This window comes from Homarus americanus, unplaced genomic scaffold, assembly GCF_018991925.1.
Source record: "Homarus americanus isolate GMGI-L3 unplaced genomic scaffold, GMGI_Hamer_2.0 scaffold56333, whole genome shotgun sequence".
In the NCBI taxonomy this organism is placed as follows: Eukaryota; Metazoa; Arthropoda; class Malacostraca; order Decapoda; family Nephropidae; genus Homarus; species Homarus americanus.
Window position 1 is genome coordinate 8,883,821 of NW_024734940.1, and position 130,776 is coordinate 9,014,596.

The window sequence follows — 130,776 nt, forward strand, 5'->3', positions numbered from 1 at the left end:
ATTTATAAACAAGAAAGAGAAAACACACACACAGTCAAGGGAGGGACACACACACACACACACACACTGGACGGGTGCACTGTACTGACGATGACAGACACACAATCAGATGAAATAGACACACATAAGCCCTTGTATCAGGTATCAACCGTTCGTATTGTCTGTACCTCGACATCAGAGGACCGTTAACGAGGGACACTAATTTATTTTATTTATGAAGCTCAGGTGTGTCACTCGTGTGTGTGAACGATACTCTGATTGATTGATCTTTAAGGTGTGAAACTTAGATAACACTGTGGCACCTGACGTGGACCCGCCATGCAGTTTTACAAATAATCGTCCTATTAAACTTAAAAACGCCTTAACCGTTTCAGGACATTGCGTTAACCCTTTCTACCTCTCATCAATTCTCTCGTCACACCTGTTGGAAAAATGACAAATTGATAATAAATGTGCATGTTAAATGGCAAGTTTTTATGTTAAGTGCGGATGGTGGATGTGGATGGAAAGTGTGGATGGTAGATGTGGATGGCAAGTGTGGATGGATGGCAAGTATGTGTAGTGTGGATGGCAAGTGTGGATGGATGGCAAGTATGTGTAGTGTGTATGGTAAGTACATATAGTGTGTAAGCCGTAAGATAAGTATGATTTGATTTTCCCGCTTACAGCAGCTAGTTTATTGTGCACCCCATACTCATCCTGTGAGCGGTAGCCCAAAAGGATTACGGAGTAGGGTTTACAAAGGGTCATAATAATTAACCCCCGTTGTCAGGATATTATGGCACTGAATGTTACACAGTATTTCAATTACATTATTTGTTTAGTTCTATACATAAAGGGTAACTTATTCACAACTACGTGAGTACAGGCGTGTGAGGCAGTATGTCTGGCCGCACACTTTGTTATTCACATTTGCGTGAGATGTATTCAAGGACAAAGTGTGTTTGGTTCTGTACATGAGAACTGATATAGTTACTACGTGCAAAAAAGTGGATACAATCTTATTATGTCGGCTGTCTTGCCATTAGAGATGAAGTGTTGTGCCATTTCACACACAGTGTGCTTGGACCTGTCCCTAAAAGGTTCTATCTTCACACAGTCGAGGACATAGTGTTCAAGTGTGTGGCCATATGTTTGGCCACACACTTTACATTTAGTCTTGTTCACATCTGCTTGAGGAACATACTGCCAGAGGTACTTATATCCTAACCTTAGTCTAGCGGTAACATCTTGTAATCTAGTGATCTTGTTACTTGCTCCATATACATGTTTCACTTGATACATCTCATCATGGTAAACTATGGCTCGACTAGTGCCTGTTTGCACTTGTAAGTATGGATGGTAAGTGTGTGGTAGGTGTGTGTAAGTTAAGTGTGGCTGGTAAGTGCAGGTGAAACAGTTAAGCTGTTCGGTGAAGTTAAATGAGAGGGACCATGGTATTTTTTGGGTAAATTCATATACAAATGAGAGAGAGAGAGAGAGAGAGAGAGTATAAATCAATAACAAATAATGACTTCTCTAGAAAAAAAACAAAAAGGTTGTTTACATTTAACATAGAACTTAAAAATCATCCCCATCATATATATGTTAATTATATACAGTAATTGTCATTACCACAGACTGTCATAAAGCTACGGATTATAAAAGCTTTACTTAGCTGCCAATCATGTCAATATACAGCTAACTGGGTAGTGGTCGTTATAAGTTCAAATATTTGGTAGCAGCTGCTTTTTGTATGTATGTAAACAACTAGAAAAGTTTCAACCACTCCCTCCCCCTCCCACACTGAACGAGTAGACCCGCAACGTGATGAAATATGACGTTGCTGGTTCATGCTTCACTTGACTCAAATGCTCTCTAAACGTAATGTCATCAAATGGAAGCTGGTCCTGATATGTTCCATAAAACACTATGTATTCCTTGATATCTGTAGTTATTCACAACGTGTACAAATTTTTACTTTAAAGTAATATAGAATTCACCAATCACATTTTCAGGACGCAATAATTCTACCAAGTTCTAAAATAGATATGCTAGGTCTCACCATTTCCTCTTATATGTCATGGAAGCCACACATCCACAACATTGCTAAAGCTGTCTCCCGAAAGCTTGGAATGCTGTACAGATACTGTAGCAACTTCACTCATGAGCAGTTGCTTCAAGTATATAAGGGATTCATTCATCCTAACTTGGAGTACTGCTCTCATATCTGGGGTGGCTCTTCTGCTGTCCAACTGTTAAATAGGATGGAATCAAAGGCATCCTTCTTATTAACTCTCCTCCTTCAGTTGATAATCTTTCTTCCCTTTCTCTTCGCCTCAATGTTGCTTCTCTCTCTTTTGCAGGTACTTTAACGGGCAATGGTCGGTGGATTTAGCATCCTGTGTACCGCCGGCAAGGCCGTGGGCTCGTAACACTCGTCTTGCCCGGGGAGCCCACAGTTTCTCTGTGGCAGTAGGTCACACTAGAATAACCCGTGATAGTACATTCTTCTTTCCTCATACAGCCAAACTGTGGAATGCTCTGCCTTCATCTGTGTTTCCATACTCTTACATCTGTCTCATTTTAAAAAGTTGTTTTTCCGGCATCTTCGTGGTGTAGATTAATATGGTATTTTTCTTTTCAATTTTTAATTTTGTTTTACTCTTATTTTTTCGCCCCTAGGCCCCTTTGTGGGTCGATGACCTGTGCCCGGGTGGGCTATTCCCCGTAAAAAAAAAATTATCGCAGCTTTAGTAGAATAATAATAATGAAAGCTAGCGCAAGTTGCACACGGTCCACCGCTGGACTAGACTGTCTTCACTGGGCGTGTTACCAGTGGGCGATTGGAAGTACAGATTGAAAGGCGGACACGAGATGATTTATTAAAAGTTTACAGACACTTCAGAAAGCACTACTCAGTCGAGTGTTCATACCTAGAACAGGAGGATGCCCGTCCCACCAGGGGTCACAGCATAAGGCCCACAACTCATCAGTACTATTACTACAAATTTCTGCAAAGGCAAACGCCAGATTCCTCCAAGCCTGCCTTGAGAGCGCGGGTGCGTGATGTTCATGGCTACCGCCCCAACCAATCACCTTGACTCAGCTAGAGGGACAGCCCACCTGCTATTACTCCCTACTGTACTTTACTTCCCGTTTTTCTTCTTTCCTTCTCTCTTTCCTCTTTTCTTTCATGGCATAGTCATTTGCCACTTTTCTTCATTATCAACATCATCAACGCAAAGATTTTTATTTAAATGTTGACTTCGGTATATATATATTTTATCATTCTTATAAAGATACAAGAAGAAATATTTTGACTAATAAAGGAAGATACTAGATTCGCATTACCGGTAATTTACTTTATCCTCCCTGGCCACTGGTCAGCCTGCTAGCCGCTTGGGTGTCGGCCGTCTCGGATACCTACTGTAGATGCCAGAATTGGCCTGGGAATTATATTATATGTGAACTCTCAAAAGGTGTTGGCAAATGAATAGTTGCTATATGTAAATCTTACCCATCTCTATCACTTTTCCTTATGGCATTTATTTCGCAAATTACACGAGATATTTATATTTTTGTTATTTACCCAAAATACTCTTCCAAAAAATCTGTCAGTGCCAGTCACCGCGTGTCATCTGTTTGTTTACAACCTACCCACCAGTTCGGGTGTACTCTCACGTCCACCAAAAAAGATAAAATTGCACCATGACGCTTCAACAAAGTTGCATTCATTTGTAACATATAATAAAATAAGTACTTACTGTTAATATGGCGGGGGGCCGGAGGGCGGAGCCCCCTGGCTAGGATGTTAAGTAAAGTTAGGTAGGATTCTTCGGTTGGTTAGATCAGGTCATTTGGAACGAAAGTGTATAAAATGAAAAAGCTTTACTAAATCATGAGATATCTCTATTGGGTAAAGGTGTAAAATAACGCTAACACCAGAAGTAGTTAGTCAATTTGGTTACAAAATTTTCTACACACTAATAGCATGATATTAAACACAAATAGAAACGACAATACATAGAACCTAATAGAACCTGACCTATCATACCCATAGGTTGGGTATGTTAGGTCAGGTTTTATTAGGTTCTATGCATTATCGTATTAATTTATGTGTTAAAACAACTCCCTTTGTCTCCCTGCCCCGTCGCGCCTTCGTAGTCTCGCCTTTCCTCGTGACTTGCCTCTGAGCACACGGACGACCTGGTTCTTCCGTCACTGCTCTCCACTTCAGGACTCAACACTTCGCCTCTGCCGAGGTCCCACAGCCGTGATAGTCACCACAAAAAATGGACGAGACGGTACGCCTGCTCACTCAGGTGGGCTTTCCTGCTCCCCAGGAACGTGATGCTGAAATTGACCATCATCACCCCAGAAACTCGTCGTACCATGGTAATGGTTTGTCCAGCCTTAACTACACATTGTATTAAATTTTACCAAAGAACATAAATGCTCTCCTACCTAATGGCAACGACGACAAGTGTACAAGTAATACGTTTTGTATAATACAGATGTTATGATTTTTTCGTGTTTTGATAGCAGACGCAACTCCACCAACCACCAGTCCGCCATTAGATATTATTTCCATCCTGCTGGCTGGGTCGGCGGTTCTTTTTGCAGTGTGACCACTCGATGGGAGGGGCCGGTGAGCACCAAGAAAGATATAATAGACGAACTGGTACATCATTCAATTAATTTTCGGCCCCTGACTGCCGTGCTGTCTCCCAAGAAGTTGTTTCTAAGGAAAACGTACACAGTATTTTAAGAAAACGGATTGAAATTTACAGTAACTATTTTAAATATTTACGGCCTCGAGCTCCCTCACCATAACAAACGTGTAGTTGTCTAGAGAACGATCTTGTGTTTAGCGTAGACTCCTGTCAAAAGCCGTATACATTTTTAATCTTAACATCCATTGTTTAAATATACATGGTTGTATTTTTACCCAACTTGTACCGATGATCTACATATTATTGTATTTAGACAGATATAAGGTAAATAAGACCCTTGTTTGCTTATGTACATAATTATAATCATTTATTCATGAACCATGATGTTCTTTAAATTAAATGAAAAAGAGGCAATACCATGTTTTACCTGTAATAACATGAATAAGGGACTTAGGTGGTAGATAAACATAAGTTAAGAAAACACCAAAAGCAAGCAGTCATGTAAACGCTCGTGTTGTTTGTGCGAAGAGCTACAAAAAGATCTCTGCCAGCTACAAGAAGAAACTGCATTAATAGAGACCAAGTGTGAAAGGACCTGGGAGTGTATATTAACAATGAACTGAAGTTCTCGGCCATTATGAAAAGAAGGTGAATCAAGCAACTAACCTCCCCGTCTGGTCCCCGAGATATGCACTCCGGGGGAAGTGTCCTAACGTGGATCAGAGACTTTCTTCGCGACTGCAAGCATTGTGTGGTGATTAATGAGACGACTGTCAGTTGATTCAAAATGTCCAACGGACGGCCACCAGACTGGTGCCAGCACTACGGCACCTCAGTTATCCAGAGAGATTTGAGTGCCTGTAACTGCCTAGCTTATACTACAGACGGGCAAGCGATGACCTAGTTGAAGTGTATAAACATCTCAAAAGGCACTACTCAAACGAACGAACATACCTGGAGCTGGCGGACGCCCGCCACACAAGGGGTCACAGCTCAAGGTTGAAGAAGCCACAAGTCCGGAAAACTGTGATGGAAAACTTTTTCGGAGTGATAATTGTGAACTCTTGGAACAATCTGCCAGTGTTGTGACGGCACTGAGGATTTGCCATACCACAACGCATGTGCCAACTGATATGCCTTTCAGAGTAGCTGCCTGAATTTGGCAGATTGTTTCAATTTATTATTTGTGTTTTGAACTGGTACTCCGTAGGTTATATCAGTGGAGGATTTGTATTATTTTGAGTTGTAATGCTTCATATATATGTTGACGTACATTTGAGAGAACGGAGTTATTTTGGTTAATGGTCAGAATACATTGTTTTGAAGCGGGTAAAGCAGTATCTTTGTGGTCTGTGACACAATATAACAAGTATTACTTACACGTCTTTCACAATGAAGATTTTTATGATCTTCACTACTAGAGGTCTTTCTATGATATATTTTGATACATGTAATAGGAATACAAGGGTTTTTTTTTTTTCATTTTGCATCAGTTGGTTATAATAGCAAATTGAGGACCTCGGTTCATTAACAGATCGAGCACAGAAGTAGGATGTCAGCAGGTTCTTAGCAAGCTCTTCAATGTACAGTACCTGAACATGTACCTTGCTCTTGTGCTGTCAGTCGTATTAGTTCTTTACAACATAGGCCTTCATTGCTTGTTGTGAGGAGGTCGTACATGGTTCTTCCAGCTGCCAAGTACAGCATATTTGTAGTAGTTCTTCACGCAGCTTAACCGTGAACCCTGTTGGCGGCACGGAACAATAGTAAAGGCTGGATATAAACATTCAATAAAGTAAGTCTCTCTCTCTCTCTCTCTCTCTCCAATTTCCTCGCCTACAATTCCGAGTAACGTTCAAACATCTACACAGAGTAGGCAAGAACAGCAAGACTAAGAAGAAAAGTTACCTAAATTAGCAACACTTAGAATAGTAAAAAAACAGGAGGGACCTTGTCGATACAGAGCACCTCGTACTGCTCACTGCTATGTACAGTTTCCCCAAGAGCAGCGTAGCACATCTTATCCCTTGGCTGCACCTGAGAAGTATTAGCAGTGTAAGTTTATTACAATAATAAAATTCACTTTAGGAGCATTATAAATAAGTGATATAACCTGTAGTTTACTGAAGACAATATATTTATCAATCACTAACATAATAGAACAACACTTTCTGATAATTTTATGAAACAATGACTAATGTTGTTGGATGCAGAAACTCAAACTGATCCAACTGTGATACGATTCTCCTTTTTTTTTCCTTTGATTTATGGGGAAAAATTTTCATTAATATTTGTTATACTCAGGTACACCCGTCAAGAGAAGTACGTGGACCCTTGGACCTCTGGTTATGATGATATTCGATTTGAACTGTTACGAGTTGGGGATTTAGAATATAGTTAAAAGTCTACCCAGATCCCAACAGGTAACAAAAAAAAAAAAACAAAGACAATCGGACTATAAAAGGGTAGACAAAGGATGCGAGTTTTCGTTGTGTATAATAAAGTACCATAAATTCCTTAACAAACTATTCAGCTTTCTATAATTTACCCTTAACCATACTTAACCTAAACATTAACAGTACTGTATATACATATTTATACAACATAAAACAATCGTGAAGCAAGGTGGAGGTGGGAGGCAATATAAGATTACAAATACTTAAGTGCGGAGCTGAGATGACTGACAAGCAAGGCTGAGTATTGTAGAAGACGGTAGGTAGTCACTGTGCAGTAGGTTTCCAGGATAGGTGATCCTGTGGTCACTTCCCAGAGTAAATTGCTCTCTCCTCGAATTGGAGCTGACAAAGAAGACTTTGAGGAGGTGACGCAACAACCAGGATATGGAGAAGGGAAACCCGGGAGTGGTAACTAAGACGAGTCATACTTGGGTTTCGTCCCTAGATGGCGTTGCTCGTGGTGCTGGGTAGGTAGATCAAGACAATAGATGGCGTGGTTCGTAGTGCTGGGTAGGTAGATCATGACAATTGGTGGCGTGGTTCGTAACAGAACACATAACTCCTCTCGTTAAGGTCAGTAAGCATGCTATATCCATAATACGGTCTCGTCACTCTTCATCGAGACGTCAAACTCAACATGTTCGTCTATCATCACTCTACACAATCATGGCCTCAGCAAATGTGGAACTGCGCTGCAGCTTGGCCTTTCCAAGTCAATTGGCGCGACGAACAATAGGCCTCGGAGCAGGCGCCCGCGATGCACATCTCGGGAAGATGACCAGGTTTGTTATTTGTATTAATATTGATAAGGTCAGGAAATCACTTAAATACTAATATACCTCATCATTTACGACATTAATATGTTTTCCTCCATCTCTGGATCAGGCTATACTGGCGACCATTGACGCCGATCCATTTGCCACAGCTGTCAGCATCCGAACCAGACTTCACTCCATGGATCTGCATAGTTACGCACCAGCAAAGAAGCCGCACCTTTCTGAGTTGAACAGGGAGAAAAAAAGGAGTCTGCGCTAGAATACTGCGACAAAGACGATAGTTTCTGGGACCACGTAGTCTTTGTGATGAGAAGACATTCAGATCAGAACATCACAGAAGTACTATGGCAGATATGAAACACAGTATTAATTTGTAAAAATATTGCTTGCAGATGCGATTTAGACTATGTGGTGCCCTCAAGGAGAAGTGTTGAAGTCACCGTGGGGTTTTGTTTTGTGAGTGGATGCACGGAGCAGGTGTGGGGAGCTGGCCGATATTGGGCCAAGCCGATTCACCGGTCTCAAGTACAGTCACCCAAAAAATTCCTGTCGCGAACCACGAACCCCGAGATTCAGATTCGTGAACCCGAAGCAGTAGACACTGATACATTATTCTGTCCATAAATGCTTCGGATTCAAGAGTCTGAATCTCGGGGTTCATGGTTCGCGAACAGGACTCAATTTGACGGTGTTCTTGGGCTTCATCATCCGCCCTTCTGCTCTCTTCTGCCAGTATATCCCTTAAAAATAATTAACATGACCCCAGTTATAGCATAAGAACGACATTGTGTACTGTGTTCTCCCTAAATTTATAGTGTGTGTGTATAATAATAATAATAATAATAATAATAATAATAATAATAATAATAATAATAATAATAATAATAATAATAATAATAATAATAATAATAATAATAATAATAATAATAATAATAATAATAATAATTAACGGTTTATTGAAAAAACATGACAGCCGGAAGGCTGAAAATATAGTTACATTATTGGGGAATGGGTCTCTTGATTTACAAATAATATGCAAGTAACATAAGTGATATGTGTGTGTATGTGTGTGTGTGTATGTGTGTGTGTGTATATGTGTGTGTGTGAATGTGTGTGTGTGTATATGTGTGTGTGTGTTCTCACACAGGGTGGTGAAATGCGGCAAGTGTGGCAGCATTATGTCAGTGTTAAGGTGCAAGCACTGCTTGCTCCCTCTCGCTTTCAGCTACCGCCGCTGGCTCGCCCTCGTGGCGAACAGGGAAGCAACTTGCATAAGTCTTCCCCTGCCAGTCCACAGCCTCCTCACCATCAAGACTCCTGCAAACCGAGGCAGACAAGCGCCAACGCCGGAAAGACGCTTCTACCTTCCCTCCCGCACTCGATATAGTCCTCCACATGTGCAACTCATGTGAACGACTCTGCCGGTACCGTATCGTCCTCTTTAGTCACCTCGAAACTCACTAATGAAGGTGACATTCCGAATAACTCATATCATTGTATCATAGATGGATGATCGACATACTCGATTCCAAGTGACAGTAAAATAGTAGTAGTAGTAGTAATAGTAGTAGTAATATTAAGGTAATAAAATGGTGGCGAAGGTGTGGCTATTGGGGGAGGCTGGAGGCCACTGTAAAAAAAAAAAGTATTAGTAGTAGTAGTAGTGTGTGTGTGTGTGTGTGTGTGTGTGTGATGCTACGAAATCTTGTGTAGACAACTGTATTAATATGATAACAGTTACAGTGTAGTGTATATACAAATTTATGAACGGATAACCTTGGTAGATAAGCCCTTGTTTGTTAGAAAGATAGTTGCTCCTCTCTGCCTCCCCCTTTATATTACCGATATCTTACATTACTATCGTTTTCATCGTCTTTAATTTACTATTATATTGTTAACTTAAAAAACATGGATTTCTAAAGTTCAGTGTTAATGGTGGGAGTCGTAAGCCTATGGACTGATTAATGTGCGCTGAGGTTTTAACTCGACGATTGAACTTACCCTAATAAAACACGTACACCATAACCCTTGTCTAATTTTGCTGAACTTACCCTTAATGAGGACACTAAACCTTACCAAATCTAACAGTTTAGTAAGTTACCGTGTGAATCACTGGATTAGGCTATCTCTTGACACATTGCATTTCCACTTTCGATCCTTGATAACAGTCCATGGCTTCTTCCTTCCTCCCAGTTGATAGAAACTCACTGAATTTTATACAAATTCTCAATTAGAGAGATTCAGTAAAATTATCATGCAAGTTTAAAATGGTTCAACATGCGACTAAAGTACTGAACATAGTGTGCAGGCATGCACTGAGTGGTAAACAGTAAGTTGATTTAACCAGGATATGTCAAGAAAGCTGTGCAATCGATGGTAGACTGCCGTCACCGACCGAGTTGCATATACTGTACACAAGTATGCAGTGCGCACTGTTTAAGTAAACATGAATGATTCAGACCTTATTTGTGGCGGTTAAATATTTCATAAGTTCATATTTCATGATATACCACTGGATGAAACTATCTTGTTTACATACATACATACATACATACATACATACATACATACAGAAGAACATACATACATACATACAGAAGAACATACATACATACATACATACATACATACATACAGAAGAACATACATCAATACCGCCACCACTCCAGTGTAAGCCCCTGCAGTCACAGTGGGTGCCCATCCTCTCCAGCTGGTGCAGTCTGCCAAACTCCTGGGTGTAACTATAGACAACAAACTTGACTGGAAGGACCATGTAAATAACACAGTCAAGGCAGCCTCGTACCATCTCTACATGCTACGACGACTTAGGTCACTTGGGACACCCACGCCATAGCTGAGGACCATCTACAACGCCTTTATTCTCCCCAAACTAACGTATGCGTCACCAGCCTGGTCGTCTTCTCTCAACTCCACCCAACAACGTCAGCTAGAGAAGGTACAGAAAACAGCCTGCAGAATCATGCTCGACGCAGAATACTCTGGCTACACCAACGCTCTCTCCACCCTGGAAATGCCATCCCTCAGTGACCTCCACCACCAAGCACTGGAAAGGTTTGGCAGTGGACTACTGCACCACCCTCGTCATCGCCACCTCCTGCCACCGGCAGCCCCCCACCCAACTCGCGCAGTCCGCCACTACAACAAAATTCAGCCCATAAGAACCCGCACCGATAGATATAAGAACAGCACCATCCCATCTATTGTTAAAATAATAAACAACTCCTGATTTATGTACTGCACAGCCCTGTAAATGTATTCAATGCATATTATATCATTATGTCTAAATCAAATGTAAGTCTGTATATTTTCAGCCACCGGCTGCAACTCTATTAATAAACCGTTTATTATTATTATTATTATTATTATTATTATTATTATTATTATTATTACATACATACATACATACATACATCATACATACATACATACATACATACATGTATATACCTGGCCAATTAATTTAGAGTAATATAGTCGTAACTAAAATTGATCTCTGAGACAGTTTGAAGCAGTATTATATAACGACTTCATTACACAAGGAGGCACATAGCCGGCACTGCATTCAACCACCTTTACTGCCCCAACTGTAAAGCTAGGCACCCCTAAACAGCTGTGGGTGCCCCTGTGTCGGGCCAGCAACTCCATTACAGGAGACATGGGCTATAAATGGCATTACACTTATCTGTTGATATGGATATGAACACCGGCACTATAATATCATTGTGAAGTGTGCAGCTGTTATCTGGTGCCGGCATCATATAGTGGGCAGTGAAGCTGACGTCAGTTTACATTCTATAATCTCGAGCTCCGTTGGTGTAACTGATAAACTTAAAAAAAAATCAATATAACTGGAGATTTTCAACAATTTTTGTCCTAGTTGACTTAGATAAAGCTAAGCGAGAAATTGTTTTTTTATTCGCTACCATTGCGATGAGTTGGCAAGAGTGTTTATTAGAAAGGCACATTACCGCCCTTATGGAACAAGAGCCAGGCACTTATATTTTTGTTTTTCCGCCGAAAGCTTAGAAGGTTTTTTCTAGGGTAAAAACACATTAGGAATGTGAAAATCTACTTCTTACAAAAATCCGTCTGGATTTCTCAAAAAATTATATAATGAGGGGTTTTAAGAGTAGAAAGTATAGAGAATATTTAGTAAGAGAGTAAAAGAGAGGAAGACTTTGGTAGCGTGGCCGTGTTAGTTATTTACTCTGTCAATACACTTATCTTATCTTATACGTCAACACACATCTATTACGTTCTTAAGGACGACTTCTCAAACACCGCTTCGATACAACTGTTTATTAATTACGACAATGACATGGACACATTAATAACACCTTCTATCGAAGTCACTAGGACATTATATTTACGTTACTAGGACATCATATTGCATTATTAGACACTGATTCTCGGACACGAACATGAAATGAATACACTTCCCATGTAAGTAACTCATCCCATGGAAAGCTCTGACAAAAACTCACGTGACCTGGGGGAGGCCTAGCAGGTGATTCTGGGTTGTCTCTATGGGAGACTGCTTAGCTGGGCACCGGTGTCGAGGGTAACTCGCTCCCGACCGGAGGCGGCTTCCCTCCGGCCCTCTCTGTCTGACTTCTCTCGAGCGGGACTGGGGACGTTGTTGCTGGCCCTTCTTGGTTACAAGACACTCTCTCCTGAGGGAGGGCTACGACGTCCCATATATTGGGAGACGAGCAGTCAGGTTCAGCTGATCGGGGGGGGCGGCGAAGGGTCTCCTTACATTTGACCTCGCTAATGTAGGGTCACGTCTGGACTTTTTCTGAGACTAAAGTTGTTGTATATATTGGAGCCAGGTGGCGTCTTCTACTGACTGGGTTGGTGTTAACATCGTTGGTGGGGCCGTGTGACAAGAGAGGGTTGCTGGTTGATTTGTGGCCCCTTGACTTGGGCTGCGAGGGGTCCCCTTTACATTTGACCTGGCAAATGTGAAGTCAGGTCTGGACTTCTTCTGCGATGTAGGTTATTGTGTATATTGGGAGAGAGTCTGCAGGTGCCTTCTTACATGTTTGTTGGGGCCATGTGACATGGGAAGGATGCTGGTTGATTTGTGGCTCCTTGAGTGGCTGCGAGGGGTACCCTTACATTTGACCCCTCTAATGTCGGGTCAGGTCTGGACTGTTTCTGGGATGTAAGCTGTGGTCTGACAACCCATCACTACAATTACCTTAACTTAAGGTAACTGCATGATCTGAACTTCGCTTCACAACCGAAGTACCATATGTTACATAATAACATAAGAATGGAGGAAACTGCAGCCGGTCTATTGACCCATACTGGGTAGTCCCGTTTACACTGCTACGAGTTCGCTCCTGGTTGGATAGTTTAAGTGCCTGTGTTATATCACCTTTATTTAATCCTAACTTCCATTTATACACCTTGATCATGTCGCCCCTCACTCTACGTCTCTCGAAGGAGTGCAAGATAAGATGTTTTAATCTGTCTCTGTACTCAAGGTTCCTAATAACCGGGATTAGTTTTATCATTCTCCGCTGATGCTTTCTAGGGATTCGATATTAATTCTGTAGTACGGTGACCAGAACTGAACTGCATAATCCAAGTGAGGTCTCACAAGCTCATGGTATAATTTTAGAATAACCTCGCTAGTCTTGTAACTAACACTCCTTTGTATGAACCCAAGTACTTTGTTAACCTTATTTCGAGCAAATAAACATTGTTGTCTTGGTTTAAGGCTCCTACTTATCATTATTCCTAAATCTTTATCACAGTCGGATTTATCTATATCAACGTTGTTCATCTGATATCTGGTTTCTCTGTGTACATCTCGTAGACTAAGTACTTTATATTTTCCACATTAAGTTTTATCTGTAATTTTTCAGACCATGAGAAAAATTTATTTAGATCTTCCTGTAGTTTTGCAGAGTCCTCGTCGGATTTAATTACACTCTATTTTAGTGTCATCATCAAATTTACTTATGTTGCTGTCTACGCCTACAGTATATCTATGTCGCTTATGTTTGTAATAAAAAGTACTTAACCTTGGGATACTCCACTAATGACGTTACCCCAATCGGATTTAGGGCCGTTAATGCTTACTCGCTGTTTCCTGTCCTGTAACCACACCCTAATCCAGTTTAGAGCATCTCCAATTCCATGAGCCTCCACTTTACATAATAGTCTTTCGTGGAGCACCCTGTCGAAGGCTTTGCTAAAGTCGAGGAAACCCACATTATAATCGTGCCCGTCATCCACTGATTCGAAAACAGTTGAGAAGTATGATAATAGATTTATCAGACACGAACGCCCACTTGTGAAGCCATGATGGAACCTTTGGTCAATTTTTGTTTCTCGGGGTGATTACATCCGTCTGTTTGAGCCATTAAGTGCCACTAGCCTTCACTTATCCAAACACTAATGGTATCTACTGTTACGAACCCCTCCACCCAGCACTACGAACCACGCCATCTATTGTCCTGATCTACCTACCCAGCACCACGAGCAACGCCATCTAGGGACGAGACACGAGTATGACTCGTCTTAGTTACCACTCCGAGGTTTCCCTTCTCCATATCCTGGTTGTTGCGTCACCTCCTCAAAGTCTTCTTTGTCAGCTCCAATTCGAGGAGAGAGGACTTGGCTCTGGGACGTGACCACAGGATCATCTATCCTCTAAACCTACGTGCAGTGACTACCTACCGTCTTCTACAATACTCAGCCTTACTCGTCAGCCATCTCAGCTCCTCACTTAAGTACTTATATTTTGTATTAACTCCCCCACGTCCACTTGCTTCAAGATTGTTTTATGTTTATTAATATGTATATACTGTTAATGTTTAGGTTAAGTTTGGTTAAGGGTAATTTATAAGCTGAATATTTTGTTAAGGGATTTATGGTACTTTATTATATACAACGAAAACTCGCATCCTTTGTCTACCCTTTTATAGTCCGATTGTCTTTGTTTTTTTTTTTTTTGTTACCTGTTGGGATCTGGGTAGACGTATAACTATATTCTAAATCCCCAACTCGTAACACTACGGATTCAGTTTTGTATATATCTTGTGTTTTATATGCTGAAACTACACTACTCATAAGTTTCCATCTTTATTTGCAATTCCCCGATTTCAGCTGCAGACTGCAGTTACTTTCTAATTTGTGTAGAATAGCTTTGCCGATGGCTTATTTCTTAACAAAGTGCTAATACCTGTATTTCATGTTTCTTTTAAACCGATTATCTACAATCAACTCGGTTATCATGAGTATAGCAAAAGACAATGGCCGATTTTCTTGTAGATAATCTGTTTGAAAGGAACAGGAAAAATATATCACAAATGACCATAAGACTAAGTTGATTATTATATGGATATATTCAAGGTATGACCTGGATAGTATAACACTTATATTACTGTATGATTTGTTCGTGCAAGATACAACTTGCCGTGGCTGGCTGGCTGGGAGGAGCCCGGGTAGATGGCGTCATGGAAGGTGGGAGGAGCCCTGGCTGATGACGCACGAGGCCAGGAGCGAGTGGCGTGACTTGGTGTTCCCTTTCCTCGTACAACTAGTGGTACCACAAACGCTAGCGCAAGCACCAGCCGCCTTCCTAGCTTCGTGTGTGGGATTACTTTTACAATGACAAGTAAGGCTATAATATATGTCTGACAACTATTAAGATCAATAGTGTTAGAGTGTGTTAGTGATTAGACATAACGTGCGCTGGAATAAAATTAGTATGTTTGTCGAAGCAGACACTTATTGCAAGTGATGGTGTAATCGCTGGGAGCCTGGAGGGTGACTGCAGTCAAAGGTCAGTTATCCTATTGTGTTCATAATTTTGAGTCGGCTTAACAAGGAACTATTCACCTATGGATATTAACGAATTGGTAACTCAAGCCAACTTACACTCCTTCGAATGCCTACCTATAATAATAATAATAATAATTATTATTATTATTATTATTATTATTATTATTATTATTATTATTATTATTATTATTATTATTATTATTATCAGTTAATTGCATACAGGTTTACAATTGGATCAGGACCGTTCCTATAATTCAAGGGGCCCGGGTGCAAGGGTTAACAAGGGGCCTCCTATCTAAAATGATCCACGGACGATGGGTATTGCGATATGCCCGTTGATCCTGTCCCACTTTGGGGCATTACACAATATCCATCGTACGGGGTGCCATATTGTTTTACACCGTGTTTTTTTTTTACCGTGTGTATAATCGCGAACAAAAATTCTGTCGTCGCTTCTGTTGCTCCACGAAATTGAAATTGAAATACTTTATTGACCATAGAGTTATTACATCAAAAGGACAGGGTAGTATACTACTCCCACCCTCACCGTTGCCATCCCCTTCTGGGGTTTACAAAAAGTTATAAATATTATTACAATAATTATTTTTACATCAATGAAATAGTTCATATTGGCATGAACACTGTACTACATTAAAAGAACAGATAACAATCCTACACAAAATTAAATGTCATATCCTTGGAGTAAAATTTTTATACATTGCAAGAATTACTTAAATTTTCCCATTATTGATCATCCAACAAACTTGTTTCTTTAAAGTAGTGATCTTACTGTTCCTGTATGGTCGAATTTTTTCACATCCTAATACATAATGTTGTAGTGTATGTGCATCCGTAAGATGACACAATTGACAAGGTTGACCCGCCCCTCCACTTATCTGCCATTAATATTTGTATCCCAATCTTAGTCTCATTATAACAGTGTCAACAGATGGTAAGTTAGTCCCATTGTCCTTGATTGTGTTCAAGGACTATATGACACACTCAGGATTTCGAGACGTGGGTTAGAAGAAATGATAAGCAGGACAGGAGGATGTTCGCCAGATCCAAGAACCAGGCTAAGTCAGTGTGTAGACGGGCTGAAAAAGAATTGCAGAAGCAGATTGCTAGTGAGGTCAAATCAAACCCAAAGACTTTTTACCGCTACGCAAAGTCGAAATTAAAAAAGCGAATAGGCATATCGGACCTGAGGCCTGAAGATGGTATAATAGTTATGCAGATTCTGACCAGGATAAGGCGGGGGTGCTGAACAAATTTGTTTCATCGGTGTTCATAAGAGAGGATGCGAACAATCTTCCTGCGTTTGAGGAAAGACGGTTTGACACAGAGCTGGCCCACATTGTGTTCTCGGATGAGGTTATAAGAAATAAACTGTCAAAGCTATAAATTCACGAGACTCCCGGCCCAGATATGGTCCACCCCAGAGTGTTAAGAGAACTGTGTAACGAGCTTGCAGAGCCCCTCAAGATCCTGTTCTGCAAATGTCTGGGGAAGCAAAAGGTCCCGATGACTGGAAAATGGCTTATGTGTGTCCTATATTCAAGAAAGGCGATCGTCACTACACGAATAATTATAGACCAGTGAGCCTGACCAGCATACTATGCAAAGTACTAGAGAGCAACGTAAGAGATGCCATGATGGAACATCTGCTACAAAACAACCTTGTAAAGGACTGCCAACAGGGTTTCATGTCGGGAAGATCCTGCTTTATTTTAAGGGATTAGTCCACCCGGGCAGAGGTCATTGACCCACATTGGGGCCTGGGGGACGAAAATGTATTAATAATAATAATAATAATAATAATAATAATTCATAGCAAATGTTTTTTAAATACACATTTAAAAATAATGTAATAAAATAAGTGATAACAATAATAATAATAATAACCACTATACTACTAATAATAATAATAATAATAATAATAACGAGTGAGAAACGATATATGTATGTTGTGTTGTCAAAGTGAGATAGACAATTAAGACCCTGCAATTGTGCATAAATGAGGCAGAAAGTCAGATCAGCAACCTGGGACTTGGTCACAATTCCTGTGATGCCATATGGCAGCAGGGTCTACCATTAGACATCACATTATGCTTTCAATATCTTTCCAGGCGGTAGTACCTCCCTGTTTGACAGCTGCCTACTACCTACTACAGTAGATGTTTGGACTCAAATTCTAGAACAAGGCGGAACTATATACCGAGATTTTATCAAGGCTTTCGACAGTGTACCACATGAAAGGCTGAGAATTAAATTAGAAGGGTACGGGTACGGGATTCGAGGAAGTGTCTTAGCTGGGATCAGAGACTTTCTGTTTGACCACAATCAGTGCGTGGTGATAAATGGTACGAAATCGTCATGTGTACCTGTGACTAGCGGGGTACCACAGGGCAGTGTATTGGGCCCATTGTTTGTTTCATAAATGATATGCCAGAAGCTATACACTCCTCCATACAAATGTTTACAGGCGATGCCAAGTTATTTAGGGAAATTAAGAACCAAACAGACTGTGAAAAGCTGCAGAAAGATCTCGATCAGCTTTAGAATGGGCGAGGAATGGCTGCTAAAATTCAATGTCACGAAGGGCAAAAGGATGCACCTGGGTCGCTGCAATAGTAAGGAAGCGTATTGCATGTCCCAACAGGACGAAGAGACTGCATTAATCGAGACCGAATGTGAAAAGGACCTGGGTGTGTATGTCGACAATGAATTTAAGTTCTCGGGCCATTGTGAAAAGAAGGGGAATCAGGCAACAAAACTAGTGGGTCTTATAAGAAGGTCGTTTAGATATCTGGATGGTTCGTCACTCGTCACGATCCTCAAGAGTGAGGTGCTTTCCCGTCTGGAGTATTTGTACCCCGTCTGATCCCCGAGGTATGCTAGAGACTGTCAATTGATTGAAAATGTCCAAAGGAGGGCCACCAGACTGGTGCCTGCTCTAAAGAACCTCAGTTACCCAGAGATTGGAGCGCCTGCAACTACCGAGCTTATACCTCAAACGGGCAGGGGGCAACCTAATCGAAGTGAAGTGTATAAACATCTCAGGGGGCACTACTCAGTCGAATGTACATACCTGGACCTGGCGGATGTGCGGACCCCTTGTGGGGTATAAGGGGTCACAGCTTAAGGTTGATGAAGCCACAAATCCAGAAAACTGTGAGGAAAACTTTTTTCGGAGTGAGAATTGTGAACTCCTAGAACAATCTGCCGGAGAGCATTGTGACGGCACCGAGTGTGAGCTCTTTCAAGGCCAGACTTGACCAGCACTGGAGCAGGTTCCGATATATTCAGGAGCCATTGCGGCGAAGAGGATAAAAGTAATAAAGCCTAGTACTTGTTCTCGTTTCCACAGCTTGAGCGGGTAGAATATTATATAGATGTACCAACCTCTGCGTGAAGATGACTTATATTCGTCCTGGCGAGCTTGTAGTTGTCTTCGTATGGTGTTTATATACTGTGTGTATATATATATATATATATATATATATATATATATATATATATATATATATATATATATATATTTATTTTTTTTTTTTACGGGCACTAGCTCACCCGGGCACAGATCACTGACCCACATCGGGGCCCGGGGGATAATAATAATAATAATAATAATAATAATAATAATAATAATAAAATAAAAATTATAAAAAATACAAAAAAATATTTAATAAAAATTATTAAAAAATAAAATAAGAGTAATAATAAATAAATGAAAAATTAAAAAAAGTAGTGAGAAACGATGTATTTTGTGTTGTCGAAGTAAGAGAAACAACTGAAACCCTGCAATTGTGTGTAAATGAGGTAGAAAATCAGATCAGCAACCTGGGACTTGGTCACATATGGCAGCAGGGTCTACCATTAGACAACACACTATGCTTCCAATATCTTCCCAGGCGGTAGTACCTCCCTGTTTGGTAGCTGCCTACTACCTACTACCGCGTGACATCGTGAAAAATTTATCCGGGTTTACGTCTTCATTTGCAAATATTTTCATGTGAAGTTAAACAAAGACAGTATAAGACTCGCTTCACGAAATTATATTCGTGATATGTCATATGTCGTGCCCATATATGGTTCGTTATTTACCCATTATTCATCACGCCCTGAGGCCAGCTAACCAATTAGAAGACATTGTATAGAAGCACAGCTTGAGGTGAAGAAAAAACTATTTCAGTTAGCGCCCACTAAAGGAGGGAAGGGGTTACCTGGTAATGTACAAAATATTACTTCTCACGGAACTTTGCGTGTTTTAGGCGTTATTTTTTATGCTGAGTTAAGAACAACTCTCAACTCACCAGCCCTCCCATTCCAAAATCTTAGATCTACCATTGTTGGTATACCCATACTCTATTTGTCGCCCTCAGGGCATAATAAGAAAAACATGTGCTAGCTGTGAACCCAAGTCAACTAAAAGACAATTTTACTGAAGAAATATATGTTTCACTATTTATCTACATCTATATATCTGTCTATCAGGATTAAGGTGGATCCAGTGCGGGGAGGAGTGGGAGCCTTTCCTACTTGGCAGCAACAAGAGCGCGCGGGTCGTGGCGGCGGCAGAACATGGGGCCGGCTTCATCCCTGGCATGCTCCTCTTCGGGGAGAAACGCTGTGTCATCCCGTGGGGATGCAAAGCTCACACCAAAGTTAATTACTACGTACGTGCAATTTATTCTCAGGATTTCCCGTGATGTTCAATCAGGGTTTGTCGCGAGGCTCTGGTCCAAAACGTCGCCACCGCTGACTGATTTTTCTTAAGGTGTTCAAAGATGGCACGATATGTTTGTTCAACTTGTGTATGTGTGTAAATAAGACGTTTCTCAGTCTCGGTAACTTTGGTAGCAGTGACTGAGTGATACAGAGGTGATGTCACCAATTCACCACACTAACCCTTCAGCTGCCATCAATAATAATAACAAGATGAATGCTAAACAACGCAGCGGGATAATTAATGAATGTTGCGAAAACTAGCTGCATTCGAAACAGATCTGGGACCCTGAACTACTGTAGAAGTCTCAGGGTCCCTCAATATTTAAATTGACTGATAATGTTGAAAAGTCTGGAGAGAAGGTAGCACAGAAATAGGATAAGTGCTTTCGTGTACAGGTGCTGGAGAAGGAAGGTATAAACTTTGTTAATATTTGAGGCAGGCTTATTAATTCTTTGCCGTATTAATAGCGTCACATTGTTATAATCAATCACTATAACCATCATATACTTTATTGTGTAGTTGCTGTACAGATCAGACGCTGTGTAACCCTGACTTCTCTCCTGTTCAGGTCCTCGATAAGTCAAACGATGTTGACTTAGAGTGGGTGCCTGACGTGAATGGCAATGTGCCCCGGGGAGCGTTCGGGGGCGGGGTCTCCGAGGAAGGCGAGATCCTCTACATCGGCAGGTTCATGGTCGAAGGGGTGATGGCGTATGGCAAGGTGAGCATGTGTCCACCTAAACAGATTTTCAGGCTACTACTACAATTATTATTAATATTATTATTATTATTATTATTATTATTATTATGTTAACAGGTCCACCCGAGCCACAAGGTTTGCTACGTCCCACATGGAAGTAATGAGCTGAACAACAAATCCTACGAAGTTCTCTGCTTCAAGACTATACCCTCGGACTTAGTCTATATAAAGTAAGTGTTGCCACTCGTCTGTCTGTGTGAAGCAAGCGTTGTGTCCCGTCTGTGTGAAGTAAGTGTTGTCTCTCGTCTGTGTGAAGTAAGTGTTGTCTCTCGTCTGTTTGAAGTAAGTGTTGTCTCTCGTCTGTTTGAAGTAAGTGTTGTCTCTCGTCTGTGTGAAGTAAGTGTTGTCTCTCGTCGGTGTGAAGTAAGTGTTGTCTCTCGTCGGTGTGAAGTAAGTGTTGTCTCGTCGTGTGTGAAGTGTTGTCTCGTCTGTGTGAAAGTGTTGTCTCTCGTCTGTGTGAAGTAAGTGTTGTCTCTCGTCTGTGTGAAGTAAGTGTTGTCTCTCTGTGTGAAGTAAGTGTTGTCTCGTCTGTGTGAAGTAAGTGTTGTCTCTCGTCGGTGTGAAGTAAGTGTTGTCTCTCGTCTGTGTGAAGTAAGTGTTGTCTCTCGTCTGTGTGAAGTAAGTGTTGTCTCTCGTCTGTGTGAAGTAAGTGTTGTCTCTCGTCTGTGTGAAGTAAGTGTTGTCTCTCGCCTGTGTGAAGTAAGTGTTGTCTCCCGTCTGTGTGAAGTAAGTGTTGTCTCTCGTCGGTGTGAAGTAAGTGTTGTCTCTCGTCTGTGTGAAGTAAGTGTTGTCTTCCGTCGGTGTGAAGTAAGTGTTGTCTTCGTCGGTGTGAAGTCGGTGTGAAGTAAGTGTTGTCTCGTCGGTGTGAAGTAAGTGTTGTCTCGTCGGTGTGAAGTAAAGTTGTCTCTCGTCGTGTGAAGTAAGTGTTGTCTCTCGTCGGTGTGAAGTAAGTGTTGTCTCGTCGGTGTGAAGTAAGTGTTGTCATCGGTGTGAAGTAAGTGTTGTCTCTCGTCGGTGTGAAGTAAGTGTTGTCTCTCGTCGGTGTGAAGTAAGTGTTGTCTCTCGTCGGTGTGAAGTAAGTTGTCTCTCGTCTCGTCGGTGAAGTAAGTAAGTGTTGTTCTCGTCGGTGTGAAGTGTGTTCTCGTCGGTGTGAAGTAAGTGTTGTCTCTCGTCGGTGTGAAGTAAGGTGTTGTCTCGTCGGTGTGAAGTAAGTGTTGTCTCTCGTCTGTGTGAAGTAAGTGTTGTCTCTCGTCTGTGTGAAGTAAGTGAAGTAAGTGTTGTTCTCGTCGGTGTGAAGTAAGTGTTTCTCGTCGGTGTGAAGTAAGTGTTGTCTCTCGTCGGTGTGAAGTAAGTGTTGTCTCTCGTCTGTGTGAAGTAAGTGTTGTCTCTCGTCTGTGTGAAGTAAGTGTTGTCTCTCGTCTGTGTGAAGTAAGTGTTGTCTCTCGTCTGTGTGAAGTAAGTGTTGTCTCTCGTCTGTGTGAAGTAAGTGTTGTCTCTCGTCGGTGTGAAGTAAGTGTTGTCTCTCGTCTATGATTATCACCTTCATTATTATGATTCTCTCACTTTCACAGGACCCACCAAATGCCGTCCGGATTATCACCACGTAACTTTATGGAATCGGTCGGAAGCTTCGCCAATGGAGACGAAAACCCTTTAATGAAGATAAAAGCGAGAGTTAAGGGTGATGTGAAGATAACACAAAAACAAAACAAAAGAATACAAAAACGAAAATCAGTTGGAGCAGCTGCTTGGGTCCGCCACGGCAAATCTCGACGATTGCAGCGACGTTAACTGATTCGTAGTTGGCCCACCTGCAGTCAGCGCCATATAGTAGAAGCAAGGGTTCTCCGACTACAGGAAGATAGCTCACTCCAAAGGGGCGAACGCGTTTACCCCCAATGTGGCGCCACCAAGCGGCGGAAAGAAAAACGCATTAAACCCATTGCACTTTACATAATTTTGTGTGATAACACCAGATTATTAAATAAAAACAAATTATATATATATATATATATATATATATATATATTTAGTAGGTTGTCGACGTCCAACTTTAGATATCTAGGAATAATTTCTCAAACCAACACATTGATAATTTGCAGTAAAAGATAATTATGAAGGGCATTGGTTAACTGTGCGATATTTTTGCTCAAATAAAATTGTGTAAAGTTGTAGCTACTACCATCGCGCTTACTGAAGAACTGGCTGGAGTATATTCTCTTAAGTAGAATAATTATCCTTTACTGTAAAATACTCTGTGTTGCTCTGAAAATTTATTCCAAACCTCGCCTGAGACAGAGTTGGTCAAACTTTACTCTTTAGTTTTTCCTCGAACTATACATAAATGATGCCTCTGACAATTAGTAAACGTGTTTTTAATCTGTTGTAAATAAGTATAAAACTTTAGTAACAATAATCTATCTCAGAAGCCACACTTGGTAAAATAAACATTCGTTTTATAAATGGTCCATTTACCATCTCGAATACGCCCACTGACATTTACTTGCAATTTGATATTTTTGCAAAATGGAATATACAATACAGCACAAACGGTACTGACTTCAGTATATTAAAATGCATTATATGAAGAATAGGCGCTATTGTACGAATGTATCAATGCCTATAGGTTGGTTCAGTAACAACGGGGTGGGCAAGTTATTTCTGCAATATATTTCTATAAACTATATTGTTATGCCATAACTTAGCAACTTAAGTTAAAGTTGAATATAATAATGAGGGCACATGGCTCAACAAAAAACAAATTGGCAACTCAGCACAACTTAACCCTTAATATTTATCACTTATAATTAATGTTATTTCAATACACGACAAACAATGGTAAAATGCAAAAGCTATAAACACAAATAAGGACGAAATTGTGCATCATGGGTTCAATCACAGCCTCTTACTTTATCACAACAGTTCAGGAATGAAGGTTTGGAATTATCCACGACACGAAATATTTAAATAAAATTTAATAAAAGTTTACAATAATAAATGTGCATGTTATATAATGGATGTAAAAATTAATTCAAGAGAATAAATAATATACACGATTATTGGACTTTGTAAATATTTAGCATAGGACAAACCATAGTAGGTAATGACTCCTTACCAAGTTAAACTGCACTTGGTTTTCCATCCTTAATAAACAATTAATATGTACACAGTATATATGTGAGAGGTTTGAATCATAGACCACGTTCCTTGTAGACTTTATTCTTACAGCGTCAGCTGGTGACTGGCAACCCGGCGCTGCCACAGACAGGCTCCACCTCGACACATAGGAAAACATATGGTACGATGGTACTCCATTTCACAATCTTACAGTATATAAACCATAAACCACATTATAACAATATTTTGATTGCACTATACACACAATACATAATAATAGAGCAGCACTGAATATATAATACTTAACTAAACCATATTAGAGAAGGTGTCCACCACTGACTGACCCAGACGTCCAATGACCAGCAGTGACTACCCAAAACACACTGGTGAACTCCAAGCCTAAACAGCACTAATATAAAACAACTACTACATTAAGCTGCCAAAATAGTTAAACATACATACATTTTAGGACACAATTTTAGGTATCAAGTACCAGTTTTGCTCACAAATAATTATATTAAAAATTTTACATTCAATCCACGAATGACATCAGAACACCAACGCCACCACCACACTGAAGGGGGAGGGTAACGAGCATTTCCCAAACTAGTGTAGGGAAATACTTGTTAAATACATAAAGTCAAATATTTTGATGCATAAAGCAATGCATTACTGTGGACTATGCTATGCATAACAATATGTTTTATTATTTATTTTAATTCTTCCAACGTTACTGCCTTTCCACTCGTATTTTTATTTTTATTTTTTGGGGGGCTTGGAAACCACCAGATATGTCCGGCTATGTGGTGTATCGGACGGAAGGGCTGTAAACTATAGGCGTTTACTGCAAGGCGTTTTAAGATGCACGGAATAGCTAACACATTAGCTTTCCCAGACTGTCATTAAAACATTCGACATTGTACCGCGTCTTGGGAATAACTGTTGTACAACACAGTGTGGGGTTTCGTGATGTTGAATCGCTCATAGGATGGAGGTGAGAAGGGAAACTCAGCTATGGAGGTTTTCTTATATAAATACATTATATACAAATCAGTCTGGTGCTGGGAAGTTACTGCGTGGTAGAGAAGTTGCTGTGCAGGAGCTTCTTTAGAGTTGGTGTTGCGTGTTGCAGGGCTCTAGGTAGAATGGACTTCAGTACGGTACGGAGTCTTTAGTTATGAGGTGAAAGATTATTAGGGGTTGAAGGAAAAGTGGTGAAACTGAAATACAGTAGGAGTAGAAAGAATCTGGGCTCAACCAGATCGCTTCATCTTTCCTATTGGTGTTTTATCTTTGTTCTGCTCCCTTGGGTCGTCAGACCTTTGTATTAATATTGGTTTATTTATATAATGCTGCTTATTATTATTATTTTGTATTATTGTTGGAGTTAGTGAGCCCGCCCAGGTCCTTGTGTAACTGGGAGGGTAGTCACATATTTTTTTTCTGAGGTGTTAGTTAAGTGTTAGTTGTGTTCGTCTAAAGGTACACTGTATGGAGAGGCCTGCCAGGTTCTTAGTGGAGCTGGTAGGTCACTCTCATATTTTATTCTCTCTATTAATGTTTTATGTGTATATTGGAGCTCTATCTCTCATATTTTTGTTACTGTTGATGGAATAGTGTATTTACCGACCTAGTTATGCGCTTAACGATCTTAGTTATTAAAGCACAGTAATAACATTATAACAACTGTCGCTTTCTGCACATCTCTTGCACCAATATCTCTTTTTTTTTTCTTTTGGGGGGTTCTGATCCTGTAAAATTATTAAATACAAAAGTGAGAGAGAGAAAATATGGTTCGGTTAGGTTAGTCACCAGTAAAGCCGTCACACAATCACTGTTACTTTATTTACTAGAGAAAGACAATTTATGAATTTATTTGTATACAAAACGTTGCCCGACAAACATTTACACTTCATAAAATAAAAATATATGTTCTACAGAAAGTGGGCATATATTCACCATGCAAGTTGTTAAAGGGGAGGAGAGTTCACTGCCCACACGCATCGTGTATAGTGGTGCTAATAGGAGCAGCGCTCGTTATGCACTGATTAGTTTCATATTTGATAATTTTCTTCTAGCTCACATCTGTTTATCTTATTAAAGTAAATAATTGAAAGATGAAAGGAAAATAGCACAAATGAATGGCAAACCGCACGCTCTGGCGCCTGGCGGCACACAGCACAACCACCCACCCTCTACCACACCTGAATGACGACATGTTCTAGCTAAAAACAAGACTGCCCGAGGTCGATGAACCAATGCGTCCAGCGCACCACTCAACACACACCCAGCACGTCACATAAACCTCTGCCCTCCCTAAAATTGACCCAGGAAAACGAACCCCTTACATTTTCATACTGCAGGGAGAACCTTGTGTCGCCGTGTTCCGTATTCTCTGGGCCGACACAGGATTTATCAGGACAGATCGATGAGCTCAGCTGGTCGAGACAGTGCCGCGCAGTTCCACATGGCTTAGCTTAGAAACAGGAACTTGACCTCACTGGACTTCCAGAGAGACTATAGTAAACCATGACTGTTGGAGTTGTCTGATGCCAATATAGTCAACGATAAGCTAAGGCAACTGAGAGGGTCATGGTCCTCCTATCAGCGACCTGGTGATACACGGTATAGTCTTAGATATGTACCCCTGTGGCTGAGTACAATACAGTATTTTGCACACTGCCGTAGATTACTTAGCAGCTTCGATGCCGTCTTTATTCCGGTATACTGTATTTGTCTCTTTATACACGTATCTGATTAATTTGATAGTCTTGAAAAATAAAGGAGCAATGTGTTGTGTGGATATTTGGTTCTACATAGTCCTAAGTTCCTTTACTATTGTTTTGGGGTCATTCTTTTTGTTTTACTCTCACAAATCCTTAGCAAAGTGCATAGCTGGTGACAAAGGAGGGAGATTGTGGAAGTCCTCCTACCATTCAGCAGCACTTAACTAACACTACCCTTCTGATCGACCTGTTAGCTACATGTCGGTCACGTCTCTGTTGCGCACTATTGCCTTGTTATCCATAGACAGGAAGTTTCGTATAAAAAAGTAATGATATGAAGTTTTTATGTAACTTAGGAGATATCAAAATAATTAAAAATTAATAATGCGGAATTGTCATTACCCGGCGGCAGTCGTTAATGAGTAACTAGACCTCCAGTTGTCAGTTAAATACCAAGCTATAAGCGGTCTACTGAGCTGGAGTTGGCATACAGAAATAATTGCACTGAGCGTCCATTAACCTAACCTTACCTGGCCTAGGTTAGGTTAGGTTAAGCTAATGGACGCTAGTGTAAATATCCCAGTAGACCAACTCCAGCTCGGCAAATATCCCGGTAGATCGCATACTATAGTAGCATCATATGATCATTCTTTCATCCTTCAGGTTACAATTAAGTTTGATATATATATATATATATATATATATATATATATATATATATATATATATATATATATATATATATATATATATATATATATATATATATATATATATATATATATAACAGCTGACTTTAAAAAATAATTTATCAAAGATAAAACATCTCATTTTGAAGAAAAATCTTTCTAATTCAAAATATTCATGCTAGTCGTCTATAATACTGTACTGTTCCCGTTATTATAAACGTATTTCCCTGAGAAATTGATATACGTGGTGCTTCTGGCGTGCTGTAGCAGTAGTAATAGTATATACCTATAGCGTATGTATTAAAATATGTGCGTTATACAAAAGAACCAACAAGATCATAATTATGAATAACATCAGAGACAAAGCTGTGATGGAGTTTGAGCCATGATTGGTTACTAACATCAGTGAATCATCGCATTGTAAATATAGCACAGAATTATAATTATGCTTATCAGGATGATTACCACACAGGATAAGAATACAGATACACGCATGGCACACCTTACAGCCAATCTTTACGTAAGACTGAAGCAACTGCGTAGCAGGCCTAGCATCAAGTCGATCGTTGATAAATGAACTTCTAAGTCATTTCCAACTCCCATGTCGCCATAAGTGCAACACTGTTCATATCCCGGCGCCAGCTTATTTTACTGTGGTTAATTCTGAATGCGAAGACCACGTGCTGACAGTGATTGCTTATTTAGCTCTCACGTCATGCCCCTTCCCGGAGACAAGTTTTCCGGCGGAGATCATTACTTGCTCATTTCTGGTTTAAACTTATGTATTTTGACCTCTGTTAAGCTTAAACTGTATTATATTTTAATAGGGTACTTCGAGGATAAAAGGAAGGAAGGTTAACGGGAGAAAAACCTTTAAGCCTTCAGGAAACAGAAAGACAAATGAAAAGAGAAGAGCAATAACCACCTGATAAATTTTATATTTCAATTACGGTTTCAAACAGTACAAATTCTCTTTAAAATAAAACAAATAATTTATTATATTAAATTTTAAATACACATTTGACGATTAATAGATATAAAGTTTACAAAAGTGAATACCAATAATATAGTTGACTGATCCACTCCAGCAGTTGTAAACATTGACATGGCAGACCTGTTGTGTTCCTCCTCTCTCCTCTCTCACTAGCCATCATGGTATTTACTCATCGTTATTATATCTTTTTTATACTGATGTGAACATAAAAATATATACCTCTGTTGTGATAGATTATTGAAGGATATTATCACAGTGTTGTTTCACCTGTTGCTGTGGCGCCATCCTCACTAGAAACTTATAAAGTGCTCTCGAACCTTTGCTGCACAGGTGTTAATGGTGACCTAAGCATATTATAAAATGGAGCAAGAAGACGAGAACATCTCACTGTTGCTCAATATGGGGTTTCCCGATGTACGAGCCATCAAACGGGCCCTTAAGTTGAGTAATGGAGATGTTAACGAGGCGGTGATCTTCCTGACGGAGCAGCCGCTGTCCTCCTACACCACCGTCGACGACCTCCGGGACGTGGAGATGGCCGACCCCGCCCACAGACCTCCTACCTATGATGAGGTGTGTGTTCTTCCTTTCCTCCTTTCTATGGTACTTGTAAACTTAGTGATAGAACCCCGCCCTCAGACCTCCTACCTATGATGAGGTGTGTGCTCTTGCCTTTCCTCCTTTCTATGGTACTTGTAAACTTAGTGATAGAAGTTTTACCAGAATTGTAAGTGATCGATTCCCAATTTTCTCTGGCGTCTCACTTTATTTGGTAAGTTGACCTTAATGAAAAAATATATACTATATAGTAATGTAAAGAAATAAAGATGATGATGCAAGAAGCTAGTATGTTAGATATTCTGGAGGTAAGAAGGAAGTTTTAGTTAATTTTGTGGTATTATTTTAGATTCGGTCATCCAGGGAATCTTAAGGAATTTTAACTGTTGGTATCAGTAGGGGTCTGGAGGGGGGTCGAAGCCCTCCCGGTTAGGTTAGATAGTTCTTGGGTTCTGTGGCTAGGTTAGGTTAGGTTAGGATACATTAGTTTGGATATCTAAATACAGGGATGAGCGAAATTATAATTTAACCCAATTCGTCTTTTCAACAAAGCACAGCATTTTTTTTATGAAAAATATGTCATCCGATGTTTTAGGCAACTTTAAGACCCTTATTTTCTTTGACATATCCTGGGCAAATTACTTAAATATACTGGGGAATCCAGGGGACGGAGCCTTCCGGTTAGGAAGTTAGGGTTAGGTAGTTTTAGGTCATTTATGAAAGAAACTTCATAGAAGAAAAGTATCTTAAAATTGTCTAAACTATCGGATGATGTACTATTTTCATGAAAAAATTCCGTGGTTGGTCAAAACTACTAATTATCCGAAGTTTTCCTCCATGCAATACATACAGTATGTAGAAAATTGGGTAAAATTTTAGTTTCGGTCATCCCAGTGTTTGATATTCAACCTAACCTAATGTAACTTAACCTAACTCTAGCCACAGACCCCATGCTGAACAATCTGTACAGGGTCCGACTAATTACCCAAATGTACCTGCAATGAAGTCAAATAATGGTCCTACATGAATAAATCGAGTTACCAATCACTTCTCGACTAGTATTTGGTGTCACAAAGTAAAAACAAAATTGGAAAACGTAATTTAATTTGAGTTGATAGATCACGTGCATGTACCTAACCTAACCTAACCTCCTAGTATTTGGTGTTACGAAGTCACAAAAAATTGGTAAACTTAATTTAATCTGAGTTAATAGATCGAGTGCATGTACCTAACCTAACCTAACACAACTCAGATTAAATTAAGTTTACCAATTTTTTGTGACTTAATGACTCCAAATAATAATCGAGAAGTGATTCACAGCCCGATTTACGCTTGTACGACCATCATTTGACTTCATTGCGGCTACATTTGGGTAATTAATCGCTCCCTCGGTACATGCACGCGATCTATTAACTCAGATTATAGTAAGTTTTCCAATTTTTTGTGACTTTGTGACACCAAATACCAGTCGAGAAGTGATTGGCAGTCCGATTTATTCATGTAGGACCATTATTTGACTTCATTGCGGCTACATTTTGCTACATTTGGGTACATTTGGGCAATTAGTCGGACCGACCTGTACATCTAACTTAACCAGGGTCCCAGATCCTCCCTTTCTGGTGGGGTTTAAATTCCTAAGATTGCCCTAATGATTGAAACTAAAATAATACCGAAAATTTGCCTAAAGTTGCTCCTTCAGAGTTAACCATCTAGACCATTACTTATTTACTTTCCCTCTGCACCATTACTGGTACCCTTACACTATTGGCTAGGTGCTATCTGTGATTATAGTTTACCAATTTGGAGCTGATGATGATTACAATGAATGGCATTTTCTCCTTTCTATACCTTTGTTTAGGTACCTTTGATGCTTTGAAAAATTAAAAAGGTAATTAGATACTGAACTTTCTGATTTTATTAAGCATAAGCCACTGAGCCTGATATATCACTCAATGGTTCATTGCTCCCACTGAAGGCACAGAGGCAACAATGTTGGAAAGATAAAAGGGCATTGTAATCATCAGTAGGTTCCAGATTTGTTGACTTATGAGACACCCTGTAGACTCCAAGTTGCTGTGTAATGTCTCATAAAACACAACTGTGAGACTACATCAGTAAGTAAATCATTTATGAACGGCGACATAGCCCAAGGTGATTTGATTTAATCTAATGATCGTAGACAATGTTCTACAGTTAGGTAGGTTGAGCTAGGTCTTATTGGTGTATTGTAGGTGTTGCTCATTATTGACTACTGACCCTTGGCCACTTTTTCATACAAAACGATTAAAGGCACTGCAATTTCATTGTGTTTTATAGTGGACACTGTTGTAGTTTGTACAAATGTATTAAAAAATGGACATTTCTAAATGAAACTTAGCCCAACCTTTGTTGAGAGGAAAAGCAAGCAGCAGAAGCATTGTTAGAAGACCTCACCAACCTAACCAAACAAACCTACCTAACCTTACCTAACTTCCTTACCTAACCCCCGATATATTAAACAGAAAGTACAGTACTTTCCATGATATGGTGTAATTTTAATTTTTTTGTGGACGTGAGAGCAGCCGCCCATACCAAATGGCTCATAAGGATACACTGAGCATCAGCGACGATCTGGTCCAGGCGGCAGAGTGTTTTGAAATACAGTACGTCAATATGATTGGCTCTTTACATCCTGGGATGAGATTTAATTGCTGCAGTAGCACCAATAAGACAAAGTAGTGTATGCCTGGGCACCTAATTATCTACCAAACGAAGCATTGGCACAAGAAATGATTATCATATCAGAACTCACAGATGAAAATATAGTTAGAATATAAATATTAAAACAAATGACGTGTCGGCGGGTCTGTTGTTAATATTAACCTCGGTGTTTTAAAAGTGTGGGAAACAAAAACACAAAAATATTACATAGATATAAATTCCTGGGGTAGATGCGGGTCTTCTTTTCTTTCTTTCTTTCTTTCCTTCTTGTTTTATTTAGGGGATGAGCAACTTTAATATTTTGTAGTGAATCTCTAAAATAAATTATGGTAATATTCATCTATTGGCTGTTCTTAGGTTTTGATATGAGAATATTTTTTGAGGGGCATTTGACTCAAATCTGACCTTCATTTCTTGTGCAAATTAGCAGTTTTACACTGTATATGTAAAGGGTCAAAATGTCAACCTGAGAGTCAAAACTGAAAATCCATCCAAATTAATACATTGTGTGTTTGAATGCTAAAGCATTGTATCTTTATGAATCTGAAAAGAATAAGTCTCTTACACAATTATAAAAACAGCTACAATCAAAATTGTCACATCATGTAGCATAAGAAACAAAGCTCCCTAAAATAGGACATTTACCATCATCATTTGCCAAAATATCTAGGTTGAGCCTTGTTTAAAATGGTAGAGAATGACAAGGCTCCTGTTGTATTGTAAACACTGCCTGAAATGAAAGTGCAGTACTGTATTTCCAAAGTAATGAATGCCACAGTTTTGTGCATTTTTTCCAATACTGTACAAAGCTTATTTGGAGGAAGTCCATTGAAATTTATATTATAAATAGGCATCCTATTGCTATACTAACATGACCCTGGAATGTTTTCTCTGGGGCTTTGCTATACCACAAAATTCTGTGAGGATCGTTACATGTTCAGCTTGAGGTGTCGCTATATGTAGTAGTAATGACCGTCACGCATATTGCTAATTTTTCCACTGCATTTACATCATGTTCTGTGCGCATTTTCTAGAAAGTAAAGAAAGAAGACCTCTGCTGTAAAAGTACTGTATGTGACAATATTCAAGGACAGTACTGTAATGTTAAAATACATAAGACAAGATGTCTTCAAAGTCATAAGTTTTCATCATACCTTTAATATAATAAAATATCGTATTCGGAACTCTTCACATGTCAACTTCTTTGTACCACGATTGAAAATATCAATCTGCAAATGTGACAGGTTTGTGTGCAAAAAACACTACAGTACTCAGATATATATTCAATATTTATACTGATACAATTTATTTTATAAGTTATTGATATTCCCAGCTAAAATTTGTGTAAAAGAAATGGTAATTGCACAAAATGGTAACGACCCTCATGTTTTCCTGTAACTAATGTTAACAGTCACATTTTCCTCAATAATTTCAATACTAGCTACATTGAATAATTTTATTTGCCAGGTATGGTCATGAACTTTATTCATTGCTGTTCCAGTCTTGCAGTACCACCTGAGTCAGTTAGTCATTCTGCATCACGTAAAGATTGGCCCATGTGGACTTTCCAACGTAAAAAAGTAATGGAGAACTCTGACTTTACTTTTTCAAAAACATAAAGTGCCTCCCTTGAGCCTATTATAAGTGGATCTACTTAATACCCATGCTATCCAAAAACAATATGTGTCATGTTAATGAGTTTCTGAGGTAACTCAGCTTGGATATCCTCTGTGTAACTGAAACATGGTTGTATGAATCAGACATCAACATTATGCATATTGCTCTTCCTACAGCACTTTCTCTTGTTCATGTTCCCAAACTTGCTGCGAGAGCTCCGGGTGACGTAGTGGCGCTGATTTATTTTGCTCAATATTAGGCTGATTAGTAGTGACTTTGTTTTTCCTTTCTTTGACTTTATGGAGGCATTAATACATCTTCATTGCCAAGTTATTAGAATGGCTGCTGTTTTTCGGCCTGATCACCCAGGTACAGATAGGGATTTCATGGATGAATTTGGCTTGTTTCTTGAGACTTTTTCAGGAAAGAATGGGCGACAGTTGTTCTGTGGTGACTTTAATTATTGGGCTGACATTCCATCTCTAAAACGTTTTTCCTCTGGGTTCTTGGAAATTCTTGATCTAAACAATTTTTCAATCACGTGTCATGTCCAACACATCTTTCTGGATACACTAGATCTAGTTTTATCCTGCTGACTGTGATCATGTAATAGATGTTAAAGTTGACCTGATCGATCCAGCAGTCTCTGACCATGCTTTGGTAAAACCTTGAGGAACTTAAGAAACATTGACCAGACTATGATTGATCAGAAAATTTATCATTCTCTGAACTGGGTCGACTCCTGATGTGTCCTCTGAGGATCATAAGAACATAAGAAAATAAGGAGTCTGCAATAGGCCGGTTGGTCTGTGCATGGCAGCTCCTGTCGAGAGTTACTACCACTCTCTATCATCCATGAATCTATCTAGCCTCCTTTTGAAACTTTCCAGAGTTACAGCACTTACTACAAAGTTGCTAAGCTTGTTCCACCCGTCCACCACCCTATTTGTGAACCAGTTCCTTCCTATCTCCCTCCTAAACCTAAACTTATCCAACTTAAATCTGTTGCTCCGAGTCCTATCCTGCTCGGATATTATAAGAACTTTATCTATATCCCCTTTATTGATTCCTTTCACCCACTTAAATACTTCTATCATATCTCCCCGCACTCTTCGTCTTTCTAGGGAATGCAAGTTAAGCTTCTTTAACCTATCCTGATATGGAAGGTTTCTAAGTCCCGGAATCATTTTTGTCATTCTTCGCTGCACCGACTCTAGTGAATTGATATCCATTCTATAATAAGGGCACCAGAACTGAACTGCATAATCGAGGTGCGGCCTGACTAGCGCAAGATATAGTTGCAATAAGACCTCTGCACTCTTGTTACTTACACTTCTAGATATAAATCCCAATACTCTGTTTGCCTTATTTCGAACATTAACGCACTGTTTTCTAGGCCGTAGGTCCGGGTTTACAGGTACCCCTAGGTCTCTTTCACAAGTCGACTTCTCTAGGTTGATGTTTGTTAAGGCTGTATACATTATCAGTATTTGTTCTTCCAATATTAAGTACGCTGCACTTGCTGGTGTTGAATTTCATTTGCCATTTTTCAGACCACCCCTGCAGTTTATTTAGAGCCTCCTGTAATGCATTTGCATCCTGCCCTGAATTAATCTGCCGCCCTATTTTGGTGTCATCCGCAAACTTGCTTATGTCACTGCTGATCCGAGTATCTAGATCGTTTATGTAGATTATGAACAAGAGTGGGCCTGGTACTGACCCCTGGGGAACCCCACTGGTTACACGGCCCCACTCAGATTTAACACCATCTACGCTGACCCTCTGCATTCTATCGGTGAGCCATGATTTTATCCAAGATGGTTAAATTGCAAAATTATGTCTTCGAGTTCATTTCAGACCATTATTGTCACGAGGTGAGTCTCCATGGTATGACTTGTCAATAAATTCTCTTCGTAAGGTTTGTAGAAATGCTGAACGAGAGTGGCACTGACGGTGAACAGACCATACTAGATTAGAGTACAGTAATATATGACTGTGCATAGTGTTGTTGTTTGTTCAGTTGGGACAAGCAAGTTGAATACTACTGTATAAAAGTCAAGTAGCCTCTTGTGGCAGTGATCATCAAAAATTGTTTGCATTTCTGAATGGGCTGTTGGACCGGAGGTCTGGGACTACTATGCCTTTTGAGAAATGAAAGACCAGCTATTATTTATTATTATTATTACATTATTGATGTTGGATATATTGCTTTTTATGTGTAATTATTTATTGGTTTGTACAGTCTTGTAATTTAATGTCCCAAAGCACTTATGATCATTGATGTTGGACAGGTTGGTGGAGACAATGGCAACAGCATGGAGTTTCCCACCACGAACCTGTATGAACTTGAGAGCAGAGTGTTTACTGACACCTGGTCTATACCTTACAAAAGAGAAGAATCCCTTGGAAAGTGTCTGGTTGCAGCAGCGAGATTGGCTGAGGAAGGTAATGTTCCTATCATAGATTTTGAAGTTTCAGTGTACAATAAAGTGTCTCGCATGGGTTGGCCAGACTTGCATAACCTAAGAGCTGCAAACGATAATCTTCAGATGTTCGAGAGCCTCAAGACAAGAAGAAAATATACACATGTTTTTAGTGTTACACTTTATTGCAAAAAAATATATGCAAATACAGGTTGTACCTCTCTAGTCCGGCATTCTGTGGTCCGGAACGATTTTAGTTTGTCCAATAGGTAGATAGGCAGCTTTTTTTTCTTTTTTTTTTTACTTATCTGAATTATTATTATTATTACAGGAGTATTAAATTTTTGCCCCTCAGGCCCTAATGTGGGTCAGTGACCTATTCCCGGGTGGGCTAATCCCCTTAAAAAAAAAAAAAAAAGCCGCGGGAAATTAAGGTTTGTTTACATCCGGCAGTTCGGCTGCTCTCTCTCTCTCTCTCTCTCTGCTTGTCTATACAGAGTACAACATTTAACCCTTCAATATATATGAGCAGTAAATAAGTGTTGCTTTCATATTCTTATGTAGAGTAATGACGATATATTTTCACATGTGCGCACTTACATACGAGCAGTCTCACTTTTTTTTTTACCATTAATGGTTAGCTACTTATATTGTTCCATTTATTAACATTAAATAACATTACAGGTACTTCAAGCAACCATATTCATTTTTTTACATTAATTTTACTACAGCTAAACTCAGGGTCTTATTTTCTTCAGTTTTATATGTAGAACCAATCAGTCACTGGTTTCGTAAGCTTTAACATAAACAATGCCGGCAGCCGTCTCGTCTCCTCTAATATTCCACGTATTATTAATAAATTGTATTGTTAATTTTGCACACACGTACATTAATTCAATAAAAACAAATTCAGAAACATTAATTAAAATATATATGAACAGTAAATAAGTGTTGCTTTCATATTCTTATGTAAAGTAATGATGATATGTTTTCACGTGTGCGCATGCGCACTTACATATGCGATCTCTCTTTTTTCTTTACCATTATCGTTAGCTACTTCTATTGTTCCATTTATTAACATTAAATAACATTACTTAAAACAACCATATTAATTTTACTACAGCTACAACCAAGGTCTTATTTTCTTCAGTTTTATATGTAGAACCAGTCAGTCACTGGTTTTGTAATCAACGAAAACAATGCTGTGTCATTTCCTCGTGTGTTTTAATATTCTACGTATTATTAATGAATTGTATTGCTCATTTTGCACACATAAACATTAATTCAATAAAAAAGACATTCAGTAATAAACAATAATGAATCTTTTGTACATAAGAGAAATGACGCTGTTTACACGATTATGCACGTCGTCTGCACGTTGGCGGGCCGTTCAAACCCGTCGAAATTCAAGTTTCTGCCGTCAAAATTTTTATTTATTTATTTTTTTGTGTGTTCCAATAAAATACGTTAAGAATTAAAAACTCGCGAAATTTGAGAAGCTACTATACGACATTTAACCCTTCAATATGTCTTCAAAGAGACCATGATGCAGAGAAAGTGGTGCTAGTGCTTCCAGGCATAAGCACAAGTCACTATCTATCCAGGAAAAGGGTGAATTTCCATGGTGGCAATTTCCATGGTCCGGCACCGGTCAGGTCCCGAGGTTGCCGGACTAGAGATTACAACCTGTACTACCTGTACTAAGAAATACATGCATGCAATAATATTTACTAATGTATGTAGTTTTTGATTTGTTAAATTTTGTTTCAATAATCAGGAGTATAAATATATACCAAATGTTATAAGAATCTTGAGTGATGTTTGCTTTAACAGTGGTGAGTATGTTTAATACTTATGGTAATGAACTTTGGGCACACCTCTGAAAAATATGCAAGTCTGCATTTCAGTAACATAAAATGGGATTGTTGAAGGGAAAAAAAATTGAAAATAACTATAGAATATTTATTTTTATTTGTCTTGGTGAACATTTGGTCATAACTTGGAGGAAAATATAAAAGAAAATCAAGCAAACCAATAAAGTTTGAGATATTTTAATCAGATACCATCTTACAAGCTTGTTTTTCCGTAATTCTGATTTAGGTGGATGATCACACGAGAAGTTTTTGTGATTTGTTTTGTAGTGGCGTTTCAAGTTACTGGCTTTGTACTGAGTGAGTGACACATTGCAGAGAAGGCACAAAGGTTTACCCCCTTTAACGGTGAATGCAAAATCCTCCTCCCACTCTGGCTTAAAATTTTTATTTTCATCTTAATAATTTTGCTTCTTACAATTGGATGATGCCATCACAAAATTTTCACATACACTGCTATCAAATAAATTTAACAGTATTTAAAAACAACTTATTTTTATGAACTGTAAACACAACTTGTATCCGGAGTGTACCAGTTAGATCTGGACAGTTCAACGTCCTGTGTTACGCTGCGTTAATGTGTCAGATCATGATGGGCCCCCCTGTCCTGCCCCTCCCTCTGTAATCCCTGACCTGACTCTGCACTGCTGAACAATACCTGACTAAATTCTAGCATTAAAATTAAGTTTTAAATTCTTAAATGTTTATACTCGCCTTGAGTATTTAACTTATGTTTTAATCTAGTGGCCTCTCAGTTTATAAATATAAAGCTCAAACATTTTTTTATTTACTGGTACTTTTTATATTCCTTATGATGCGAAAAGAGTTCGGCCAAGATATTTTCGCGAGCCACATTAGTTGTCAAAGAGCCATGGATTGGCCACCCCTGGTATATAGTATATGTTGACCTTAACGGAAAGAAGGATTCCAATATAATGTAGAATTCTTGCAGGACTCTACCTTGCCTGTCTTGAATCTGGCAAGTAGCATTCTTGTATTTTAATACTTACTTGCAAAAATTTTTTTCAGTAACATTCTTAGGTAAACATTATTCACCTTGTTCAATTCAGGTCCTTGTTGTTATTTATTCTTGTTTCACACTGTTTGAAACACTTCTACCACTATCATTCTCTGGCATATTCATTCACTCCACTGTTCTATGCATAGTAGCTAGCTGCCCAAGAAAGTTCCTCCCATGTCTAAGGCTCTGGTACCTTGTAAGGATACAGTACTGAAGAAGGGAAGACTATATGAATCATGACCGACAAGTGTATGTAGGGGTTTCATCTATAGAGCCCCCAGTTAGTATAAATGGAATCCTCAGGCTTACAAGGGGTTGTTTCAGAAGATGTGAGCTAGATTGGGAGAAGAGGTTTGTCAATAAAGTGTGAAGAGTTAAAACAAAAAGTAGTTGTTAGAACTGTAGCTTAGAAAAATTAAAACATATTTTTTACTATGAACAGTACTTGTAGAGTACGTACAGATATAACTTATGCAGTGTAACTTTGGGTCTGAGGAGCTGTTAAAATACCCTCTGCAGGATTTTCTAATTGCAAATCTTTTGATATGTCTCTTCAGGTCTCTGTGATGCAGATGAGTCCTGCCATCGTTTCATGGATCGGTGCCTTCCTGAATGTTTTCACAAACTTCTAGCAAATGGAGCAGTTCGTCGATGGGGTTTAGAAATTCAAGAGGGTGTGTTCAATATGCTCGACTTGCTCACGAACCTTGTTATTGTTAGGCTCAAGCATGGGTCAGTTCCAGAGGCCTTACTCAAGGATGTCTTTGCTCTTGTAAGTATTTTTCATTTGGGAATAGTTAATCTCATAATGATAAAGTTAGGAAAGTATTGATTACAGGTGCAATTGGACAGCTGAAAGAGAAAAATAAGGATCAGTATGCCATGCTGGTCACTTCGAGGCTGTATAATAGCATGGGCTCTAGGACAACTGCCCCCTGGACAGTTGCCCCACTTTGCCAGTAAATAACTGGCACGAAATATGGAACTAACCTAACTTTAACCTAACCTAACTTTACCTAACCTAACTTTAACTTAACCTAACCTAACCAATTTTGAAATATTAAATATGACTGATCCACATTTTTTTTTTCACTTAACCATAATTTTTTTATCAGCATTTTCTAATTACAGATTTGTAGTGTTAATAAAAAAGTATGAGTTGTACATTTTGTGTATATAATTATTACTATAATTAAAACATGAAAATAAGGCATTAATTCTTAGTGTTCCATGTTTTGTGCCAGTTGTTCACTGGCAATGGGGGGGCAGTTGTCCTGACACCAATAGCATGGCAGGTGTTACAGCATAAATCTCTTTCCAGTTTGATAATTAGCCAGATTGTGTTTAAAAATTGAGGCAAATAAGTGAAAATAGGAAAGAACAAATTTGAAGTAACAAGTGTCATCTGCTTTTGTGTGTATGGTGTAATATCAGTAAATGAGAACATTAATAAAGTACAGCAAATAATTTGTTGCTTCCTCGCCATAACACATATACAGTAATGTGTGACTAATATCAAATAAATTCTTATTTTATTTCTACTATTTTTATTTGAAATTATTCAGTTTATGTTCTAAAATGTAAGATAACTTGTCAGACACATCAGTACAAGGAAGAGAGATGGATGTGTGTGACTGGTGGTGACACAACAGAGGTTATTTCCTGGCTCATGCAGTATAACATCTTGGCTTATCATTTTGTATTCTGTAATTATTTTTCAAGTGTTATAATTACAGTAATTTATTTTAATAAAGTATGCCAGTTGTAATTAAAAAATATATACAGTACAGTGTGTGTGTTTATATATATATATATATATATATATATATATATATATATATATATATATATATATATATATATATATATATATATATATATATATATATATATATATATATATATATACTATGCAGTACTATACTGTATATAATACAGAATACTGTATACACAACAAACAGAATGGAAATACTGTAGATATTTTTCATTAACATCAATAGCATACTGTATAAAGCAAACATCTTCTTTTATTTATGCTATAAGATAAGTTTCCAGAAAAAATAAACAGTAGTGTTAGAATATTTTTTGGCATTAAGATACTGTAGACCAATATTGATATATCATAAAAGGAGCCCTTAATTAAATAAATTTTGTCTGCTCTTAAATTAAAATTACTACAGGTATAACTATCCATCATTTTTATATTTACATGGGTTATATTAAAGATCCCCTTAATATTGGGTTTATATCTGAATAAACTACTACTGTATTGTAAATGATATCACAATTTACGAGAACATTACAGAATTTCAAAGGCACTTACTGCTGTTTTCACAATTTCATACTTTTTAAATAGAACTTTTGGGGAAATGCCCCTGTACTTGACTGCTGTGTACCCACCAAACACCAATTTCAAATGTAAGTTATGATTTAATTTGTTAGATGTTATATCACCACGTCACTAGAACCCCACTGTAGGAGAAAATAAAGTAAAGAAATACAAGATCACCGTATATTTCAACCTTTCTTTATTTTCTCTTCTTGTGGGATTTCAGAGTTATAATGTGGTAATGTACAGGTATTACAAATCTTCTTCAGGTGTTTTAGACTACAGTGTAGTTATATTCTGTACTGTAATCCCCTGACACATAGATGATTCTCTCAGGCCTTGGATTCTGATTGTGAGTGGAACCAGAAGAACAAACATCGGCCAGCTGAATTTACTGGAGATGTCATCTATGCAGAATCTACCTCACAGTTTGTAAGTCTTCGTGTTTTATTGTGCACTGTACTCCATTTAATAGGTTGTGTGTTTTTAGTCACTCACGCCAGACTAAGAATATTATCCTTAGAGCTGCTGGATATATTTCACATTTGAATTGTGTAGTTTTTTCACACATCATTTTAACTTTTGTTCTTCATGAGATCCTTCATCTTGCTGATCAATAGTCAGTGGTTTATCTAAGTGATGTAGCATTAAAGTTCAGTATCATTTTATAACCTTTAAGTTCATATAATGCTTAAAATTGAGCTCTTATGTTATGTTTTAATGATACAGGAATCATATGGATGGCTGATGGACCTCATCAATATTTTTGGCAATCGTGGAGGCCTTGAACTCGTCGCAGGTCACTTTTCCTCTGGAGAAGAACTTGACGCAGGTCAGATGGCTGCCTTGCTTCTTCCTCTAGGGCAGTGTGCTAAGTTCTTGATCATGGAAGTGACTTGTCCTATCCTTCTACCAGCCGTTACTCTGGCTCTTCAATATGTGGCCACTCTGGAGGAGAAGCAACTGAAGGGTCAAGTAAGTTCTTTCAATAGAAAACTATTTACATAGTAAATGTTGTTTTACTTATGTAAAATTACAGTATTTTTTTAGTGCAAATTCATCTTACTGGTACTTAAATATATATTTTGGTAATTGATACAGTACTTTGAAATATTTGGTTTAATTTTTGTTGTTGACTTTATTGATGTTCCATGTGTTTTATAACACCTCCAGATTTTTAGGGGTTCATAATGTTATGTTGATAATTATTTAATCTTTTCAGAAAATAGGCTCCTGTTATGAATTGTTAGAAGCTGTACGACTCCTCTGTGTATCTCTGTGGCCTGAAAAGGTTCAGCGGACGAGTGATCTGAGATTGGAAATGATCATTCGCATGCTAAAAACACCTCATTTTTCGGCACGCATGAATGCGTTAAAGGTTAGGATTTTTTACTGTGTATCAGAAGTTGTTTGGTGGGTGTGCCTTGGCCACTTTTGAAGTCGTTACTACTGAAAAAGATAAGAGGCTGCCTTGTGTTAAATTTTATTTCTTTTCTCTGGCAACATTCACTGAAAGGTCAGAATTTTGAGGTCCTAAACTTCTACCCAAGCCAAGGTACAATGCTGTGATATACATGCAAGGTCCTGTTTGTATTATTCATTCAAGACTTAAAATTACATGTAAAGTACAGCTTAGGGATTAACCTTAAATCATCATCATCGTTTTATGGTAATTTTTCACGCTCTTGTGGATTAACCACAGCTACTTGCTGGTAGCTGTCCATGCCGCATGGTCTCTTGCAGTGTCTCTTGTCAGGTTCTTAACTCTAATTAACCATAAATTACCTGTACTGTATTAACCTTTAACAAACCTCGTAAATTAGCTCATTCACTGCAGCTGGTTAATTTTATGGCCTACCCCTGTGTGGCAGTAGTAATATCTCCGTTAGCCGAATTCCTCGAACCCGGAACTCTCCGATAGCTGGAATTGAAATTTTCTCGGAAAAATTTTCCTAAAGCCATAATTTTCCGGAAAATTCCGACTTTGGGAACGATTTTCCAAGGGGCACATTTGCCGGAAAAATCAGAGAAATTTTTCCCGATACCCATAAAATTCTGGGGATGGGGGATTTTTTCCGCATTTGAGAGATGAAAATGAGGCACGTTTTCTGGAAATTCCAATAAATTTTTTCCGTTACCCTGAAAATTCCAGGGATGAAGGATTTTTTCCCGGGTTCAAGAGATGATGTAATGGGCAATTTCTGGAATTTCCAAAAAAAATTTCCATTACCCGGAAATTCCAGGGATGAAGGATATTTTTCCGTGTTTGAGAGAGTCGTCTCGTTACCCAGAAATCTCTCATTCCCGGAAGTACTCTGCACCAATTGTTCTGGCTAACAGAGATATCACTGTATTTACAAAAGAAATTGTATTAAGTATATTTAGTAATGAAAAAGAATAGGGTACAGTACTCTCCTGATGGTGACAATGTAGATCTCAGGTGGATCAATCTGTCTTCTCACTATCAACATAATGTTCTTTGAAGGTTATGCAACTCTCTGCACTGCCAAACACATAATATAGTAAAAGGATTTCCTGCTTTTACTCGTAATTATCTTGTGAAAGTTTATTACAGCTGCTCCCCGACTTACGACAGGGTTAGGGACCGACATCAAGGTCATAAGTCGGAAATGCTTAAATAACACATAGAAAATTTGGGTCTCTTTTTCTTCTCAGCACCACAAAACACTCACTTTTAAGCTTGCCAGCCATTTTAAAGTGAATTACAGATGAAAATTTTGTCTGTGTACTGACTTTGGGACTCAAAAATACATAATTTGACCACATTTTGGTACGACTGAGGCGGTCGTAAGTGCGGGTGGACGTAAGTCGAGTAGGTCGTAAGTCTGGGACTACCTGTAAAAGCTTTATATGAATAACTGTTTTTACATGTTTTGAAAATATTCATGTGAAAAGTAATAGATAAAATACAGAACTTATAATTTACTTTAAGCACTTGAACACAGTAATTGTACTGTGTTCAGGATGGCATGGTGGCAGCCTGCAGTTGTTGTACTCTGCTCTCAGCCACGATCAAACACACTTGGCTCATACACACATACAGTTTGAAAAAAATGCCAGTATCTTATGGTAACATTACAAAATTTACCAGTTAAGCTTTCTATCGCTAATATTTGTTCACCAAACTCCTGCTCATATACTGTACATTATTCAGAGAGACCACGTACGTACCAGCTGCAGTGAATGGGTTAAAGATAAATACAGTATTAGGTTTATATCGAGTGTTTTTGCCTGTTGCTGTGTTACTTTTGTCTCACCTTTAACATTTGTCTAACACCATTCTACCCTAACATTTCATTCCTTTCATGAGAGTTTTTAAATTTTTGATATGGTAATACTGCAGATAGTTAAGGAATTCCTTATCTTTTTATACTGTTACAATATTTTTATAGCTTATACATCCAACCTTTACCTTAGAAGAGAAAAAATTTTCTCCGGCGTTGTTTGAAGGCACTTGCGGTCCATCTTATCCTGTTTATCTTAGCTTCTTGTTGTTACCTGATTTTTTTTGGAGCTTTACATGACTTTTTTAGAAATGTTCCCCATATTCTTGTTGGTGACATTCATCCATTGTTCACTGATTATTGCTTGTCTTTTCTCTTCCTATCCATTGTATTGTTTTTACTTCAGTTTTATGATTTGTAACACATAACAATATGTAATTCTTTAAAATAATTATCCCATCTTTAAATGATTGAATGTTTATATAATGAAAATGTTTTCTTCAACTTATATTATTCTTGTATGTGATTATCATATGGTTTTAGGACAAATGCCCCTCATGGAACAATTGCCTGTACAGTACTGAATAGAAAGGAGAAATTAACACTAAGAATTTATGTAATGTCTTATTTATAATGCAAGGTGTACTGTGCTGTAGCCATATATCTCAACATAATGCAGCTATATAAAACTTACTTATCCAACATTCAGAGGAAGTATTGTTAATAAATGAATTGACTGTCAAGATGAAGCAAACTACTTGTACTAAGTAAGGGAAAATTATTGGGTATCACATTACTAAGTTGTCTTACATTATTTGTTGTGGAGATGGACCCCAAAGTGGAACACATTTATTACAACAGTAAGAATGAATGACATCAACTGGAGGAAGACTGTATGTTGTGTTTATTTGTTTTAGAATCCAGCTGCCTTACAGTATGGCAGGGAAAAAAGGGGGGTTAGGAAGTGTGGAGAAGAATTTATTGACTTTCAATTTATTAATTACTAGCAAATTGATGATTACATGTAATAAATAATGTGGGTAGTTGGCTGTCCTAAAAAAATATGGAAATTTGATTTGTGTCCATATTGCTGTAATGGAATTATAATTAACTGTTGACATTAGCATTGCAAGATATATTACAGATACTTAAGTTGTTTAAAGAGTATGTCAGTTCTTATTGCCAGACAATTTTACTATAATGAAGTGTATATCTTTACTAGTGAGTTTGTGTACCATTGATCAATACAGTAGTTGGAAACATAAAAGTTTTTCTTGATTTGCTCTGTAATTATGTTGATTACACAGGAGCTGGCCAGACTTATTGAAGATAGTGAAAGGCGTCGAGGCAATGTCATTGATGCAGATATCATACAAGAATGGATGACAAGCAAACGTGTGCTCTCACTTGCACTAGAAGGTGGGTGTATTATCAAGAAACTGTATGAAAGGAATAAAAGAGGAATAATCATTTTTTCTTTGCATATCTTAAATGAAGATACATGTGTAAAGAGGCTGCTTCTTTTCTTTAAGGTAACATCGACCAAGTCCAGTATACAGATCGCATGAAGGAGCTTGTGGAATTTATGGGACCGAAGTTGCAAGAAGAGGAACTGTCTCGCATCTGGTACATGGCAGAGAAGGCCAGTCCTCACGTGGTTGACAACATTCATCGAATAATGGCAGCTGCTGCCACACGTTTCAGTCCTCATCAATTTGATCATCTCTTAAGTCTAATCAGAAAGGTATTTAGCTTCTTTGACGTGGCAAACTAAGCTTTTTTAGTGGTGTACTCTTTTTCCATATTTTAGTTATCAAAACTCTTGAGTCAGATAATTGATGTGAAATGTGGATGTATTCAGGAATAGTCTCTTAAAAGTTCCTATGAGAAATTGTGTGATTTTTCTCTGGGATGGGGGGGATATTGTGAAGATTGGGAGTCTCCACTTATTTCACATGATGATTAAACACTAATTCTACCTGGGAGGGTTAGATTGTGTTTGGTTTAGTTAGCATTAGGGTGTTTAATCAACAGGTGAAAGAAGCAGTGTTTCTTAAGCCCTGGGTTAGGGTGCTGGTGGCAGTACCCCTCACCCAAGGGTAAATCGAGAAAAATCAATTTTTCCAAAAAAAATTAACCCTTTTATATGATAAAGCAATAAAAAGTAAACATGAAGAACTATATATTGACCCTCTAGAAACATTCGTGATCGCGCAGAGGGAGGGAGGGAAGAGGGGGGAAGATAAGGAGACAGTGTTGGTTTGACAGCTGACGCTCGTGGTCCCTACACACTTAGCAGCTATTTTTAGCTCGCCTTTGTGTCCGAGGTGGCCAATAATGTATGTATTTACTGATCTTAATACTTATTTGCTATAAATAATTCATTTAGAATATTTTATTTGCATAATTTTTCATAAAAAAGTGCTTGGCAACACTCACCAGTCGGTCGCCAGTCTGCCTGGCTGTCTTTGTGTTTGGTAGAGCAAGTAATACATAAAGTAATAATAATTTCACAAATAAATACATTTATAACATAATCATAACACTGTTTTACAGTAATACTACCCTACAATACAACTACAGTGGTCTCTCGGTTAACGAACGGTTCGATTAACGAAATTTCGGTTATCGAATTACCTCCCATAATGATCTTCAATTCAGTTTATAAACAAAACTTCAATTAACAAAATCCTTAAGACAAACACGTTTTGTTGTGAGCATCAGCTGTTGGGCTAGTCTGCCAATTCAGTAATGTGTTCTATGTTTACATTCGTTTCCGGTGGAATAAATATCAAGAAAGTTGTGCTCTTTAATATTTTTGCATTTTTTTATATGAAAATTATTAGTCATTTTAAAATTTAGTTAACAAATTGATAATATATGCAGTACAGGGAACTAGTTTTTTGTGCGCCCATCAGCCACTTGACTCATCCACCAGGCGTCAGTTTGGCTTTGTTTATAGTGGAGTAAACATCGATTTTGTTGGTGTCTTGAATATTTTTGCATTTTTACATTAAAATTATTGGTCATTCTGAAACTTAATTAACATATTGATAATATATAGTGCAGTGCAGTGTTGATTTAAATAAAGTAATATTAAATTACAACTTAAAATTTTATTGGTGAAATTACTGCATCAAGCATGGGGTCCCCTGAAAAGTGATTTCTCCTCCATCCCCACTTCCTTCACTTCTCCCGTCTCCTCCACCCCCACTTCTAATTCCCATCATCATCATCAACCAGGAACCTTCTACTTACACACCTCAAAGTAAGTGTACTTTACTGCATTTTTTTTTTTTTTTACTTTGTATGTACTTTTCTGTGAGCTGGAACCAATTACCCAATATCCCATTGAAACATTGAATTCGGTTAATGAAATTTTGGGTTAACGAACGACTCTGTGGAACGAATTGTGTGCGTTAACCGAGGGACCACTGTACACTACTTTTAGCAATAATGTATTACTTTGATACAACATGATAAAATGGACAAACAATGAAAATGAAACAAACAAAAGTAGGTAATTATGTTCAGGAAGCTTTCCTGTGGCCGAGTGAATGGTGTGAGAGACAGATAGTCACACTGGAACCTGATAACCAACACTGGGCATTTAAACAGTGGCGGGAATAGGCGCGCGTTCTTGGAACGTCACCCGGGGCCTAAGGGTTAATCTGTATGAGCTCCAACCTTGGTACAAGATTGGCTTTCTGTTCGTTCACATTATGTCTTATACCAATTTTTTACTCTCTTCGTGGCCATATGCTAGTTTAACATTGGCATAGCATGACAAGATTCTGAGGTAATAATTTTTAAGATGTTCTTAAACCAAATTCATTATAATTTATTTACTGTATTGCTTTTGTGAAAATTTGAAACAAAGCTTAACCATCTAAGCTGCAGGATTAGCATTGTGATGTTGGAAGTATAAATTCAGGTGCAGATTTGAGATTCTTCAGTACTGTTAGTATGTATTTTAGATGTTAAATTTATTTTGAAATGTTTGGTGAGAAAGTTGCTACCTCTTAAAACAAAGAAATAAAATTATTTACACAAAGAAACCTTAACCATACAATGTTTTTCCAGAGTTGGGATGATGGAAATGATCGTCTACGTGAAAAACTCCTATCTTTTATCGGGAAAATTGGCCAAGATTCCCGCTTAGGTCGAACTGCAGAGAAAATGTTGGATGCCCTTTGGGCACTTGCCCGTGTTCCTGCCTTACCACCAAGACTAGTGCATCAGGCAATGAATGAACACTTAACCATCCTCAATGAATCTGCTACTAGGGACCAGGTACTTTTGTTTATAATTATTAAGCATCAGTTTCTCATCATTAAACATGTGTTTTAGCACATCTGTATTATCATTGTCCAATTAACTTTATTTTTAGCTAAGTAGCCTCAAACAGTTAAGTGTATGGGTCCACTCATAGTACTTTCACCTCCACAATTAAACTTCAGAGGGTCTCACAAAACTGTCAGTCAATGAAAATTATTTGGAGTGTATCCTAATGTTGTTTTATACTTCAATAAACTCAGTTCAGGATATATTAACATGTAATTACTATTATTATTTTTACAGAAGTGTACAAGGAGAAAATCCAGTCATAAACAAACCCCTGACCTTTCTCTTATGAGGCAAATACTGCCATCTCAACTACAGATCACTCAGAAATGTAAAACATAACTTTTTGCTTTTTGTTTTTCCAGCTCCGTAAGTCATATATTGTTCGTTGTGTGGAAGACATCAAGAGAAGCCCTGCTGTTTACCTGCCACTCAAACAGTTGCATTATTTGGCCCAGTCAATCACAAAAGGAGGGGCATCCTACTTTAAAACAGAGAAGGTATGTAGAGGGTTTTACTTCAATGTGTGTATCAGAAAATATCAGTGTTGACTTTTTTCTTAAAACTCCAGTGACTTAAATATGCTCACATACATTAAAATATGTTTCAGGCAACCCTGTCTGAACTGAATCGCAGCCATGAAATCGTTAAGCTTATTACACTGAGTCTTGGGAAATGTCATGCTTTAGCAGTGTCCACCTGTGGTAACCAACAACCTCCTCCATCTACACTCATTGATGGCAAATACACTCATGATGATGTAAGTACAGTACTGTTGTAGATCAACATGTTGTATCTTGTAATCAACAAAGTTTTTTTTTTGCATGTTCTGCAATTGGAAGAATATAAACAATGCACACCACTTGTCCATTTGTGCACCCTGTATCATCGGAAAAATTCAAATAAAACAACTCAAATTTGTATATAAATAAGGTGGTCCACTGTGTGCTAAATTCATGAGTGTCATTCAGAGGTCAGGGTCATGGACACGGTTCAAGACATAACCAGTACCATCACAGAGAGGCAGCCAGCTTAACCAAGCTTGTGTGATCTTAAAGTATAAGAAAGAAAATGCTTGAACTGCATCAAAGGACAGATTTCTGCATACTTACCTGCTTTTACTAATAAATTTTCATCATTTCAGTACCTGAGGGTTCACCTAGAGTTTCTTCAGTTTTTGCTAAAGGAGGGCGATATTTATCTAGCTTGGCCACGGTGTAAGGACATCTGGGACACACTAGTCGCAAACTCCAAAGCTTCTGGTTATGATAAGGAGGTCAGTTCCTTTATTTTCATAAATTATCTACTATTAAGATTAAATAAATCTTATACTGTATTTTAATCTTGTTGTACAGTATGGTAATATAGTTATAACAAAATTACAGTATATATACTCATGTGGAATGATATTGTGAAGTTTGTAAGTGAACTGTAACTGAAATTTTTTTTTAAATTTGTGCATTATAGGTAGGCATTCCAACTGCCCAAAAAAAAACTCACTAGAATTGCACATTTACACAGATTAAGAAAATAACATTGCAATAAAGATACAGAAGATGTGATATTATATAGCTGCATCATCGTCATTTTATATAGAATTATGAGTTTGGGAAGAAGACAACGGGTTTACATGCCAGTAGTGTGTGTGTGTTGCATGCGTACATATATGTGTGTTAATAGATATGGGAACAGGTCAAAGGTAAAGGATCAAGCAATGATCATTGTGAAGAGAGGATGTCATGATAGAGGAATTCTTAGAAAGCAAGATCAACAGTTTTATATATAAAGTCTTAATCTTCTAATGTGTAAATATGTTTTTGATCTCTCTCTCTCTCCTAGACTTGCTTTGCATGGTTTAGTGGATGTCGCGGTGACCTAGAAAGCAGCACTCAGCGTGACCTGTTTTGTGAGAAGCTTCTCCGCCTCGACCCGGTCACCATGACACGTGCTGCTTTCACTTGCTTTGTGGATTATTTTCATGCAGTGAACCTTAATGACCATAAACTTATTCGGAATGGAAATGTAATTGTGAGTATCACATTTTTATAGAGCTGTTAAGCTGAGAGGCAGTTAGTTGAGTTTTCTTTTACAAGGAAAAACTTGTATTTATAGAACAGTAGGGTCTCGGAGTATGCATATTCATAGTACGTAACCTCTCTTTTACACTTCTGACTTCCCTGAACCACACTCATGCCTGACTCTTGTTCTTATGCGAGCCAACCCACTCAGCATCTCTCGCGAGCCAACCCACCCACCATATGTCTCTAGCTCAGTGTGTTTATCATTTGTCCGTGCTCATTTGAAAAAAATTAATAAAATTACAATACTCTAATGTGGTTTACAAATAAAGAAAATACTGTATAATGTAAAATTATAAATTAGGAAAAGTGAAGAGCATGGGGGTGTATGTGGGAAGTGAACATTTATGCGTGGAGGCAGTGGGATATAACTGCATAGCCAACACACCATTCCAGCCACACTCCCTCTGTTTCCCAATGTGAGACCGCTGAGTGACTGAGCGGCTGAACTGTCCCATCACTCAGAGGATGGTTTAAGTGTGGAAGGAGCTACAGTAGCCTTTGTTCATAAATAATCTATGCTATACCAGTAATATATATATAATAGTTATAAATAAAACAAAATAAAAATACTGCATTGCCATCCAGCAATTGTTTCACTACACACTGGGTAGAGGAGAAAGCAAACAGCTGAGATGCCTCACTCCACAGCTCCGCTCCCCGCTGCTCCTCTCTGCATGCTAACTCCAGTGCACAAAGAAATGTTTATTCCTTTTATGTTTTTGACCTTATGATAATTTTTTTTTTACGCTGTATAATTGTATGTGTTTGTAATAGAGTAAAAACATTTGAATATGCTTATCCCTTTATATTTTTGACCTAACGAGAATTATTTGTTTATTTTTGTTTTTACATTCTGTATGGAAGATTGTGTTTGCATGTAACACTAAGAAAATAAATGAATAAAAAATACATAAATCTACCCAAAATTACAGGTTGAAAAATGACCATAACGTAACTCTCCCACTGATTCTGTAAACATCTCCCAGGCATTCATGGGGAGTAAAGCTTTTCTCTTCTGGTGAATTTTACTGTAATCATGAGCTCTAGGAGGAAAATTAGTGGCAGTTATTGTGGTGGTGAGAGTGAGAAAAATAAAAAATTGCATACTGTGAGAACTTATTAAGAAGTGCCATATTGAACTCTGAAATTGTGTGTCAGTTACCTTAGTATGAAAAGGAGGTTATACTTAATGTATATATACAGGGGGATCCAAATATATGTAAATTTGCACTTAAATGTGGATCCCAGAAACGTAACCCTTGTGTACTCTGAGACCCATTGTATTGTTAAATAAGAAGTTCTTGGTACATAGTACTGTAGTTTATTAATGTATGTGCTGTCACTAGAAATAGAATATCTTGATATAGAACGTTAGAGTAGCCATAATTATCAAAAGTAATGTAATACTGTACTTAGAAGTGTTTACAAATATATTAAGCACTGTATCTAATCATAGATTTTCATTTCTCTTTTATGTTCTTTAAGTTGTGTTTAAAATCCTGGGTATGTGGTAAATGATACTCCCTAGGGGACTCATTCAAAGACAACATTTGAATATGTCTTGTGTTGATAGATTGATGGCGTATGAGTATTAATACAGTATGTCAATGATTGATGTTGTGTTTGATCAACTTTCAGGTTGTAGATAAACTTGAACCCCTTGGAATGGAGTTTATATGGCAGCTTGTTCTAGAGTGTCAAGAGGAGCAACTTGCAGAAGAAGCTATGAAGCTTTTATTAGACATGTCATACATGTCTCTCTCTGCTCGGCTTAGACGCGACCCCCCACAGCTTCATGCCAAATTCATCTCTGAATGTTACAGAAAGTTAGAGGTAAGTTATGGTAGTATGAATGTTGCTGTAGCTAACATTTATATGCTCTGTTTCCCACCAATAGTCCAATGATATACAGTCCTGTAGTAGGTTGAACCATAATCTTTCATATTTTGTGTTTGTTATCCGATTATCTTGTTTTGGTTAACTTGTTTATAATCTTGTGCAGAGCTGTTTAACCTAGTTCTTTGTAGCATTTTAAAAAAATATTAACATTCAATATATGTGGCTTTCTTTTAGAAATCTATGCTGCGTGTAAATGAAACTGCAGTTGGTGCTGCTGTCTCCACAGCCACGAAAACATTAACAGCTATGGCAGTCTCAGACCTTGGAGGACTTCCCACCACATCTAGGTAAAAACTCCATTTAAATCTATCTGTTGAATTATATCTCTCACATAGAATGATGATTTGCATATGTTGTCTTCCTTATGTTCCTGTTTTTGTATGTCACACTCATAACATATTGTTTTGAAAAGTCAATGGATTTACATTAAATTTCCTATTGTCTCCTCAGTTTTGTACTTGATAAAATTGTTGTGCTCATCATGTGTGTATCTGTTCTGTCATTCTGGAATTAATTTCTTCAGTTTCATTTGGTATCTCATTTTTGGACCACTTATTTCATTTGTTCATCCGATAGTTGAAAATTACTGTTCATCTAAAATTGTGAATATTTTTGGCACCCAGAAATAGTTGCATCCAGCACATTCGTCGAGTGTTGGTGTTGGCAGAGCGCTATGTTAGCAGCATTGAGGAGCAACATCCTGCCCCAAGGTCTCTCCCTCCACATGGTGCCTCTTTCACTGGCATGCCGGTGATCCTCCACGTTTCCTGTGATTCAAACAAGATGGATATGAATTTTGAGGTTGGTGCTCAGAGTTGTTTACAAATATGGTCTCAAGATGATTGGCATCTAGCACCTTGAATTTGAGGTTTTGCACCCAAAATCATATTAAGAATGGAAAGTCAATGATTGATAGACACTCAAGAGTGAGACACAAGGCTGGTGAAGCCTCAAATAAATTTGCTATCATCATATTGGAATGATTTGGAACTATTTATGTCTCATCACTCTCCTCTCCCCTCCTCTTGTCCACCATGGCCCCTCACCCCCACACCTACAATGCCACAGTACTTTCTACAACACAAGTCCACCAGATATTAAGATATTTAGATTTAAATCTTAACACAACACATTGGTAACTGGAGAGTATAATTGATTTTAGACCTGTAGTATACTGTACAGTCACAGCAGGCTTCTGTAAGGTACAGTACACTCTCTAAACAGTCCCTGTATTCATATTATCAAAGGAAATTAAAACTGAAAAAAAAAATTGTTTGCTTATAGCCTTATACAGATGTAATTGAATATATCTGATACAGTAATTTTATTTTTATTTTACCTGTACTGTATATTTAAAGTTCTCCATAACATTTATGTGGGAAGTATTGTAAGAAAAATATATTTAAGTTCTCCATAAACATTAATGTATTCCCACAGTGCCACAGCAATGAGCGCCTTGGTTTAGTTCGTGGAAAAATTGCCAATTACGCCCGTGTGCCATTAGACCAAGTGCAGACTCTTTCATTTGGGGAAATTGGTGGTGGAATTCTGGTGAATGGTGGGGAGCAAGATAACCGTCTCCTGCACCAGTTAGGTGTCACCACAAATACATCTCTTGCAGCTAAGATCAATATATCTAGTGCTGCTCAGCTCAAAGAGGTAAGTCTATAACACTAAATTTTCCTTTTTTTTTAGAGAATTTATATACAGGGTACATCTTTTATATGACGAAATACTAGAATCATATTTAGCAGAACAAGAATTGTTGGAGTACTGTACTGAAAAACATATGAAAGGTATAAAAGAAATTAAAAGAAAATTTAAAGCTAAAAAATGAGGATGAAATTTTAGGTGGTTTGGATGAGTAGAAAATGCAAAGGGATTCACTTAGTTATAATCAATGTGATAATTGTTTATGGAATTTTGAAATTGAAAAGATTTACTGTTAAGTGGTGGGGCAAATATATGAGGGATAGGTTAGTCAACATGTTCAGTATCAGAAGGAAGCTTAAGATTTGCTTTTTAAATGCATTTTCAGGTTGGTGATACTTGGGATGAATTACCAGGTACTGCCAGTTATTGTGATACAGGTGAAGAAGGCAGCTCTGATGGTGCTGGGGGCTCTGGGGCAGCAAGTGGAGCATCTGCTGGACCCTCTAGATTAGGGGTGAGATCATTTTCAGCAGCAGTAGGTGATGGGCATGGCAGTCAGTACAACTTGGACCAAGAGAAGCAGTTACCAGGTGTAGTCATGGCCAGCCAGGGTCGTGATGTCTTTTCAATGCTGTACCAGCTGGCTCAACTAGAAGAGTCTAGGTATGCACAAATAGTGTTGCTTTAATGTTCTTGGTATAGTATATGTATCCCTCATGTAGTGTTAGTTCACTTAACATTAATTCGCTTTAGCAATAACAAAAATTTATGCCTTTTCTTACTTAACGTTAGGTCGAAATTTGTTTAGAAATGGCTTGACTCACTGAGAAGGGGAAACTAGGATGAGGTGTCCTGTGAGATGGTATGTTGCTATTGTTTCATGTAGTGAAACTATAATACTTGTGGAAAAATCATTACAATACTCTAATGTGGCTTACAAATAAAGAAAATATAAGATAAAACTAAATGGGGGGATCTTGTTATACGAGAATTCGATGATACAAGGTTAAGGAATTTGCACCTTATATTCACTATACGAGCGATATTGTTCAATGATACAAGAAGCGAGTATAGGGACCACTGGGGTTAACTATACTACAGACTATTTCCTGTGAAAAAGCAATATATTACTGTACTCACTTTGTGCTCAAATGTACTCCACTAAAGGACTAACATTTTTATCTCTAGTGCAAACTATGTGGTGTCTATACTCAAATTACAGTATTCGTTATCTTGCAAGGATTCCAGCAATGCAAGTTATATTCTGCTAGGTTTAGTCTGATATTTTATAAGATAAAAACTTAAAGCCTAAAATTACCTTCACCCTGGCTGGGAGGAGGTGAGGCATTGATAACCAGGCTGCGAAGGTTACCATGTTGTTTACTTATCAGTCAAATAGTGGGAGTTTAAGTTTTTCACTTATAAAATGTCACTGAATTGACTTGGACAGTTATTTCTTTTACCTTTTTCACAATAAGTATTGAGGATGGTGTGTACATATAAATGAGTAAATATAAATGAAGAAAGTTGCGTATATCTACTCGAAAACACGGTTCAAAAACAACCATAACACCTCACAGCTTGGCTCAGTAACCTGTGGTTGCTGTGACAAGCCTAACTTGGCTACAGTGCTGCTCAGTTTACCCAGCTGAGTAGGCGGAACAAGCAGTGACATGGTCTGTGACTTCTCTTGTGAGCGACTCGGCCAGGCCGCGCACCCCTCCCCTACTTCCCTACCATCCTCCCCCCAGCCACCCTCTCCCTTCTCGCAGTGTTTGAATCTGCTATCCCAATTTGTCCGCTCGTACTGAATCGCATTTATTTACTCTCGTCTCTATGCTCGGTGCTCGGGAACGCATCCCTATTTAACCCATGTATTATTCCCTCCGTTATATGAGTTTTGCTATACGAGCAGACTCCAAGGAACGTATCTGGTCGTATCATAGAGATTTTACTGTATAAAAGAAGAAAAATGAAGAGATTGGGTGTGTATGTGTGAGAAGTTCATATATGTGTGGCAGCAGTGAGCTGTAACTGGGTTGCCGACTAGGAGTGCCCCGGATGAGGAATCCAGCCAGATAATAGCAAATATCCAGTATCTTGCTGGATGCCTCTCTTATCCAGCCGGATGCTTCTCCTTTCCTGCCAGGTAACTGGATAATAGCTAGAAATGGTCTGTTTACTAGCTGGGAAGATGGGGGGAAGGGAGGGAGGTCAGGTGATACTTTTGACAGTTGATGCCAAGGTCTAGTGCTTGTTTATTTATCTGTCCTTAAGAGTGACTTAAGTTTTTCTCTTATAAATTGTCACTGAACTGACATGGGAGAATATAATTAACATTGCTGGAATTTTTTTAAGATAGTGATTAATTTGAATATAAACATGCTATAGCTCGCATTAGACATACAAATTTTAGTTCTAATTTAAGAATTTTATTACAGAGAGCAAAAACGTTTATCTCTTGTGCAAAATATATGATGTTTATATTCAAATTATTCGCTGTCTTGCAAGTATTCCAGCAAGATAAATTATATTCTCCTAACTTTAGTCTGTGACATTATATAAGATAAAAACTTTAAGCCTAAAACACCAAACCCTGGCTGGGAAGATGGAGGGGGAGGGAGGGAGGGATGGGAGGGAAGTGACAGTGACATGTTTGACATTTGGCACCAAAGGTCTAGTGAAGTATTTATTTTTTTATTTATTTCCTTTAGCTTGAGTTTGTTTTTTGCTTATAAAATGTCACAGAAGTGACCAGGGAGAATATAATTTACATTGCCGGAATTCTTATAAGATAGTGATTAATTTGAATATAACCATGCTATAGTTTGCACTAGACAAAAATTTTAGTAATCATTTAGTACATTATTTTGAGTACATGTACAGTACAGCTTTGCCCTTAGGACAGTGTCGTGTGCCCAGAGAAACATTAGGTGCAAAATTTTAAATATGGTGCGTCAGATTGACTCATGCAAAAATAGGAAAGATTCGCTTTAAATTAAAACATTGTCCTTAATTGTGGGTGTCGCTTTAATTCAATAATCTTAAATTGAATCACTTTAAATCAGCGTTCTACTGTATATGAAAATTAGTTAATTACCAGTCGCTATTTCATGCTAACATAAATTTTACAAAATGGATAGAACACAACATGGTGCTTTTAATTATGTAGCTAAGACTAGTAGGATTAAAGCCATTTCATATGATGATTGAATTGGTACAAAGTACTGTATAGATTTATACTAAATTGTAAAAAAAAATATATTTAAAATTTAATTAACTAAGCAAAACTTGGTGAAGTAAGGCTGTATGTAATTGGATTGTTATTGGTAGATCTATTTTCAGCTGTATCACTGTTAGCAGTGTTAGGATAAATATTAAACAATCCAAAGATAGCATTTATATAATAATAAACTATTCAGTGTTATTTAAGATCATGATAAATTTCCAAATATTTGTATAATTAAGAAAATTATAGAAATGAATTGGCAATGCAACTAAATCCAGGGCTACCACTAGATTCTCACATAAAATTTCAAGAGTACACGTTCTACATTTAATCTTGAGTGTTTGATAAAGGAATTATATGTCAATGCAATGTGAGCATTACATAATATAATTTGACATAAGTTAGAGGGCAGACACGGTAATTGGAGAACACTTATGAAAATGCTCAGATTTGTGGAAAAACAAACTCCTGAGACACAGATTTGCAAGGACAGCCGGTAGCACTGTGCATTGTAGGATTTATTTGGGGGTCCTAAATACGAGGTTCAATTAACCAGAAAATCTCGTTGTCCTGCCCCTCTCAATCCCCATAGGTGCCAGATAACTAGGATTATACTGTATTATGCAATAAAGATTCATCCTGCATTGCCCAGATATCTGTGGGTCTGACTAGAATATTTTTTGTAAACATGGTAAGTCTTCTAGTGTTAATTTTGTTGATAAAGCTTCGTAAGTGTTCTTCCTAAAATCTCTTAAGAAAAATGTAATGGAACAGTCGGTGACTTCTTGCAGTACCTTCAGAATGATTAGAGCATTGAAAATATCAGTCATTTTGAAATAATGTTTTTTTATGTTCATCTGTGGATAAATATTAACACTGACTATATTTTATGTGTAATCTGTTCTAATTCATAACATATGGGGTTGCTTATGAGAAGTTAATAGTGTGGTATTAGACATGGCAGACTATTTTATGTTTGTAAGCACATGGTAGCTGGCTGATTTTAGAACCAATTAATGTATATCAGACTTAAAAGCAGTACTGTACTGTATGTAAGATTTTCCTTTGAAGATTTTTTTTTTTCTTTTTTTTTACTACGGGGATTAGCCCACGCGGCCACAGGTCACTGACCCACATCGAGGCCTGGGGGGCAAAAATGTAATAATAATGATAATAATTCATAGAAAGTAAAATTTATAATAAAAAATTTAAAATAATAATGATAATACAGTGGTCCCTCGGTTAACGAACACAATTCGTTCCAGAAGGTCGTTCGTTATCCGAAACCATTGTTTCGATGGGATTTTGGGTAATTGGTTCCAGATCACCGAAATTACATACAAACTAAAAATAAATGCAGTAAAGTACACTTACTTTGAGATGTGCATGTAGATGGGAATTAGAAGTGGGGGTGGAGGAGAAGGGAGAAGAGAAGGCAGTGGGGTGGAAGAGAAATCACCCCATGCTTCATGCTGCCATTTCACCCATAAAATTTTAAGTTCACTTGGTGTAATTCAAGATTATTTTCTTTAAATCAACATTGCACTGCACTATATATTGTCAATATGTAAAATAAATTTCAGATTGACCAATAATTGTTCTGTAAAAAAGTAAAAATAGAGTATGTTCAAGAGAGTCTCAAGCAAGATGCTTCCTCCACTGAGCAGAGACACAAACTGACGCCATTCTGGGTGAGTCAAGTGGCTGTTTGGCGCGCTAAAAACTAGTTCCCTGTACTTCAATTATGTTAAATAATTGTTAAAATGACTAAAAATTTTAATATAAGACTTGGATATTTACTCAAATGGTAACGAATTTAAGCCCTAAAACCGATTACTGTATTGATGGACTAATACTCCAGCTGGTGAGCAGGCGAAAACATGTTGACACGATTTCGTAAGGATTTCGTGAACCGAATTTTTGTTCGTTAATCGAGTTGAAGATTCTTATGGAAGGTAATTCGTTATTCGAAATTTCTTTAACCGAGGGATCACTGTAATAGTAATAAGAACTAATAATAATAGAGAACCATAAATACAAAAATTTAAAACAGATCAATAGCGAGAAACAATGCATGTATGTTGTGTTGTCAATACTAAGAAAAACAATTGAGACCCTGCAATTGTGTGTAAATGAGGCAGAAAGTCAGATAAGCAACCTGGGACTTGGTCACAATTTTCATGATGCCATATGGCAGCAGGGTCTACCATTAGACAACACATTATGCTTCTAATATCTTCCCAGGCAGTACTACCTCCCTGTTTGGTAGCTGCCTGTGGAATGTGTGAGAGGTAGTCGAGTTTAATGCTTGCAAAATATTTGTCTTCTTTATGACAAAATCCATTTCCTAGACCACTTTTCTCTGGACTGGACTAGTTTCAGTGATCATATGTTCACTTGGTATCTCTCACTCTGATTCTTTATTCCCTGAGTTTTTTATTGTCATTATTGAAATGTAGGCACGTCGTGAACTAACTCTCATCACCTCTTTTTGAACCAGGATTGTGGATGCTGTTCGACGCGTCCTTTACCTGGTGCCTACAGACCCAAACGTTGCTGACAAGTTTGATTCAATATGTAGCGCTGGAATTGCCACCTCTGATGCAAGCCCAAGGACCACACCATACGGCTCCCCTGCCAAGAGAGATAAGATCCGAGATAAAGAGAAAGATAGAGAAACTGGGAGAGAGGTTTTACGGCGTCTGCTTGATCTCAATGCTGCCGATATGACACCATTTAGACTTTTGTACAACATGGAGGTGAGTTTTACTTTTGTGTCTGTCCTTGTGCCTGAGGTCTTTTATTTTAAGCTCATTTACTGGAGTGTCATTATATTTCATTCTTTGTTCTTGAATGTGTTTTATCATTTCCCCTGCAATCAGATCTCTTTTTTTTCATTGACCCCTCATATATATTGTATACATTTGTGTATAGCAGGGGTACGCAACCTTTATATAATAGTCGGCAACTTATTGGCAAAAATATAATCAGCATTTGGCCACAGCTGTGCTCAGGCAAAATAAGTCAACACATTCCCCAGGATTGAATAACCAGTAAAAAATGCAGAACTATACTTTAATTTAAGAAGAATTCTGATAAACATCATTGAATTGCAGGCTAAATTTAGCTTTTAGTAAATTATTAATACGTACTGTATTCAGTACTGCATGGTTACAGTATAGAGTATAGCAGAACTGGAACTAGCAGCACTTACCTAATTTGCACCTAATTTGCTGATCTGTAAAAGAGAGGTAATAAAACTTTTATCAGTAATATAAAATTGTCTTTGAGCAAATACAAAGTAAATGATTCACATTTAAAATAAACAAATGCAGGGAAAAGACTTTACAATGTAATACACTACAGTACAGAAGCAAAAAAGCCTAATGTGATATTTTTCGAAATGCTAAAAAAAACTGTTTCAGCTGTTATTTTAAGGTAGCTTAAAGTTGGATTTTTCAATACAAAAAAGGGTTCACGTTTTAAATACAGATACAGGTAACCCCTGAGATACGATGGTGAAATATTGTAAATTGGGAGCCTTATAACATGGGGTTCAATGGGATGCATTCCCAGCCAGTCCCCCAAATACACGTGTATCGCTGACAAAATATTTCCTACAGCACTACTATTCGTACAAAACAATTAAATAATACTCACCACATCATATTATATAAGTCTAGTCATCATCACATGTCCCCTTCAAGGCTAAGAGGACTCTTGTAGGTGGAGTGAAGACGTCACTCTGACTCCCACACAGCCTGTGGGGAGTCTAATGCTGCTTAACAATATCAAGCTTCACCTCAGAGACACAGTTGTCTTGGATGTTTTGGCCTTCCCAGATATTTTCTAAGTTACACTGCTCATTTCACAGTTACAAAAACAGAGCAAAAGCACTTGTCACAAAATAGCGAACGATGATAACAAAAACAATGATAGCGGCCGACACTGCTCACATTTTCAAAATAACAGAGTCAACGCACCTTACAATCACAAAAATGCTGAAAATACCACTTCATGGTCATCATAACACAGTTCAATCTAAAGTTTAGTGCTGTCTTCTCACTGTAAAAGAAAAAGAAAACACATGACGATGGCTGGCTTACAATCAACTAAGAACCAGACAGAGGTAGAGATGTGTGATGCAGAGGGTTAAATATTGTTTCCTATTAAAATGTCACTTTACTTGACATAGAAAAATATAACTTGCATTGCTGGAATCCTTGTAAGATGGTGATTAATTTGAATACAGTATAAACAACCCATAGTTTGCACTAGAGAAAAAAAACATTCTGACCAATGGATTTCGATGGATATTGTTAAAGTGAGCTGTTTTGATCGTATATAGGGAGATGGTGTTAATTTATAACCGTCGTTAAAGTGAATTATCGCATCTCAGGATATTGTATCTCAAGGGTTACCTGTACACAGAACAATATTAAATCTAATGTTGGAGTTGAGCCTGGGTATGATTTGCAATTTCAGTAAAATATGGTTCAAATTTGGTAACACCAGCCTTTGTAGGTACAGTTATGTCTGGGTTAGCTAGAATAATTGGTGTAGAGCAGTTCCGGGATTTAGAGATTTCTGGGTATGGAGACGAATTTTCTCAGCCCCGGAAAAAATCACCAATCCTGGAATGGAAAGATTTATCCTGGAATTTCTCGGTATGTTACTGTACATGTATATAGTCAACCAAAGATACAACGACCCCACCCTTACTCAAGTACTCATAATTTTACCTGGCAATCCTTGATGATCCGTTTGGCGCTGATGCCATTATTGTGTCAGTTGAGTCTATTACATAGTGTCTGCCCTGTATCTTACGTCAAATTATATTACATAATACTTATATTGATGAAACACTCAAGATTAAATGTGGAATATGTATTCTTGAAATTTGATGTGGGAATATTGTGGCAGCCCTGGATGTAGTTGCATTGCCAATGCATTAAAATAATTTACTTTATTATTTAAGCAACTATACGAACATTTGGAAACTTGTCATGATCTTAAATAACGATGAATAGTTTTTTATTAATAAAATGCTTCCTTTGGATTGTTTGATATTTATCCTGACAGTGAAACAGCCAAAAATGGTTCCACCAAACACAATCACCATTACATACAGCCTTACTTCACCAAGTATTGCCAGGTAAAATTGCAGGTATGATAGCCAGGGTGGGATCGATACATCTTGAGTTGACTGTACATTATAAAAGCTGCCATGCATTTTCTTGTCTCTTCAAACTTTGGATTCCTGTCCCACACCCTACTTGCCATCCACAATCTACTTTCTTATTCTTTCTCAAGCAGTATGATATTGAAATTTCCCATTATATTTTAGTAATACAGTATTTCCACATGTTAGACTGCTTTTTTTTTTTTTACTATACCACAACCATCCATCCATTAATTCCCTATTTGCTGCACTGCTTATATAATATATAATTTCAAAATAATTTCTTCTTGGGTTATTCTGCAGGTCCTTTCAGGGAAGATAATGCCAGTATCAGTAGAGGGCAGTATGAACAGTAATGCTCATTTCTGTGAAGAATTCCTCATGTGTGGTGGTCTCAGCCTCATCACAGCATTGCTACAGAAGGACTCACTCCCTCAGGAAGTGGATTATGAGATACGCCAAAGTGTTTACTTAATAACTCTGCAAATTTTAAGGTAAGGAGTCGGTTTAATAAGCTGGAAGTTCTGATATAAGACAGAATTTTCAATCTCCTGAAGTTATACTGTACAGTACTGTATTTTCCTGTTCCCGGCATTTGTATTTGAATATCATTAAATGGAATCAGTTGCAACTGGTGAACTGAGGGAGAATAATACTGAAAATACGGGATATTTATTGTAGCCATTTAATTACAATGAAGTTCAGAAGGTTTAGAAGAATTTATTTTTTGTAGAAAACAAATCTTCTTCAGCTTGACTAGTAAAGAATCTCCTTTAGCACTTTCTTGTGCCTACAAACTTAGAAAGGTGCAAGGCTACAGATGTAGGGTCAAGGTAGAAGCCAGTTCCCTATTTAGTTTTATATTATATTTTTGTTATCTTGCACTTATTATTTTCTCACACAGATATTTACTGTGTGGGTCAACACCAAGAGGACAAGAGGTTCCTGTCATCGGTCAACAGCCTCACCCGGGTCCACCAAAACGTTCAGCTCTCGACTCATCAGCTCAAGCCAGTCCTCCCCCTATATCATTTTCTTCTCTTACACCCATTATTGCTAATAGGGTCATACTGGTAGGTGCAAACACATGACCTCTCACACTATGCTCTATAATTACAAATTACAGGGAGTCCTCATTGTTCATATGGGTTCCATTTCTACAAGTCCATACGTATAATAATTACATGACTAATGCAGCAATTTCCCCCAAAATAAATAATAATAATAATAATCGATGTAATCTGAGGTTAGGTTCAGAAGCTGGTCGAGCTAAGTTCTATTTTTTTGGTTAATCAGAAATAAAAATCACATACAGTACTGTAATAATACTGTACAGCAATAAACACCGTAAATAAAAATTATAATCATATTAATATGTACCTTACAGTAATAAATAGAAGTTACTGTTAAACGATTACAGTACAGGTACTCATTATTTACAGGTCACAGGCTAAGTAACGGACTGCTTATGCTTTCCACGGCACAGAAATACATGTACACTGAGGCAGTGTCTGCTAGCAAACCACTTCCCAGCACTGCCTCAAATAAGACACCTTGAGTGTGAAGAGCTGCAGCAGGAAGCAGTTGTTTAGACTCAAGAGAGTAATAAGTTTTTAAAAGTGTTTTGAAGTAATGGAATTAGTGTTTAAGCAGGAAAAAATGGTGTCTAATTAATTGTTACTCTACTGCATTCCTAATTGGTTGGTACCTTCTGTACAGCTGTGCCATATCGTCATAGCCTTTAGTGTAAGAACATTGAATATGTCTTTAATGTTTCATTTCTTAGAGAAGCATTACATTTTCTATACTATGTTTCATTAAATAAATCTTAAATGGTTTAATAAATATATATCAAACAAAGACAGTTGATCAGCTGATGAAAACACTGTTATCACAGTAAGTCATGTGCTTGCACATATTTCAAATTACAATACTGTACAGTACATACAGTAAACCCTTGTTATTCACGGTTTTGACTATTCGCAGTAAGCAGTTGGTGGAGCCTCTGCAGGAGCACTGTGAGTCATCCCCAACCTCCACAGCATCTCCTCACCCTTGTTTATGCTAAACCATTGTCTGCGCCACAGCATCTCTTGTGCTATGCTCAAAACTTGGTGTTTTTGTGCAAAATGGTCCCTAAAAACTGCCTAGTGCTAGTAATGCTAGTGCAGTGAAACATAAAAGGCAAAAGTCTGTGATGACCCTTACTAAGAAAGTTCAATTATTAGACAAGTTAAATGAATTAATGAACGCAGCCGCTGTTGGCTGTTAGTTTGGTTTGAACGAATCCATGATGTGGTACATTAAGAAGAAAGAGCAAGTGATTCATGACTGTTGCAGCGAGTGTGCCTACAAGTGCTAAAGTGGCGCAGACTGTTAGTGATTAGAACATAGTGAAAACAGAAAAGGCGTTGAAAATTTGGGTTGAGGAAATGTACTGCAAAAATGTGCAAATCGACAACAATGTGATTTGTGACAAGTGCAAGTCTCTATACCCATTTTCACAAATCAGCGGGTAGTGAGGGGACTAGTGCAGCTACTGAACAAACTTTTAATGCCAGTAAAGGGTGGTTAGAGAATTTTAAGAAAATATTCTCGTTCCATAATGTGAATCAGACCTGGGAGGCCACATCAGCTGACCACATACAAATGTAAGTAGCATGGCTGACTTAAGTTTCTCATACAGTAGTGCACTATGGAAGTATAAATTGCTATTCGCAGTTTTGACTATTCGTGCCATTCCTTGGAACTTAACCCCTGTGAATAAGAAAGGTTTACTGTATTGATAATTAATATTTTATTGTCTCCCACAAATTGTCAAAGTTGAGAATCCGAAATACATTACAGGTATCCGCCCACGTTACAGAAACTCGGGTTGCGGAAATTCGCCCATATGGAATTTGTAAATTATTACCACTAAATTCAGAATACAGCTCGTAGATTTGACTTTACAGAAAAGGGGTAAATGTTAAAAAATTTCATCACAAAAATCATGATATAGAAAAAAAATCACAAATTATAATTTATTTGGTGGGGATTTCTTGGTGCTTGCTACCACCAAGCATGGGTACGCTGACTCAGTGTGTTATCTCCCAACGTGTACACTTTATCTTTTGACCCCAGCTCTTGGATTTAACACTTATATACATATACAGTATTATTCAAGACTATCCAGTGTATTGCCTTATTCAAGTTCAAGTGAAAGCAGCACAGTAGTGATAAAAGAGTTTGATGCAGTAGAAACACTTTGCCAAATTGCAAAACATTTGGGCTTGCTATGTCTACAGTGGGTACGATACCTGATAATAGACAAAATTAGGTCATATGCTCAAGCAGCTACTCCTTTAACTGTGCAACTTCTGAAGTAAAAACCTTTTCAGGCTAGTAAAGGCTGGTTTGATAGGTTTAAGAAGCTCCTTAATTTGCACAGCAATAAGATGATCGGTGAAGCTGCCAGTGCTGATACAGAAGCCACACATAGATATCCTGACTTGCTGAAGAAAAATGTTGATGAAGGAGGCCACACACAAGAACAAGTGCACAACATGGACGAAACTGGACTTTATTGGAAGCACATGCCTACTAGGACATTTATTTCTGAGGAAGAAAAGTCAGCATTAGGTTTTAAAGCTTCAAAAGATCATCTAATGCTTCTTGTGGGAAGAAATGCTGCGGGTGATATGAAATTAAAGCCCCTATTCGTGTATCACTGGAAATCCAAAGGCTATCAAAGACTATGCCAAGCTTAATTTACGTAATTAGAACTGATTTGAGAGGATCCAGTATAAACACTTCTTATGCATTTTCATAAAAGTTCCCATCATTATATCATGTGCAAATATTTGGTTTGTGGATATTTTTTTAACATTCCTGTAGAGAATTTATTCAGGATACTTATGGTATCAAATTAATTATTCTAATGCAGTTAGAACACATGCTATGGATAAAAGTTTTTACACTTTTTTGGTTGATGTAAATATTTTCGCTAACGGCCTGGCACCCCCAAAAGTACTTTTATTTGACGGCCTGTATGAACGTATCATATACTGTATACTGTGTGTGTGTATATATATATATATATATTATTTAAAAAAAAATTAGATACCCTATTCTGGATTATCTTGGTAAAAATGGTGTTTCTAACTTAATTAGAACTGATTTTATAGTTTCTGGTATGAACATTTCTTATGGTTTTCATAAAAGATTTGAGTTACCATTTTATATTGTGTAGAAACATTTTGTTTATGGATCTTTTTTATCAATCTTGTAGATGATTTATTCAGGATCATTACGGTACAATATTAAATTCATCTTTCTACCACAATTAGAACAGATGATATGGATAAAAGTTACATACTTTTTGCTAGCCATAAATATTTCGCTTGTGGCTGCAGCCTGATATAACAGAGGAGTGTTTCTTATGGTATACATTATTACTGCACTACAATATGTCTGCTGATGAAAAATAAAGCACATAGTACACTCGCAACAAAAAGCATCGGTGCATACTGTAGTGTGAACAATTTGAGACCAGTGACGATAGGTATTGGGAAAGGCGAGTTGTTCCACCTGTATGTTGGCAGCCCTGGTTGTCAGCCATATGGCAACACCTAGTGGAGGGGGGGGGGTTATGAGGATACACTTGCCAACCTTCCCGACATATCACAGTGTATACGTATCGTTTCGGAACTCGTCGATCTCACCCTGCACCGATACTTTTTGGTGCGAGTGTACATATTAATAATAAAGTGCTGTCTGTACTTATTAATTACTAGCTCATCATGAGATGGTTGAGTCTTGAGGTGATGAGGCAGGAGGTGATTGTACGACACTCACAATATATACCACTGAAGGTGGAGCAGGGTTATGTTTTCACAGCTAATTTCATTGACTATATATATACTCTATGCTACTGTATTCATATTTCTTAGACACTCTTACTGTCTCCTCAGAGGCACCACAGTGGCAGCCCCCACCTACACCAACTTTTCCCCATACTAACTGGATTTGGGTTGTTTTCTGGGTTTGGGATACATGTGTCAGGTGTTGGACCCCAGTCCGATTTACTAGGGGTTCTGGATTAAGCGAGTCCGGGTTATAGTGAGTTTACTGTAGTGAATTTTTGGTGGTAAAAACTGCAATTCATATAAACAAATATATAAGAAGGTATAAGAATAATGTGGACTCTCTGTACTGTATATATAATCTCCTAATATATGTTAATTATATTATACATGCCAGTTCAGGAGTTCAAGTCATTGATTGTTTTGTCCTTTATTAATTTTATCCACTTGACTTAAAGAATGTAGGTTATGACAGTTACATAGTGAGAGAGAGAGAGAGAGAGTGTGTATGCATGTTTAAAATTATTTTTGAAGGCTCTCCTCTATAACTGCTAGTACGTTGTTGAATTATGATTTTTTCTTTACTTATTGTAATGAAAATTACTGCTTCTCCAAATACAGTATGGTGCTCATTGAATATGCGTCTCGGGGGTTTTGCTCCTTGAAAATGGTAATGCTCAATTTTGAGTTGATGGTAGTGAGTCTATTTATGTTTATTTACTATGCTGAACAGTTTTCAGACCTCTTTTGGAAAAGTTTTAGTGAACATGTAACACAATGTTCATTATCATCAATTTGCCTAAGCTATACATACTCTACAGGGATTTAGTGCAGAAGAATGGAGCGAGATGGTTTCAAACTTGATGAGGGTCTCATGGGCTGGTGCTGCAGGGAAACTGTACCTCTCATCAGCAACATTGACCATGCGTGACCCAACACTCTCCCCACCAGAAAACTGCAAGTCCTCCAGACAGAGCAGTACAGGTGGGAATTGTCTATATTCATGTTTAATCATTATCATATTGGGAAAAAGTTTGAAAGAATGAGAACTTTTTTATCCTTTTATTAATATTATACAAGATCTTCCTTTCATTTAAGTCTCTAAAATCCATTTACAGGTATCCCTCGTTTAGTGATCGGGATGCTTTTCTGAAAAACCGATCGCTAAGTGAAATGATCACTAAATGAGGGGAAAAGGAGAAATAATATCCTTAACAATAAAGAAAATACTGTGTTACTGTATACAGTACAGTAGAGTATTTTTAAGTAATAATAAGTACTTATAAATAATACAGTAATAAATAAATGTAACACTTACTGTACATTGCGAGGTGAGCTGATAATACTGTATGAAGATGATATTCCGAAAGTGTAAGGGTTACACTGGTATATGAAGTAAAAAACCCACATTGGAGAAATAAAAGACAAAATCTTGAAGCTGGTATACAAGGACTTCTTCAGCCAACTAACAGAACAAAGCAAGGGAAAATGACATAGAACAAAGGAATCAGGTTACATGACCTGTTTCCTGAGTTGAGGAAGGGTTGGGATTAGGGATAATCTTATTGAGGACAGTTTTCAGGATCTGGTCCGGGATTCACAGTCTTGTCTTACTTCTTATGTAACATAGAAAACTATAAAAGTCACAGAAATATAATTTCAAGGCTTTACAGTAATTTGACATAGAAATAAAGGAAATATAACATAAATATAATTTCAGTGCTTTAGTGTTATTTTGAAATAAATAACATAAAACAAAAAAATTTAAAATAGAAAATATGAAGACTGGGAGTGAAATGTGTGAGGGAGTGGTAGGAGGTAGGGCGGGTGGCTGGCTGAACTCACGGAAATTCCCCAACTCACAACCCCTTTTTAACAACAGTATGCAGTTTCACCATGATCCCCATATTATTTTGGTTCATTTGTTGCATGGTTAATAAAAATTCTTGTGAAATAATCAACTTTCCTGAGGAAAAAATAATCCCACACACTACCTTAGATGAGTTTACATCATGGGCGAACAGTTAGCCAGCTTTCCTGTCATCATATTGATTTAATGGTGTCACCCAGAGGATGATTATGAGAAGAGAAGCTGATTTATGTAATATATACAAATTCTCTTTGGTGTGTACTGTATTTTTTTATGTACAGGAATACTGTACCTTGCTATTCCCAACCTCTATGTTCACAACCCCGCTGATTTATAATTGGTATTTTAACACCCATATTTGATATTCACAAAGCATAATCCGCTTATTTGCAAAGTGAATTAGAAAAAATAATATCCATGGAGATGTCATGTAGCTATAAAATAAGAAAAATGAAGAGCATTGTGTGTGTGTAATAATAATAATAATAATAATTATTAACGGTTTATTGAAAAAGTTCTGCAGCCCGAAGGCTGAAAATATACATTGGACATAAATGACTTATTTCATACATTGGTGGTTTAACAAAAGCCTTCATTAGAGAAAGGTAAAGGAACATGCAGTGAACATACAGATTAATGAAGGTGTTGAACAGCAAACACGTAGTGTAGTAACTCTCTCCCAGATGGTGTTAGGAGGGACCTCGTGTGGTGTAGTAATTCCCTCAGATGGTGTTACGAGGGACCTGACGTGGTGTAGTAATTCCCGCACAGATGGTGTTATGAGGGACCACGTGGTGTAGTAATTCCCTCACAGATGGTGTTATGAGGGACCTCACGTGGTGTAGTAATTACCTCACAGATGGTGTTATGAGGGGCCTCACGTGGTGTAGTAACTCCCTCACGGATGGTGTTATGAGGGGCCCCACGTGGTGTAGTACCTCCCTCACAGATGGTGATATGAGGGACCTGACATGGTGTAGTAATTCCCTCACAGATGGTGTTATGAGGGACTTGTCGTGGTGTAGTAATTCCCTCACAGATGGTGTTATGAGGGACCCCACGTGGTGTAGTAATTCCCTCACAGATGGTGTTATGAGGGACCTCACGTGTGTAGTAATTCCCTCACATATGGTGATATGAGGGACTTGACGTGGTGTAGTAACTCCCTCACAGATGGTGTTATGAGGGGCCCGACGTGGTGTAGCAACTCCCTCACATATGGTGTTATGAGGGGCCTGACGTGGTGTAGTAATTTCCTCACAGATGGTGTTATATGAGTGAGGTGTGGTCCCAGGCCTTCCTATCGAAGACGGATTAACACATCGCTGGCTGTTGTTGGGTCTCACGGGCCGTTATCACTGGGTACCTGGGACCTCACTGTGTGAAGGTTAACTTGGGTACGACTGTTACTGTTGAGTTGTTCTCACTGACTTAAGCACTGTTCACCACTGTTCACTTCTGTTTCACACTGGTTCCGTTCATTTCCTAAATGAAATTGTAACTTCTGGCGAGAACTTGTTGATATTCCGGTGGGGAGGAGGGTTCAGGGAGGGAGTTGGGATGGGCCAACATAACAGTTGACCTGGCTGCTCCGAGAGGAGCGCCAGGTACGTCTTGACCCTTCGGTGGTCAAGGATGTGTGTGTGCTCGTGCGTGTACGTGCATATGCACTTACTTGGCAGGTTGCTAAGTTAGACTGTCCCTGTAGCTACATCCCCCTACCCGGCCAAGGTGTGTTTTTGTTATTATTCAACTCGTAATTTCGGGTAGATATACTGTATGTAATTTTCTTGAATCAATATTTTTTTTTTTACTCTTACATGTACACACAATTGTTCATACAGAATGTGCAAAAAAATAATAAAAGAAATGATTATCATAAGGGAATAAAAATTTATGTGCACAGAAGTTAGCATGCTGATCATGGGAGGAGGAGGGAGCAGCTTTGGTGATCTCAGCCACTCGAGTCACACGTGTCCTTCATGTAGTGAAATTATTGCCAACTGGCATTGCAGTATTTTTTCTTTCATTGTATTTATTACTATAATTTTTATTTCTTCCTCACACTTGCTGGCACTACAGTATACACACGACCCTGGTCCCTAATAGCCTCAGATAATGAGGCATACAGGGGGGTCGGGTCCCTGACTTACGAATGTCCGACTTACAAACACCCACCACTATGAACAAGATCCCATAGTTACTTCTTTTTTTTATATACAGGGAAGCCCACCCAGGCACATTATGCTTCCAATATCTTCTCAGGTGGTAGTACTTTGATAGCTGCCTAGTACTTTTACCTGATGACTCATTTTTTACTTTCATTTATTGTATTTTGTCATTCTATTTCTTTGCTCTTAAATTAAGTTATTTTAGAGGAGTATAAGGATTTAGGCTATGATATACAGTGTAGTGAGAGTTTAAACATTGGTCCAAAAGCACAGGGTATGTGTTTCTACTTAAGAATGTGTGCAGGAATGGAACTCATGCGTCACCAAGGGACTGCCTGTATACAGGTGCTTCGCTACTTACGAACGAGTTACGTTCCTGAGGCTTGTTTGTAAGTCCAACTTTACTCTTGTAGATACCAAACATATTGTAAAAAATGAAAAGATTATGGATATTTAGTTCAGCTATACCCTTTAATACAGCCTTAACCCTTAGGCCCCGGGTTAGGGTGCTGCTGGCAGTAACCCCCCCTCTCCACGTGGGGTTAAATCAAGGAAAAAATCTACTTCTCCAAAAATAATAATAATAAAAAGAAAATGGCGGGAAAATAGGCAGACGTTCTGGAACGTCACCCGGGGCCTAAGAGTTAAAACCTGGCTCACTTTTCTCCTCTTTTTTCTATTTGGAATTTTCTTCAAAATAATCCAGTTTCATCCACATTAAACACCTGTTCTGGCAGGTAACCCCCCTCAGCGATGATGTTTGTATCTTTGAAAGTTTGTAAGTTGAATGTACTTAAGTAGAGGAGCACCTGTATATAAAAAAATTTGTGGTGAAAGTTGCTGGTTGGGAGCGCATCCCCACTAATTACATTGATTCTTATGGGGAAATTTGCCCCAATATTCTCAAATTCGTTATTTGCAATGTCTTTTAGGAACACATCCTTTGCTATAACTGGGGTATTCTTGTATTATATATGATATTTAGTGTTAATTAAAGATAGTTTTGGCCACAGGAATCTAATTGATTATTTCCTTTTAAATCAATCTAACTATAATTCACGATTCGATAACTCATGATGTCTTCTGGTACCTAACCTGCAAATGTTCGTGATTCCACTGAAGTATACAGGTGGACATATGTTAATATTTGTCATAGGTGTAAACCGGCAGTAGTGGTGACCCTTGTCTCAATGGCATTTCAGGGTCACTGACATCAATTCCCATAAATCAAGTTTGTTTTCCTTGAGATACACGATTGGATCACAGTATGATAACCAGTCTTTGCACTGATCGCTTGAATGTTTTCCTGTTAGATCCCGGTGCACTGAGAGGGGAAAGGAAATGGGAGGGGGCAACATGCTGGCTGGCGAAGCCCACAGGAGAGTTGAGACGTGTGTGTGTGTGTGTGCATTTGCGTGCTTGCAGTGTGTATGAGTGGTGGATGTGTTATAATTTATTTCTAATAATGTATATATTCCTTTTTTATTTAATAGGTAGTGCCCACAGCTCAAGCAGTGACAGTGAAGGGGTGCTGCAGTGTGGTGTATGTGTACAGCAGACAACAATATCACCCACTGATTCTCTCATAGCCTCGCAAGCTCTCCATCTCCTTGTAGCCTGCCTAAGATTCCGTCCTCAGCTCATAGGTAATAAGACATTTTCTGTTTCAAGTGCAATCCTCATCATCATCATTGTCATCATTATCATCATCATCATCATCGTCATCCCCCATCATTCAGCATTATCAAGCATTCTATTTGTTCATACCATCTTATACTTTTTAGTCTTGTGTTTTTCCTAGGATTCAAATCACTTGTATTTCTCACATCCTTATTCTTTAGATTATCACTTGTTTTCATTCCTATAATACTTTATAAGTTATAAATTTCCACTGCACTCATGTGTTAACGACCTGTTCTTCTGCTTGATATAACAAAAGAACAGTTGTACTCATATTAGTTGATAACAAATTCTATCTTTTTGTCACTGAGATCTTAAACTGACATCATAATTATCAAGCAGTGAGAATGTTACCTTTTTTTTGTATGCATATAATTGCCCATGAACTTTGGCTTGACACCCCCCCCCCCTTTTTTTTTTACCAGATCGGTGGTATGGAATGGTAAATGTGAAAGATTTTATCGTGGAGGTTTTAGTTGGCTGCAGTAGTCAAGAAGTGCGAGAAGTTACCTACCAACAGTTCACCAACCTTATCAACATGTCCACACCATCGGAAGTTCATCCCAAACAATTTCTTACTCAGGTGTGTTTTATGTTCTGTACCAAAGTTCTGATCCTCAGGCCAGTGTTTGCTCTCAAGACCATGAAGCTCCAGTTTGAAATGTTTTAGCATTATGATATTTGAATGTTATAACTCAATCTTTGTCTTCTCCTTTTGGAAATATAGTTATCTATAGGCATTGTTCTTATTTAAGAAACCTATTTATCTACATCAGTTTTGCTTTGGACATTATTAGTTCAGTGATAAAATTTGAGGATGCTTGATGGAATACTGTATAAGGGAATCAATATCTAGAATATTATTGATCATGGTATTGTCAATTGAAAAAGTGTTAGCAGAGGTTTTGGAAGTTGTATACTGTACTGAATTTAGTGATTTAGAAATGGTCCATAATAGAATTAATTTAGATATGATTCTCTAAAATATAAGGAAATAGAATTCACGACTCGAACAGTGTTATAAATGTCAAGGTAATTAAGTAATTCTTTCAATGTGGCTGGTGAAGAAGTCCTTAGAAATAAGAATGAATAAAACTATGCAAAAGATATATGTTGGATGAATTCATATTGACAGTAAAAGAATAGACATGTCACTCTGCACACTAATACAGGTTCTATTATGGGCTATAATTTTTATCACTAATGATTCTTGGCAGAGTTATGGTCTCTTGTGTAATATGCTACAGTCAAGGAGCTGTATCATCTTCATGTAACTCTCTTTCTTTTTCAGGTGCTATTGAAAGCCCCTCTTCCCTTATGGGTGCCTTCCACTAGTGCTCGGGGTGCAACGCTCAAACTTCTATCACAGTGTACCCAATACTTCAGTCTCAGGTGAGTCATGCATTAAGGGTGTTTTGTCTTATACTGTATCAAGTTGTTTATGGCCAAAACAGTGTGTGTTTGTTAGTGTTAATCATCATTGTTTTATGACCATTTTCCACTCACCATTTCTCATTTAATGTACTGTATGTTAACAGGAAGCAATAGCAAATACAGACACACACCTTTTCATTTTTTCTTAATCATTCATTCATTCTTCGTGCCATAAAATAAATTTGCCAAAGACATGTGGAAAAGGCATGTAATTTAAAGACTAAATCAGAAGATATAGTAAGGGTAGTTCAGGGGTCATTTCTAGAAGTATTGTGTTCTTTGAATGGCCTCATCCCATTTGGGTCCACTTACTGTATGTCTTCCAGGTTAAAGCAACAAGGGATATCTAATGTAAGTCTGCCGAAACTCCTTATAAGGTCATAATTCAATAACTACGAATGATCAAGATCAACCCGACTGACTTTAGCTAAACAATAGGATTTCATGATGAGGCCTTCCTGTTGTATATACGTATCTATTTAAAATATTATACAGTACCTATGCATTTTGTTAATCAGCATATATATATATATATATATATATATATATATATATATATATATATATATATATATATATATATATATATATATATATATATATATATATATATATATATATATATATATACACACATACATACACTAAACTTTCTATTGAGATACATTTCCTCCTGTTAGGTCAAAGTTATTATCTGGACTTTGTGCCAAAGACCAGGAATTCCTTGGAATTAGTGCTCATCAAATGTTAGAAGATGAAACAGGATGGCTCACAAACTTCACAGCCACCCGAGAAGCTGCCCGAGAGAGACCAGAGTCTGGCATCTCATCTTTGCGCCATGCTGATAATGTCCTGTTGGCTGGCCATCTGACGCTTATTACAGCTTTATTGTCTTGTGAAGGCATTAACAAAGAAGAAACTGGTGAGTTTTTAGGACTATATTTCATCCTGTTTTTTGTTACAATAGAATGATTGTTTTTAATCTAAACCAGGGGTCACCAAACTACGGCCCGCGGGCTGGATCCCAAGTCCTTCCCCGGCTCGTGGTAGCTCAAAACTACGCTCTGACGTTACCAGAGCTTTCGTTCTGGCTTGCAAGTATTGAACAGAATGATTATGCGGCCCGCGCTCGTCATTCTTTCAGTTATCCGGCCGACTGTGAAAAAAGTTTGGTGACCCCTGATCTAAACACTGGCCAAAATATCACCATTTGTTTCAAGACACTGAAGTGAATAATCAGTTTTCAGCTCTCAGTTAGTTAGATTGATTAAAAGATTTTCAATTGCATTTTAGCAATAGAATAAAAATCAGACTTTTATATTGAGTTATAGGAAATTGAATCAGACATTCGTATTGTGTTAGTTATTTACCGGGTAAGTTTCCATTTTAGCCAAACACAGAATCAGATATGCACATTGCTAGTTATTCATGCATTATTAATTACTTACTTTACTCCCAAATTTAGTCATCTTTGAGACTTACATTTCTTTACATTTCTCCACTTTCATTGACAATTCCTCTCTACTGTCCATAGTTTGCTACATGTGATTCTTTTGTTTATATTCTACAAATATATTCCTTGACCCCTTAACAACTTTGGTGACAACTCAAGTCAACAGTGCAATCTACTTCTCCCATTCCCAACATCAGCTTCAGTACTGTAGTTATTCCTCACCATCACACACACTGTTATCCAATGTTTGTGCTTACTGTAGCAACTATCACACCAAGTGTTATGTTGTTTGTTGCAGGTGCTACACTTATTCCTCTACTTGTTTTTGAATACCTGTTCCCGGCCTCCAAGTTAGTGTTGGAGGGAGGATCAGAACAGGATTCACTAAGTGCCAGCAGAAATTACTGGGCCAAGTGCACTGGGAAGGAATCTCGGTTAGCAGCCTACCAGCTCCTGGTTCATCTGGTCACACAGTCACAACATCATCTTAAACAGCACTATCTTTGCTGGTCATCTCGTCTCTGACCTTCATCCTCCTTAAACCATGTACAGAATCATTAAAGGAATACAGTTCAGTTATCTTTAAAGTAAACTCAAGGCGAGGGTTATATGTAACCCCTACAATGTTTTCTTGAATGTGACAGTGTCCCAAAGTTAAAAATTTTTAATAGTTGAATAATAAAAGAGTTGCGTGATAGGTTGACCTGGGGTAGATTTTTTTTTTTTACTGTACAGTATATATATATATATATATATATATATATATATATATATATATATATATATATATATATATATATATATACACACACACACACAGTCTGCGCGGAATATTAAATCGCGATAGGGCCGACGAACTAAGTTCTCCCAAAAATAAGATCATATGTTGTGAAGGCTGTCCTGGGATGCGAGATGTCAAAACGCTTGGTTTGCTGGCAAGTGATGACATTTGGCAACTGAGAACACGTCACGGCTTGTAGTCAGTGCGCCTCTGGCAACTGTGAGGGGAAGATTTATTGTGCGGGTTCCCGCGCCATGTGGCCATGTTTTGTCTGGTTTAAGGCGCTTTAACCCGACATAGAGATGTCCAGGAGGGTTACTACAAGAGACGGTATTGCAGCAGTGATTGCATTGTACAAAGCGAGCCATGTACTGAGAGAAATTTCGGCTCAGACTGGTGTGGCATTACGAGTTGTTCAAAATCTTGTCAAACGTTTCCGTGACCTTGGAGAGGACGAGTTACCAGCTCCATTACCTAAGTCTGGTAGGCCTAAATTATTGTCTCCACGGGCACTTAAGGTTATTTCTCGACAAGTTCGGTCCAATCCCTCATTCACAGCACGTGAAGTGAATGAGAGAAATCCCCGTCTTTTGAGTCACGTCTCGTTGACGTTGTGCTACAACAAGTACCCTGCACGATGACCTCAGGGATGATGAAGAGCTTTCGTGCCCATGCACTGCTCAAACCTGCTGGGACTTTGAGACAAAGAGACATGTAAGTATGTACGATCTCACATTAGATGTATGTATATATAATTCATTTAGTCCATATAGCATGCAGACTTTCAACATATAATCAACGTTGTCATTTTTTGTCTATCAACATCCTAGTATGCACCAGCTGTAGATGGAAGGTGCAGCAGTGGCTACGTGGGTCTCAAGAACGGAGGGGCAACTTGTTACATGAACTCAGTCCTTCAGCACCTCTTCTTGGTTCCAGGAGTACCTGAGGACATTCTGGCTGTTTGTAGTGATGATGAGAATGAAGAAAGGTAAATTTGTAATGTTTGTGAATTATGTTTTATTTGTGTTACAGTATTTTCTCTCATAGAATTTAGTTATACACCTCAAAAGTGGATTCAACAAAATCCTGTTCTGCAAGTGGTGGGACTGTGACCCTCCAGGTTACCTCCACTTGGCTGTCAATTTGAGTAAGTCCAGAATGGGAAACTTTTATAAATTAATACTAATTTTCTTTTTAGATATTAGAAGCAGTAATTTATATTGCAGAAACCTCATATAAACTAGTGGTGAAACTACTTCAGCCTTTAGTACTAATTTGCTTGAAATGTAATGTGATAACCGGGTAGTCTTTTTGCAAAATTTTTTTGATGTGAAATTGTAAGGGATGAGTACATGAATCCTTCAGGTATTAATCATCCTTATGGCAGTGGGCTACACCTTCTCCAATGACTTATTTTAAAGATTACCATTAATTTCCTGAAAGTCTTGTTGGTTTGTTGTCAGTCTGGATCGTTTGTCCTGCCATCAAACGTACCAAGGACCTCAGGAAAAGGATAGACTAAGCAAAATAATATTTATTGATGCAGATCTTAGGTGTCTTATGTTTCTTATCCTTGGTCAACACTTCACTTTCATCTTTTCAGTCTGTTCTATCAGCTGCAGACAGTGTTTGGACATCTGATGGAATCTCAACTTCAGTATTATGTACCAGACAAATTTTGGAAGTGCTTTAGAATGGATGGACAGCCAGTTAATGTCAGGGAACAGCAAGGTCAGTCATCTTTCTATCTTTCTACTTTTTATTTGTTTGATTTATGTTTTACTCCTTTGAGAGTGGTATGCGTGCCATGCTAGACTTGATGCCTTTGCCCTAGTGTGTCATCTCATTCCCTGGTACAATTTATAGCCTAAAGGTACTATTTATTGCAGATCAAGTAAAATGGAATTGGCATAATTTTCTTCTTTGGGTACTTCTAAACCATTTAGGTAATACTGTATAGAACTAGGTGCTAATATGGTCATTATTCATAACTATCCCAAGCCATCTTTTAATCCAATGTAGTCTCTTCTATGGGGGTTTAAACCTACACCATTGGTTAACTACATGTTTTTTTTTTTTGTTTTTTTTGTTTTTTTTTTTAATGTCAAAGTATGTAGAGCTCCCAAACACAATGTTATTGTTCTGGATTCCAAGACTGAGAAGCAGGTTCAAATGTGTGACACAGCAAGGATTGTGGAGAGCATTAGTGTTTATTGTCGGCATGTAGCAAGCCAGTGGATCATATCTAGTCACCAGATTGCTTTAATTCTTCTTACTGGGGTGTTGCCTTCATGTGAAGAATGGTAGGTGATGTAAAGGTTCTTAGCATTTAGAAAGAATATTAGCAAAAATGTGAGTGAATTAGTTTTTACTCTTCACAGATATACATCACTTTAACAGTGTTTCTTTTCTAGATGCATTTGAATTTTATACAAGATTGACAGAACAAATTGATGACTATTTGAAGAGCCAACGGCAAGAGAGTGTATTTGCACAGCGATTTGAAGGGGTTTACTCCATCCAAAGAATATGCCAGGATTGTCCTCACAGGTTTGTTTGTTGCCATCAGATTTTTCAAAATTCATGGAAGAAAGTAGAAGAGATTTTAAATATTAGTTTTTTCTCCCCATCCAGAATTTAGTATTGCACAGTGAAAGTGGAAGTTAGATGAGAGCAAGTATGAGAGTGTGTGTGTGTGTGTGTGTGTGTGTGTGTGTGAAAGATTAATTCATCCTCATCCAATTTATTGGGGGTGTTCTGTATATGGATATTTATTGTGCAACTGTCTACTTGTTGGTTCATCTCAGATGAGTTTGTGTATTCATCCATTCATCCAATCACTCGGACCAAGTAGGTGTATCACCCTCAGATGACCTTTGTTTACTAAACTTATGCATGTTTACACCTTTGAATGAATCACTTATACTGGTACTCAAGTAATTCGTGGTCTTTTCATTAACTGACAGCATAGATGTTTTGAAATTTTAGTCATCGGTGTTTTTATTGAAAGAAATTTCTTGTTATTTTATTCATCACTCAGCTGAAAATGTGAAAGGCTTAATTTATTATATAGTGTGTCATATTTCAATTTCCAGATATGAAAGAGAGGAACCATTCTTTGCCCTGAACCTCACTGTCACAAAGTGCCATGATCTACAGGACTCCTTAGACCAGTTTGTTAAAGGGGAGCTCCTGGAGGGTGATAATGCCTATTACTGTGAGAAGTGCAGTGTAAAGGTAATTACTGTATACAGTATATATTGTAACTGCTTATTGAGTTATTTATTTTTTCTGAATGCAAATGTGCAGTTCAAGTAAGGTTCTTGTGTAGCAATATTTTGCTACTAGACTGTTGAAAATGAGTCTGGTATTTCAAGAGGAAAAGTAGTGGGATGTAAAAATATCAATGTATCTAGAGAGATGATAAGACAATATGAGTTTTTTATGAGATTTGTGGAGGAGGAAAAAATGGAAATCTGGTTAATATTGGCAAATGGAAATAATATTTAAAGGGCGCTAATGAATAGTGTGTGTTATGGAGGCAAGTTTTTGTACATGTAGGTATAAGTCAGAGTGAGGAGGAATTGTTTGTTCATAAGGGTGTTAGGGGTGAAGATGAATAATGTTATTTGCCATGTGCAAGGTAATTTGGAATAATGTTGAAATTACACTGTATGTATATTGATATACCAGGGAAAGTTAATACATGTACATGTTTTTTTTTTACATACAAAATGCCAGAGCTTATGCCATACCCCAGTGCTAAAGCCATTACATACTTTACTTAGCACTATCCTGGACAAATGCTCTGTACCTCTTATCTCCATCTCATGTGCTTCTCAAATGTTACTCAACCCAATATACCAGGTAGCTCTTATTGGCATTGACAAGTTCACCTTTTAATTTTTTTAATAAATTTTATTTCGGTAATTTCTTGTCTAATTGTCATGGAATAAAATATCTGTGTGCCTGTCTTTTTCTTCCCTTTGTCATTGACTTTGGATCAGCGACGGGTTGTGACATGCACCTGAATACAGTACAGTAAATATGTTTTCTGCCGACACCTTTTGTGCTATGTGTATGTTTCTTTACACTCATTTGTGCTTTTTAGTGACATTGGTACAGTACAGGTTGTAGCTCTCTAGTCCGGCAACCTCGGGACCTGACCTGTGCCGGACCATGGAAATTCACCCTTTTCCTGGATAGATAGTGACTTGTGCTTATGCCTGGAAGCACGAGCACCACTTTCTCTGCATCATGGTCTCTTTGAAGACATATTGAAGGGTTAAATGTCGTATAGTAGCTTCTCAAATTTCGCGAGTTTTTAATTCTTAACGTATTTTATTGGAACACAAAAAAATAAATAAATAAAAATTTTGACGGCGGAAACTTGAATTTCGACGGGTTTGAACGGCCCGCCAACGTGCAGACGACGTGCATAATCGTGTAAACAGCGTCATTTCTCTTATGTACAAAAGATTCATTATTGTTTATTACTGAATGTCTTTTTTATTGAATTAATGTTTATGTGTGCAAAATGAGCAATACAATTCATTAATAATACGTAGAATATTAAAACACACTAGGAAATGACACAGCATTGTATTCGTTGATTACAAAACCAGTGACTGACTGGTTCTACATATAAAACTGAAGAAAATAAGACCTTGGTTGTAGCTGTAGTAAAATTAATATGGTTGTTTTAAGTAATGTTATTTAATGTTAATAAATGGAACAATAGAAGTAGCTAACGATAATGGTAAAGAAAAGAGAGATCGCATATGTAAGTGCGCATGCGCACACGTGAAAACATATCATCATTACTTTACATAAGAATATGAAAGCAACACTTATTTACTGTTCATATATATTTTAATTAATGTTTCTGAATTTGTTTTTATTGAATTAATGTACGTGTGTGCAAAATTAACAATACAATTTATTAATAATACGTGGAATATTAGAGGAGACGAGACGGCTGCCGGCATTGTTTATGTTAAAGCTTACGAAACCAGTGACTGATTGGTTCTACATATAAAACTGAAGAAAATAAGACCCTGAGTTTAGCTGTAGTAAAATTAATGTAAAAAAATGAATATGGTTGCTTGAAGTACCTGTAATGTTATTTAATGTTAATAAATGGAACAATATAAGTAGCTAACCATTAATGGTAAAAAAATAAGTGAGACTGCTCATATGTAAGTGTGCACATGTGAAAATATATCGTCATTACTCTACATAAGAATATGAAAGCAACACTTATTTACTGCTCATATATATTGAAGGGTTAAATGTTGTACTCTGTATAGACAAGCAGAGAGAGAGCAGCCGAACTGCCGGATGTAAACAAACCTTAATTTCCTGTGGCTTTTTTTTTTAAGGGGATTAGCCCACCCGGGAATAGGTCACTGACCCACATTGGGGCCTGAGGGGCAAAAATTTAATACTCCTGTAATAATAATAATAATTCAGATAAGTAAAAAAAAAAAATAGCTGCCTATCTACTTATTGGACAAACTAAAATCGTTCCGGACCACGGGAGTTTACGGACCACAGAATGCCGGACTAGAGAGGTACAACCTGTACTTGTAGCTGATTTGTGCTAGTTAATTTTTTTATTATGCTCATCAGTTATGTAGGAATTCTTTTTTATCATACATTTTATATTACAATGTCATTTGATATATTTTCAGAGAACAGCCCTCATTAGAACCTGTGTCAAGACGCTACCTCCTGTGTTGGTTATACAGTTAAAGAGATTTGGTTATGACTGGGAAGCTTCTAGAGCACTCAAGTTTGACGACTACTTTAAAGTAAGTAACAACAAAGGTCATCTGTATTCAGGGAATTATCAATATAGAAATATTAGTACCCATATCCCACAATATGTGAACGTTTGAGATACAAAAATTTGCTTATAGAATTTCTTAAATTTCCACCTCTTTTTGGTGTTATGTAAACTTCCCCCGTTTATACAAATTTCGGTCCCAGGAAAAATTTAATCGCTTGCCCCCAGGAGTCAGATTGGGCGGCCACATCCCCCTAGCATTCTCCCTAACAGGCTGAGGTAGGAGTTTTGTTGTGGTTATTTTTCAATTTGTAATTTCGGTAATATTAACGTAACTTTCTCCATGTATTTTTCATTCAGTTACATGCACACACAATCCAACATACAGAATGTGTAAAAAAAAATAACTATCATAAGGCCAAAAACAAATGGAATAAACATTTCTTTGTGTGTGTGAACAGGGGAGAGAGTGTTGTTAAGGGTAGGCAGAAGCAGCTGGGCTGGTTGCTGTGGCAATGCTTGAGGGCAACCAGCATGAAGCAGCCAGTATCTATACAAATGGCACTGCTGGCGGCTGTGTAAAACTTTTATCTAGCTTTTCTTTAATAGTTTTGGCTGCATATTTTCATCTAGGTACTGTAGTATTGTACAGTACAGTGGTTCCTCGGTTAACGGACACAATTCGTTCCACAGAGTTGTTCGTTAACCGAATCTATTACTTCAATGGGATATTGGGTAATTGGTTCCAACTCAGAAAAAGTACATACAAAGTACTGTATACCAGTAATAGAATTAACAAAACATTAAATATAAACTAAATACAGTACTGTACAATAATAAATAAAAAACAATAGAATACAGCTGCTCCCCGACTTACGATGGGGTTAGGGACCCAAATCCAGGTCGTAAGTCGAAAATGCTTAAATAATACGTAGAAAATCTAAAATGGGTGTCTCTTTTTCTTCTCAGCACCACAAAACTTACTTTTAAGCTTGCCAGCCATTTTAAAGTGAATTACAAACAAAAATTTTGCCAGTACACAACGCAATCTCTGACGTTGGGACTCGAAAATACATAATTTGACAAAATTTTGGTATGACCGAGGCGGTTTATGTCCGGATGGTCGTAAGTCTGGGAGTAGCTGTACTGTATTTTAACTTACTTTGAGGTGTGTATGTCGTATTACCGGCAGCTTTTATATATATATATATATATATATATATATATATATATATATATATATATATATATATATATATATATATATATATATATATATATATATATATATATATATATATATATATATATATATATATATATATATATATATAGTATATATATAAGGGATTAGCCCACCCAGGCACAGATCACTGACCCACATCGGGCCTGGGGAAATAATAATAAATAATAATATTAATTATTATTATTATTATTATAATAAAGAACCATTAAGAAATACAAAATGACAAAAATTCAAAAGTGAGGAACAATATATGTATGTTGTGTTGTCAATAGTAAGAGAAACAATTGAGACCCTGCAATTGTGTGTAAATGAGGCAGAAAGTCAGATCAGCAACCTGAGACTTGGTCAACATTTTCGTGATGCCATATGGCAGCAGGGTCTACCGTTAGACAACACATTATGCTTCCAATATCTTCCCAGGCGGTAGTACCTCCCTGTTTGGTAGCTGCCTAATACCTACTACCTAGTATATCAAACAGATTGTAAAGGCAGTCGATGATGACATGCCATATTCTTTACAGAGTGCATTGGTTCTAATGCCTTCTTCATGTTTCATAATAATTTCTGCACTGTATATTATCAATAGGTTAACTAAATTTCAGATTGACCAGTAATTTTAATGTAAAAATGCAAAAAGATTCAAGACCAACAAAATTGATGTTCAATCCACTGTAAATAAAGTTAAACTGAGAAGCGTTGTTGGGTGATTCAATCAGCTGATGGGCACACAAAAACTGTTCCCTGTACTGTCTATATTATCAATATGTTAGCTAAATTTCAGAATGACCAATAATTTTAATATAGAAAATGCAGACATTTTCAAGAGACCAACTTTCTTGATAATTTACTTCACTGGAAACGAATGTAGACATAGAACCAATTACTGTATTGCCAGACTAGCCGATAAGCTGATGCACACAACAAAACGTGTTTGTCGTAAGGATTTCGTTAATCGAACTGAAAATCCTTATGGGAGCTAATTCGTTAATCGAACCTTTCATTACCCGAGGGACCACTGTATTAATGTTTTTAAAGTGTTGAACCTCCCTAATCCGGCACCCTTTGGACCTGACCAGTGCCGGACTATAGAATTTTCCGAACCACAGGTGGTCTTTGTAAAATACATACAGGTAGTATTATTCATGCGCCACTCTGGCGCATCATATTTAAAATTTTGCGCCTAATGTTTCTCTGGGCACGCTACACTGTCCTAAGGGCAAAGCTGTACTGTACATGTACTCAAAATAATGTACTAAATGATTACTAAAATTTTTGTCTAGTGCACACTATACCATGTTTATATTCAAATTAATTACTATCTTATAAGAATTCCATCAATGTAAATTATATTATCCCTGGTCACTTCTGCGACATTTTATAAGCAAAAAACTTAAACTCAATCTAAAGGAAATAAATAAACAAGTAAATACTTCACTAGACCTTTGGAGCCAACTGTTAAACATGCCACTGTCACTTCCCTCCCTCCCTCCCTCCCCCTCCATCTTCCCAGCCAGGGTTTGGTGTTTTAGGCTCAAAGTTTTTATCTTATATAATGTCACAGACTAAATTTACGAGAATATAATTTGTATTACTGGAATCCTTGCAAGACAGCGAATAATTTGAATATAAACGTCATATAATTTGCACAAGAGGAAAAAAAAAAAATTATGTCTAATGCGAGCTATAGCATGTTTATATTCAAATTAATCACTACATTATTTTATAAGAATTCCAGCAATGTTAATTATAATCTTCCATGTCAGTTTAGTGATATTTTATAAGAGAAAAACTTAAAAGTCACTCTTAAAGACAGATAAATAAATAAGCACTAGACTTTGTCATCAACTGTCAAACATTTCACCTCAACCCTCCCCCCCCCACATCGTCCCAGCCAGTAAACAGACCATTTTGCATCCCTTAATTTTATCTGTGTTGATTTATGAGTGTTTGTTTTAACTTAATACTACAAAAAACAATGTTTTGTTTTTTCTAGGAGAAGGGCTGAGGTGCATCTGGGTAGACTCAGTCTTTTTAGTCTTTTGTGTTTCTCAAGTACCAAACTAAATTATTCTATTTAAACAACACTTCCATTTAGTGGGAATTCGGTTTGAAGTAACCTCTCTTAGAACATATCTCCTGTTATATCCACGTTCTACTGTACAGTGTAATTGTAATAAACAAAAATAGTTAAACAATAATTCTCATTCTGCACTTAGAATGACAAAATAGTTACGGTAAATTGGTGATGTTCACCTGTAAAGAAGAAAAAATATCTGTACAGTAAATGAAATAATAACATAAATATGCTTAGGAGGCATATTAAGGGTAAATAACAAGTAAATATTACAGAAACACTTGAAATACCAAGGAATGCACCAAACTCCACGAGGACCAGATGTAAACAAAGGGTATTCTGAACCATGGATACTAGCGCTGGTGGGTACTAGCAGCCGTCCGGCAAACTAAAATTTTGCCGGACAATAGAGTAGCGGATTAGGGAGGTTCAACCTGTAGTAGTAAATTACAGTACTGTAGTTGTGTATTATTTATCATTAGTTAGGTAGGGTTTTTTCTTGTTTGCGAACCGATTTCGTGTTTTGGGGGTTATTTTGTCAATGGAGAACTGAACCGTATTTTACCATTTGTCGTTATTTGAGAGATGAAAATTCACTAAACGATTATTTATTTATATTTTTATATTTATATGGAGGGATACCTGAAATAAGTAATTGGCATGACTACTGCCATAATTTATCCCATTCTAACTACAGGTATCTTTCAACTCCTGAGAATGGCTTGTCACTTGCATATGACAGCAGTATTGTTCTCAGTACAGTGACCCCTCGGTTAACGAACTCAATCCGTTCCAGAAGGTCGTTCGTTAACCGAAAAGTTCGTTAACCGAAACCATTTTTTCAATGGGTTTTTGGGTAATTGGTTCCAGCTCACCGAAAATTTCCTAAATTCAACAAAAATGGTAGAAAAGTTCACTTACTTTGAGGTGTGTATGTAGAAGGCTCCTGGATGATGATGATGATGATGATGATGGTGATGGGAATTAGAATGGGGATGGAGGAGAAGGGAGAAGAGAAGGCATTGGGGTGGAAGAGAAGTCACCCAATGGCACCATTTCACCCATAAAATTTTAGTTCTCTTGGTGTAATTCAAGATTATTTTCTTTAAATCAACACTGCACTGCATTATATATTGTCAATATGTAAAATAAATTTCAAAATGACCAATAATTTGCTTGGAAACACAGAAAAAAGCGTTTAGTTGAAGAGAGTCTCAAGCAATATGTTACCTCCACTGAAAAGAGAGAGAAACTAACGCCTGTTTGTGTGTTAACAGGCTGGATGGCGCGCCAGAAGCTAGTTTCTTTACCTTCAATTATGTTCAATAATTGTTAAAATGACTAAAAAAATTTAATATTAAACTTTTAAAATTATTGAATAGTATAAACTTCTTGATATTTACTAAAATAGTAAGGAATTTAAGCCCTAAAACCGATTACTGTATTGGCGGACTAATACTACAGCTGGTGGACCGCCAAATGCAAGCGAAAACATGTTGAGGTCGGCTTGTAAAAAACTAGTTAATCGAGGGATTGCTCGTTAACCGAATTTAAGAATCTTATGGAAGGTAAATCGTTAACCAAGGGATCATTGTATTTTGATTTTGTATTTCCTTTCCCCATCTTTGTGTGTTTCTTACTTGTATTTTGACTCTTTCATTGTCCATACACAGTTCCCATGGGTTCTGGATATGAGTGCATACACAGCAGAAGGCCTGGCTGAGCAGGAAGAAGATCCTGGTGGCGGTAGTGATAGTGACCAAAGAGCTACTCCATCCCCTGATCCAAAAGATTCTCTACTTTCCCAAAAAGTGGTAAATACACAAGCTACCTGCAGCCCCCACACACCAGGCAGAAAGGCTGGTATAACCTCTCAACATGCTCCACGGTCAGTGTAAAGGGAAATTTTATATTTAATTTTTTTGCTAATGAATTGAGTACTTTTTAAAATATTTTATAGTAATAAGTTTTTAATTTTGTTTCATAAAAAAAAAAACTGACTTCTCGGGAGATTTATGTAGGTTTAAAATATTCACTGTACCGTAGTGTAAGGTTGCATTTGTTTAGTTCCCAATTGAAGGTAAGGAGTATTTGGTGTACAAATTGTCTTAACGTTGCAATTTAGTCACCTACTCTTCATGTTGCATAAAAAAAAATTTCATAAAAATATTTTTACTGTTGAGTTATTTCTGTACCCACTAGTATTTCTTCATTTACAGTATTCCTATGGTCTTGAAATAAATTTGGAAGTGTGTGTGAAGGGCTTTTAAGTATAAAAACCATGGAAGAAACTAAGGAAGTGCTATAACAATAAGAAACCTTGAATCTCTAGACAGTAGTACCTTGATACACTGGGCTAATTGCAGCAGACCCCAGTCTGGAAAATGCGAAAGTCCGGAAAAACAAATCTGTGGGGGGTGGGGAGGGGGGGGTGGAGATGATACTGTACTGCTTACCGGGTATTTGAATGGCTTAAAAAAATGAGTTGTTGTATTTTAATTACTGCACCTCAACAATTAGGTCTGGTTGTCGACAAGTGTTTTCATGGAATTTGCCTGAAGAATAAAAATAAAATTGTATACTGTACTGTACTATAAAGATAAAAATAAGAGTGTAAGGGTATATTGTGTTTGAGATACAAGAGTATATCTGGTAGCAGCAGGCGGGGGGTAGCACAAGTGGGTGGCTCCCACTCCCTCCCTCCCCCAGGGTCCCTGTGACACATCTTTATGCAATTTCACCATAATTTTCATGTTATTTAGGTTCATTTGGTGCCAGGTTGATAAAATATTATGGTAAAATAATCGACTTTCCCGAAGAAAGAATTCCACACTCAACCCTAGATGAGTCATTGCTTCGTATTAAATTCCTGATTATTTGTTTACAAAGTGCAAACATCTGATTGTCCTAGCTTCCTCACCAGTGCTCTTTATCTCTCATGCTTACCACAAAATCTGTCTTCAGCATTAAGTAAGTAGTATTGTAATGTATTCATCAACACTTAGTAAATATTATTGTAGTGTATTATGCATTTGCATATACCCTAGTTTATTCATTAATCAGTTGTCTAAGTGTACATGTAGTCAAATCAAATCACCATGTATCACTCAAAGGTAATAAATAATGTTGTTCGGAAGGATCTCCATATCAAATACTATACACTATTTTATGTTATACAGTATAGTGTTCCTGTTGTAATCTCTCCCTCCAGGAAGTGAATACTTTCTGAAACAGCTTATCCTTTTATTTTCAAGTCAAATTACAAATTATATGCAGTATTGTATTTGCTCTATTAATTATTGAACATGTTACATGAATCATGATAAATTACACACCGTAAGAGGCTGATCATACGAGAAAATAATATTGAATCACTAAATATACCTGACGAATGTTTACAGTCGCCGTGACATAGCTTTTGAACTTCATAGCTGTCATTAGGCCTACAGCATTAGACCACTGTACAGTATTCAGAAAGCAGGTGGTGTTCTTTTCATAAGATTTTTATTTATTTTTTAGTTTTACCCATTTCTTAAATTACATACTCTACATTATTTTACCCATTTCTTAAAACCTTCAAGTACTCTATCTGCATTAAAGACGGTATATACTCTACATAAAAAGTCACGTAAACTAGTGTAGGTAGCGAGGTGCGGCACACTGATACATGTGAAGGCAGGACTCAAATTGAGACATGTGCCATGCGACACCCACAGACGTTCAACCACACGTACTAACACACTAACTGTCTGGACTGATGCTGGATTTTTCGGACTTTTTAAAATATTTCTGATGAACATTGGGCTGTCCGAAAAAGGCAAAATCTGGTGTATAGAGGTTGTATTGTAATTAGAAGAAACCTTGAATCATTATAAGAATATTCATTACAGTACATTACTATCAAAGATGATTTTTATTCCATCAACAGAGGCTTGTTTGTTTAATCATGTGGTTCTGTTTTCTGGCGCTGTAATGAAAATACAATACTGTACTGTACAGTGTGAATACTTTAATATTCACTTTGTATACTGCATGCAAATTTAGGAACTGACCAAGAGTTTGTGTGTGGATATTACTACCTCTTGTTTCAACACTTTCCTGTCGCTCTCTACATGTGTCTTGTGTTACTCCCTATTATTTCCAGTATTCCTACCTCTCAGGTTTTTGTGACATAATTCACCTCACAAAAACTATTGAAAGAAGTGACGATACCCCAAAAAAATTTAATTTCTCTAATTGATCACATTTTTTGTTATACAGGATAAACACAAGAATAAGGCACAAAGGAGCCATCTATGAACTTGTTGGCGTTATTGTACACAGCGGACAAGCAAGTGCTGGACACTATTATTCCTACATTAAGGACCGCAGGTACTTAAGTGTTTGGGTTTTTTTTTTTTTTTAGAATTTATCTTTGTTAACACAGTACTGGAGTTTACCAGCCTCACAGGGATAATTGATTGGTTAATTGATTGTGATAATTACATCCCTGGCGACGCAACAGCTTTGGTCATATGTTGCCAAATTAAAATGCATTAGCAGTGGTGGTCAAGTACAAAAGAATCTACTTTGTACTCGATTGATTGACAAGAGTTGCAGTGTTTATGTCCCAGCAGTTAATTTTAAGGGGAAAAGGTCAGGAGTGTTACGTGACAATAACATCCAAAATGTGGCTCCTATGACTCAGGTGACAAGGAGATGAGTAAGAAATAGACGAGTGTATTATAAACCTAACTGGTGTGTGTATGTGTGTACCTGCATGTGTGTGTACCTATATGTGTGTGTGTACAGTATGTGTATAAGAACATAAGAATGGATGAAACTGCAGCAGGCCTATTGACCCATACTGGGCAGTCCTGTTTACACCCAACCTCTATCACTCATATATCCATCCAACCTATGTTTGAAGCTATCCAGCATATTTTAGTTAGTGATAATGTTTGGTAACTTGTTCCACTCATCCACTACTCTATTTCCAAACTAATGTTTACTTATCTCATGCCTAAATCTAAATTTGTCTAATTTGAAACCATTGCTACGATTTTGCTCCTGGTTGAATAGTTTGAGTACCTTTGTTTAGCCCTGACTTCCATTTATACACACTTGCATGTGTGTGTACATGTATGTGTGTATACCTGTATATGTGTTTACCTGTATGTGTGTAAATGTATGTGTCAAAATAGTTACTTGTCAGCTATTATGATGCTAAACTATGTTATGTAAACAGATAATTCTCTTCTGTTAGTGTTGGGTGCAATGTCACATTCAAATTTATTCCTTGTAAATAATGAGATATTACCTGCCTCGTCACTGTCAACTTTATAGCAACTTATACAGTGTTCAAAGGTTATACAATCATTACGGTAATTTTTATCAGTATCCATTTAGTCAAAGGATTTAACTATGTGTCTGCCATAAGTACTCAGTAAATTAATAACTGTAACAGTTACTGGTATGGACTACAATAGATTAGACCTAGAGTAAGTAGGACACCGTCTGATGAAATCCCAGCATATTTTTGTTGTACAGTACACTATAAGAGATTTTCAGTTGTGATATCTCACAGGTCAATCGTTTTATCCCCTCAACCATAAAATGACTCAACTTTATTTATTTTTATTCTAGGTAATAAAACTACAGGGGATTGTGTTTTAACCTCTACATTCCTCGAGTTAAATTATGGGCTCATTGCATTTTAGCGATTGTAATATAATTCATTTCCCTGATTTTCAGAGGAGACCCACTGACGAATCCCAACAAAGGTCAGTGGTTCAAGTTTAATGATACCAGCGTGGAACAGGTGGAGATGAATGATGCTCTTCTGGAACAAGAATGCTTTGGGGGAACATACAAAGCCAAAGTCTCTTATGATTCTTGTAAGTACAAATGATGTTTGTAACTCTTTCAATTTAGTGACATAAATACACATCAGGAAATTTTAACTTCAAATCATTAATATTTTTATATATGTTGATCACTAAACTGCAATTGGGAATTCTCTATGAAGTTTATATTTGGGGAGAACTTTGATAGAGATTTTGGGGATCATTTCTGTAGAGATATGATAAAGGTCTGACCTAAAAAATGAATTTATCCCACTGAGTCAATGATATACTGTATACCAAATCATTGAAATATGCAATGGGCTTGACTGCTGATATCTTATACTCTGCCATGAACTCCAGGGTTTCTACACAGCAATAAAAAAGTTGCCAAAGGATGAGTTTGTGATGTACAGTACGGTACTTCCTTACTGATTGGTAAGGAAGATTTGCAAGAACACAAACAGAGGTAGTTAACCTCATGTCCATTCAGTTTTATGTTGTAGATTTTTCCTCATTGTCCATCTAACTATTCATTTGCAGACATTATTGCATTTCTTTTATCCTACTTGCTTTCTTTCTTCTTCATTCTCTGTCTTCAAACCAGAAACCTACCCTAGTGTTACATTGTACTTTCTTAAGACAAGGAAACTCAGTCAGATCATGTATGTGTTGTGCAAGCTATTAACAATTGACTACTGTTACTGGATGACTCAAAGATTAACCACCCCAGCTTGTTTCACACCGTAATGTTACCCAGGAGGTTAAGTTACTTTAGGTCAGCATTTGGTTGATTAATTTTAAAGTGGAATAAGTTGGGAGGGGCTAATCTTCAGGTGACCCCTATTACTTACTGTATCATTTAAACATAAGGACTTTCTTGTGTGAAATAGCATGAACAACTCTCAGTTCCACTGTACACTTCATTCTTGAATTCTTAAACTTGCATTCAGGTAATTGACAACTTTGAGTTGCTCTCTTGTACTGTAGCTGTACTTCAGTAATCCCATTAACTGTTTTTTTCTTAAAATACTGGAGTATATGTAGTTCCCCTCTCTTTTAATGCTTGGTACAGTATATAACTAGTGATGTCATTATTCACAAACTTATATTACTTCCAATAATCTCCAAATGCCTCTCATCTTTTATCACAAGATTTTTCAACCATCATTATTGAAGATTAAATTTATAAAACACACTTTTTGTAAAATATTTTTTTTTGTTATGGTAGGTTAAAAATTTTTTTTTTTTTTTTAGCAAATCCTCTACCTGAAGATCGATTGAGATACTGGAATGGTTACATGCTTGTATATGACAGCATGGATGACCGTTTGGCCACCCCCAAAACCCCTAAAACTCCAAAGGTGGGGGTAATGTCCCGGTCCTTCAGAGCCTCTACCAGCAGGTGCGTCCTGTTCTTTGTTGCTGGAACAATATGTAACTCTTAACTGACTGTTGACACCTTGGTCTTATCCCCTCCTTTCAGAATAATTACAGTATCTCAGCCAGATAGATTATGTTTGATTAATTATCAGAGACTTGGTATTGTGCTTGAAACATTATTAAGTCCCTACTTTGATGAATTTTGTGTTGAAAAGAGTCATTGTGTTGTTATTAAAAGTTTATTATAGTTTCATCTAGGATAGAGTCTCGTGTGTATTCAATCTAGCCTATAAAAAATAATTGGGGAAAAAGTATTAAATTTTTGTCTTATGTGGTTACTTCAACCATTGAGTTTGTACAGTACTTGTACTAGTCACATATTTAGCTAATGATAACATTTGTACTGGAGAGTTGTGCAAGCACAGGGTCAAACCTGGAATATATGCAAACCGAGAGAATACTTCCATCATAGGATTTTGTATGGACTGTGAGTAAGAAAAGAATTTAATTGTGGGAAAATTAAATGTGTATCATGTTAATAACCCAAATGTGTATGATAAAGCTGGTGATATTAAATAGCTTGAATATTTAGCTTCTATATTTTTCCTTTTCTCTCTAATTTCCAGTGCAAGGAAAAGTTTGTCTCTTGGAAGTGGGAGCAGTGAGAGGAGAGCCCGAACTAGCTTATGCGAGTTAAGTCATCTACTGCAGCAGGGAGAAAAACAAGGAATGTTCCGTGAACAAATTCCTCCACGTATCCTGTCTGCCATCACACACGAAAACCTCACCTTTCTTAAGAATCGTGATATTTTCTCTCACGATTACTACTACTTTGTACAGCAACTGTGCTCAGCAAATTTGGTAAGAACTTTCTTGGTATAAATTATTTTTGGGGAGTGAATTAATACAGACACAGATTACAGATGGGTTTCTGTTCCTGAAGGCTATCCATAAGCCAAACGTGACCCTTGCACAGGTAATCATTGAACACACACAGTACATATAATGTATATACAATCACTAAACTACTTGATACAATACATTTTTATTAATTAAAATACTATACCCTGTATATGAGGTGCCAAGTGCCAAAAATCACAATCGAGAAAAATGCTCTTAAAGTTTGTGAAAATTCAAAATGATGTAACTTTTGAAGCAATGAAGATCTTAGTTAATTCAAGTGGTACAGTGTAGAGCTCTTAAAGCTGGTTTTACAGCTACTAGTGTCATATTAATTGAAAAGATTGTTTATTGTAAAAATTGCATTGTTTTTGATGGGTAGTGTTTGCAGTTTCATTAATATACATTGTTGAAGTATAATTTTCATTACATGGAAGCAACAATGTATTAAGACCACACCAGAAAGTCAAAAGTCATTGTACTGTTGGCATAAAGCAAACAATACGAGGTATTACCAATATTTCAACCAGGGGCCAAGCACCAAAAAGTGCCACCAGCCCTCACTCCCACCCTCCTCTGTTTTGTTTATTTTTCTCTCAATGGCCCGCGCCCCCTCCTTTTCTGCCAGTTGGAAAATATAAAAAAGAAGGTTCAAGTGTTATTACATAGCATTCCTAAGACATTTTTGTAGAAATAGGATTCCCATTAGCTATTAAAATGGAAAATAATGAGTCACTATGAGTGAGAGAAGCTGTGATTGGGGGCCGCGGGCACTTGCCCTCTTCTTACCCTCAGTCTGCCTTGGGGCACAGGTCACGCACGCGCTGTAGAGACACTTTTATCTACCTTCACTAATATGGCTCTCAGCCTTATAAATATTGTGCTACTGGGACAGTTTGTTTTTCTGCAGATAGAGGAAAGATTGGGGAGTGCAGATAATCCTATAACTCAATTTTGGGGGGTGGCACTTGGCACCTTGTTGCATTTTGGCACCTCATATATTAGCAGTAGAAGCGTAGGAAATAAAGATAAGTACCGTACACTGTAGATCAAAATAATTATAAAAAATTAAGCACGGAACACAAATACAATTTAGTAGCTACAAAAATGGTATACCGGGTATCTTTAAACTCGGAAATCCATAACCTGAATCCTCCATAACCCAGGGAGTGTCTGTACCAGTGATTTTCTCTCTTATATTCTTATTAATCATAGAACATTTCTGAATATTGAAAGTTTATTTTTCTTGTCATGGCTCTTAATCAAAATAACTTTTTCTAAGAGATATGTAGTAGATATACTATAGTGAAGATAAATGTCTTAAATTAATTTTACTTTTTCCATTAAAAATTTATTTGATTCCTACATTGCCATGGTTCCTTTTTTTTTTTTTTACATTTAAGTTTGGTTTACAGGAAAATGGTCAAACTAGTAGCAACGGTGCCCTCTTTGTCCAAGCAATTTATTTAGGAATGAACTTTCTGTTGAACACGTACCTCCGAACCAAAGATAAAGAGGAGTCGGTGATCAACCAGTGGGTCCATTTGCTCAACACTGTTGTCCAGCAATCCAGGGAAGCATGTAGCTGGGCCGTGAATTACATGTCGATTGAGGATGGAGGAGCACACATCCAACCCCTTTTGTTAGAGTGCTCAAACAAAATGATTCGAGGACAGTTCAGGTTAGTGTCTACTGTATTGCATTTAGAACTCTGAATATTATCTATGGTCATTGTCTGATTCAACTAATTTTTCTTTATCTAATATATTCAATAAACTTTCCTGAACATATTGTCCTGAAGCACATATCCCAGTAGATTTTTCAAGCACTTTTTATTTTTTTCCATTATGCAAAACCCTTTCATTCATATGAGTATTTGGAGATATCTACAGCATTTTCAAAGGAATGTTGCATCTTTTAATTTCCATTCAGCTGGATTGACATTTCTTTTAATTAAAATATATTTAAAATACCATCCTTGTAAGCTTACTTTATCATACAAATTTTCTTTCACAGCAACCTATTAGGCTCCATCTTCAAAGCAGAGTACGAGCATTCTCAGAGTGTTCACAGTGTGCAGAACATAATAAAGCACCTCCTGTCACTCCTGGCTTCTGATGTGCCAGCAGCTGTCAAGAACTCTTATCAATATTTCTCACTGTTGTACTGCTACTGCCAGCAGGTAAATATAACACATACAGTAATTTACATATACACATTCACACTTAAGATTGATAGATACATATACCGGAAATACACCAGGCATGTGCATTTGTTCCTTCTGAAGTCTGTTCTACCCAGATTACTCTCTCAGGTTTGTGATTTTTATCACAACAAATGTAGAATAAGAAAAGTTCTAAAGGTAATAACACAATAATGGCTAATTTAGGTTTTAGGAAATGGCAATTTGAAGTGTCAGGCTAAGAGGTGGATGTGGTGTTAATATGACTGAAACAAAAACTATTCTCATGTTATGGTAGGGTATGGCAGTCACATCCTAACAAGCAAACTACTTGCCGAGGTTGTGGTTATCTTATGCTGTATAGCTCATCAAAGATGCACAGGTACTTAAAGAATTATGTTGTGTACAGGGTAATGCCCAGTGTCAACAGATCCTCAACCTGGGTGGGTTTTCAAGCTTTCTCAGTTTCCTACTGGGAGCAACAGACTTAGATAAGCGGCGGTGGTCATCATTGCAAGCTCAAGATTTTGGTCCACTGCACTGTATTATTTCAACCTTGATTACAGTATGTGATATGGTTCCCCACCAAAACACAGGTACAGTAATATTATTATCACAAATATATATATATATTTTTATTAAGTATACTGTATCTTTTCTGCTGGATGGTTCAATTGGTGGAGACCTCTCCCTGCTTGTTCATAAAGTTCCCCATCCACAGTGCTTTTGTCTCTTTATATTTTTGCATACATAAATTACTTTTACTCTTGGTGGTTTTTGTTCACAACTCATCTCCCTGTATATCTGTCCATCTCTCTCTCAAAAAAAAAAAATCATCAGCCTCACTGCATAATCCTTGATTTCTTACAATTTACTGAGTTGAAGAGTCCTCATGTAACCACATTTAAGATTTTTTTAATAACTCAGCTCTTTAGTTTGAAGGATTCTTCATTTGACTCGCTCTTTAGTTTGAAGGATTCTTCATTTGACTCATATTTTCATCTTGTTACATTACATCATCCATTTAGTGAGATAATGATTGGATATTGTAATGAATGTAACAACAATTACCCTTATGAAGAATATCATTTTCTTATTTTGATAAATTAGATTCAGCTGTCGAAAAGAAGATTGACAGTGAAACAAAGAAGTTGATGATGCCAGCGGAGGTGGCTCAGGCACTGTACGGTGGGGAACAGGCTCGATGGCTTAAGGAGGCTGTAATGGCTTACAAAGAAATAATGAGCAACATTCCTCAGCTGACACTGGCACTCACAGCAGCTGCAACAGAGAATTCTTCATTCACTAGTGCTTTGTTAACTGCAGTCATGGTAAGGAAGGTCATTCATATTATACACTGATATTGTATTACCATTTAGGTATTGGTATGAATTTATTTAAATGGAAAATTAAGAATATGTTTTTGCAACAATACTTGAGATCGTAAGGTGAATGGATAACAGCCAAGAATAAATAAAAATTGTAATTATCTGTTTCAACTCCTGTGCGTAATCTTGCATCTGAATCCATGTAGTATTATAAGTGATAAGTTACAGGCTAGTGAAGATTAATGACTAGTGCAGCAGAAATATAGAGGTTTAGGGATTTTAATATACACAGTGATATTTGATGAGAGAAGGAAAAATAATTAGATGAAAAGTTTCTTGAACTAGACATCTTGGTGAGTAAAGTGATTGAGTATGAAAATTGAAGTTATGTGAGTCTTCTTGATTCATTGTTACAACTGATATTCACGTCAAACATATTTAAGTTTTTGTAGTTTAGAGTTTTTGGTGTGTGTGTGTGTGTGAAAATATTGTTAGATTGAGGAGCAAAAGATAGAATTTCTTCTATTAGCCGATAAGTTTCTCGATACAGTGACCAGTGTTGGGGTCCCCTTTCCTGAGTATTAGCTATAAGAATATTGATAGTAAATGACTAAATACAGTAACTTTTGAAATTATGTAATTTTTTTAATGTTATTTACACATCATTCTCTTCTATTTCAGACTGAGTATGCTAAACCGCCTTCAAATGTACTGAAAAATCTTTCTCAGTTTATACTAGAGATATTGGTGAGATGTTTGGTCTTTATTACTCTCAGAATCTATTTGTTGTGTAGTTTATTATAACTAAAACCAAATTTATAAGGTTTAATTTATATAGTACAGTATATAGTTTCCTCTTTATCAAGACTCTGTACATTGTTTCCAGTCAAGATATTTATAATGAATGCCTCTTGTACTCTGTAGCCTTTATGTTTTTCTTCACATACATCCATTGTACTAAATTTCTTAACATTTGTTGCATCACTGATCTGGTACTAAACTTTGTGCTGCCTTTCCTGTCGCTCAACCACACCTGTCAATCTGATGACTGTTATTCTTTCTTAATCCACAGTATATCATTTCCATTCAACTTCTCTACCGAGTTTTTTATAGTAAAACCGTGATAAATCGGAATTTGCTTTTTTCGGACTCTCTGAGGTGCTCTGGTCACCAGGAAAAAAAGGGTAATTAAGTACAGTACAGTACATAGTCTATGAAATGGGGAAGATTAAAAAAAAAATCTTATGAAAAAAACACTTATTCACTGAATACTGTACAGTGGTCTAATCAGATTTACTATAGGCCTAATGAGAACTAAGACACTGAGTATGTAAAGGCACTGGGCACTTTCCTCCCAACATGTTGGCCGTTTTTGCTGGCCGCTGGCCTGATGGCCCAGCAAGCAGCAGGATTTCGGCTGTTGCGAGAAATGGACAACAGTTTGGCGGTGAGCTTTACTGATCTGGTTAGTGCTCAAATGAGCTTCATATTAGGTGTTGAATATTTGAATAAAAATCGAAATAAATCATGAAACAATAATAATTTAAAATATAACATAAAACGGTGACATGTTTGTATTTATTCGTCACTTTCAAACTTCTTTAGTATTATTAAATCATTATTCAGGGTCTTTTTTGACCAGCCAGCCACCGCCACATGTAAATTAGCTTCACGAGGCGCCCATTGTCTTTAATTTAGCTTTTGCAGATGCCTCACTTGCTTCAGCAATTGAAGAACTATAGCACAATCCTGCAAGGCCTCAACTCTAGTAACGGGATCCACGGCGAACCTCGTCGAGATGCTTTGTTGTTGTTTTTGTTGCGTTGGGCAGACGCACCAACAAAACATCCCAGTGTGACGCAAATGTCTCTGTTTTACTGGCCAGACCGTGTTTGGCCAACATGTTGGGAGGATAAGTGCCCAATTTGCCGTCGCCTTGAGGGAAGTGTCTGGCTGAAGCACATAATTAGTTAATAATTGATCAGTCAATATCAATTTCCTGTAAGCAATTAAAGACACCAGATACATTGTTGCTATACCCCTGAGTCGGTTCTCCCTAGTCCCTAATCCCTGATGCCTGATTTTTCCCTACTTCTCCATAACTTCTCGCTAGATTACATTGAAATTCATGTGGAGCATAGGTAATTTACTCCTCTTGAACGTGTCATATAGATATTTCTAATTATCACTTTCGTTTAGGGTGCATGAATATTTTTCCTAACTTACCATTTTTTTCTCCAAATATTTTTAAAGATAAATAAGCCAATAATAAACCAAGCCAAATATAAAGAAAGTCTATATGTTCGGCCATGCAAAATTGTTTTATTTGAATTGGCCCATAAGTGGCCGAGCCTTAGGGATTTGAAAGTTAGAAAAACTCGTTTTGAGATACAGCTTTTACTACATAAACAGAAGGGTCTTTTAAATGATTGGGGGGGGGAGTGTAGAACAATCATGCATACCTGCAGTATATAAATATTATGAATTACACAATCAAAATATGTCAGCAGAGAGCCATACCGTAGGCAACAGCTTTCCTCAGGAATTTTTCTGAATAGTTTATCATAATTTTCCAAATTTCATCGTATTTTTCAGCCGGACGCTCCCCTTAAACAGGCTGCGGCTGATTGGGTGTTACCACATTTGTCAGGTTTATTTATTTATTGATTCAGTATTATATTCTCATATGATTGGTCTCTTATGGTTTATGGTTCATCATGATTAACATAACATCTTCAATAATAGTAAAAGAATGCAATATGTAATTAGCAATATAACTTGAAAATAAAAGGATAAACTGTATGGGAAGGTATTCACTCGGGATACATTTGCGTGTCAAAGCTTTCAGCAAATAAGTTTACAACAGGGTCACTATAGCACACTGTATAGAATTTGATATGAAGATTTGGCTACTTGTACACTTAGACAACTAATGAATAAACCAGGGTATATGCAAATGCATTATACTGTACAGTGTAATATACAGTGTACACTACACTATTGCTGTACTGTAGTTATTAAGTGATGATAAATACATTACATTAGTATTTATTAAGTGGTGATCAATACATTACAATAGTATTTATTTTGTGATGATAAATACACTGCTGTACTCTAGTAAGTGTTGAAGACAGCCGTAGTAAGCAACTAAGCCTATCAGCTGTTCGGCCTTTGTAAACAAGCGATTCATGGTGTTGAGTGTGGGATTTTTTTTTTTTCAGGAAAGTTGGTTCTTTTAGGATAATATTTTATCAACTTGGCACCAAATGAACCTGAATTACATGAAAATTATGGTGAAATTAAATAAAGACGTGTTAAAGGTAGCTTGAGGGAGATAGGGGGAGGGGGCCACCCACCTGCACTCTCCCCCCCCCCCTTTCTCCCCTCCCAGATATACACTTGTCTTCCACAGTATATAGTTTTCTCTTTATTCATAAGACAAACTCTCTGGTTACTTACATATAACACTGCAGTGAATAACGATCATCTCTGTGAAAACAGTTGTTGACAACCAGACTTTATGTCTGATTTTCAACCCAGAGAATTCTCTCGTATATTTTTTTTGTTGATGTAATAGTCATTTAATAACCCTGTTATACTCAATAAAGACATTAGTTGTTGAAGTGCAGTAATAACATAACAACAACTGGTTTTCTTTAAACAGTTCAGATAAGCAGTGTTAATCCCCCCCCCCTCCCGATTTATCAAGGTTCCACTATAGTTTTCTGCTTCCATCATAACACTTTCATTTTATGATCTTGTGGTCACAGGGCATTATTAAATAGGACGAATTTGAATGTAGTGTATGTCAGAAGACTGCATAAAGGAACTGAAACTAGTATTTCTGTCATGATGGATCAAGAGATTGACAAACATGTAAATCGGTATAGGAAGTCTGAGGATTGATAGTGAATTATAATGATGGAGAACGAATGTTTATGGTCGAGAAGTCTTTGGACAGCCAAATGGATGAGAGCATATTAAGGTGACATGGGCATATGGAGTGTATGACAAGAGAGAGATTGATAGGGGAGATTTGTGGACACACAGATATAACAATGAGCGGGTGACTGAGATAGTGTAAGTTAAATAGTTGAAATAGTGTAGTTTTATGGCAGGTAATTTTAGATGAATGATTATAAGTAATTTATACAAGTTATTTTAGATGTGGTGGGCTTAGTATGATCTAGCATGGTGACTCAAGGTAATATTCACAGTTTATTGTTGTGAAGTGTTTAATGTAGAATTTAAGGAAACTTGGTATTGAAGTTGAGGGTACATTACAGTATAGGGAAGAGTGAAGAATTTACCTGCGTGCTATTTTCTCCTCCTCCTCTCTATGTTTATCTTAGTGCTACAGTACTAATTAAAGCTTTCTTGTTTCAGAATGTGAGTGACTCCTTACAGCCAAGTCGCACTACTGCTGTCCTGGAAGGCTTTCAGACTGCAGATGGGGAAAACATAATGGGCCTTTTAGGTATGGATTGTCTTTCTTTGCTTTTTTTTTTACAATGTACTATGTGTTGGTAAGTATTCTTTTTTTATTCTTTTTTTATATTTAATGTAAATCAATGTTAAGTATATCATATTCTTTTCTTAAGAATTTTGAATGGATGAACATCAGCATTTGCACTTATATAGATTTCGTTCTTATTTGTAACAGATATGATCGGAACCAACAAAGATTACGACAGTAGGCGAGCTTACCAGTGTATCAAGCTGGTAGTAACACTCTCGGCCCGATGCCCATTAGCCCGGGATCACCTCACTCGTACCCAGGCTCGTTGGCAGTGGGCTGTGGAGTGGCTACGAGGGAAAATGGACGATCACTCGGCAACTCTTTCAACTGTAACAGGAATGAGCAATGAGGATTCTAATACCAAAAATTTCCAGCGCACAACAAGTGCACAGGTGAGTTGAACATTTATCAACCAAGAAACACATAAAACCTGTTGTTAACTTTTATTATTAGCCAAACAATCGTACCATGTTTTGATGAATATAAGTTGCACTTTTTTCCTAAAATGTTTGGCAGTAGTGCAGGTGTGGCTTATTATCAGATAAAATTTTTATTTACACCTCAAAAATAATCTTAAGTTTTACCATAATTCCTTGTGCACTCTAGCACCACCTCTAACCAATCCCCACCACCATTCCTATCCCACTCAGTCAAAATTATCATCAGTACCACCATTACCATCATCACTCTGCAAGTTGTCTACCCTTGAGTTTGTTTACAAGAATGAAGTACAGTGAACTGTATTTACTGTGTCTGAAACTCTCAAAGTAGTATCTCAGCCTTCCAAGCTGTGAGCTGCATTATTGTTATTTTTCATGCAGAATGTGCAAAAATAAAAAATATTATTATCATAAGGTCAAAAATGTAAGGGATTAAACATTTATTATGTGTGTGGGAGCTAGCACAAGAGAGTGAGGGAGGGAGAGTATGGCATTCCTTCAAGGCTTTGCTGTCTTGTGCATAGTGACAAGATTGCCAAATGGCAACCCAGTATGTTTTCTTTTATTTTATTTATTTCTCACATTTGCTGGTACAGTATACTGTATTATTTTATGTACAAAGAATAGCTTCTTCCACATGCAAACCATCCTCTGGACAACGTGAATTAGTTCAACTGCTTAGACTGACAGTCACCGGGGACAGGTGGGTCGCTCATGTTACGCAATTCCGAGATCGAGTCATCAAGTCATCATATCGGAATATTGCAAGTTACTATTGCACATTACTTTTTCATCGCAGTGACGTGCAGGAAAAGCAATTGGGTAGCAACCATCATAAAGCTGATCTTTAGCCATTGCAAAGGAGTAAATGGTGTTAGTATTTAACATTGTAAAACTGATCAAGCATATATAAATTCATCGTATTATAGTCATTGCCTGTTTCCTTCTTTATGGCCTTTATTGCATGTTTCTGTGATAGAGTGAAGGGGTCAGTATTAACTACCTGTATATTATTTCTAATGGTCTTTGTACCTTACATATCTAACTGTACTGTATCTTCACTTTGTTCCCCTTTCTTACTACCATACCCTCTCCTCAAGATACCTTGCCTTTGTATAGTACTGTTAACTTAGTGACTTTGCTTGACCCTTGAGAAACAAATGTTGCCTTTAGCATACTGTACTTATCAATGAACAATGCTGTTTTTATGGTGTCTTTGTATCTTTTTATTTCCATTATTTCCTTACAAAGGAGTTATGGTTCAGCATTCGGTGTGGAATCTTCAGTACATTCATTGCAACTATTCCTTATTTATATATTTGATTTTGTTTCAGTTAACACTGGAGGAGGCCACAGCCCTGCTAAGTGAGTTGGAATCAACAGAGATGGAAATTGAATGTGATCCTACTGAGCTTGGAGATATTAAGGAAAGTGTTTCTGAACATGATACATCTCCATCCCAGGATTTGGATGCCATTGACCCTTGAAATATTAATCAATGTGACCAAAGTCTGATTAGTCTTTTACCCAAATGCTATTTCTTTACGAGTACTTGATGTGATCTCTCACTGTGTGGGGTGGCTCAAAGAGAAAAAGTCCTCCCCTCCCCCATCCAATTAAGTGAGGAATCAACTAAAGGTTGCATGAATGGATGCACTGTATACCTAAATACTTACGCAGAGAAGATACAGTCTTTCAAATGTTGGACTAAATGTTCTCATATATAATACTCGTCTTTAAACAAAAAACTTCCCTATCTGGGTAAAACAGCTGTGATTGAGATTGATTTTTAACCTCTGTGTAAAATGATATTAAGGGTTGGGAGTCCCTATATGTGAAAACTTGTACTATTCGCTCACACACACATTAATGAAGCGTTCAGTTTCTCCGGTGTTACATATTTTATGACTTTATTTTAATGAAGTTCTGATGTGTTTTCATCATTATCTCCTATTTGGTTATTACATTGAGTTTAACTATCATGTATTTTTTCCATGGTAAGAATAAATCCTTGTATAAAGATGTCCTTCACGAGACAGGTCTTTGTGATTAGCGTTTTCCGCAGTGTTTGAGTGTCCAGTCCTTAGTACTGTTAATACCAAAAGTGCCATAAAATATATTTTATCCAAACTTGTTTTAGCATTTCTTGCAAGAGTACAAAGCTGTAGAACATGGCTGAATAATCACAGTGTTTTATTGTGCACATATGATAGTAACCTTTTTCATACAGCTAAAGTTGAATTATTCTTATAATAATCATACTTTTTTGTTTCTTGTTTGGCACATAACCAGAGAAATGGTTCAGTGTGCATTACAGGTAATGTATATCTCACCTTCCCAGTTTTTGAAAGTTTTAATAGTTTTAATAAAGACAGTAATTAAATCTGGTGAGTAAAAAAGAAAAATTGAAAAGTTGATTACTGTACAGGTAGAAGTTTTTTACAAACATGTATCTCCATTACATGGAGGGTAATGAAACATTGTTAAACATGGATAAAAGGTTTAAATAAAGATAAAACAAACTGTAGCTGGACATTTACTTTTCACCGTACTTGAAGAGGATCCAACATTTCCATCACTTTGTGACAAATCCAAATGCTCCTCCTGCCCTTGCAGCTTGTCTGCTACCAAACTTTGAGTAACAGACTGAAAGACCAGGTTCTTGCTGCTTGCATCCCTCAAGCCAGTATAACCACTAAAGCGTAACTCAGTGGTTCTTAAACTTTTTGTTGTGACCCATAGTATAAAATTAACAAGATTATTACAGAAATAAATTTTGTTCTTTATTTTGTTAGTAAATACAAGCATTAAATCAATATAATAAAATATTATAATATAATATAACTCCACTAATAATACTGTAATATAATATCATAAATTACAAATATCTGTAAAGGTATGGGACATTAATGCGGTGTCCTGGTATCCGGAATGCTCAAAATCCGGCTATATTTTGGAACAAATAATTTAAAATGAGTACCAAGTAATTCCCGGGGGAATGGGGAAATATCCACCCATGTTATTGTAATTTTGGGTACATACACATAGTTATTTTTTTTACTTGGTTACATGCACACAATCCTGCATACAGAGAGTGCAAAAAGAAAAAAGATAATTAATTATTATAAAGTATTTTTCATCTCTTTACTTTGGGTAGATACACATAATTTTCTTCATCTTTTATATAGTTACATGCACACAGTCCAACGTACAGAAAAGGCAAAAAGAAATAATTATAATAAGGTACAAAATTTTAAGTATCCAGGGATATCCACTGTAAAGCTGTTTGGTGAGATTGTGTAGTGGTTGGAGGGTCAGTGGTGCAGAACACCGTTGCTAGGGGCGATGTCGAGTTGCAAAGGAGAGCATCAGTAACGTCTACAATGCAGTGTGTGCACTGACTTGTATCAATTTTGCTCTTTTAATGATTTTATTACTGAACTGCTATTTATATGCTCTTTTTAATAGCTGTTTTTATGCCTACAATTCTAACTTTTAATATTACAGTGTACAGTTAAAGCTACTTTTAAGGGTCAATCAATTTATCTAAACAGAGGTTTTGCTGCCATCTACAAAGGTTTTACTGTACATTTAGTCCATTTTAGGCGTGGCGCTCCAAATTCCAGAAAAGAAGCCTATACGCTAACCCCAGATCCCAAGCATGCCGAATAAATGGTCCCATACCATATGACTTAAACTGATGAGGGATGATTTTTTGTCTTCACCAGGCCTTCAAAGCTGCTAGACAGGCTGCAGCACAAATCATGGTGAAGTTGCTGTCTGTTTCTAAGCTTTGTCTTGTCACTGCCATTGTTGAAAATTTTGCTTAACAAAGGTACTGTATATGGTCATGAATGACTGGAGGACATGCAGAGTTTCACCAGTAACAATTGCTTTTTCATTGAAGAATGCGACCCAGAAAGTACTGAGGGACTACTTCTTGAGGTTGTGGCACAGTAAATCATATATTTCATGTCAGTTGTCTTGTGCGCTATCAGCTGGCATATCTTCCACTTTAACATCGAAAGAATTTTGAACCCAGCAGTATTTCTTGGTATCTTCCCTGATATTATTCAAGTGCTCTAAGACACTGCCATGAATATACTCAAACAATGCTGATGCATTTTTCTCACTTCAGTTTGTCCTTAAACCATTAATGGTCACTGACATAAATTATGTCATCCCTTGTCATACGCTAATTGGTCACTGGCGTAGTTTACATCACATTAAGCTAGGGTTCTGTGGGCTTTGCTAAGAGCTCTTATGGGTTCAGATCTGTAGATGTTGCCCATCATTCTCTGCACCTCCTCTATGGCAGTGAAGAGAGTGACAGGCAATATAAAGGACTTGTGGCACTATACGTTAGATTTGGTTCACTCGTTTTCGACAAAGAAGAATACATGCAACACAATGGCCTAGCCAATGGCTTGTCTCTACATGGAGAATTTTGAGGCAGACAACTAACTACTACTAGGTAGTAGGCAGCCATCAAACAGGAAGGTACTACTGCCTGGGAAGATATTGGAAGCATAATGTGTTGTCTAATGGTAGACCCTGCTGCCATATGACATCATGAAAATTGTGACCAAGTCCCAGGTTGCTGATCTGACTTTCTGCCTCATTTACTACACACAATTGCAGGGTCTCAATTGTTTCTCTTACTTTGACAACACAACATGCATCCTGTTCGTCATTTCTCACTATTGATTTTTATTTCTTTATAGTTCTTTATTATTATTAGTGTTATTATTATTATTGTTATCATTATTATTTTATTTTATTTTGATTATATTTTGTTTTTACTTTGACTTATTTTATTTTTAATTTTGTATTTTTATTATAAATTTTATTTACTATGAATTACAGTACAGTATTATTATTATTATTATCATTATTACATTTTTGCCCCCCTAGCTCCGATGTGGGTCAGTGACCTGTGCCCGGGTTGGCTATCCCCGTAAAAAAAAAAAAAAAGGACTCTGGGTAGAGAGGCTACGTGTACGATGAATTAGTGATTTTACCAAGAGGAACAGATATAAAGAACAAGCTGAGAATGTTGAAGAATATAAATTGCCATTCTTGGACACGATAATTTGCAGAACATAGCAGAGAGCAGAGTATTCAGTCTACCGTAAGCCCACTAACAAAGACGATTTCATCCACTACCTTTCAGCCTACGTACATTGAAAGAACGAAATCGGGAGTCGTGGTCGGATTTTTCCTAGGGGCATGTTGCAGTGAAGAATTCATTGAGGAGGAATTTGCATATATAATCGGTTCATTCATGAAACTGTGTTTCCCTCAGTGACTGCTGATAAAACTTAAGAATAAGCCACTAACCATATAAAGAAGGAAAAGTGAGATATGGATCTGTTCCCAACTCATAGAAGGCTCCAATCCTGAGCAAATACTGTACTTGCAAAAGACCGGGCTGAAAAAAGCTAATACATCTGGGAGAAAAATTGGAGAAATTGTAAATTTAAAGCAGCAAAAATATGTAAACGAGGATAGTATTATTTACATCATACCCTGTTATGATGCACAATGATGTATATAGGGGAGACTGGACGGGGCTTGATGAAAAGATTGTCGGAACACAAAACAGATGTATGTAGACATAACACCTCATATACTCTAGTTAGGCATTTGGGACAATGTCAACAGTTGCCTAAGTGGCAGGGTGCCATGATTATGCAGATAGGGTTAGATAAGGGGATAAGAAAGGCCATAGAATCAGCATATATTTGTAAAAGTGAAGTAACAAACCAGAGGGAGGGTTTTATGTGCTGGTCGAAGCATGTCACAGACATAGCATTGATGTCACACAGTAATTGAATAGAATTGAATTGAAACAGTTTATTTAGCCAGAAAAAACACATACAGTATACAGAGTGGACAATAATAATAATAATATTAACTTGCTGAGCCAGTTGAGAACCTGAGCTCTCCTGTAGGCACCTGATATATACTGAACATTTATCTCAAGGAAGTATTATGTAACATTTAGTATCATCTGGAATAGTACACATAGCATGGTGGTAATAAGAATATCTCAGAATGTTACCACGGTTATCACTTCAATGTTTATTTATTTTAATTATTTTATTTTTATTTTATTTTTTTTTTTTATTATAAGTACAGTACTTGTACTATATACATAAATTACAGTGGAATTGAAAAACATAAATATAAAGAGGGAGCATTACAACATGGGCTGTACAGTACAGTATTAAGGTTGAACAAGAGGACAGAACTGTCAGGATTATGTTTAGTTGGCAAATATATTTATTGTAATGGTAATTTCTTATCTATTTACATGATAATTTCCGATAAAACGGTTTTGATGGTACAATAAAAGCAGGTATATATAGTAGGTATTACAAGAAATATTAATACTTAGACAATAAATATTTTTTAGGAGATGATTTAAAGGAAGGGAGCGTAGTCTTTGCTCGGATGGGTGGGGGTGAGTTGTTCCACACCTTCATACCATGATATTTTATGGAGGTCTGGGAATGAGAAGAGCGCATGAGGGGGGTGGTCTTAGTAGCTCTGAGTGCCTTAAGTTGTATCTCTGATTATTCCGGAACTGGAAATAATTAGTGTCAAGCAAGTGATTGATAGATTTGTGAACAAAGAGGGCATAGCAGTAGGTGTTAATATCTTCGAATTTTAACATTTTCAATTTAGCAAATTGTTCATTTGTGTGATTTTTTTTTCATGTAGGTCATTATCTGTGCAACTCTCTTTTGTACAGGAACTAGGGATTCTGTTTATGAAGAGCCAGAGGCCTCCCATAGTGTGTGACAGTGTATCAGGTGTTGGTAAATAAGATCATGATAGATTTCTCTTATTGCTGTGAGAGTGAGTGACTGTTGAGTGTGATACATGATACTGCATTGTTTATTGACTTTACTGTGAATGGCTTGTATGTGGTTTCTCCAGTTAAGTTAAGTCCAAGAGACTTCACAGAAAAGAATATATTATTAGTTATTTCAAGGAGTAGCTAGCCTAATTTCTATCACGCTTCTTGCTGAACATAGTTTTGCGTGATGGAATAGATAAACATGAATTTTAAAGAATGAAAATAAAAATAATCCAAATGAATAAACAAATAAATAAAATATTGTAATATGTGGAGGCCTCCAGATTGTGGAGGCCCCTGGGCAGCTGCCCACTTTGCCCACTCCTGAATCCGGCCCTGGATATAAGTTCCCACTCAGGATGGGTTGGAGAAAGGAAACTCACAATGTGCTCTCTGTATACACAGGGCTGGATTAAGCTTAATAGGGGCCTGAGGCACAGATCAACTTGGGGCCCCCTACCCTACAAGAACAAAATATACCCAAATTTATCAATGATTTCATCAATATTAAGCTTCTGCAAAATAACACATTTAATGTTCATAAGAGACAGAAAATTGAGACGTTGCTAGGACATCGTTGAACGAAGTTCATATTTTATACGCTTCAACTTCGAGAATGTTTGGATTTGGGGCCCCTTAGAGTCGGGGGGCCTGAGGCTAGTGCCCAAGTGCCTCATGGTTAATCCGGCACTGTGTATACATATTGTATTGGACGTACAATGCAGCTTGGTGCTGGGGGGTGGCAGAGTGAGTCCAAGCGTGATGTAGAGAGAGCTGGTTGGTGAGGATGCTCAGAGGAGAACACACAGCTTGTGGGTCGCCATGGTCACCTGCTGGAGCGAGGGCTACCAGGCAGGAGCGGAGGAGGTGTTGCTTGCGGGTCCGACTAATTACGGTACCCAAATGTACCCAAATGTAGCCAAATATAACCGGAATGAAGTCAAATAATGGTCCTAGATGAATAAATCGGACTGCCAATCACTTCTCAACTAATATTTGTGTCAGAAAGTCACAAAAAATTGGAAAACTTACTTTAATCTGAGTTAATAGATCGCGTGCATGTACCGACGGAGCGAGGAATTACCCAAATGTAGTCGCAATGAAGTCAAATAATGGTCCTAGATGAATAAATCGGACTTCCAATCACTTCTCGACTAGTATTTGGCGTCACGAAGCCACAAAAAATTGGTAAACTTAATTTAATTTGAGTTAATAGATCAAGTGCATGTACCTAACCTAACCTAATCTAACACAACACAACTCAGATTAAATTAAGTTTACCAATTTTTTTGGACTTTATGACACCAAATAATCGAGAAGTGATTCACAGCCCGAATTACACTTGTACGACCATCATTTGACTTCATTGCAGCTGCATTTGGGTACATTTGGGTAATTAGTCGGACCGGTTGCTTGCTGGTGGCTGTAGGTAGAAAGAGGTAGGTCACGGCCAAGGTAGGTATCTACCTACCTTGGGTCATGGCGGGGTGAGGTCTTATATAGCCGGGGTAGGCATGGCTTGATAATTGACCTCCTTGTTAGGCGGCGCTGGTTGCCGACCTTGACCATGAGGCACAGGCTGGGGAATTCGAAGAGGGTCGGCTACTCAGCACAAACGGCATTTGTAGGGGAGGAATCCACTACAAAGATAAGCCCCCCCTCCCATCTCAGAATCTAGAAATTTGCAATAAAAATCAAGGTTAAAAGTGTTCAAAACACATCGAAAACCATTGGAAAAACAGTTGTGAACCTAACCTAACCGGGGGAGCTCTTAAGTCGTTCAATGTTCTGGGTGTGTACCGCGACGTAACAACATGCATAATAAAATTTAAAATATCTCATTAAATATAATTTGCGCCAGAAATGCCATTGAAGAAAATTGTCTTATAATTGTCAAAACTACTGACTGCAATATATAATTCCAGACTCGTTTAGTGGCAACAAGTGAAAAAATACCAATCTTTTAGTTTCCTAAAAAAAAAAAAAGAGATTATCGCTACTGCATTAAGCATCAAATGCTATGCATAATAAGAACAAAGTTGTCCGCCAAACTAGCAAGTCAAGGTCCAAATACTGTATTAGCCACAAAAGTAATAACAGACAAAACGCCCAAACGTCGAATTAGCTGATTCGTGATGATATGACAAGTTAATAATAGCTTCATCATCCCTGATTAATATTGCAAACAAGGAAGATATAAACAGCATAGAGAAACTAGTACATCATTCAATTAATATTCGGCCTCTCAGCGGACCTCAATGCGACGCCATTGTGGGGTTATGAGGTTGTGGGGTATGAGATGTTTGGTTCACACTCAGGATGGAATGGAGAAAGGAAACTCACAATGTGCTCTCTATATACATGTTGTATTGGATGTACAATGCAGCTTGGTGCTGGGAAGGCAGCATGGTTACAAGCGTGATGTAGAGAGAGCTGGTTGGTGGGTCGCCATGCTCGCCAGGCAGGCGGAGGAGCAAGGACCGCCAGGCAGGCGGAGGAGGAGGAGGTGTTGCTGGCTGCGGCTGTAGGTAGAAAAAGACAGATCACCACGAGGTCAGGTCTTAAATAGCGGGGGTAGGCGTGGCTTAGCAGTTGACCCCCGCTCCGTGGTGTATGGCGACGCTGGTTGACCTGAACGAGGCATACACTGGGGAATTGGTGGGGTCGGCTAGGCAGCGACAAACAGGCGTTTGTGGGAGAATTCACTACAAGGTATTGGTTCACACTCAGGATGGGATGGAGAAAGGAACTCACAATGTGCTCACTGTATACATATTGTATTGGATGTACAATGCAGCTTGTTGCTGGGTAGGTAGCATGGTAATAAGCGTTGAGTAAAGAGCTGGGTGGTGGGGTGCCCAGAGTGAGGACGCGGCGAGGACGCCAAGGTCGCTGGCAGGAGCGGCAGCCGCCCGACTGGCGCGAAGGAGGTGTTGCTTGCTGGTGGCACTGGGTAGAAAAGGATGGTCTAGCGGTGTCAGGTCTTATAAGGCGGGGGTAGGCGTGGGTTGATAGTTGACCCGCTCCGTGGGCGGCGCTGGAGGCGTAGGCTGGGGAATTCGAAAAGGTTCGGTACTTGTGGGAGGAATCCTACACCATCTCTTTTTTTTTTTGACTTTTATCCTCTTCGCCACTGATCGGCTTGTTAGCCGCGGGCGATCGGTCAGACTCTTTATATTCTTCACCAAAGGTCGTCGCTAGCCGCCGGGCGATCAGTCACGTCTCTGTCACGCACTGTTGGCAAATGCGGGCGTCTTTCCAAAACGTACACGTTTTTTTTAAGAAAATATATTAAATTTTTCCCAAGTTATCTAGGATCTTATATAAACTTTGATTTTACCGTAACTATTTTAATTATTTACGGCATCAAAATCTTTATCACAGAAAACGTGTAGTTGTCTTGAGAATGATCTTGCCTTAGCGTAGACTCGTCATAGCATAAATATATATGATTGTATTTTTGCCCAATTCGTACCGATGATTTACGGATTATATTTTTTTGAAAAAAAATCAGGTAAATAAGACCATTGCTTGCTTATGTACAGAAATATATTATTTCGTAGGAAAGCACCAAAAGCAAGCAAGCACGTAGACGCTGGAGTTGTTTGTGCAAACTTCAAATCCGTGCCCAGACGTCATTTGCTGAGCAGATTAGTTGTGGGACACGTCTTTTTCATTCTTGAAACTGCATAGGCAATGGAAAACCATTAAATGGAATCTTCGCAAAATACGTGACATAACCTGAACACTTCTCAGTGTGAAAAAAATATTGTATACATTATTATTAGAATCAAAATTTACCATCAGCAGTGCACAATAAAGCCGAATGATTTATCAGTGTTTTTAATCGACTACTAAGGGACAACAGTTTAAGGTTACATGCTGAAAAACAAACTGGAAGGGCACGGAATTCGGGGAAATGTCCTAGCGTGGATAGAAGACTTTCTACATGACCGCAAGCAGTGTGTGGTGATTAATGGCACGAAATCGTCATCCGTACCTGTCACAAGTGGGTATCACAGGGCAGTGTATTGGGCCCGCTGTTGTTTTTGTTTCATAAATGACATGCCTGACGTTGTACACTCCTCCATACAAATGTTTGCCGATGAGGCCAAGTTATTTCGGGAAATTAAAAACCAAGCGGACTGTGAAGAGCTGCAGAAGGGCCTCTGTGGGCTCCAGGAATGGTCGAAGAAATGGCTGCTGAGATTCAATGTCACGAAGTGTAAGAGGATGCACCTGGGGCGTACCAACGGTAAGGAGGCGTATCATATGTCCCAACGGTGTGAAGAAACTGCACTAGTTGAGACTGAATGTGAGAAGGACCTAGGTGTGTATGTTGACAATGAGCTGAAGTTCTCGGGCCATTGCGAGAAGAAGGTAAACCAGGCAAATAAATTATTGGGTCTTATAAGAAGGTCGTTCAGATATCTAGACGGTCCGCCCCTCGTAACGATCTTCAAGAGTGAAGTGCTTCCCCATCTGGAATACTGTCACCCCGTCTGGTCCCCGAGATATGCTAGGGACTGTCAGTTGGTTGAAAATGTTCAAAGGAGGGCCACCAGACTGGTGCCTGCACTTCGGCACTTCAGCTACCTTGAGAGATTGGAGCGCCTGAACTTGCCTAGCTTATAATTACAGACGGGCAAGGGGTGACCTAGTTGAGGTGTATAAGCATCTCAGGAGGCACTACTCAGTCGAGTGTCCTTACTTGGAGCTGGCGGACACTCGCCCCCCAAGGGGTCACAGCTCAAGATTGAAGAAGCCTAAAGTCCAGAAAACTGTGAGGGCAAAATTTTCGGAGTGAGAGTTGTGAACTCTTGGAACAATCTACCAGAGAGTGTTGTGACGCACCGAGTGTGAGATCTTTCAAGACAAGACTTGACCAACACTGGAGCGGGTTCAGGTACACTCAGGAGCCGGTGCATGACTAGTACTTGTCAACAGTGTGTGACAGAGACGTGAACGATCGCCCGGGCGGCTAACGAGCCGATCAGTGGTGAAGAGGATAAAAGTAAGTAAAAGTAGAAAATATTTTAGTGTTCGGTGTATACGAATGTGGATTTCTTTACTTTAGCTTCGCACTGTTATTTGCATTGTTCACAAACTTAGCGAAAAAAATCTGATTTTTTTTATACACACCAAGATTACATGAACTCCCTTTTCATGCATTCATTTGTGCATAGCCTTACTTTAGTCTATCTTTAGTGGAGAAGTGAAATGTCAAGTTTCTGTTTGTTATTCCTCTTGCGTTTGCCGCACACCACACACTGTTTGGGAGGCGGGAGCTTTTATCTGCTAAGCTTGGTATACAGATTACAGTACCTGTTGCAAGCCAAGGACTATAAACAGTATTATTATCCTTACTGCCAACCACCACTGCCAGCTACACGTGACAAACAGACGTACAGTATAACAATTAACAGTGGTGACATCTACAGGGGAGCTTGTTCATTACTAGAGATAAACTGAGAGTCCATAAAAAAACTAGTTCCTCAACTTACTCTCTGTAAAACTGTAACTTCCTTGATAGCAAGGCTCGGGTACAAGAGCTGAGGCAAGTTCAAGGGTGGCACATAACTCGGTGTAATAAAACGCTTTCACACACACTGCCAGGAGCTACACTTATAAGCAATGGCAACATCAAATGGTGCAGGACTTAAGGAAAAGGTGGCCCTAATAACAGGTAATTGCATCATATACTGTACGTGTCTCTGTGTACATGGGCTTAGCCTTAGGGGAACCTGCCAGCGGGGTCCGACTAATTACCCAAATGTAGCCAAGTATAGCCGGAATGAAGTCAAATAATGGTCTTACATGAATAAATCGGACTGCCAATCACTTCTCGACTAGTATTTGGTGTCACGAAGTCACAAAAAATTGGTAAACTTAATTTAATCTGAGTTAATAGATCGAGTGCATGTACCTAACCTAACCTAACCTAACCTCGACTAGTATTTGGTGTCACGAAGTCACAAAAAATTGGTAAACTTAATTTAATATGAGTTAATAGATCAAGTGCATGTACCTAACCTAACCTAACCTAATCTAATCTAATCTAACCTAACCTAACCTAACACAACAAAACTCAGATTAAATTAAGTTTACCAATTTTTTTTGACTTTATGACACCAAATAATAATCGAGAAGTGATTCACAGCCCGAATTACGCTTGTACGACCATCATTTGACTTCATTGCGGCTACATTTGGGTAATTAGTTGGACCGCTGCCAGCGTGGTAGGGGTCCTACTAATTACCCAAATGTAGCCGCAATGAAGTCAAATAATGGTCCTACATAAATAAATCGGACTGCCAATCACTTCTCGACTAGTATTTGGTGTCACAGTCACAAAAAATTGGCAAACTTAATTTAATCTGAGTTAATAGATCGAGTGCATGTACCTAACCTAACCTAACTCAGATTCAGGTTTAACCATCATTTGACTTCATTGTGGCTACATTTGGGTACATTTGGGTTCATTTGGATAATTAGTGGGACCGGCGTGGTAGAGCTTAGGAAACCCGTGTGCTAATATGGAGGACTCGACAGTGGCTTCCGTTCCCTCCCCCATCTCGGTAACAGTAAGCTCGCCCACGGCAGGTTTTAAGTTATGCTGTGCTAGGTGGTATTATCGTTTAGGTCATCCAGTGATTTTTAGGATTTTAAGTTTTGGAATCGGTAATTCAGACAAAAGTGTCTTAGAATTGTCTAAACTACTGATTCCATAACTTAAAATCCTAAAAATCGCTGGATAACCAAAACAATAAATTTACTAGTTAGGTTAGGTTATGGTATGGTTAATTTTAGGTTAACTAGAACTTTTAAATAAACACTTTTGGTAATTTTATAGAAGAGCACAATTCTTTCTTTGGATATTAAAAATATGGGTCAATTTATAGTGTTACATTGGTCGTTTTTTTTGCTATTATTAATATGTATTTCATAATATATGGACAATTCTAGGACAATTTTCTTCTATGATATTTCCGCCGGAACTTAAGGATAACCGACATATTATTTTTTCAATATTATTACTTTCGCTCAGTCACAAGTCGGACACCCCCTCACGCATCGCTCCTTACCCCCGTCTTCGTTTCTTAAGCGTCAACAGTGAATGTCTTGTTTACTTTTGGCGGAGTAGGTAGTACAGTATTGCACCGGTCTTTTTTTTTTTATTAAAAATTGGTTCTTCCTATGATATTTGATGAGTTTCGAACGAATTTGATATTAATTTCCGTGGGAAATCCCTAGTTTTTGAGATAACACCCCCCTCCCCCCCCCACCCAACAATCATAACGGAAAATGTTGGATTTTTTCTCGAATAAATCGCCACATAAATAAAATACCAACCAACAAACAAAACCTAACCTACCCTTTGTTCATGCCCCCACATCTTAGGTTAGGTCAGGTGAGGTTTGGTATTGTTGGTTGATTGGTATTTTATTTGTGATTTATTGGGAAAAAATTCAACTTCTTCCATTATGACTGTTGGGTGTGGGGAGGGGGATTGTCTCAAAAACTAGTGATTTCCGGCAGAAATTAATATCAAATATTATAAAAACCAATTTTTAATATCAAATAAGACGATTACAGCATATAAACAAGAAACATTTTTAAAGTTCATAGAAAAAAATTAAGGAATTAGACCAATTGACCGTCGGAAATTTTTCGTTAGATGGCAGGTCAATGGGTAAAGAAAACACTTAAATTAACTATGGTACTGATATTTTAAAATAAATTAGGCCAAAAAGTGAAAAAAATAAGGGTTTAAGTTGGTAAAAAGTCACGTGACTGCGAAAACCTCTGTGGTTGGTTGTGACGTCACTGACTAGTGCGAGCCGCCCAGCCTGCTGTGGTGTATGTGTTGTTACCAGCAGAAATACAGGACTTGTGGCCATAATGTTGATATACACTGGCATACCTTATTTTAAGGTTAAAATAAATTACTGCTCAAGTATCATCGTGTGTATTTACTTGCTGGGTGCCAAAATGATGCAAAAGACTGATAACTCCATCACGGAAGTTTTCATCACTGTTTTCTATTTCATGTCCGGAAAATTTACGTTATTGTCACTGATGTCTATACAGTATTTAATGTTGTGGAATGACTAGGGACGACCATGACCAGGGGATGGGCTTTAGATGATCAGATGACAGCTGTAATTAAACTTGCTTCATAGCTGGATGGCAGAGTTCTTGCTAATACTCTACTATCATAAAGACATTTACTTTTGTAAATTTCTTTCATCTGCCTTGATGAACCCTGGAAGTAGTTGTCCAACCTTCTCGGCTGATCGGCTGTGAAATAAATATTATTAGATACTGTAATTAATTGTGCTTTACTGTGCAACACAGTAATGCTTTATTGAATATATACATATTACTAAGTACATTAACTAATTCAATGGATATTAGCTGCCCCTATTACAAATTTCATACTATAGACATTCCAAACAATATTGGCATTACAGGTACTCCTCGACTTACGATCTACTCGATTTATGACCACCCAGACATACAACCGCTGCAGTCTTATAAAATAATTTTCAAATTACGTATTTTCGAGTCCCAACGTTAGTGATCGCGCTGTGTACTGACAAAATTTTGGTTGTAATTCCCTTTAAAATGGCTGGCAAGCGTAAAGGTGAGAGTTCTCGTGGTGCTGAGAAGAAAAAGAGACACCCATTTTGGATTTTCTATGTATTATTTTCGCATTTTCGACTTGCGGCCAATTCGACTTACGACCTGGTCGTCGGTCCCTAACCCCGTTGTAAGTCGAGGACTGACTGTATTTTGGTTTTGGTCATCTGGGGAACCTTAAGACTCTAACTAGTTTAGGATTAAGTATCAAATATCACTGACTTTTGCCTTTTTTTCACTCCACTAGCATCACTAGCACTGACACTAGGCAAATTTTGGGAGGCCATTTTCACAAAGAAACACGAAAGTTTTGAGAGTGTGATGCGAGATGCTTTGTCATGGGAACTAGTTGAGGGCAAACAGAGCGAGATGAGACGCCGCAGGCGCGTGGGGTGACTCGTTGCGCTGAGGGAGAAGGCTCACATGCTTGCCACCCAAGCCACCAGCTGCTTACAGCGAATTTTCGAAATCGCAAATCGTAAACCCGTGAATGGGAAGGATCTACTGTTTCTTTAAAAAAAAAGAAAAAGAAAAAAATGACAATGCGGGCAGAACCCCATATACAGTATGGCTGCCACAAAAAATGGCTCGTGTGTGAGGATAGGAAAATATTACCCACCATTTTTTGTGGCACAACAGTCGTGGCCACAGAGTCGATTGAAAGTGATTTGTGTGCAAAGGCCATAAAATTCTTCTGGCTCTTTCACCTGAGCTAGTTCAGCAGTCCCTGCAGTAATAACAAATACAGTACAGTATAAGAGTTTAGGCACTGTACTTAATATTGAGGCCACAATTGCCTGCACATTCATGCATATACTGTGCTGTACATTATTTATTTATTTATATCAAGATTCTTCTTTACAGGAGCCACCTCTGGTATTGGGAGAGCATGTGCAATAGATTTGGGGAAGGAGGGTTGCTTTGTGGCCTTAACAGGTCGCAATGTTGCCGCCCTAGAAGAGGTCGCCAAACTCTGTCTTCAAGCAGGTGCACCAGAAGACAAGGTAGCAATATTCTGTACTGTACACACAGAAATTTTGGGTTAATTTTTATCTTGGACATAAATTCACATCTCTCTTTTTTGTTTCATGATAAGGATCTATTTTTGGTGGTTGTGTTTGTACATATCATATAGAATTTAGAAAGATAGGCCCTGTCTTTGGACCTTATTTAGAGAGACAGTAGTTTTATGCCAGATCAACTGAAGCGTCCATGTAACATAAAAATTTGACAAGAAATCTTCGTAAGCATTTTATTACTTCCCCAAAATAGTGCTTTAAATTCAATGTAGTTTGGGAGGCTGCAGTACTTAGATTTGCTTTTGTGTCAAAATGCTCTAATAACAACTCTTGTGTAAAATATGTCATATTCAGTACAGGTATTTATATAATTCTGTCAGAGATTAAGTACTTGTGACAGCAGAGATGTGTAACTTGGTGCATTGGTGCAACACCCTAGCCCCAAAATACTGTAATAGGTGTAAAAAAAAAAATAACTGAAATGGAAGGATTTGAGTGCTTTGCTTTTGTCTTTTTTGTCTTATGTCCAATAAAGTAAAACTCAAAGTTACTGTCAATTCAGGTGTACTGTACTCTACATACATATCTAAGTATCTGTTGATTTTGCAAACAACTACGTATAGCATGAACTACCATATGGTTGTCGAGTCCCCTAAAAATTGCATTGAGTAGTTGAAGTCTTAAATGTCCCTCTGATCAACATTAATGTATATATTTTTTATAGGGAAAGTCACCAATATGAACAGAGCACATGTAAACAAATAGCCTTGTCACACACAAGTAATATTTAAGTTCTATCAGATTAACAATGCAACTTAGTAATTTTTATACCTGTACTACTGGCAAGTTAGTTTTGTTTAGATTGAAGCTTAATATGTGATACTCAAGTGATCTTATTAGTGCTGTACATATTGGTGCACAAAACATAAAAAAAGGATTTGATACGATCCTTATTGTCCAGTCCAATTTTTACCTTTTCTCCAATATATAGCCTTTAAACAGATGAATACAGGTGTTTGTGTTCTTCTGTTGTTTGCTAGAAGTTATGGTTGTTCTTACCTTTTTTCTAGGTTCTGCAAATAGAAGCCGATTTGTCTAAAGATGAGGATTGTGAGCGAGTTGTTTCATCCGCAGTGTCTCACTTTGGCCGGCTGGACATCCTAGTGAATAGTGCTGGTAAAGAAAATTATCTAGTTATTATAGATTATTCATTTAGTAAAACTTTGTGGGTCATCTGACGCTCACCACCACCACTGACACTTGCCACAACCACCATCAACACTTGCCACAACCACCACCGCTCACCACTCACCACCATCATCACCACCGCTCACCACTCACCAACACTCACCACCACCAACACACACCACCACCAACACTTGCCACCACCAACACTTACCACCACCAACACTTGCCACCACCAACACTGCCACCACCAACACTTGCCACCACCTCAACACTTGCCACCACCAACACTCTGCCACCACCAACACTCACCACCACCAACACTTGCCACCACCAACACTTACCACCACCAACACTTGCCACCACCAACACTTGCCACCACCAACACTTGCCACTCACCAACACTTACACTCACCAACACTTGCCACCACTCAACACTTGCCACCACCAACACTTCTACACTCACCAACACTTCTTGCCACCACCAACACTCCTGCTACCACCAACACTTGCCACCACCAACACTTGCTACCACCAACACTTGCCACCACCTCAACACTCTGCTACCACCAACACTTGCCACCACCAACACTCTTCTGCTTACCTCTCACCAACACTTGCCACCACCAACACTCTGCCACTCACCAACACTTGCCACCACCAACACTCCCCCAGCACCACCAACACTTGCCACCACCAACACTGCCACCACCAACACTGCCACCACCAACACTGCCACCACCAACACTCGCCACCACCAAATGGCTCTGCTACCACCAACACTCGCCACCACCAACACTCGCCACCACCAACACACACGCCACCACCTCAACACTTGCCACCACCAACACTTGCCACCACTCACCAACACTTGCCACCACCAACACTTGCCACCACCAACACTCTCTACACCACCAACACTTGCCACACCAACACTTGCCACCACCAACACTCTTCATACCACCAACACTTGCCACCACCCACGCCACCACCACACTGCCACCACTAACACTTGCCACCACCAACACTTGCCACCACCAACACCACCACCACCACCACCACCACTTACCACCACCACCAACACTTACCACCACCACCCATGATCACTAAGATTCACCACTATCACCAGCTTTCACTACCACCATCATCACCACTAACCAGCACTCCACCCCCTCCCCTCCCCTTCCCACAATCACACTCTAACTACATTCTGTATGAACAATTGTGTGTGCATGTAATAAAATAAAATAAAAATAATAAAAATACGTACATGTATATCTACTCGAAATTACGAGTTGAAAAATAACAAGACAGCTTCACATGGGAGGAGGAGAGGAGGTAAGATCAGCTTCACATGGGAGGAGGAAAAGTAAGACCAGCTTTACATGGGAGGAGGAGAAGTAAGACCAGCTTCACATGGGAGGAGAGGTAAAACCAGCTTCACATGAGAGGAGAAGAGGTAAGACCATGTAACTACAATGAAGTCTAACTAGGCAAATTGCTTACACACACACACACACACACACACGTACATTCATGTAAGGTGAATGAAATGGAAGAGTTGTCGGTCGGAATTTTGTTGTAAGAAGGCAGGTCAATGGGTAAAGAAAACGCGAACATTCACTATGGTAGTTATATTTTAAAATAAATTGGGCCAAAAGGGGTAAAAAAATAAGGGTTAAAGTTGCTAAAAAATCACATGACTGTGAAAAGCTCTGTGATTGGTTGTGACGTCACAGGTTGGCTCGAGCTGCCAAGCAGGAGCCTGGAGGCAGCCAGCTGTGGTATAGTAAGTGTTGTCACCAGCAGGAATACAGGACTTGTGGCCATAATGTTGATATACACTGGCATACCTTATTTTAAGGTTAAAATAAATTACTGCTCAAGTATTATCGTGTGTATTTACTTGCTGGGTGCCAAAATGATGCAAAAGACTGATAACTCCATCACGGAAGTTTTCATCACTGTTGTCTATTTCATGTCTGGAAAATGCAAGTTTTCGTCACTGATGTCTATATTTAATGTTGTGGATGGACTAGGGACGACCATGGCCAAGGAGTTGGCTTGAGATGATCAGATGACAGATGTAATTAAACTTGCTTCATAGCTGGATGGCGGAGTTCTTGCTAATACTCTACTATCATAAAGACATCTACTTTTGGTAAATTTCTTTCATCTGCCTTGATGAACCCTGGAAGTAGTTGTCCAACCTCTATGGCTGATCGGCTCTGTAAATAAATATTATTAGATAATTAATTGTGCTTTACTGTGCAACACAGTACAGGGGTATAATACTATAATGAATATACTGTATAAAAATTACTAAGCACATTAACTAATTCAATGGATATTAGCTGCCCCCACTACAAATTTCATAGTACAGCTCCTTCCCAACTTACGACCTACTCGACTTACGACCACCCGCACTTACGACTTATCTCAGTCGTACCAAAATTTTGTTAAATTACGTATTTTCAAGCCCCATCGTCAGTACACAGACAACATTTTTATTTGTAAATCACTTTGAAATGGCTGGCAAGCTTAAAAGTGAGAGTTTTGTGGTGCTGAGAAGAAAAAGAGACCCATTTTAGATTTTCTATGTATTATTTAAGCATTTTCAACTTATGACCATTTCGACTTACGACCTGGATTTGGGTCCCTAACCCCGTTGTAAGTCGGGGAGGAGCTGTATAAACCTTCCAAACAATATTGGTATTATTTTGGTTTTGGTCATCTGGGGAACCTTAAGATTCTAACTATGGGATTAAGTACTTTAAATAATAAGACACATTATCTCTATGGGATTTCTGTCGCAAATTTTTTTTCGATCGCATAAGAAAATACAGGTCATATGTTAGGTGTGGTTAGGGTGTGGTGAGTTATAAGTTATAAGGTTAGCTTAACATACTGTACATCAGTAAGTGGGGGGGTTAGTAACTCGAAACTAGTGATTTCCGATAGAAATGAAGGTGAAAATCGTTGATAACACATTGCAAACCATCAGAAAAATAAACTTAGTCTGCATGTCTAAGTACAAGAGTGACCAAAATTTTATATTTACCCTATATAGCCTATCTCGAATCTAAACATCCAAATACTTATGGTCGTTAAAGTAAAATTTTACCTATTAATTTATATAAATGGTGATATATCCCAATGCATTCTCAAAATAAAGTCCAGATAATGTCATTACTTTTAAATTAACTCGTATCTCCATCTAGTACCGATATACTCTGTAAATGCACTGAAAAAAAAGAGAAAGTCTACCAGGTAAGAATACATGACAGCTGAGCTGGTGTGAATCTGGGAGTTTTTTATGTCCATAAGCAGCTCTTCACATCACATTTCTTCACTTACGAAATGTCCCTGACTTGGACAAAAAATAAAAAATAAAAAAAAACTTACCTGAACGTGGCATTTGAGGTCTGAAGAAACCATTCTTTGTACTACCTCAGACTGCAGCTGTGGGTTTGTTGGAGAACATCGTCTGCTGGGAAACTGGTAACGTCATTGCAAATGGCGGCCCTGTTTCTAGAGAAATAAACTTATCTCGACTGTTATAGCAATGCTCATTCATCACATTAACCATAAATAGGTATACAAGAAAGGATAAGCAGGCTCTCTACTTCTAAAAGTCATTAAACCTGATTTGGAAATTATCAAGCAGACCCAGTAATATATCTCTGTATTCTTCCAGCTTGTGGTCTTTTATTTCAATATCAGGGAATGTATATACTCTCATTTTGATATTGGGAAGTGGTTGAAGTTTCTTAACAGTATGTCTCTTTGAAAATTCTTATTTTATTCTGGAAGCTGAAAATTGTGTGAGTACGATCAGAAACAATCTTATCCTTCCCCCGGAGTGCCAAGTTGAGAGTTTGTAGATGTTTCATTATATCAGTAAGAAACATCAGATCTTGCATCCATTCATCATTTTCTTAGAAACCTATTCAAGTCATTGCTGGTTGAGAGCCACCTCACAATGCAGTAGAAAGAGACATCATTGGGCTTATCTACAAGGTCAAGTTCTACAATAAAATTTTTGAACTGTCTTCCCATTTAAGTGGATGAAATTAACAATTTCAAGGACAGTTTTCATTACATTTTCATACATGAAGTACCTGGCTGCAAGGTGTTCACAATGAATGATGCAATGAATAGAGAGAACTCTGGAAAGTTGGTCACTTTTTGTGAGTGCAATTAGTCCTGCATCCCCCCATTGCAAGTGCTCCATCCATTGCAACACTGACAAGATTATCCAGTGGAACATTGAAAAATTTTAAAGGCTCTGTCGAGCGCATTTTAATGTCAACATCACAAGATGTTTATTTTAATAGCACGAAAAGTAACATCTCTTCTGTTGCATTTACATCAGAGGAAACATAATGAACAAATACCGCCAGTTGTGGGTTGTCCTGTATGTCTGTAGATTTGTCAAGAGCTAAACTGAATGCCAGAGAATTCTTTAAATAATTTTGCATCTTGTATGTAACATTTAGTGATGATTTTAAAGCAGTTAGCTTGATTTTCTATATTTCTGATTTTCGTGGATAATCTAAGTTTCGTGGATAATCAAAGTTTCGTGGATAATCACAGGAAAACTTTTGTGACTTGTCTCATAGTGGCATTTCAAGTTTTTGGCTTTGCAGTGAGTGAGTGAACAATTGCAGATAAGACACAAAGGTTTATCCCCTTCATTGTTAAATGCAAAATCTTCCTCCCACTCTGTCTTAATATTTCTGTTTTCATCTTCATACTTTCGTTTCCTACAATTTGATTATGCCTTTTTCCTTCACAAATTTTTCATTGACACTGCAAACAAAAATTTTCAACTGTATGTAAAAGCAACTTATTTTTATGAACTGTAAACACAACTTGTATCCTGAGTGTACCAACCAGGTGTGTACAGCTCAACTTCTTGTGTTACACCGCTTTAATGTACATGATGAGACGCCAGGCACAGGCTCATTAAGTTAATTATCTTTGACCTCTCATATCCCCTCTGCCCACTCAGTATCTTTACTCCCCCTTTCTGTGACCTCGTTGCTTCTGACCTTCCTCCGCAATCTATACTAAAATTTCTTTATTTCCTCTGCCTCCCACCATCCTACCCCTCTAGCATTAAGGTTGGGATTTAAATTCTTAAATATCTTTACTTACCTTTAATGTTAAACTTCTGTTTTAATCTTGTGGACTCTTAATTTATAAAGTTTGAGCATTTTTCTTATTTCCCTTTTATATTGATTATGATGCAAAGGGGAGTTCAGCCATGAAGAGTCAAAGACCCACAGTTTGGCCACCCCTGATCTATTGCAGTATTTAATAACAGATCGTAATTTTTGCACCTGCAGAGGAAAATAATTTCTAACTGGTTTGTATACTATGGGTACTTGTAGTGACTAAAGTGTTGTGTAAGACAATACAAGGATATGGTTAAGTTTACAGGTTCATAAATTGCCAATTCAAATAATTACAGTAAACCCTCGAAAGTACGGACCTTGTAAACCTGGATTTTGGGATAGTCCGAACCCTTTGCGGGCAAGACACATTTGTCAGAACCCTTAAATATTTGTCGTTTGAAATTCCCGCCTCACGCAGTCATTTGAAATTCCCACCACTTGCGATAATTTGAAATTCCCACCACTTGCGGTCATTTGAAATTCCCACCACTTGCGATAATTTGAAATTCCCACCACTTGCGGTCATTTGAAATTCCCACCACTTGCGGTCATTTGAAATTCCCGCCAATGAGAGTTCCCTTGAGGTCTCTCTCCTCCTCTCGGGCCTGTGAGTGAGCATTAACTTTATTCCCCCACTCTTAGAATGGACTTGCCTGTAATGCTGCACTGTGATTGGTTAGCTGTAAGTTCAACACACATTCAGCTGCAGAAAAATGGAAAGATTTTAGGTGAAATAATTATTCAAACAGTGGTGATGGTATCATTGCAGGAAGAGTGCAGAACACAAGCACGAATTGCATCATGCATGTCACACACACACACACACCTGCTGCAGTCCATCTCAGTCTCCATTATTTTGAAGCCAAATTATTAGTTATATATCTATTTTTTGTGTTTGATATATTTTATTACTAGCAGAATCGCTCATCCGCAAGGCAATGGTAGGACGCCACCCTCCGGGAGGCTCCACATTGTCTCACTGTTCAGTCCCCAAAACTTCTTCTTCCATCAATAGTTCATTAACGGTGTACTGTATGTAAGTTCCACAATGTTTTTCACTACAACGGTACAGCAAAGTATATTTTTTTAGCATTAAACTGTTATTATTTTATTGTCTAATCATCACTACATATAACACCACCCATCATCACTACATATAACATCATCCATCATCACTACATATAACATCATCCATCATCACTACATATAACACCATCCATCATCACTACATATAACACCATCCATCATCACTACATATAACACCATCCATCATCACTACATATAACACCATCCACCATCACCACAGATCGGTAAAGTAATTTCCGAGATTCTCATGCAGACACACAAACAAATAAACAAACAGACAGACAGACAGACAGACTTCTTTGTTATATATATATATATATATATATATATATATATAGATTAATGATGAAACACACACTATAAGAGACTGATCATCCAAGAATATAATAATGAACAAATAAAAACAAATGCAAATGTGGCAAAGGCTAGTCCCCCACCTCCTTCATGCCTTTATGTAGGGAAGGGATCAGTGGTCAGGTAAGAGATTCAGTTTGTCCTTTTATTTTGAAGTCAAATTACGAATTATATATCAATTTTTTTCTATTATTTAATACAGTACTGTATGTTATATTATTTATGATGAAACATACACCATAAGAGGCTGATCATAAGAGAATATAATAATGAATAAATAAAAACAAACACGAACACAGCAACCACCAGTCCCAGTTCCAGCATGTTTATACGTGAAGTGTCATATCTCCTACCTATTAGCTCTCATTAGGCCTATATCAAATCTGATTAGACTACTGTACAGTATTCTATTTTAAGTAACTGTATTACTACCATATACTGTATATAAATGAAAAATATAAAAGGAAACACAACATTCATTGAACATTAAAATGGAAATTTAAGAGTCATTGGGGGCTAATGAGTGGCTGCTTAGTGCACAGTGGCCCCCAGAACACCTACTTGGTAAAAATCTGGACAATCGGCAAGTCCGCACCCCTTTCCCCTAAATTTTCCAGATTTTTGAGGGTTTACTTTAGTGTTAATTAATGACTCGTGAAATAATTCAAACAAATTTAGAATATAGGCATCCATCGTTATCTGAATGAATTAGGTTCCTTTAAAGCCATTCGGTTATTGAATATTCGGATAGTGAATACGATAATATAATAAATGGACGATTTAAAACTTACAGGCATATCATAATTGGTGTTTTGAATATTGTAAATGTGTTGTTGCTTGAATTTGATTTTTTTTAACTGTAATCATGAGAGGAAAATGGGAAAAAGTAGACATTTACAAAAAAGTACTGTACAGTACAGTTTTATGTATGACTTAAATTTCAAGGGAGTGCAGTGGTCGAGTGGATACATCACTCACATTCCATTCCAGGGATTGGTGGTTCAATTCCTAAGCACTCCCAGTTCACCCAGCTGTAAATGGGTACCTAAGTTTACAACTTGGGGAAGCGAATGGGGTTGAAAGCTGCCTCCTTGTGTACTGAATGCTTAGTATACAGTGTGCTGTATCTGCACTGTCTCAAATGGACAGTCACGGCTATGGGACTCACTGTCACTTTTATATTTCAGGAATCCTTGCTGCGGGTGGCATTGAAACTATTAGTATGGAGACTTATGACAGTCAGATGAACATAAACACTCGTTCAGTATTCCTGTTGATGAAGCTGGCCCTGCCTCACATACTGCAGACCAAGGGAAATATTGTTAACATATCATCTGTAACAGGATTGAGAGCAGTAAGTTTTACTCTGCTCACGACAGTAGATAGTCACAATTTCAGATTTTTCACCATACACTATCTCAGGATAATGTTTGTATAAAACCTGCCTTTGTAATTTATAATTTAATACATTGAGTACTATGCAGAATTTGTACTGACGATGCATCCTGTTGTGGGTTTTTGTGTGTATACAATTTATAATACAGTACAGTATTTAATCTTTAATGTTTCTTTTCAGTTCCCAGGAGTTATAGCATACAATATGAGCAAGGCTGCAGTTGATCAATTAACCCGTAGTGTTGCACTAGAGGTGGCTAGTCGGGGGGTTCGTGTCAACGCTGTCAATCCTGGAGTAATAGTCTCTGAAGTCCATAAGAGGGCAGGATTGAGTGATGAAGCCTATGCAAAAGTAAGTTGTCTAAGGGAATCACACCTCTTTGTGTAAGTGGAAAGTTGGCAGTGAATACAGTGGTCCCTCGGTTAACGAGCGCCTCGGTTAACGATTTACCTTCCATAAGATTCTTAACTTCGGTTAACGAGCAATCCCTCGATTAACGAGTTTTTTACTAGCCGACTTCAACATGTTTTCGCTTACATTTGGCGGTCCACCAGCTGTAGTATTAGTCCGCCAATACAGTAATCGGTTTTAGGGCTTAAATTCCTTACTATTTTAGTAAATATCAAGAAGTTTATACTATTCAATAATTTTAAAAGTTTAATATTAACTTTTTTAGTCATTTTAACAATTATTGAACATAATTGAAGGTAAAGAAACTAGTTTCTGGCATGCCATCCAGCCTGTTAACACACCAGACAGGCATTAGTCTCTCTCTGTTTTCAGTGGAGGTAACATCTGGCTTGAGACTCTCTTCAACTAAACACTTTTTTTCTGTGTTTCCAAGCAAATTATTGGTCATTTTGAAATATATTTTACATATTGACAATATATAATGCAGTGCAGTGTTGATTTAAAGAAAATAATCTTGAAATACACCAAGAGAACTAAAATTTTATGGATGAAATGGTGCCATGGGGTGACTTCTCTTCCACCCCAATGCCTTCTCTTCTTCCTTCTCCTCCACCCGCACTCTAATTCCCATCATCATCATCCAGGAGCCTTCTACATACACACCTCAAAGTAAGTGTACTTTTCTACCTTTTTTGTTGAATTTAGGCAATTTTCTGTGAGCTGGAACCAATTACCCAAAAACCCATTGAAACAATGGTTTCGGTTAACGAGCAACCTGCTGGAACGGATTGTGCTCGTTAACTGAGGGACCACTGTACTGGGAAAACTATCCTGATATTTTTATTGTAACTTTGTCAGTGACTTCTTAGTACTGTATAGTGTACTGTAATTACAGTAAACAGATGTGTGGTTGGTTCTTTCTTCTCAAACATGTATGTGAACTGTACAGTAGACACTTGTGAATAGTGTTATACATATATGTGTTTTGAATGGTTGTCAGTGTTTGTAGTAATGGAAACCAAAATTCACTACAGTAGTACCCCGATTTACGTGGTCAATTGAACCCACGGGGTACTGCGTAAAACGAGAACCGCGTAAATGGAATAGTAGAACATATGGGATTAATTCCAGTAGAGACTGGCCCGACCCCCAAACTCCACTTTTTCAGACACAATACCTACATTGTAGTAAAAATAACATCTTAATTTTATGATGGTATGCACACACAATTAATAATTAAGATAAATATCAATAATATTAGGTTTTTTTAACACTTACAATAGTAGAAAAGATGGCTGGGCACACGGGGATGGGGGTTGGTTCCGAGGCATAGGGCAGATTATTGGCCCTCACCTGTATCACTTGTATCAATTGTATCACTTTCCACCACAGAGGCTTGCAGGGCCTCTTTGTCAAATCCCTCAAAGTCCATATAAGTCCATATCCTCACTATCATTATCACTATCACTGACTTGGGCCGGCTGTGGTGGGTGGCGGGTGAAGAACTCAGTAATGTTTTGATGACTGGGCGACCTTGTGCGCACCCTGCTCACGCCGCTCTCTGCGTAAAAGGGTACACACACCGCGGAAAGTGAGCATTCCGGTTTCGGCAGGGTACCGCGTAAACGTGGAAACGCGTGTGTGTGTATATATATATATATATATGCAGTTGTACCCCGATTTACGCGGTCAATTGAACCCACAGGGTATCGCGTTAAGTGAAATCCGCGTAAATGGAACAACAGAACATATGGGATTAATTCCAATAGAGACTGGCCCGACCCCCAAACTCCACTTTTTGACGACACACAACTATGTTGTAGTAAAAATTTTATCTTAAC

At 37.7% G+C, this 130,776-nt stretch overlaps 4 protein-coding genes across 7 annotated transcripts in view; all 4 read left to right on the forward strand.

Annotated features, from left to right (window-relative positions):
- The first annotated feature begins 15,330 nt into the window (after nucleotides 1–15,330).
- LOC121870618 lies at nucleotides 15,331–24,259 on the forward strand. 2 transcript variants are annotated; one of them, XM_042372462.1, is made up of 5 exons: nucleotides 15,331–15,541; nucleotides 20,206–20,387; nucleotides 21,009–21,161; nucleotides 21,258–21,370; nucleotides 22,772–24,259. In XM_042372462.1, exons 1-5 carry the CDS (start codon nucleotides 15,535–15,537, stop codon nucleotides 22,989–22,991), a joined length of 675 nt encoding a protein of 224 aa, XP_042228396.1. In that variant the 5' UTR covers nucleotides 15,331–15,534; the 3' UTR covers nucleotides 22,992–24,259. The 2 variants fall into 2 exon arrangements, with proteins under 2 accessions (XP_042228396.1, XP_042228397.1); XM_042372463.1 differs by lacking the exon at nucleotides 15,331–15,541 and adding an exon at nucleotides 15,554–15,709.
- Nucleotides 24,260–28,789: 4,530 nt separating this feature from the next.
- On the forward strand, nucleotides 28,790–76,855 carry LOC121870571 (ubiquitin carboxyl-terminal hydrolase 24-like). Its single transcript, XM_042372401.1, has 28 exons — nucleotides 28,790–28,887; nucleotides 29,057–29,299; nucleotides 35,893–36,046; nucleotides 39,474–39,688; nucleotides 41,582–41,677; nucleotides 41,975–42,220; nucleotides 42,468–42,623; nucleotides 45,798–45,909; nucleotides 46,023–46,234; nucleotides 48,574–48,783; nucleotides 49,200–49,334; nucleotides 49,445–49,594; nucleotides 49,979–50,110; nucleotides 50,674–50,862; nucleotides 52,554–52,748; nucleotides 52,989–53,101; nucleotides 53,438–53,615; nucleotides 54,252–54,473; nucleotides 54,853–55,130; nucleotides 60,197–60,455; nucleotides 63,182–63,372; nucleotides 63,783–63,951; nucleotides 68,544–68,706; nucleotides 73,257–73,409; nucleotides 73,869–74,026; nucleotides 74,735–74,835; nucleotides 75,558–75,799; nucleotides 76,629–76,855. Exons 2-28 carry the CDS (start codon nucleotides 29,087–29,089, stop codon nucleotides 76,853–76,855), a joined length of 4,869 nt encoding a protein of 1,622 aa, XP_042228335.1. The 5' UTR covers nucleotides 28,790–28,887; nucleotides 29,057–29,086.
- A 1,058-nt stretch (nucleotides 76,856–77,913) lies between these two features.
- Nucleotides 77,914–105,323, forward strand: LOC121870619 (ubiquitin carboxyl-terminal hydrolase 24-like). Of its 3 annotated transcripts, none has more exons than XM_042372464.1 (19): nucleotides 77,914–78,102; nucleotides 78,718–78,845; nucleotides 79,529–79,664; nucleotides 80,210–80,351; nucleotides 82,808–82,927; nucleotides 87,896–88,110; nucleotides 89,187–89,192; nucleotides 90,483–90,593; nucleotides 91,956–92,098; nucleotides 93,302–93,449; nucleotides 94,054–94,288; nucleotides 95,731–96,008; nucleotides 96,344–96,509; nucleotides 96,919–97,105; nucleotides 97,620–97,840; nucleotides 98,519–98,584; nucleotides 102,224–102,314; nucleotides 102,501–102,748; nucleotides 104,131–105,323. In XM_042372464.1, the coding sequence occupies exons 1-19, from the start codon at nucleotides 78,014–78,016 to the stop codon at nucleotides 104,281–104,283; spliced, it is 2,883 nt and encodes a 960-aa protein (XP_042228398.1). In that variant the 5' UTR covers nucleotides 77,914–78,013; the 3' UTR covers nucleotides 104,284–105,323. The 3 variants fall into 3 exon arrangements, with proteins under 3 accessions (XP_042228398.1, XP_042228400.1, XP_042228399.1); XM_042372466.1 differs by having other exon boundaries at nucleotides 95,743–96,008; XM_042372465.1 differs by lacking the exon at nucleotides 89,187–89,192.
- Nucleotides 105,324–115,015: 9,692 nt separating this feature from the next.
- LOC121870622 (2-(R)-hydroxypropyl-CoM dehydrogenase-like) overlaps nucleotides 115,016–130,776 on the forward strand; it is a 16,253-nt gene continuing 492 nt past the window's right edge. Inside the window, exons 1-5 of the mRNA XM_042372475.1 lie at nucleotides 115,016–115,347; nucleotides 119,169–119,308; nucleotides 120,394–120,499; nucleotides 128,316–128,482; nucleotides 128,705–128,875. Of these exons, the coding sequence (XP_042228409.1) occupies nucleotides 115,296–115,347; nucleotides 119,169–119,308; nucleotides 120,394–120,499; nucleotides 128,316–128,482; nucleotides 128,705–128,875 (636 nt within the window). The 5' untranslated portion in view covers nucleotides 115,016–115,295. The remainder of the gene's footprint in view (nucleotides 115,348–119,168; nucleotides 119,309–120,393; nucleotides 120,500–128,315; nucleotides 128,483–128,704; nucleotides 128,876–130,776) is intronic.

Bases quoted from the DNA above. Each gene is read 5' to 3' on its own strand.
- LOC121870618 (XM_042372462.1), top strand. The intron at 20,388-21,008 runs GTACGTGCAATT...TCTCCTGTTCAG, and splicing joins ACACCAAAGTTAATTACTAC to GTCCTCGATAAGTCAAACGA. The intron at 21,371-22,771 runs GTAAGTGTTGCC...TCACTTTCACAG, and splicing joins TCGGACTTAGTCTATATAAA to GACCCACCAAATGCCGTCCG.
- LOC121870571 (XM_042372401.1), top strand. From the start codon at position 29,087: ATGGAGCAAGAAGACGAGAACATCTCACTGTTGCTCAATATGGGGTTT. The intron at 46,235-48,573 runs GTATTTAGCTTC...ATGTTTTTCCAG, and splicing joins TCTTAAGTCTAATCAGAAAG to AGTTGGGATGATGGAAATGA. The intron at 63,373-63,782 runs GTAAGGAGTCGG...TTTCTCACACAG, and splicing joins ATAACTCTGCAAATTTTAAG to ATATTTACTGTGTGGGTCAA.
- LOC121870619 (XM_042372464.1), top strand. From the start codon at position 78,014: ATGAACTCAGTCCTTCAGCACCTCTTCTTGGTTCCAGGAGTACCTGAG. The intron at 92,099-93,301 runs GTAAGTACAAAT...TTTTTTTTTTAG, and splicing joins CAAAGTCTCTTATGATTCTT to CAAATCCTCTACCTGAAGAT. The intron at 98,585-102,223 runs GTGAGATGTTTG...TTCTTGTTTCAG, and splicing joins AGTTTATACTAGAGATATTG to AATGTGAGTGACTCCTTACA.